This window comes from Toxotes jaculatrix, chromosome 4, assembly GCF_017976425.1.
Source record: "Toxotes jaculatrix isolate fToxJac2 chromosome 4, fToxJac2.pri, whole genome shotgun sequence".
Lineage (NCBI taxonomy): Eukaryota > Metazoa > Chordata > Actinopteri > Toxotidae > Toxotes > Toxotes jaculatrix.
The window spans coordinates 10,267,983-10,372,001 of record NC_054397.1 but is presented as its reverse complement, the minus strand read 5'-3'; the positions used below and the strand labels follow the sequence as shown (position 1 = coordinate 10,372,001).

At 40.7% G+C, this 104,019-nt stretch overlaps 7 protein-coding genes across 8 annotated transcripts; 4 read left to right on the top strand and 3 right to left on the bottom strand.

Moving 5' to 3' along the window:
- Window positions 1–2,548: 2,548 nt before the first annotated feature.
- On the bottom strand, window positions 2,549–12,412 carry LOC121180804 (phosphatase and actin regulator 4A-like). Its single transcript, XM_041036454.1, has 8 exons — window positions 12,232–12,412; window positions 8,638–8,682; window positions 8,166–8,210; window positions 7,512–7,659; window positions 6,693–6,854; window positions 5,913–5,992; window positions 5,846–5,874; window positions 2,549–5,808 (listed from the first exon to the last, which is right to left on the bottom strand). The coding sequence occupies exons 1-8, from the start codon at window positions 12,280–12,282 to the stop codon at window positions 4,866–4,868; spliced, it is 1,503 nt and encodes a 500-aa protein (XP_040892388.1). The 5' UTR covers window positions 12,283–12,412; the 3' UTR covers window positions 2,549–4,865.
- An 18,709-nt stretch (window positions 12,413–31,121) lies between these two features.
- Window positions 31,122–53,196, top strand: mxd4 (MAX dimerization protein 4). The gene is made up of 6 exons (XM_041037084.1): window positions 31,122–31,348; window positions 31,945–32,044; window positions 35,659–35,688; window positions 47,277–47,391; window positions 48,880–49,042; window positions 50,349–53,196. The coding sequence occupies exons 1-6, from the start codon at window positions 31,285–31,287 to the stop codon at window positions 50,507–50,509; spliced, it is 633 nt and encodes a 210-aa protein (XP_040893018.1). The 5' UTR covers window positions 31,122–31,284; the 3' UTR covers window positions 50,510–53,196.
- LOC121181231 (PRELI domain-containing protein 1, mitochondrial-like) lies at window positions 47,232–65,188 on the bottom strand. 2 transcript variants are annotated; one of them, XM_041037087.1, is made up of 7 exons: window positions 65,039–65,188; window positions 64,072–64,278; window positions 63,250–63,475; window positions 62,320–62,433; window positions 61,713–61,791; window positions 56,917–57,063; window positions 47,232–47,364 (listed from the first exon to the last, which is right to left on the bottom strand). In XM_041037087.1, the coding sequence occupies exons 2-6, from the start codon at window positions 64,161–64,163 to the stop codon at window positions 56,942–56,944; spliced, it is 633 nt and encodes a 210-aa protein (XP_040893021.1). In that variant the 5' UTR covers window positions 64,164–64,278; window positions 65,039–65,188; the 3' UTR covers window positions 47,232–47,364; window positions 56,917–56,941. The 2 variants fall into 2 exon arrangements, with proteins under 2 accessions (XP_040893021.1, XP_040893020.1); XM_041037086.1 differs by lacking the exon at window positions 47,232–47,364 and having other exon boundaries at window positions 55,514–57,063.
- A 3,177-nt stretch (window positions 65,189–68,365) lies between these two features.
- ndufb6 (NADH:ubiquinone oxidoreductase subunit B) lies at window positions 68,366–70,811 on the top strand. Its single transcript, XM_041036233.1, has 4 exons — window positions 68,366–68,634; window positions 69,810–69,902; window positions 70,402–70,446; window positions 70,664–70,811. Exons 1-4 carry the CDS (start codon window positions 68,455–68,457, stop codon window positions 70,727–70,729), a joined length of 384 nt encoding a protein of 127 aa, XP_040892167.1. The 5' UTR covers window positions 68,366–68,454; the 3' UTR covers window positions 70,730–70,811.
- A 913-nt stretch (window positions 70,812–71,724) lies between these two features.
- toporsa (topoisomerase I binding, arginine/serine-rich a) lies at window positions 71,725–76,339 on the top strand. The gene is made up of 2 exons (XM_041035576.1): window positions 71,725–71,870; window positions 73,287–76,339. Exon 2 carries the CDS (start codon window positions 73,290–73,292, stop codon window positions 75,726–75,728), a length of 2,439 nt encoding a protein of 812 aa, XP_040891510.1. The 5' UTR covers window positions 71,725–71,870; window positions 73,287–73,289; the 3' UTR covers window positions 75,729–76,339.
- Window positions 76,340–77,779: 1,440 nt separating this feature from the next.
- On the top strand, window positions 77,780–93,486 carry LOC121180291 (methylthioadenosine phosphorylase). The gene is made up of 8 exons (XM_041035577.1): window positions 77,780–77,896; window positions 79,686–79,772; window positions 79,913–79,971; window positions 80,530–80,697; window positions 86,225–86,327; window positions 87,073–87,312; window positions 90,395–90,517; window positions 91,277–93,486. The coding sequence occupies exons 1-8, from the start codon at window positions 77,873–77,875 to the stop codon at window positions 91,313–91,315; spliced, it is 843 nt and encodes a 280-aa protein (XP_040891511.1). The 5' UTR covers window positions 77,780–77,872; the 3' UTR covers window positions 91,316–93,486.
- Window positions 93,487–93,652: 166 nt separating this feature from the next.
- On the bottom strand, window positions 93,653–96,651 carry cdkn2a/b (cyclin-dependent kinase inhibitor 2A/B (p15, inhibits CDK4)). The gene is made up of 2 exons (XM_041035578.1): window positions 96,242–96,651; window positions 93,653–94,812 (listed from the first exon to the last, which is right to left on the bottom strand). Exons 1-2 carry the CDS (start codon window positions 96,362–96,364, stop codon window positions 94,561–94,563), a joined length of 375 nt encoding a protein of 124 aa, XP_040891512.1. The 5' UTR covers window positions 96,365–96,651; the 3' UTR covers window positions 93,653–94,560.
- Window positions 96,652–104,019: the final 7,368 nt, after the last annotated feature.

The window sequence follows — 104,019 nt, the reverse complement described above, 5'->3', positions numbered from 1 at the left end:
GAATGAGAACAGACAATACGAACAGACATATATCTTCTAAAGGCATATGGCCATAGTTGATACATAACAAGTATGTATTACTGGAAAACGACTTATTGTTCTAATACTACATTTTATGATTGTAAGCATTGATACGCAGTGCCATCAGCTAGACAACATCACAGATTTCATACTCATTTTTCCTCTAATGGTTCGCTCCTAAAAAGATGAAGCTTTCAGAGTGAGTGCAGCCTGGTGATTCATCCTGAGTCACAGTGACAGCTAGTCATGAGTGGGCGTTTTCAGCTCATTCCCTGCCTAAATAAAAGTTAGACATTTGCTGTACTTTAAAGCAGAACATTGCTGGTACCCGTACCCCAGGGCAATTCCAACTGCAGATGTGTATAATGTTCACAAAAGTACAGACACGTATTTGGTAGCACTTGTTCGCATTTATTTTGACACAAAATCCACAGTTTTTGTTGACCAAATTAGCGCAGATGTGGGTGTCCAACATGGTAGAATCCCAATAAGCATCAAGGAAAAAAAAAACCCTCCTATCGAAGAAATCTAAACACAACCCCACCTTCTGTAAAAGCACCAAAAGATGTGCAACCAAATATGTATTTAAAATTGTGACAGAATCTCATTGTTTGGATTTTACATCAGAGTATGCATCAGAAATGTCTATGCTATACACCAAGATACAAAATCAACTTGATATTCATGATGACATAAAAATGTTTGGATATTTATATCGACAAATATCATGTTAACAAATACCAACAACACTCAACTTTGGCCTCATAAAAAGCGACAATGATTTAACACCACAACAACACGGCAGACAATAACTCTCTCACACATGCGTACAACACACTGAAGAGCTGCAGGTAGAATTGCACAAAGATACCCTCAAAGAACACCACATTTTGTAGTAATATTAATCTGAACTATTCCACATACAATCACATATAGATACTGCTATAAATCCTGCTGTCCCGTAGCTGCAGGAGTAAAAGGAGAACGCTCTGTTTCCCGGGAGACAAACAGTTTTGAGTTATCCTGTATCAACAGGGCTTGATGTTTTGTTTTTTCCTGGCAAACTAGTTCAGCCGTACCAATGTGGGCTCTGTGTGTGTGTGTGTTTCTCAATTCATCACTTCTTGCCATTACAAAATAAAGTCAGTACAAATATAGAGTAAATACTATTTTGACAAGGAGAAGTAAACAGTCCTTTGCAGTCAAAACTCAGCGAGGTAACAGTCTTATATCAGGCCTTGGCCTACAGTGGAAATGAGGGTAGAGGTTGGACATTTTGTCTGTACATACAAGCTGCTTTACTAAACTAGTTCTATATACACTGAACTCAGTTTGGCTTTGATGTGAAATCAGAGTTGGGGTAAAACTGGCCCCAGTTTGTGACTCTCATGTATTATCATTATAAGTCACAGGGCTAAACATCCGCTTTTCTGAAAAAGCAATATCAAATGATCTTCAACCATTAAGGTCATTCAGCAACACTTTCAGAATCTTCAACAACTCTTCTGTCCATCTGGATAAAAAATTATTCAGTCCACTGCCCAGTAAGAGATTTCTAACCCTTTTCCCAAGTGGCAAGTTTATTTCCTATCTAAGTAGCTACAATCTTTGTGGAATAAAAACAGAGTTGCAACCGGGGAAGTGGGTTAAAAATCTTTTATATAAGGCAGTGGAAGGATGATTATATTTTTTTATCAAGATGGACAGAAGAGTCTATAAAGAGTCTCTGAGGAAACTGGAAATACCTTCGGGTTTTTCAAAGCTGGCCAGGTACTTATCTTTCAGAAATGTCAATGCTTAGCAATGTCACTCAAATGTGATGTTAATACACAAAAGGCACAAACTGGGGCTAAGGTAAAACCAGATAATCTGAGTTTGCACTTGGGAGAAACCTTAAGCCAAAGGCATCAAAAATGCTGTGTTATGTACAATCAAGGGCGTCGGCCCAGCACAGCTCACGGATCAGTAATGAAGAGGTAAATGTCTTTTTCACAACAGTTAATTTCCTATCAACCAGCATTAACTAGAATAAGGAAAAAAGTGTGAATACTATTGCTAAATACAATTTTTGCAAGTCTCACATTTACTGTGTATATTTTATAAAGAGACTGCTATGCACTGCTGGAAAATGTTTGCTCATTTCATGTATGAATATACACAATTAACAGAAAACACACACATTCACATAGCAGCATTAAACTATAGAATGCCTGAAAGAAAGTCTAGTTTTTATCTAGGCACCATATACTTTGATTTAAAAAAAAAAAAACAACACACACACACCAGCTATAAATAATGAAAATGACTGCCTTTGACTTCAGTCAAAAAATGAACAGCAGCCAAAAGGCTTTTATGCTGATATGTTTCAGAGGTTGAACAGTCTCCGTCACCTCTGAGACACACCTGTGAGTCACTGCACAGGAGCTTTGAACAGAGAAGATCAAGGATGGCACGATCACCTCATAGCAAAAAAAAAAAAAAAAAAGACCACTTCATAGCAAAACCAAACTGCTATACAAACCTACTTGCACTCCCTAGATGGACTTTTTAATGTACACGCAAACACATAACTTGTCTTTGACAAATAAAGGTATTGTAGAGCTGAGTCGAGGCAAAGTTTTCTGCCCACAGAACTATAAATGAGATGAAAGCGTTGCCTTCAGGCATTAGACAATTAAGTCAGCTTTGCACTGAGCCAAGGACACAACCAAGTGGCCTCTAGTCAATAAACTGCATTGACATTAGTCTCATAAGAACTACAGCAAGACAAACGTGTACAAAATGTGATTTGAGATATGAGACATCCTTGCCCTCTAAAGCTTTTACTCTATTCATGAGTACGTTATGTACTGAGAATTAATTACAAGAGAATACATGTGTGCTATTCCCACTAGGTACTGAGACTAACTTCACATAACCCTAGGAAGTACAGAGCATCAATTAAGGGTATCACAGTCCACCTACTGAGGCAGAGACTACTCTTTAGTGACAGATGTTGAACAACTGGACATCAACCAACAAATGGTTTTACAGATAAAAACAGGACCAACCAGGATACAATTAGAGAAAGGCAGTCCAACTCTGAGAAGTGACTACAAGTTTCGCCACAGCAGTAATCAAAAAAGCGTTATACTGACCGTGACTTTAAACCTTCACCTCAGACATTTTATATATCTCTAATATTTAATAAGCATTACTCAACTTAGACAGTGTCCTCTCAAAGCCCACACCTGGCAGATGTATTGCCTTGCTGCAGTTCTGGACACTCTTCCAGACAACTTCACTCAAGTATCATGCTATAAAAACTCTTCTCTGTAAACAATCTAAGTATATATATATATATAAGCATATATATATATATATATATTTGCTGCAATACATAACCTTTTACATTCATTATCAGAGAACAGATTAGGCTTAAAGTTTCTGCCTTGTAAAAACTCAACAGTCCACCCATGGAGGAATCAGATTTACATTGCCTTGTAAAAATGGCAATGACCAACCAGGAACACGTTCAAACATGTGACATCCAAAGTAAAACAGTCAGGTAATTGTACAGTATATTCATATAACAGTCTGAAACAACGTGTAATCATAATTCCAATGTAAAGCTTTGCCACCCACACAATTTAATTAAGGTTTGCACCCCTTTCTCTTAAGGGACCAACATAAGACATAACGTATAAAACACCCACCCCTCGAATCAGTCATAATAGTTGCCTTCTGTCATTATTTCCTCTGATAAACAGAGGGAAGTAGGTTGGTGACAGAAAAAATTCACCCTACAACAATAACAAAAAAGAAACATTATGAATATTTCAGTGATCAACATTTGTGAGTTTCGAGTTCTTCAAAAGTTTGAAGCCAGTAATTTAAGATTATATAACTCTTGTTTTCAAGCTGCTCTTTTGAAAATGAACTGTTCTTTCATTTTACATTACATACTCCTTGAATATCTTTTTTTTATTTTATTCAAGAAAATATCAGTTAATGATAAACAGTCTTGTTTATGGTTACAAATGCTGATCAAACTGCCTGGGATTACAGAAGTAATACGTACTATACCACTATACTGCCACTATACTATTTTAGGCAGTGGTTCCAAACTTTTTTGCCTTATGACCTTAAACTGAAGGAATATTCTTCTGAGATCCATCATACACTGCATATTTCAGTAAGTGGTGAGCAGTTCCCCCACAGATTGATTTGCGCTTTTGAGATTGTTTTATTTGAATTATCTTTAATTGAGAAACTATCCATAATTTCACATAATAAAGCCAAGATTAGAGAAACATCAGGAAATTAGCATATAATTCTGTACAGCAGAACTATGTTATTCTTCCTTCTCATTCTGTTAATCCTCATTTGGCCCCTCTTATTTATCTTTAGACACCTTTGAGGGCTCCTGACCGGCTGGTTGGGAACCACTGACTATTTGGATTTTCACAGCAAAGAGCTAAAATGCTATTTTAGCGATGCCGCATCATGCAGAGAAAAGATATAAAAAGTAAGCGGTAGAGGGATGCTGATATGTTGATGCTGAACCACTTGTAAAAATGGATTTGGTTAGCATGTGGGAAAAGGAAGGAGAAAGATTTTGTTTCATTTGTTTTTTTCATCACTTCAAAGAGCAAGATATGCTTTCTCCTAAATATGACTTTCAGTTGTCGGGTTCTCATAATGAGAAAACAAGAGGATCTATTTCTCATCCTGACTCTTGGCTTGCCACCATAAAGACCTGAAAGACTTTTCTTCAGTGATTCAACTTTTCACCTACTAGTCTTGATCTGTAAGGATGCCATTAATCGTAAACATCTGATGACTACATCTCACTGGCTGTCAGCCTACGAGGACTCCACAGTGATAATGGCCTCGTCTGTCTTCTGGATGACACTGGAGGATGATGAGACGTGGCCACGCTGCTCAGCGCAGTCGTCCAGGAGAGGTGACTGCGCATTGGCCTTCGCTCGGAGGGAACAGTCCACGCTGTCGTGCAGCGCGTCTGCCCTCTCCTCCCCCTTCATAGCCTCTTTCCCTCCTTTACCAAAATGCCCCTTTTGCAGTTCCTCTTCCTGTTGTTCCTCCCTCTTCACGTGGCAGCGACAGACCTCAATGCCCGAGTCTCCCGTTAGTCGTCGATGCCGGAAATGATCCTCGTCATCGTCTTCTTCTTCCTCTTCCTCCTCTTCTTTTTCTCTTTTCTGCTCCTGTTTGCTGTTGCAGTGTGTGAAAACAGCCACATTTGAGGACAATAGAGCCTGTTTAGGGGGAGACGGTGTGAGCCTTGGGGTTGGACCATGAGGTGAGGCCTCATCTTCTTTCTCTTTCTGAACAGCCATGGCTCCAAGTGGGTCAGAGAGCACGAGAGGATGGACTTGACCAGGAGGGAGGGAAGATAACAGGATGAGGGGAGAAAGTGGGAAGCGGGAAGGGTGTGAAGGACGAGAGTGTAAAGGAAGAGAAAGTGGTGGAGCAGGAGGTGAGACTCCTCCGCTGCCATTTGAGGAACGTCTCTGCACAGGTATGACATCTGGAGTGGCTGCAGGTATAACATCAGGTGGAAGTTGTGATGGAGGTGGTGGCGAGGGCGTTGGCGTGAAGGTGGCCCCAACCCTTGGCATGAGGGCACAGTCGCCCCCCGCTTCACTGGGTGTGGAGATGTGGCTGCTGTCATACGTCTCGTCCGTCACCTGGACAGAGAAGGACGTGCTCGAGGGGGAGGTGAGGGAGCACGACTCGCAGGAGCAGCTGGTGTAGTTGTCAGAGCTCTGGGAGGAAGTCAGGCCACTGGGGCCGGGGCCCAGATAGGGAGGGCAGGGGTGACGGTGGTGGTGATGATGTGGGTAAGAGGAGCTAGGACCCCCCATGGTACCTCCCTGGAGGGCAAAGACAGAGCTGTAAGGCGGAGGAGGGGTGCTGGGCTGTGCAGCCACCTCCTCATAGGAGGGCAACTTGAAGGAAGCCAGAAAACCTGTGACAAAATAAACATCAACTCAGATACAGCATCTGCTCCCTTGCCTGATTCTGTACTTTTTTTTAATTGTCAAATTAAAGCAAATCACTTGAAAATGCCAAAACAAATAATAAGTTGATCCTACTAACAAGTATCATCTGTGAGGCCAAAGCCTGATATAGCTCTGTGCTTTTTCCATTGTAGTCCAAAAACTATTAAAAACACATGAGCCACACTGTTGCACTGGGTGTCCTGCTGCAGTAAATATCTATTTAAGCACTAAACGTGTATTAATCCTCAGCTGAAAATAGTCCCCAACAAATCTAATTTAAAGATTTACATCTTCAGAAGAAACTAATTTTCACACAGTGAAAATACTGAGAAACAGAGTAGCACATTGTAGGTTTTGGTCTTTTATGGAACTTGTTGACAGTAAGAAAAGTGTAGAATAACACCAGCCTTATTTTTAAACACTGAAGTTACTAAGCATTGTTTACTTGTTTTGTTGTTTGGTGATTTTTTTTATATGAACCCATTAAGAGTAGCTTTTGCCATGGTAACAACTAATAAAATAACAAAAACGTAGGTGTGCTTAGGTTCTCCGTTTCCTGAAAAAAGGCACAAGGGAACCAGAACTTGCACCAAGGCAGAGTCTGAAATCTTTTCAGACTCTGCAGCTAACCAGAGTGTAGAAAGAATAAAGATGAAATAAACATACTGAGGTCCAGCATTGAGGAAGGGTAGTTGCAGGCTCCGTTATAGGCGATCAGATTGATCTCTCTCTGTCTCTGCTGCTGTTGGATTCTCAGCTTGGCCCGGCGGTGGCGGTAAGCACAGAAACAGCTGAAGAGAATCAGAACCGTCCACAAAAGCCAGAACCCTGAAGGAAACAGGACATGAACCCAGTGTTCACCATTAGAAAAACAAACATTTAAGTTGTGTTCTGTTATCTGAATTATATCTCTGATCTACTCAGATTACATGGAGGTATAAACTGTTATAAAAAAAGACAACATCAGCAGTTTTAGATATTTCACCGCATGACACATAAATTGTTATGTTTCACATTACGACTGATCATTTTCTAAAACATACCCTACAACTTTAGATTTATTTCATAGCTTTGTTTGTTTGACTACAATATCAACTTTCAGACAACATACTTGAAGTAGGTATTTAATGTCAATAAAGAATTTCCTTTGAGTTTAGTTTGAATAAAAACTAAACAAATTACATAAAAATAAGAATGTATGAAAGTCATGTGCAGTTTGTTAGTTTGGGTCACTTTTTGTTATTAAAACTGCGAGTGAGAAATTTGGGACGAATGCATGAATGTTTTATGACTATCCGTGTGACCAAGATTGAATTTGTCAGATTGTTCACAGAGAGGAGCTTGATCTTAATATGTGACGACAATGTAAGCAAACATCAGATTTTTGTGTGTCACAGTGGATGATAAATGTCACAAAATACCACCACTGCCTCAGGACCCTGTCTACAGTGACACAGTGGACAAGAAGTCAGACAGTTGACTCACACCAGAGTTCATAATAGTAGGTACAGCAGCCTGTCTCTCCACAGCAGTGTCCTGTTTCACACAGGTAGCCTGGATTGTTGTTTACTCCAGGACAGTACTTGGGGCTGACTACAGGTTGGCTACCAGAACCCCCGTTCTGCTTCACCACCTAGTGGACAAAACACCACATCACAATATAACCACAGTGGAAATAATGTGAATGCAGAGAGAAAGTTGTAAAGCGTGGCATGGCTATGGTTTTCTTTTTGACAGACCACAGTATGAGTGTGAGAGTTCATTCTCCACCTTAGCACAGTAGGTCTGATAACATAATCCTGACTCAAGGTCCACTCATTAGCTTTTTTCAAAGCTTTTAACCAGAAGATAAGGTTGAGATCAAACTCCATCTGTTGATGAACACCATTAGAGGCAGTTGAAAGCTCCAGAAAAGCTATTAGGTGGATTAACCTTAAATCACCCTTGGCTGTTTTTTTTTTTTTGGCCACTTGAGGACAGCTTAACAAGCTGGAACACAGCACTGACATGTCATCACTGTATTATCATGGTCAAGTCAGCAAACGTTTGCATATACGCAATAAGAAGACACAAAGCAAGGTTTTTTTTTCAGACAACAGCTACAGATTAAGGCTAAATTAGGCAAAACAGACTTCACACCTTATTAACTGTTAGCATGTCAGCCTCCTTCTGAGAAACAGCCACCTAAAATGAGAAATGAAAAGACCTCAGTGAATTCTGCACTCACATCTTAGTCATTGGCAAAAGCCACTGTGAAGGACACAAGCAAGTGAAGAACTTATCCCAGACATTAAATATTAAATGTCTGAAACATCATAAAAAGCCGGCAAATCATAATGCTTGTGGAAAAGGGGGCATAGATGAGATCAGGCACTTCAGCAAAATCAGAACTCACAATAATAATGCAGCAAGAAGAGGTTGCTAAATCTGTAACTATGTACATAGTTACCACACATGAGACTCTGAAGTGCTAACAAATAATTATGCACTGCCATAGCAACCACTGTGGTTACGCTTGGAGGCTTTTTTTTTTTTAAACTCATGTGGACAATGTTTTATATTATCCAGCGGCATGGCATGTTGAGTTGTGATTGAAGGTCGAGCTCCGTACCGTAGCAGCTTCAGTACCGTCCAGCCCCTGCAGGGACATGGTCATCTGGTAAGAGACAGAAACGTACAAAGGTTAAGATGGAACAGCTATGCAGGAAGAGAAACGAGACGATGTAAATTTGCAAGAACAAACAAAAGATTGGCTCCACGTGTTTCAAATGACATGATTCATGTTTAACAAGAAACTAATTATACTGTGTTTTCATTTGAGTGATCAAGCATGACAAAAAGGGCCATTAAAGGCCTGTTTTTCCCGCTGAAGATTCTGGCTACCCTACACTCCTGGCCCTTCAAGGAGATGGGAAGGTCAATGGCTTTTTAACAAAACCTATTTCTCCTCTGTGCAGACAGAAGGCACCGATTCCCAGACACGCTCCTAAAAATGCTCCCTCCTGTGCTCTTTCCTCTTTGACTTCAAACACACACGTGCATGTAAAGCGTACACCTCTAAAATTGTGATGAATTTAAACAGTACAATTATTTTCATTAATGATTTTTTGTTGTTGTTGTTTAACCAATGAACTGTTTAGTACATATAAGATCAGAAAGAAAAACTCTCAAGCACAAGCTGACATGTTGAAATTGCTTTTTTTTTTTTTGTCTGACAGTCCAAATCTGTTGTTACAATAATTTCAAACAGAAAATTCTAACATTTGAGGAGGAGCTGGAATCTACAAATTTTAGACATTTTTACATGATAAATAAATGAACAGATAAATTATTAAAATCCAGCATTCTAGCAATACAAAAGTCACTTATCAGGTCATTTTAAAAGTATATCTTTTTCCAAGTGGGACTATTTTGAGAAGCATAGCATCTAAGAAGGCAATAAACTATCACACAGACTGACCAACCTATAAGGACGGAGGCACCTTTAGTGAATGATCGTACAATGAGTTGTGTCCAGATATTATCTGCAGTAGTGGTACATGCACTCAGTGGTATTATCTGCAGTGTATGTACGTTTACACCACCCAAATGAAATTCTGTCACTGTGCAGATTTCAAAATTCAGTGTGTCACTCAGGCCTCTGTAAATGCCATGCAGACCCACTGCGAGTCAAAAGAAAAAATGTGTGTGTGTGAGCTGCTGGATGTGGGCCCACTGTCAAAAAACAATGTGGAGACAATAGGGGCTCGCTACCTCGTTTAACATCAGGCCTGCAGCCATGTAAATGAGACCTCTTTTGTTAACAACTTATCCTGGTTACGTAGTCAGCATGGGGAACAATGTTGGCCCTAGATTGCACTGTGTGTGTGTGAGAGAGAGATGAACATGTTCATTTTTTTAAAGCATACCGTGTGTGTGTGTGTGTGCGCGCGCATGCACAGCTATTGACAGGTTCAGAAACCCAACTACCGTCTGTTTACAAAGTACCAAATGGCAATGAGCAAAATTTCATAAAGCAACCAACTCCACACATTTCTCTGAGGCCATACATGTGACTATAGTAACCTAGAGACACTCATAATTGCTGTAGTGTATCATATGAACCTGTGAATAGTAATCACGTCTTCAACACCTGATGCACCCACAGGTGATTGCACAACACAACATTACATGATGCTTTGGTGGAAGAGAAATGTCCAAGCAAAGACACAGCAGAACATGAGGCAGCAGGCAGCACTATACGGACATGAACACATGAGCTTCAGGGCTACTATGGATGAGTAATTTTTTTTAATACTAGTGTTGATAAACCAAACTTGATTTTAATCAGAAACAATCTGATCAAAGGATAAGTATGAAGTAAGAATCTGTGCAAGAATTCAAAGTCAATTTTTGCAAGTTCTGTGTGTTAGTTTGTATTTTTTCATCTACTTTGCAACAACTAATTATAGGTAAATAAGTTTCTGATACAAGGAGACCACTGTATAACCTCAGGCAGTATATGACTAAGCATCTATACTGTTATGAAAGTCAAAGTCAAGAGGGGAAATGTTCTGGCAGCAGTGATGGCGAGCTGAGTTCCTGTGGTAAGCCCACCACACAGCACTGAGTACATGCAGGAGTGTGAGGAGATCATTCAGGTTTCCCCAGAGACCACGGACTAACCGCAAATGGTTTCCACCCATGGGGTCCCAAAGGTCTCCACAGCATCGCAGCAAAAACCATGACTGACAGGAAAAGTGAGGGAGGCCGACTGTGAGAAGTTGTAGGATCGCATGCAAAATTCTGTAAACTGCCACAAAAATACTGTTTAGTGAAAGGTGAGGAAAGTGAAAACTTGATTTTACATGATGTGGTCAAGATTATGCTGAAGTGAGTTGTCATAAATATTTATAAAGTTGAGGTTAAGGTCTCCCTTTTTAATGCTGAAACAAACTGCTGCTGTCAGGTGTGACTCGCTGTCACTGACAAGACTGTCAGACTCTGCTGTCTGCCTGACAACATAAGGCCAAAGTTCTTTAAAAAAAAACAAAAAAACCCTCAAATAAAATTCACCACAATCTTAAACCAAAGCAAAAATACAATAATTGCCATGGAAGCAACAAATATTGTATAAGAGCATAACTGACTTAACTTTTGATTGTAAATCCAGTACAATATGCTTTGGCAATAATATACTTAATTATCCCAACAGTTTAAATTTGATTTCAAAATTTGAAAATGTTCATGATTCATGAAATCGTGTCTTTTTAGCTGTTGTAGCATGTGAAAATGACTGGCTGAGTACAAAGGTATCCTTGGGTAATTTTAACATACATCTCACATGTATGTTGAAAGTATGGAAGGATGTTTCTGTGTGCTTGAATACTTTCATCAAACACGTGTAGTTTTCATTGTGGAGTAAATACAGTCACGTAAGCATAAATACTTTCAGAGGACAGACCTGAAACAAGTAACATAATCCTCAGTGAACCAGCAGTATCCTGAATCAGCAGTATGCGGTTCTTCTGCTGGACAAGCAACTGTACATTAGATTTATGAGACTGTAAAAGCTCCTTTAATCACGCCTGCACAAACTGGGGTTAAATTCTTGCTGCATTACCACAAGTTTTCTAGGCTACAATGCTGGAAACAAGCAAGCAACTTCAAATCTAGCCGCAGTTTCTGCAACACAAGTCACAAACTACCACTGAAATCAATAATATATGATCCATAACCTCGTGCTGCCAGAGAAAGTTGACTGTATGTCTGTGCCCTATCAATTTATAATTTCATTTTAGTCACCATAGTAAATGTTAACTATTTGTAACACTATTTCATGATATTCAGGATATTTTGCTGTGTGTCAGAAGGCCCACATCTCTAAAACTTATCATTATAAGATGTTATGCACTGGCCCCAGCATCACAGACAGCCCACTGACTACAGACAACTGAACAGAAACCATGCCGGACTTTACTAAACACAAACCATTTGCTGCAATGGTGCAAAGACAATGCAGCTATTGTCTCGAGAAATATGTCAAATGACGAAAATAATCAAAAGACAGACGACAAGTTGAAGCGACTGTTTGCCAGCAGCAGCAACAACAACAACAACAGGCGGAGGAAAGCATGTTGCTCTGCAGAATCACTAAAGCCCAGCTGTTGACAGCAGCGTGTGTGTGTGTGTGTGTGTATGAGAGGAAAGCTGTGCAGTGCGTTACCTCCTCAGCCTTCAGCCCGAGGCAGAATGTCAACTTTTTCTCAGGATCCATGACCAGAGCTGAATACCAAACTAAACAGAGGAAATAAAAATGCACAGGTGGGATGTTATTCTGTTAAACTCCCATCACCGCTGTCCCACTCCACGCACACGGCGGCCTCCCCATCCGCCATTCCCCCGGACGGACGGACGGATGCCCCTCCCAGACTCCGCTCACCCGACACCAGGGCCAGACTCCCGGCGTATTATTATAATTTTTTTTTTTTTACGGATGGCACCGCGGGATATCACGGTGCAGGCGGCTCTGTCGTCGACTGTAGTTTGCTGTGCTGAGCTAAAGATGTTTCAGTCTTTGTTTTCGCAGAGAGGCTCGGAGCTGTGCATGATGTCATGCTTCTCCAGCCCCCAAACTACTTGTATGGGAGCGACGCGGCTTTGATTGGCCGGAGCTCCCAGCAACAGCCGCACGGAGGCTGCCTCAACTGGGCTGTATTCACACGCTGTTGCTCCGCTGAGCATCGCACCACAACACACGTGTTTCTCTTTTGCAGTTGCAGTGAAATGTAACCATGTTATTTAAAAACATAGTTGTGTACAAAGGTTTGCTGAGCAGCCAGTTTTGCTCAGTGGTGGTTTGCATGAGCCATAAATATTCCACCTGCATTTGAAATCAGTGAACACGCGGCAGAGGTATTTAATGTGAAAATATTTACTGTATGGTATTAGGAATTGTGTCCTCACAGAGTTGAATTATTTCTGCAAATCCCATTTATAGTACCAAATGGTTTGTGAAGCTAGGCCTGAATTTATAACAGCATTTCCTCATATTTTGCATGTTGTTTTGAAGTCAATAAATTAAATCAGTTTTAACTACATTTACCTGAACTGCATTCACCTGAAGTGCACAAAAAGGAGTACCACTACATACCTGATGGTGACGCCTAGTGATTTGGATTTAATATGTTCTCTACATATATTACAACTTCAAAAATTTGGGTTTATGTTGCTGCTGGACAAAGTTCAGCTGATGTGGAGTCAGATTAGTCCATGGCACTCTTCTTGGTGGGGCTCCCTGGGCTCCTTTTTGAGGGCCTCAAGATGTTGCCAGCCTTGCTTATCCATAAAATGTACTTCTTTCCTCTTGTTATTTTGGCCCACGAGGTTTAGAACATATTGAACTATTACTCATATTTACAAAATATATATGGTTTGTGAATTACAGTTGAGATATTTCTGGAAAAATAGAAGTGAAATAAAATAAATACATCTATTAATGTAGATTAATATCATATCCAAAACCTACCAGGATAGATCCAACTCCATCAGAATGCATCAATGATGGTTTGTGTCAGTTGGTCACAAGAGGGCAGCAGAGTACAGGCTTTTACATTTTTCTGCTCATGGGCTCTCAAGTAGGGTCAATGGCAAATGAGAACTTAGGCAAAGAGTAACAGTTGTGTTGTTATATTTGAAGAAATGCTAATCCAACCTCTCTCTCTTTCTCTCTCACGGTGTGCGTGTGTGTCTTTGTGTAAAGCCCTTGTGTAAAGGGGAACAGGGAAACTCAGTATTTCCAATGCCCCGCCTCTATTGTTTTCCCCATATTTCATACCTGTGGTTGATAACCCTCACAGTGAAACCCAAGTTTGAGCTCTCGCTCAGTAGCTTTGGTAGTGCAGTTGAGTGTAAACCTACCAAACCATCGGCATTAAATGCAGCATTGATAATGAGGGTGTGTTAGTTTTTTAGAGGTGTTGCCTTCGACCAGTCAGGGGTGTTGGTAACCACAGCGTGCTTCATACCATGTCGATGAGCCACATGTAGACAGGCATTTACAATAAACAGCCGTGATGTGTGAAATGCTGTTCATCATTATGCTGTTTATCATTATTCCCAACTTGTTAGCTGCTCTGCATTAAAAAACCTGAAGTGAATTAATCAATAATTCAAAGTGGGATTAACAAGGAAGCCATGATGGGCACTGGACCAATTTTTTTAAACATCTAGTTGGGTTTAAACAAAATTCAACTTAAGACTATTTATAAAATAGTCTTAAATGAGATAGGGTTAGGGTTGTTTTATGCAGTGTATTTGAATTGAACTAAAATAACTCAGTATTTTAGCTTGTGAGAGGCAGGGGATGTCTGAAAGAGATAAGATGCACCTTTATTAGTCCCATAATGGGGAAATTGCATGGAAAGGCTTCCTTTCTTTGTAAATCTTGGATCCTACCTTTTGTCTTCTCAGAAATTTTATTCGTATCAGTTACAGTCATCAGCACACTTCCTCTGACCCGTCTTAGCACGTACACACGTATGTGCACACCCACACACACTCAAAAGCAACAAACCCACAATAAATGACAATGGGAAGTTTGTTTTTTTTTTTAGTTATTGTGTATTTCAGTTTACATAAATACACCAAGATGTGGTAGATAGATAAATACAGTGTTTTTGATCATAGCGTACTAAATTGAGAATGATTTCATACAAGAATAGAATAGAATAGCTATATAGCTATATCATACTTTGATGTCACACAAGGCTAGTTACCAGCTTATTTGTGGAAAGGTGAAACTGTTAGAAACAGGAACCGATGGCAGTGTGCCAAAAGAAGATATAAAGTCTGCAATATGATTTAGAGGAAATTCACCTTATGTTTTGTTTCTCTTTCCATGGTGACATTAGACATGTGATTTACAGTATGCAGTAATTACTCCTGCCAATTACTTTATGGCTTCACCATAGCTCAAGGAATGTGTAGGTTACACAAATTGCAAACTGGCACGGACTATGTGAGATGTGGCCTTGCAGCACGTCCCATTCTCTCTCTCCCTCTCTCTTATCTCATATCAGAGTCATCAACCCCTTTCTGTCCACAGAGCAGGACTAGCTACTGCACAAAGCAGGAACTACAAATCCACAAATACATGAAAACAGTATCACAGGTGGGGGTTTTTTTTTCTCTACAAAAAGTATGTATTTATTTTGGAGACAATGGACAGTTTCACTCTCACAAATTCACAATCTCTAATAAGGCACAAAGAGTTTAAAGTGACAGTTTGGGGGAGATTTTGATCAAAGGTCGCTTGGCACTGGATGCTCCTGAAGCAACAGGCACATGTGATGTTCAGACGACATGGTTACAACCACTAAAACTTTCTTGGCACAGGGTGATTGATGTTCTGCTTTCCCGAAAACAACAGTTTTGAGAGCTAAAATTAGGCGACCGGTGACAGACCTTTTCAGATCTTACATTTCTGCGTCCTCTAAACACTTGATATGACTGATGTTTTCGCTTAATTAGGAAGTGATGGTATTGTCATATCACCATCCACAATATTATTATTTTTATTCATCCATAGTTTTAAATATATTTAATAATACTTTGAAATATTTCAACAAATATTAGTTTGTTCCCTTTTCATTCCACCTGCTGATAAAATCTCATTTGCACAACCAGCATACTGTGACTGCTTACACAGAAATTTCCACTGTCATAGGTGAAGCCACATACTGTATCTAACAGCACACACAGTGGATGCTTTATGGCAGCATGGGGGATGACAAAATACAGGTTGCTGTGTGAGAGATTAGATGCATTCCCGGGCCCAAACACAAGAGCTGATGTTGTAGACTTTGACACAGTTGTCAAAAATGAAGCTCTTACATGACAGTAAGGAATGTTTCCTGTGGCTATATAGTTGCTGTATGTAATCTGCAGATGAAATGACAGTCAGAAGTCTTGATAATGATGTCACCCTGGACGGCAGATAAGGAATAAACACAAGCCATGCAACTTTACACTTCCTTTTTCTCTCTAAATGCACAGAAGAAGGTCCACAGCCACCGAAGCTTAATAATTTGCTAATGCTGGGGAAAAAAAGTGGCCTGGTGCTGCAAAAACAACATGCATCTGCATGCACTTACCACATTGTCAAGTCACATCCTGTGCCTCGTGGACATGTGACATTTAAAAATGCCACTGTAAATGACAGCACGGTGCACGATGGGTCCCTGAAGGGGACTGCAAAATTCCATATACTTTGCATTATTACCAGCCTTTTTCCAAAGTAATGAAGCAGCACTGAGCTTTTTCCTAACCTGCATGTTAAATTATAGCCACTTATGTTTGTCTTTTTCTCTGAATGTGGCTTTGAAAATATGTGCACATCTCCCTGGGTCATTTTGAAGGGCCTGCTTTGAACTGCATTTGACTTGGTATTTTAACACATGCAAAGCTTCTTTATTTACCGAGAGGTCTAACCAGATATGTCCAGATAAAACCCATTCAACGCTAAAGTTCAACACGTCAAGACTGTCACATTGCACATTAAAGACTCCAAAAGCCTAGTTTCTTAATCAGCTTCTTATTGGAAGCAACAGGGTCCAACAGTACATGAGTACAACATTAGCTGCCAAAGTTGGAATGATATTGGTTATACTGGACTATAAAAACAGGTGATGTCGTATATTTCCATGTGCTAGTCAGAATTTAACAACATAAGTGCATTTGTTATACATGATATCACTGGTTCCCAACTTCAGGGTTAACGACTCCAAGATTCATCTGAGGTGTCTCCAGATCCTTCAAATTAAACTATCTGAAACAGATCACTACTCATGTCCATAATCTCTAATGAGAGGCCTTAATTAGATTTCAAGGGATCACAAGCCAAAAGGGATGGGTACCACTGCTTTACATAATAGATACTCAGTATTTTACTTTGTAGTGAGCAATAAAATTTTGGGACACAAATGAACCTTCATCGTTTTATGTCTTCCACGTTACATGACTATGATTTTCACATCTATGAATGTGACATTGTCAAATTGTTGTTGAATTTTGTTTTTTTTTTTTTATTCCAATGGAGGATTAAAAAATTCTCTGGGTGAAGAGCCCAATTTTCACCCAGAGAATTTGGACACTCAAATAAAATAGTGAAGTAACTGCAGTATGTAGTAAACAAGGTTTTGTTCAGGTTGGTTGCCTGTGTTGCCAGAGAGATGCCAATGAAATCAGATTTAACCACACCTCCACAGTCCTGATGAAGCAGATTAGCAGAATCTTTGAGTGGGTGAATCTTATTCATGTATAACTAGAGACTTTTTTAACTCAACTGTGTCTTTGGTCATTGCTTTAAAGAATCAACGTTATAAAGAAACACTCATCATTTGATTCCAAGTCTTCAGGTGCTTTAAACTCATCAAATGTCTCTGCAACCATCACTCACCTACCAGTGATACCTGACGTCCAGTACGAGGCTTTCATGTGCCTCGTAGAAGATCTTCCACCAGCTGTCACTGGTTAAGACAGACCAAGTCACTGGATCAGTGTCTTTGGCCTCTTTGTTTGAAGTATGACTGCAGTGTGTTATCATCAGCATTGTAAATCAGCTGTCCCCACGCTAATATACCACAGCTGTCAGACAGGAGGAGACAGACAAAACTATTCTTCTGATGTTTGTTGAAGGATCTGGGTGCAAACATTTGTCATTATGTGCTGTGGCACAGCCCTACACCAACCACATACAAACCAAACACACAAAAACACAGCACATTGTTACATATGTCAGTGCACAGACACAACAGGCCTTACTGCTTACACACTGCTCTGCTTTTTCACTTCATCATGCATCCACATCTCGTCTCATGTGAGTCGACATCACGCAATACTCAGTCGGAAACACGCTGTATTTTTGCTGATGTGGGCCCAGCCGACGTGTGTAATCTGGTTCCACTGAGACACGACAGTTGTATTACTGTGAGTCACTATCTCTTGGAATGAGAGCACACCCTGACTCTGCTAAATAATGAGCTGATAGAAAAAAATCTGCTCTTTGGGCACAGGCTTCAAACTCACAACTCTCACAGACAAAAACAGCTGCCTGTTCTGACATTTCTTTTTCCTCCCCTGCATGTTTTTCTTAATGAATGTATTGTTTCCACAGGAAGGCAGTTGAGGGAAACATAATGTATTATTCCAACTCTGAACTCATTCACAACGAGACAAACTCTGGTTACATACAGAGAGAAAACACACGTGACTGACAGGCTGTTTTTCAACCCTACTCTCCTGTTCCTCTCTTTGACAGCGGATTAAACTGACATATCCCCAACTCCCCGCCCCCTCCTCAGCACACACACACACACACATACACACACACACACACACACACACACACACACACACAGTCTGGAACCACAGGCCAAATAGAGGTTCATGACAAGTCCTGGCAAGTCAACCGCAGTTAACTTAATGAGGGTAGTGGAGACCATGACACACACACACACACACACACACACACACACACACACCCATACATATATACACACGAGCTCATGCTATCAAACGTGATTACAATGCTGTTGAGTGAAAGAACCAAAACATCATATGAGACGACTTGCATCAGGTTACCTCACTCAGCAGTCTTAAATCCAAAGATACACACCAGAGTATCATAACCAAAGAACACAAACAAAATGTTGTGTATTTTGATCCAAAGACTTCACTTTTGATATTTTTGTTTACTTGCGGGTTAAGTAGGATTAACTACTGAGCCTTGTGCAACCTTAAACGAGTCTATGTCATTTTTCTTCTTGTGAACCACATACATAGAAGTAAGGCTGGTGCATTATTTAGGAGAAAATAATAAGCCACAAACAATAAAGAGTAAGGACTTTCTGCACTGAAAACTTGAACATGTTGGTTTGGAAGCAACATGTGCACATGTATGTGTAGCAAACGATGATGTTTGTGATTCCCTAGAGTAATAAATGGGAGTTAAAGTCATCCCATGGGAATTTACGCTGCTTTTGGCAGAAACTCCTTCACTTTGGTTCATTTCTGATGCTCTTGCTTTCATGTGCACACAGCAGTGACGCGAACATCAGTGTTTTAGCTGGTTGAGCAGTGGAAAAATAGAATATATCAGAGAGAAAGAAGATAAAGCCCACCATAGGGGCACACATCCAAAGCTTCTACTCTTTCCAAATTAATTATCCATGGAAGTGTAAGGCTTGGGCCCATAGTTAAGTGAGACAAGACTGTGGCTAGAATAACTAATATACTGGACAACATTGATTTGAAGAGGAGTAAACAGTGGGGGAAGGGAACTCAAAGAAGCACGCATGAAAAACAGAGAAGGAAAAATCATGAACATGTCTAATAAAAGGCATCCATGTTAGTGCAGTTCATCCCTTTACCCTTTGTTGATTTCACTCCTTCCACAGAACCTTGATGGCTTTCTTCAGTGTTTGCTGCTACTGCCGCTTACATAAGGTCTTTGTCTCAGCCTGACAGAAAAACAAGAGGAACCCTGAGGACCATCAGGGCCCAGAGAGGAACAGAGAAGCGCCAGCACACACACTCAACAAGTGCACCTCGTTGAGTTTCACCACTGCATGCTGCAAGCCAGTCAGCAGAGGAAACTTCAGCACAAGCAGAAAAGCTGGTTCCCACTGCATGTCTGCTTCCTCAGCTACATGTCTTATTTGAGTTCAATGACACAGTTCAATAGAGGACTGACTAATTCTAGTGTTACTGCTGCAACCACATTTTGACAGATAACACACAATGGCAGCACACAAACATGCACAAAGAGAAAAACATGCATTTCGTTTTTGATGTGTATGTATTTTTTTGTTTGTTTTTTGTTCAGCATGGTCTATTTTTATAGTGCTAAACTGTTGATATGGTATCTATAGGAAGAAACTGACTGAAATTGAAACGTGCCTCTTTGTGCACTGCTTTTGAGGCTTGCACTTGTGTCACATCTGCTTTTGGTGACACAAGATGAAAGTGTGCCCATGAGGAGTAACGCTTTTGCAAACACCACTAATTTGTTATTTACCCTCTTTCTGACTCACAGTTAAACATTTCTCAAGTAATTTAGTGTCCAGGCTTTCCCCCCTTCTCCTTCTTGCCTTGTTAATTTTTTGCTGTACATTTCAGTCCAGTGAATTCTTAGCTGGCCTGAGTCCACCACTGACTCTCAGTTTTCCTTTCTCCCCCGCTCTGGTGCTCTCTATTTTCTTTTTTTTTTTTTTCTGGAGTCCTGAGACACAGTGACCCACTTCCAGTTCCTTCCTCTCTCCAAAGCAGAGTGTGCGTAAACGTTAAAGCTAACGGTTCTTGTTTTTGCAGCATTTTTGCTCTAAAGGCCCCCGCCTCCTTTTGCTCTTTCTCTACTCTTTCTCTCCATACAACACACCCACCCCCACTCACTCTCTCTCTGCATGACCCAGGGAAGCGTCCTGTTTGGAAGTGGGAATGGATAGGGATCTTTGCCATGAGTCATTACCAGGGGACCCCTGGCACTCGGCTGTTCCCCTCCTCTGCATGCAAGGAATGCTATCTAGACGCACTCCAGCCTTAATGAAAGGGGACACTCATTCAGATGCAGGCAGCAGAACTTTATTAAAGTTTGACTGACAGCAGGGTGTTGACAAAGAAAAACAATTTTTAAAAATGAGGATTTTCCAAGCGTAACAAGCCCATCAAGAAGACCAGAAAATTGACGGTCAGGAGGTTTTTATGAGTTCTTTTTTCCCCCTTTTTTTCTTTTTTTAGGTGTGCACAGCTGCACTTTGGGATGTGGAAACATTTGCAGGCACACACAGAGCTCTGGCTGCCTGATGCACTCTGTCATTAAACATGCATGCACTCCATGCAACCTGTGTTAGACCTATACCTGCAAAATCCATTATAACATAAAAACAAAATTAAAAAAAGTTTTCTTTTTTCTTTCTTTTTCCTCATCTTTTTTCCCCTGTTTTTTCTTTTATCCCTCTTGACTCCAGCCACTCCTCCCTCTTGTTTTTCTCCCTTGTTCCCTCTACCTTCCCCCATGGCTGAGTCTGGCAGGGCCACGGGTTCAAAGACGTGCAAGCACCAGAATGTAGGTCAGCCATCGGTGCTGAGTTACCGATTAGAAACAGCTGTGCATTTGTGGGCCATTCTCTCTGTCTGCTGAGGCCAGCAGCCATCGCAGAGCTGAACTGAGCTATAACTTCACTGTTCAAATGCCCCCCTGCTCTGAAACTCCTGTTCTTCATTCCACTTTCCTCCCCTAAAAATGATGAATAAGGGGATTACATGAGCACTTCAGGTTTGGTGAGCCCTTATGAACTGTGCTCCTGGATTTAAGTGCAAACACATATTGTGAATTATACTAAACACTGCTGTCCTGATCCCTGTGCATGCAGAAAAATAAAAATGTGTTGGTATGTTTCCTTCTTTCCCATGTTTCCTCTCTTGTTGTTCTCTTGGTTTCCTCATAAAAACACCCCTGGAGGTTCATTGCCCTCCTTTTCTCCAAGCCCTTCAAAACAGCCGGGCATATCTGTGGTTCTGCCTGTTGTTTTCAGATGAAAACATCGCTCAACTGTTGAATGTGGTTCCCTCCTGCTGCTCTGGACAACAAGTGATGTATATCATGAATTAACCAGGGAATGCCTGAGCTGAATCAAAACCTGCAGTGCTTGTGAAGGTGACACCGATACTAACATGTCTGGATTAGCCCTTGATGCCCCTCCAGATCTGCCCTCATTGCCAGTGTGGGTTTGTATACACAAATATATACGCACACAGCACCTGGGGGTAATTACCTGTCAAGGCCCATGGGAACAACACTTGTCAGGGGCCTCAGCATGTGAGAGGAGAAAAGAAAGATGGCTTATTTTGGTTGAGAGGAGCGCCTTGCATGCAAACCTTCACATTCAGTATTACACAACTACTGTACATGTAGAGACCCCTCCTCAAAACCAGAGACAAAACCACACAAGCAAGGAAAGTGAAGCAGTGGAAGAGTACAGCAGGAAGGGAGCTGTGATGACTCCTCACACGCTGGACCCTTTTCAACACCCCTCCCTCAGCTGCCAGCTCAGCACCGGATATGAGCCAAACCCTGTACATCGCAGCTGTGTGCTTAAAATGCCAGATTGGCAAAATAACGCATTCAGAGACACGCAGACACCCAAACACACACATCCCCATATAGCACACTCACAATGCAAGCGTGCGTGCAGGCACACAGAGTATAAACAGAGGTTCACATGCAATCAGTCACAAAAACACAAGACATGCTGTATGAATGACTCTGTTACATGGTAGTAATTACAGTGGCGTGTTGTCTCTGACATTTGTCCCTGCCACGCCCTTTTAACCATTTGTGAGCTAGCTGATGAAAAGCTTAAGCTAGACATTTCAGCAACGCACATATTCACACACACGCAGCTAATCAGTGGGGTTATGTGTGTATGTATTTTTTTCCCAAAGCTTGTGAAGCTCACAGTTGATCAGCTTCCCAGCTAACAAAGTGAGTGATAGTTCAACCAAAGTTTCTCCAAGAAAGCTACATATTTTGTGAGTGTTTTAATTAGTGTTTCTGTGTGTGTGTGTGTGTGTGTGTGTGTGTGTGTGTGTGTGTGTGTGTGTGTGTGTGTGTGTGTTAGATGACAGCTTCGCGTGACTGAATTGTCTTGTTGTGATGTTTTGTATATGTAATTTGCTCTTTGTTCTGTTTTTGTAGCATATTTAGCCATATTTTTGGAGATGGAGATTGTTAAAAGGAGGTTGTGCAGAAAACACAGTTAAAGAAGCTTATGTGATCATTTTAAGTGAGAGTTTGACATTTCTGCCTTCTTGCCAAGAATTAAATGAGAAGATCAATACCTAGATCTAGCTTTAGAAGTGTTGGTAGGCATGTTTTTTTTTTTTTTTAAACTTTGAACAGAGCCTTGTCAGTCTAATCCCCTGGCTCCGGCTCCAGCTCCATACTTTATGCATAGACGTGAGAGTTGTGAATCTGTAAGAAGAAAAATTAGCAAATTTTCCAAAATGTCAAACTATTTGTTTCATTGTTTTTCTGTAAAATTCGGTAAGTCTTAGAAGAAAAACTGCAAACCTTTAAAGCCACCTTTCAAGCCCACAGGGGGTGATAATCAAAAGAAAGATTTTGGGTGGAGTATCACTTTAGCTGAATGCAAGGAAATGCACAGTAAACAAGTCACAAAGGTTAGAAGCAATGGCACACCAGGGATTTGCAAATCCAGACATCCTGACAAGGATTCTCAGTGGGAAATCAAATTCAAAGCTCAAACCATGAGACACAGCCTTCAGTTTTACTTGTTTCAACAAGAGACCACTTTAATTTTCTAATATTCATCTATTTTCAGAAGAGAATCACATCCATTGGTGGGTGGTCTGTCACCATCCTTCTCTGCTGCCCACCCACAAGAGAAGATAGGCCTGGTTTGCATATTTATAGGGAGGATGTTTGTTGTTAGAGACCCGCTGTTTGAGTGTATGAATTAGCTTAAGTTCGCCAGTTGCCATGGTCACGGATATGGTTGTTTTATTTGAGCCCATTCAACCTCACATGCACACATCCCTGCCCCCCTTAGGCTTCCTTGAGTTTCTGTGGCTTCTGTGACACGGCGTCGCTGTCTGTGTTTCAGCCTGGTCTGATTTTTTCCTCACTAGTTGACTAGCTTGGATATAAATATATATATTTAAAAAAATCTGAGTGAGGAAGAAAAAAATGCAAATAACAGTGTATTTTTATGAGTCTCATTGTTTTCTTTGACAGATCTCTTGTGATTACCACATCCTACACAACATTTCTGAATGCAGCAGCCCTGTGAACTCATGCTTCAACACTGCTTGAGATCCTGGAGGACATATGCCACAGCAACATGGTGCTATCATGTGGCACTGAGCACAAGAGGGGAAGGAGCAAGTGACAGTCGTTCTACTGCAGCACCTATGCCAGGAAGGCAGAGGAACTGAAGAACCCAGGAACCTGGAAAGAGTCCAGATGAGCAGTGCCAGACACAGAAAAAAGTCCAGGTGCTACCACCAGTGCCACAGAGAAGAGGTTGAACCACAAGACGGAAACGACATATGATAGCCGAATAGTTTGCCACCTTTCAGCCTCTTGCTGTGTGAAGAGCTGTCAGCTCTGTTGGGCAGATCCACACAGACGGAGAAAGCAGGACATATGATGGGACACATATGGGAGAATGCATGGGTGGAAGGGGAGGAAAGAGTCTTTTTGATGGCCTTTATGTTAACACACACAGGCCCAGAACACTCTGCTGCCAGTACTAACAGAGAATTCCAGAGACGCCAAAACTGAAATGTGCAAATTTCAGCAGCAAGAAAAATGGCAAGAAGAATAGTCTTCAAACATGGACATTTTACATATATAAACACACATAAATTTGTACAAATAGCAGTAAAAAGCAGATAGACACTGGTGACTTCTGAACCTATTACAACATCTGTCAACATTTTGTCTGTATTTGTTTCCTCTTTTCCTGAACTAAGGGCATCTACATCATATGCTCGTCACACATGCTGAGGTGAGCATGGTTGTGGTAAATATGACTCAAACAGACATGACAGCCAACACATTAAAGCTGAACTGCGAAAGCTGACTGAGTGAATATAGTCTTTAAAATCCTATGAAAAAAAAAAAAAGAAGCTGATGGCCTTTTCACGTCACTGGACGGGGTCCTCCCCAAACATTTTTAAATGTTACTGCAAAACATAAACACGAAGATCAAGCATGATGATTGTGGAAGGAAAATGTCTAGACTGGATGTACTAATGTGTGTGCGTGTCTGTGTGTGAGAACTGCCCTATACACTTGAGATATTCTGGCCAAAAGAAAGAAATACGTGCCCACAGACTGAGGTTTGAAGCTTAGCAGCCTCAAAGGTTTCAAATCAGTCCTGAGATTGTTCCGTTTTTTGTTTTGGGTTTTTTTCTTTTTCTTTTCTTTTTTTTTTTGGTTGTTTGTTTTTAACCTTACCACGAGCACGCCTTGCCTTAAAATCATAAAAACATGATCCAGTAGAGTTTTCCATATGTACAGTACCTCTTCGTGCTTGTAGGTACAGAACCATTTGTTCTCTATCCCAGAAAAATGTTGAAGACAAATCAACGTGAAGAATTTTCACATTTTACTTTACATACAATGATATTTTGACTGTTTTTAAACAGAATACTGCAAGGCAGATGACTAACAAACGCTGTATCATGCCGTTGGATGTTGGATTGGGTGGATTATATGAGTGCATGCGCGTACAAAAGGTGTACAGGCTCAACCCATGCTATGTGCTCCTCCCTCCCCGCCCTTCTGGAATATTTCTGGACAGCTTTGTGTTTGTCTGGTACATCAACAACTGTGACACACCGGATGCTCCTGAAAATCCACTGGGGAGTTGGAACATGTCATTTCTGTGACTAAGACTATTTGTGTCAGTGTCTACTACGCAAACCATGTGGTGTATTGCATCAAGCTAAAATTCAATGGAAAATTGTGCCGTCTAGGTATGAAGTCACACAGGCAGGAACACCTTTTTCTCATGGAACATAATTAGCCCGGTGTAATGTTGCTCGTGCTAATACGATGTGACCTTTGTTCAGTATGGGCATGAACACCGGTTTTCTGATCTTAGCTTTGTAATAGGCTTTAACTCTATCAGCTCGGGGTTTTAGCATCTATTTCAGTGCTGACAGAGCATATTTGGCTTGATTTGTATTTTAAAAAACACTTTTTCCCCTTTAATGATGATCTGATCCCAGGTTTATTGACAGAAAACGCAAAATGTGTCCATGGACTTCAGCCCCTCTCCAGGTTACATTAGAGTGGAGTGGTAGTAACAGGCCTAATCATAATTAAAGTGTGGAACCAAACTGGTGGAAAGCAGATTATAGTAACTGACCTTTGGCCTAAAGGATGAAGTGGAGGGTAGGGGTGCTTGCAAATGAGTGGAAGGTAGTCAGTAAACAATCAGTGTCAACAAGATAAACAACTCCCCAACCCTGCTCTCTCATTAGTCTAGTTGATAAAACGATCACTCTGAAGCCACATTAGCACACTGTAGCAGAGGGGTGATTTCCTAAAGCATGGGCCCTAACAATATCAGGGTTTAATAAGATAGTAAACGCTGAAGGAAAAGGGCATTTGAGATTGAAGTTCAGCAGCAAGGAGGTATTTTTTGGGCTGAAAGTGTCATCAGGGTGATCTCACAATCTGAACATTAAAAGCACAAGTTTTTTTTTTTTTATTAAGATGGTGGTGATTAGATTTTGATCTTAAAAGCCCATCCTGGTTAAAGAAAGGTCAATAAACATAGTTTAAAAAAAAACATGATTCACACAAACTGATTGCAGTAAGACTGTTTCTCCTCACTCTGTGTCCTTGCTCCAGGCCCCCAGACTATTTATTGTCAAAAGAGCTTTTATGAACCACAAACACCACTGTAAATGCAATGAGACTGACACAGGAGTTTCATGTAAAAAGGAACCACCCGCCAGTCACATACTGAAAACATTTGGGTTATTTCCTGAGAACATCACTTTGATTGGGGGATTATCACTTTGAGACTGACTGCTGCAGTGGAGGAAGCAGAAAACACATGTTGCTGATATTTTGTTCCTCAGTCATGCCTAAAAATGGAAATTGACTGAAACAGGAGAATTTAAGCTTACATTTTCATTTCACAAAACTGGTTCCTTTTATGATTGACTACTATGGCAAGCGACTGAACTGCACATTGAAGAGCATATTTGTCAGTTTCATCCTTAAAAATAAAGACCTTCATTTATTCTTAGTCTCAGTTCGCAGTAATTACATGTGGAAGGCTTCTGCAGAGAGGCAGCACAGGCCTTGGTGTGGTGTGTATTAAATGTGATTCCAAACAGTTTACCCGATAATATGCATGCATGTGAACAAGAGAAAGGGAAAACAAGAACACTTTGAAGCAGACAGTGAAGACCACAAGGAAGAAGCCTGTGCTTTCAATTGAGTCAGAAAAAATTACATCTGCAGCCATTGAAACAAATTGATTGTGTGTGTGTGTGTGTGTGTGTGTGTGTGTGTGTGTGTGTGTGTGTGTGTGTGTGTGTGTGTGTGTGTGTATATATATATATATATATATATATATATATATATATATATATATATACACACACACACACATATATATATATATATATATATACACACACACACACACATATATATATATATATATATATATATATATATATATATATATATATATATATATATATATAGAGCGACGAGAGTAGTCTTTTGGTTGACAGGCCCGAGGCAATGAGCAATGCAAGGCCTGAGCCACTATGATCAGAGAGCATGCAGATGATAAGTCTATAAATAGAAGCATGCAGCAGGAGGGACAAAGGCTATTTCCTTTCATATGATGCGAAAGGATGGTTGAATTTCTGTACTGTAATGAGCACTTTAGAACATTACAAGCGCAGTTTTCTCTTGTTAAATCAAATATCACAAGACTGAATTGTGAAACACATTTTTTGGGATAACAATAAATAAATTACTCCAGTATTTTTGTCATGCATGGCATGGAAAAGCTAACAATTGATACTAAGTTAAAGTAATTTTTTCTGGGTTTGCAGCCAAAAATTTGCACACGTCCATGTGACCGTGGTTTGGTTGTCATGAAAGAGACTTTAACTGTGATGCATGAATCCAAAACATTCATGTACACTAGCATTTTACAAAACCAGATGTTATTTTGCAAGCTTTGTACATTTTGAATGAACAGAAGGTCTGAGTTTTTCCTTCATGTCTGCTTGGTCAGCATTCATTTACCATACTAACCCCTTTTTTTAAAATAAGATTCTTGGACTAAGTTCCAGTTGTAACTGAGATGACTGTCAAACCACGTCACTCAATAATTGCAGCACATACAGCAGCAAAATGCCACATCTTTCCGCTGAAGTCCACCAGAGAAAGACAGGAAACAGGACCTCTAAAACTGGTCCTGTAAGACAGGAAACAGGGCCTTTAAAACTGTGCAAAGCGAACACATGTAAAAACCTCACAAGTGATAAGGTGCAAAAGTTGATGAATGCCTGCTCACTCAAAAGATCTATGCAGGGTCAAGGTCAAGTTTCTCACAGGCGTTTGCTTGATTGCATTGACCTCCAGTGGGGTCAAACAAATGCTCACACAGCAAAACCTCGAGAGACAAATACCCTGTGGGGCTCCATAAACCTGTGGCCTCCTTCAATCAGAAATGAGCTACAGATGTACAGAGTTCAGTGGGACAGTGCACTGACATCACAGTGTGTGTGGACCTATGATAAGAAGTGTGCAAGTTGCATAACTCGTCTCTAATTACACCAGGAACAGTCGAGGTGTAGCCCAAACACAAAGTCAGGCTTGACGAGAAAAAAAAATGCAATAACTTAGCTTTGCCATTGTGACACATTTACACTGTACGTGTGACTGGGTCATACTCTCACAATGACTGTATGCTGGTTACATGGTTTCAAACGAGGATGTAGTGAGTTGGTTCTAATTTGGTCTCATGTTTACTGTGTCTTCATATCACCATGAAGAACGTACATACAGACAGGACAGCAAACGCTATTCTCCTATGAAAAGCTATCAAACAACCTCATAAATAAATCATCTTGTTCTATTAAGCTTAAGGAGTGACACAAAACAGCAAACATCTCCCCTGTCTTGTTCTGTATATAGTGATTAAAATTGCATGGGAGGAGAGATCATTAAATCATCTCACTGGCAAGCAGCCTTGCCTCATAAGTAGGTATTAAAAGGACAAACAATAGATAGTTAAGACACCATGGAGAACCCATCCACATCAGCAAGGCCTTTACAACTATTTGCATCACGGCAACTATGAATTTGTAATGGAAAATACATTGCAAACATTACAGTACAGAACTAGGCACTGAAATTAAGTCATGCAAAACGATGACAGGCAGAACACAGGAAATAAAAAAACTGACATACATAAATGCATACAGTTTCATTTGCAGATGAATGTGGTTTCTGTAAGGCTTCAGTTTGATGAACCAAATATAATCTTATATATAATTTTTTGTAAATGTCAATTTGCATTTACATTCACCTGCATCCAGAATGTCTTATACAGTTTTCAGTGTACTTTTTTTCCCCTTTTATTTAACACACTATTAACATATACGCTTAGTTGTCAGTTTATTAGCTACACCTAGCTAAAACTAAAAAGGCCTGGGACACATCCTACCTCCATAAACGTTAAAATGGTAGGTATACATAAACTAGCAACTGTGTAAATGCAAACAATGAACAGCATTCAGTCTTTTCATAATCTGTTGTATATTTCTGTCTGTGTTTGTCAATCTGTGTTTGGTACAGCTTAACACATTTTAGGTAATTATTAAATTTAAACATCCCTCCTGTTTGCATTTACAAAACTGTCAGCCATAGACTTAACAAGCAATGTGTAATGTTTGAAATCTTGCAATCTATGACAAACTGTCTGCTGTACAAGCCCCATGAGGATCCTGTGTAACTCTTATTACCAAGAAACTACAACAACAATAATGTTTGTGGTTCTGGGCCTCAAGGGCCTTTTCCTCATCATTCACTGTTAAAGTCACTTGCTTCAATGTAACGCCTCTGCGATTTCTTCAGAATTTACTCCAACAGTCTGATGCACAAACATCTGGCTGGTAGCATATAAACTGCCTGCCATGCAAAACAACCCACATTTATACTCTGCAGGCACTCCTGCTGAGATATTCATAACTCTTCCATTGCTCCAGCAGTTGTGACACCTTGTTCACCCCCACTTTTCAGCTGCAAGCATATCACACAGCTGAGCATTTGCAGTGAAAATAAAGCAACATTAAGGTTCTGGGTCTGAAATGTTGTTTAAGCACTAATCTAAAGTCAGAAGTAGTTTCTTGAATCGCCAAAAGACTTGCAACTTAGTGTAACAGCAGAGGGAAAAGCAAACCAGCAGCCAGACAACAAATGAATCCATGAATGTAAATTCTACTGTGGTTAACAAAAAAAAAAAAAAGGAAGGACAGCAACATGCAAAATATTTGCCTCAAACATTATTTGTATCACAACAGTGTTCGTGTTCATCAGCAAATAATGTTAAGGTTAAATTTCAGATGAATTGTTTGGTCTCTAAAATGTTTGAAAATAGTGAAAAATGTCCATCACACTTTTCCAAAGCCAAAATTCACGTTGTTTTGAGAAACTGGAAACTGATTATAATTGTCACATAATTTTCTGTCAATGAACGGGTAAATTAACTAATTGTTTCATCTCTAATAACATGCAAAGGGGTGCACACTGACTTGGACATAACTTGAATTTCATAGCCAAGACCTGAGACTTAATTGTGACTTACAAAATAGCAACTTTGTTCCAGTTCAGGCTGTGGTTGCATTAAGAGTTCTTCTCTTACAGTACATCCATGCCATCCTCTGTTCAAACGATGTCCATATAATAACAATTACAATTCTCAAGTAGTTCAGAACGGGTGTTTTGCAACTGTACATTTCCAGTCGTGCAAATAACACCAGCACATTCCTACTCATAACCCAATACTGTTTCTGCAGCCTCATACAAGACTTTCACAATGAGCTGGACAGGAAATGAACGCAAAACACAAACTCTGTGAGTAACTCTGCCGTGCCACACACTATTACGAGCAATAGCTGACGTGTATAAAAGAGCCTTTTTGACTGAATGGCCGCTGAATGCAGTTTATTTCACGGTTCAAATCCAAACGCCTACTTTAGAGAACTTATCAAATTTGGCAACCACAACAACAGCCGAACTTCTACCACGACACACGCCCTGAATCTATCCCAGCCAATCAGAGGCCGCGAGTCCATACTGACAACCAATCAGCTACGGAGGGGGCGGGTGGCTCAGGCTGTTGCTAGGGCATGTCCCTGATGGCTTTTGGTGCGTCACGCCAATCAAATCGCACCTCACCGTTTTCACTCGCCCTGAGACCCCGCCCACAGGCTTTTCTTATTGGACAGAGGTGCGATCAGTCACTCCGCTGAGTTTTAGTTAGATACTGTTGATACTGTAGTTTGGAGTCATCAAGACTCAGAAGTGAAAATAGCAGCGAACATACATAGCTCTGTAACAGTTTTTGAATTTCCATTCCATTATTTCATGACTTGTACATTTGTGTAAATAGATTATTTCTATTTTTTATAACCAGACAACAACAGGATGGAACTTAATTCCCTTTTAATTCTGCTGGAGGCTGCAGAGTACTTGGAAAGAAGAGACAGAGGTATTTCAAGCTAAACTGACAAGTTGACAGCATTTCTACGCTCATGGTTATTTTGTGAATGGAGAATTGGGGTGGCAGCTAGCTTCGCAGTCTATCATATGTAAAGTTTTAACGTGCCCTGCCATAGTGCAGGTATGATGTCACTTTATAGACAATGGGACATAGACCAGACGATGGGTGCAAACTGGACCCAGAAGCCTGTAATGCTAGAAAAGAGTAACTGTAATTCATTATTTAAAGGATGTCATGTATTAATGGACTGTGTTTGCGATATTGCTAATACGGGACAGATGGTATACGTACTCAGTGCGGTATTTTTTGTAGGGAAATGAGTAAACAAGAGTGACATTGAAAATAATAGCTAGTATCGTAATGACATATACTGTGTAATATTGACTGTCTGAAATCTAAACCTCGCTGGAGGCGAGACAATTTTAAATGGTTGTATGTGTCTCTTGAATTGACATGTAGCCTCTTTAGCTCTTTCGTGTTTCACAATTTCCCTTAATGACTCACCGGCAGCTTATTATTTATTTTTCTTTCTTGCAGACATCACAGCAAATTAACTTAATTCATTTTGTTTTCTGTGTCAATAGAGGCAGAACACGGTTATGCGTCTGTTTTACCGTACAGTAGCGACTTTTCAAGAAAGAAAACGAAAGCCTCGCCAATTTCCAGAAAAACTCAGAACAATAGGTAAATATATTTTCTTGCTTTTTTAAATTTTCTTTTTTTTTTGCTTATGCCCATGCCAGCTTATAAAAATGCACGCATGCACACACACACACACACACACACACGTACACACAGTCACACACAGACACACACAGTGGGGGAGAGCTGTTTTCATCCATACTGCCATCTTTCTTGCTGCCTGGGCTGGGCTCTCTGTTTTGGTCTCTCCAATAAACACTGCCACGCGTACACTGTCAACTCTGCAGATCCCACTCTCTCTCTCTCTCTCTCTCTCTGTTTCTCTCGCACACACACACCTAAAGAACAAAAAACCCTCTCCACGCTGAGAGAAAACACACCCGACACACGCACGTAAACTTTCGTTTTTGCACCCTGTCTGACACGGCTCTCATGCTTTCACCTGCGCAAAGCCTTGAAATGCCCTCTTTTTGATGTGGTTAGTGTGATTTGTATTTCTGTGTGTCTGATGTGAAATGAAAGGTAATGTCCTTTACTAAGGGGTCCGGTGTGCTCTGCACTTTCTCCTCCACACACACACTCCGTAGATCGAAGCTTCTGATCAGAATATCGATTGGTTTTCATTCTCTCTTCATTAGCACACATTCATCCCGAGTTTGACCCCATTCATAGGCGGCGACAGTCTGCAACTAATACAGACGTTGCTGCAAGGGTATAAAATCACACGGAGTTACTTTGCATAAGTAAATACATTTAAGTTTCAGTTTCGGTTCAGTGTTGCACTGTGGCTCTCACTCTTGTTTAGACCAGTTGGACAGCTAGTTAAAGGTCATTTAAACATCAGCTGGTTAACATTTAATTCGCTGGGCTAAAATAAAAAGGCCTGTTTAGAAGATGGATCTCCCATAGGGCTGTTATAATATATTATCATTACCTTCATTACCAGTTAATATGCCTTGTATGACAAAGAAAAAGCTGAAACCAGTGTGCAGCATTTTGTGCTTGAAAACACACTGAAACAATTAACAGACTTTTAACAAAGGAGAGGATTAATTTCCTTTTGATTAATGGACTGATCCTAACAGCACTAGTGGCTGTCGAGGTGGTTGAGACACCTGATGGAGTGACAGTGTGGTGGAGTAAAAGCAGGTTTAAACTGATAGAATCAATGTGGGACACACCCTCAGCAAGAATCCTTTTTCTTTTGAGCTCATATCCAAATTTGAAGACTTTTACATCCTGGACTACTTGCAAATTTTTTTGTTCAGGTGCGCAACAGTGAACTCATTAAAATGTCTATCAAATATCTGTTTCACGTTTGCCAATATTAGTTTAGAGAAGCACAGTGAACCTGATTTCCTCAGTAATGACTCTTAGGGTCACATAATTGCACATACAGCATGTTGACCTGTGGTATCACTATAGTAATTATGCTCCTTTTTTAGGCGTATAGTTTTGCAAATTTGAAAGTTTACTTTTATGCAGCCTCCTCCACATTCCTTTGATATAGCCTCTAACAGACTAACATAATTAGTCTGTGTGCGTGTGGGTGAGGGGTGCGAATGGGGATGTGGCAGGTGGGTGTGGTGGCTAAAACAGACACCACTGAGTTTCATGCACCAGACCTGCTTTTCCCTCCTTTTTCTCGCAGTCACAAGAAAATGGGGCAAATCTCCCAGCTCCCTTTATACTCTCCTACCACTCTCCTAAAGTTTTTTTTAAGCATCAACAGGATGCTGGATGGATTGGGGGGGAGGGCGTTAAAAACATGTTTTATGTTTGAACTGAAAGCAAATTTTCAGTTTAACCGAAGCAAGCTACTAGTTAAAAAGCCCAGTTCTTGCTTTGTAGCATCAGCAAAGGGTGTGATGGCATTTGATATCATGATCAAATGTTCAAATTAAACAGATAACAGATAACAGGATTTGCAATGGTGCAACATTCAGGGCATGTGAAAAACAGTCAGTTGGGAGTCTATTTCTGCACACAGTAAGAAGAAACCCTGGTGGAGTTTCCTTGTTTACTCACACGCTGTTAAATCAAAACACTTCTAAAAAAAAAAAAAGGAGAGAGAGAGAGAGAGAGAAAGACCTGGAATTTTATTGGTGCTTCACCTCTCTGTCACATTAGATATGAAATTAAAAATAGAAATGCGTCAGATGACAAGAAAAACCCTGCTAAACTTTTTTGGCATCTTTGAAATCAGTGTTTCCTGTAAATGTGGGGAAAATGTTCAGAGGGTGCTCTGAGTATGAGCTTTGGAAGTTTTACATCCCATATAAAATGTGATATAAGGCTAATCTACTGGCTTTTGATCACCAGGGCCAAGTTTATGACATCAGATCACATAGTCCTTTGCATGCCACATCATCCTTTTACATAACATGTAAAGGTGTGCGTTAACCTGCTGTTATTACTGGTCCCTGTGTATTCTCTTCCTCTGAAATGTGCTATATGATTTCCTGGTCATGCCCTGGGCATTGACTGGGACGTTCCCCCAGTTTCCCAACTTCCTCCATGATAGATTAAAGTCCTTTGTTGGGCTTTTGGATCAGGTTATTAGCAGCAGTGCAACATCCTGTGCTCCTCCTTGAATGATTTTGTGCAGGCGTCACATTATCCCAGTTGCACGGTCAACTGTAACCCTTTTGGTGCAGCGAGCAGCGCCGCTGTGCAGATGCCACGGCCTCCTCCGGCACAGCTGTGTGAACCACTGCCTCACAAGCTCAAGGGCTCTCAAACAGTGGAAAATCTGAAAAGGCTTGTTGTCAGTCTGGCCCTTTGTTGTTGCTGTTTTTGTTTTTATTGCCGTGGTATCCATGACGGTCTCATGAACAGAGGGCCTGTTTCAGATGGACTGCAGTGCCCTCGCTGCTCCCGGCTGCACGCCATAATGGAGACTCTCCTCGGAATAGCCCACACGCTGAGGAATTCTGCAGCGTCTAGGCCTCCAGACGTCTGAGTGTGTTTTTATCCTGTGCTCATGCTGCTGGTTAGCCAGCGTGCTGCAACAACAGCAGTGTGTGCATGCTGTTTGTATGTGTGCTGGGCAGGCAGGGAGGGGGGGGTGTTGTGCAGTGTCACAGATACCTCTCTCTCTCTCTCTCTGGGCCATTTTTGCCCTCTGCTCCAAACTCTCTGACAGATGTCGCACAGACATGGAAAAAGATTTTAAAAATCAGGCTTCAGTTGTCATGCACGTCTATTTCCAGAACGTGTGACCAAGTTTCTGCATGTCTGGGCCCTTAATTCACCAAATCAGAAAGAATATGGGACAGATAAGGCCTGTTTTAGAATATTATAATATTTAATTTCTTCCCATATATCAACTACAACATTCAAAAGCCCTAGATCCACTTGGAGGCAGAAAGAAAGGAAAAAACCGAGATGAGTCAAGGCCCTTCTTTGATCTCTTGACACATTTTTCCTGAATGTTTGTCAGATCTGCTGTCACTTGGCACTGTCTTCCAAACGTCTTGCTTTAATCTGTCTTACATTTAGATCAAAACATTTCATACTAACCAAGTCTCTCACCTTGGGATTATTCATCGCATCCCAACCTAACTCTCACATCTTGTGATTTGAAGTTTGTGTAGTATTTTTGGTACATGCTGTCTTGACACTCATGTTTGTCTTTTGTCTGTTTGGCCTTTCAGGTCGTCGCACAACGAGCTGGAGAAACACAGGTAAGGTGACATCTAAAGTCCTCTGACTTACACCACCTCTTATGTTTGTCCGATTTGCATGCATATCTACACCCAGCACCGCTGAATTCCTAACATATTAAGTGAAGGGATGCTGGCTGCAGGTACACGTCAGATATATTTTTCTCAGTCAAAAGCACCAGATCGGATCAGAGGTCATCTTCAAAGAGCCAGAGATTTAATCAATTAATTCCTCGTGTCTGAAAATGGATAATAAGATGATTTCAAAGAGCACCTTCATGTTGATTAGATCTGTCTCCATTTCACGGATGAAACTCGTTACCTTGTATGGAAGGGGAATCCTGTCAGTAATGTGATAATCCTGCCCAGACTGATGCTGTGAACGGAGGTGGGGTGAATCTGGCACTCGCCTGTCATTTCTCCAAAGCGAGAAGGCCACAGACGGGCAAACACACACACGCACGAACACACACGGTGATCCCGCTCTACTACTCCCAGCATGCACCTCGCTGCAGCTCAGAAACATTTTTTTTTTCTTATCCTCCCTTGGGGGTACAGCGCTCAGCTCGTGGGGATGTGATACTCTTGCTCATTAAAGGCACAGACGTCTGTTTTGACTTCATTAACAGGGGAAGTGACTTCACAGGTCTAAAGGGGTTTGTTGTCAGGAGGCAAGACCGCGATTTGATACAACAAAACCTAGCTGCTGTGGAGAAAAATGCTTGGTAGAAGAAGTAAAGGTGCTTTTTTTTTTTTTTTGCATCAAAGTCATCCCAGCTGACTCTTAAAAAACTGCCTGCCTGAGAGGATTTAGGAAACAGCTGATGTGACTATCAGCATGTGAGCAGGGGCTGAAATGGGTGTGTCAGGCTGCATGTACGTGACACACTGTTGCCCACAGTGAGGGATTGGGGTTTGCCGGTCACATGTCTGGGAGTGAGTAATGTATGTGTGTAGAGCAGAGAGAAACAAGTGCGGACATATTCCTCTCTGACCTGAGACGCAGAGGAGGCCCTGGCTGATTACGCTGCAGGTGTTGAGACACAACAGTTACCTCATGTCCCATGACGGGTGTGGTTGGTTACCAGTGAAGTGACGTCCAGTCAAACTGACAAATGCAAGTGCCAGTAAAGTGTTCCATAATCAGTTTACTCACTTCCCTTGTCATCACTATGGCCCGAGTTTCTAAAAAAGACCTTTTTTTTTAAACTTCCAGTGCAGCGTCATGACTGTAATGTTAAAACATGTGACTTCTCTCGCTTATTCAGTCAAGTCCTGGCCATGATGTAATGGCTTATAAATAAATGAAATCGTGCTTTAAACCCCCCCCCCCCTTTGTTTTTAAGGAGAAATTTCTACCTACTCATTTATAATGACAGGCCCTGCAGTGATGAGGTATCATTGTGATTGTTTGCAACACAATGCATCCTGATTCAATCCCTGTCTGGACCTGTGGCCTCAAATTACATGGTCATTACTCCAACATGCAGGTGTTAAAGGTTGAAACTCTGACTTCAGGCTTTGGCACAATCATCAGCAGTGCTTGTGTATGAGGGGTAGGCCATGATTATCAAATTTTTGAATTTCCCTTGTGTTTTTTTTTTCCCCAGTGCCTGGTGGCTCTGTGAGATTATATTCCAGTGAACAAACATTAGAAACATTGCAAAGCCAAAGACTCCTATAGCTGTCAGAAAGAAAAAATAGTTCAAATCCTACTGGTATGCTACTGATGGGAATTAATCCAACATTTTCGGTGTCCTTGGTCGATCTCTGTCTATCTGCATCTGATTCATAAGAAAACCAAAAGTCCTCAGTTGTCCTGTCCAACCAGTTTAATGACTGAGCGACGAGTCTGGAGCGCTCAGGCCTTCAGCCCTGTTTAACCTACAGCAGTTGAAGTATTGTTTCCTAAAGTTCGGTGTCCCTCATGCCCTCAGATGCCTCTCCAGGGAGGTGTTCCTGTTGGTTCCGTGACTCACTGTCTTTGTTTGGCCATAGTTCATGCTGGTGTGGGACAAAGACATCCTTCTACTGTGTGTTCACCAGGTAGACAAGGTGACTGATGAATGTCAGGTTTAGATGCGGGAAGGCGTTGAATTTATTGTGAATAGTCAAGTAGTAGTAAATTCAGGTTATCTAGAAATATAAAACAAATTTCTACAAAACCTTCTTTTGTCTTTTAACAAAAAAAGGCCACAAGTTGAAGTTTGGAACCCACCCAGCCTTACTTTTATGCCACCGATCCATTTTAAGCCAGCATGCCAAAATATAATTTGACAGAATATGTTTCTGTCGAAATTTTTCCATTTCCTGTGGACATCAGGCTCAGGATCTTATGCATGATAGGTGTCTTTAGTGAAACTGTCTTTTGGCAGCCATTCAGGAGGCACCCTGCATTTATTTGTGTCCAGTTATCAGAGTGAGACGTCTGGGTGTGTGCCAGCTTCGTCCCACGGGGTCGTCTGTTCTGACACAACCTGCTTATCTGCTCGAGCGCAGCCGTGACAGCTCTGTATGGATATCTCAAGGGTGACTCTGCAGGTTTTTATTTTTTTTACTCTCATCATTGCATTGTCATAGGACAAAGCTGCAGAGCATCATCTTGACGTTTCTGTGAAACCAGATGCTACTGTGTGGTTGGTCTCTGATGGCATTGCTTCCTTCCCATTTCTTACTTCAGCCGCTCTTGATCACGCCTATGACGACTTGTCCAGGCCACAAATTTCCTTTTCTGGCGATGCCAAGAAATTGCGAAACTACAGACGTTTTGTTTCTCACATATCACCTGTTTACAGGAAATCCAGTCCAGGTCAGGCAGCTGGCATGTTTGTGGTGCTTACCTCAATTGAGAAAAGGATTTACAGATCTATTTTTATCTCTCCAGACAGAAACACCACCCATGGCTGTCAGTTGCTCTCAGTTTCATTTCTGAGAACACTCAGATTTCAACAAACAGTATTCTTTTACTTCACTTTAAATTTATTCGCACTTCATGGACACAGGAGCAGGCTCTCCGTTTGTCACGGTCTAATCTTCTCTCTAATTAAATTTACTCTCCCAGTGTCTTCTACTCCCAGCTGTGATGAATGACTTATTTGGCTTTGAGGAACTCTTTCCCCTTGAGTGAAGCCCACCAATGTGTGTCTATGTGTGTGTGTGTGTGTGTAGGCTGCGCTGGGCAGCAACAGCACCTCACTGAGCTGTTTGAGTAATGGTGGCATCCACAGCCCTGCTACTTCACCCATGTACTTTCTGGGCTTTGTCTCCTCTCTTTCTTGAGAGACCACATCTGTTTTTTCTGTTACAGCCCCCCCCCCCATCTCCCCAAAGTGTCTGAGTCAGCAGAAACCTGAGGCAGTAAGGAGGAGAAGGCCAGCTCTCACTTCTCACAGAGGGCCTTTATCGTTCTTTACAGATCCTCCTGCCAAAACTCATCTGTGCCCGTTTCTACTCTTTTGATGTGTAAATCTTCTTTTGTGACAGTGAGTTTATGTGGAGGGAGTTTTGATGGGCCTGTTAAACTGCATTTTAATGTGGACTGTAAACTGAACAGCCATTGTGAAGTTAAGGTCATATTATGTCCACATCCTACGTTTAAAGATGAATCCGTTTTTTAAAGAGTTAAATGAGTTAAAAGAGTTTGCCTCTTACAGGGGTTTACAAAGGTTGGAATATTTGTTTATTCTTTCGAGTTTTGGTCTTAGTGTGATATTCGTGTGCTCACATGATTGCATGTGACTTTTGCACTTAACTTCCTCAAATGTCATACAGTCAGTTACATTCCTCACGTGTGTGTGTGGTGACCAGGAGTCATTAGGCTCACATAGGCAGCTAACAAACCTTCTATACATGGCCTCATCATTAAGGCTCATGTAGGCCATGAATAAAATCTTCTGTCATGGTATAAGTAATTTTAGACTGGGACATTGATACATGTAGGACTGCAACAAATGATTATTTAGATAATCGATTAGCCTGTTTTCTCCTTTAGGTTATAAAATGTAAGAAAATAGTGAAAATGTAAATCCAAATATCCTATAGCTCAAGGTGACATTTTAAAATAGCTTGCTTTGTCCGACCATCAATCCAAAGCCAAAGATTTATAATTTATTATAACATCCAACACATTCACAATACAATTGCCATAAAGCCATACTGTGTATTGGTCTGCAGCAATTACTTGCAATGGACTAAAACAAGCAGTTATATTAAAGGGAAATTTGATTGATACATTTCTGTCTTATTGCCTAACCTTGCAACAGACTGGGTTACTCCAAATTGTTACACATTTCCTGAAGTCAGAGTGGATATAGCCGTGGGATAGCCCGGGCTGTAACTGCTAGAAGGCTCTATGTGCACAAAGAATAAGAAACATGCTACAGCTGGAGGTCAGCAGCAGAGGTCACGTGGAATTTCTCCACCCTGAGGTCACCGGGCGCTGAGAGGTTCTTCAACTTTCTCAGGTCAAACCCGGCCATGGCCACTGTACTTATGCTATCTGTGTCTGACGGCTGTGTTTGCATGAGGCCTGTGGATGATGTGTGCTGGCTTTTTGTGCCCTTGCACAGTCACACAGAGATATTTGAGTATGTGAACGCAACCGCCGTAGACCTACATTTAGGTGAGAACGTTCCTGCTCCATCTCAGGTGTCGCTGCTGCAGGGTACGCCATGTTTCTGTGTCAGTAAACTTGGTTGACTGCCGCAAAGCAGCTGATGCTCATAAAAACAACAGTGTAGGATGCACTTTAACAAGGTGTGTGCACAGCTTTTCTTTAAAAACAATTAAAGAAAGAAGTGCAAAGGAGGCGAGCAGGGAGGAATGTGTGCTGACTGAACCATTCATGGTTTGGTCCCGGGCCCTGTGGGCCTGAGGAGGAGGAGGAGGAGGCTGCGAAGACATTCTTTAGTGTTGTCGAAGGGAGGGACGCGAGGCAGCGTGGGACGTGGCTGTTCAGTGTGTCGAGCAGGCTGCCTGAAATTCAGGTCAGCAGAGTATGCACACATAGACTGGAATGTAGAGTTAAGTAAGAGAGGCGGTTTAGGGGGAAGAGTTTGCGGGTGGATGGGGTTCACAAAACTAGCAGACCGAGTATTACTAGAATGCTCGACAGTTGCATCCACTCTCGGTGCTGCTTGTTTTCCTGGCAAGCAGGACATCACAAGCGAATATTTGTTTGATGATGCACTGATAGAGTGGATTAGAGCTGCAGGCATTCTGTCATTCATCGGTTTCTCCATTATTCTCTATATTTTAGCTGTTTCATGCACTAAAACAGCAAACTTTTTGGCTTGTGACCCTTAAATGACTACTTTTCCTGAAGGTGAATAAGTCCACAGGTTGTGACTAGGTCAACAAAAGACAGTTTTTCCCCTACTGGTTCCATTTTAATAACTTTTGAGGGAACTGAACAGTGTTTTTTAGGTGGTAAAAGCATCTACTTTTCTGTTTATCATCTCACGACCTCCCAGGTTGATCTTGTCGCCCCTTTAGATGGCTCCAGATCCTCAAATCGGACTTTTACAGTCAACATGGAAGCTGGAATCTTCTCTCATTCCTGTGTTAATCATTGACGAAGATTCATTATAAAACCAGAGCTCGTCGTGTCAGGGGAATGTGTTTATTGAGCTCACTGAACTTGTCTCTGCTAGTCTGTCCAACATTTGCAGATGCGCTTGCAGTCGAAGGCAACTAATGTCCAGGTCTGTCATTTGACATCGTGTTGAAATGATTCAGAGGTGCACACAGAAGCCTTTTTTAAAATGTTCGACCCCCCCTCTCTGTTTGCTCACACGCTCTCCTCTTTAAATTCTATTTGACATCTGTTTTTCTGTTAACACCACTGTAAGCTGGCTGTGCTGAGGAAGGGATTTTGTAATGATCCATGCTCACACAGGGGATTGTTTCAGTACACGAAAAAAAAAAAAGAAGCCTAATTACCAGGCATTCCCTAGCACACCCAGTGGAAATTCCAGTTTGTTTTGTGGGAATACTACTTCCACGAGTGAACAACAAACTGCCTAATTCTGCAGTTTCCTGTTGTTTAATCACCAGTTAAGCATGCTCATCTGTCTTTAGAGTAATTCCACAAGTAGTGTAACTAGGCCCCTCCCTCTGTCTGTGCTGCTGTTGTGGTGTGTTCAAGTTTCTGTTTCCGTGTGATGGCAGAGTCATGTGAGAGCGAGCTCCATGTTCCTGCCGCCAGGAGAACGTGTTTACGGTGGACTTGTATCCTTCTGTCTCACCTCGCAGTTGTCACCGCACACAGTGGGTGGGTGTGGCATCCCTGACGACAGAAAACAAACAGAGTTTGTCCCAGACGACTGACATTTCATATCAGCGTGATGAAAGCCTCTCATGTCTCCCTGTGTCTCTTTGCGCGTCTCGTGTCTCGCTGGCGTGGGCAGCGTGGCAAACCACTCTGCCAGTTTCACATGAGCTGCTTTAACACAGTCTTATTTTTCTACCCTGTTGATTTTCAGAGACGGCACATCAGATCTCTGTTAAACGTAAACATGTTCAGGGCAGGGCTGGAGGGCGACAGCGAGACTGATGAAGAGGGCCGCTGAAAGGCCTAGTGTGTGCGTGCGTGTGTTGTGTTTGTCGGCTGGTCCCCGGTTAGGGCCCCTCACCACCTCAAACCTCCCTCCATCTGCCTCGCACTCCCCCAGAAACCTGCCAGCCAGATGTGGAACCACTCCGCTGGCAACCCCAGATTCCACCACCTCACCATGGTGATCCACACTCACGCAACACAGCCCCCACTTTCACTTGACAAACAGAGCCACGCTGTAAACAGGGGGCCAGATGCAGAAAGTTTCTGCTTTAGAAAAGTTTTTCGTATTTAATGTTTTTTTTTTTGTCCTGACCTAAAGTTTAATACACTGGTGTTTTATATGAAGTGTTTTGTGACAGGATAATATATCTAACATTTGAAAGAGAGAAACAAATAATATCAATATATTTTTAGAAATAGAAACTTGAAGCGTATTTCTAGTTTATTACAACTTCTTATATTAAGAAGAGAAAACAAAGGTAAATGGTTAAATTATTACCAAAACTCACTCCCTGGTTCAGCTAAACCACTTTATGTAGTAGTAGGTCAGACTTCCCTTAAAGAGACAGGACCTCCAAACTGATGCGTTGCCTTTTGAGATTCAGTCTTAGCATTAGTGCAGCTGCTTAAAGCGGAGCGGACCAGGCAGCGCATCCTCCATGCTCACGTCTTGTGGGCTCAAGTCAAAACAACACCAGAGGCCTGGTATCACATTTTCTTTAAACCCGACAGGGAGCACACCAAGTCAGCTCCGGCAGTGAGAGGAAACATTGCAGTGGTGTCTCCTGATGACCTTTGACCTTAGTTTAGCGGGTTTGGCTCCGTGCCAGACAAGCCACTCAGTCCTGTGCGTATGGGTTGAGGAATGCGCTGGGCTGCAGCAAGCTCATTAAACAGTGCAGTGAGTTAAGGCCCGTTGTTTGCACTGGCTCGCCTTCTCAGGCCCTGCAGCTCTTTGTGTGCCGATAGATCCGCAATCCCAGAGCTCTGGACGGTTATAGGACACACTAATGTCACCAGGACAGTGTGCGTGAAGCACTATATGTGTGCGAACACTGTAAAACTGGTCATCCATATCCTCCAATACGCAGCCGGCAGACAAACACAGGCTGCCGTAGACAGACTGCTCGCCTTTGACTTGAGCAGCAAAACAAGATATTTCACGCTTGTTCTCCTTCAAAGACCCAAAGTGTGAGAAGATCTGTGAGAAAGGCCCGGTCTGTACCCAGTAACCTTGGAGCGTAAGTCAGCAGTTTAAATAGCTTGTCCCAGTTTCAGCAGCGTGCAGCTTTCTGAGCAAAAGTTCCTTTTATTTTCTCCCCCGTCTCCGCTTTGTTTTGGCACTGAGCCCCTGACGGAGAGGGAAAGGGAGGAGGGGCAGGGAAGGCCAGAGATCAGACACAAATCATCCCGTGGTACCCCGCACGTGAGAACGGTCAGGTGGTCATTTTCCTGCAGACATGACTCCACAGCAAATCAAATCGCAGATTTACTATTAAATCCTGCTGTTAGAGCATAATATTGTTGTTTTTTAATGAGTATCGCAAGCACTGTAGAATAAAAACTTAACTTACTCACAAACAAGTCATACACCACACCAATAGCCTCACGCTGCGACAGTATTCATGACTGGAATATCAAAGACAGTCCTGTTTTCAACTGAGACAAATTGGAAAATTTGATGTGATTCAGAACCGTGCGAACTGTCTGCTCTACCTCAACATTCACGTTTGCCTGATGCGGCACTGTGCATGGCTGTTTGAGGCAATCTGATAAACATTGCGTGACCAGGGCCTGGCTTTAGGAATAACAAATGTGAGTGAGGGAGGGTCCTAACTCCAAATCAGCTGTGTGCTCTTGAGGAAAAATAGCCAGTGTGTCTCGCGGCAGGGGAACACGTGCTGCTGGGAGGGAGCTGTCAGGGACACGCTGCCAGGTTTTAACCAGGTCACGTCTTATCGATATGCATCAGAAACATGAAGCTTTTCTTAGACCAGAGTCATAATAAGGACAGACAGACGGAAGACGTGTTTCATTTTATCATGGAACAAGTAGTTAGAGGGGAACCATACAGGTACACACTCATTTACACACCTCTCATTTCTGTACAATAAATATGAAGCAAACACCTGCAGCTTGTTATCTTGGCTTAGCATAAAGACAAGGAACCAGCTAGCTGCTGGCTGCGTCCGAAGCTTAAAAAAATCATTAATAACCACATCATATCTCAAAAACCTTGTTGCTGCCTAACAGCAACATCTTAGTGTGGTATCTGTCCTTTCCCTTTGTAATCTCATCACTGTTTCACATGCATCACTGAACACTTGTTGCTGTTTCCTATAATATCTTTTGCGATTATATTAATTTTGTTCCAGAAAGGCTCCAGTTGTTGGCATCTCCTGAAAACACTGTTATAGTTAGCCTGCAGGTCAGCACAGTTGCTGAGTGGCGAGATGTCTGCTTTTGATTTAGGGCCTTAGGAGCGGTATATCTGAGGGTTTGAGTACTAAACAGTGGAGACATTCATTTTATTTTTATGTGGTAAAAGCAATGGTGAAAGCGCATCTGTGCACATTTCTGCATGCCAGGTAAAATATGTGGTGAGCGCACAGGTGGGGCCTGTGATGAATAAGTCAGTAAAAATGCCAGAGTTTTCTTGGGGGGGAAAGGTGGGTAGTCAGGCAGAATATTCAGGGAACGCCTTGTTTTTGTTTTTCATTACAAGAGAGGGAGGGGGAGCGGGGGGAGGAGGAGGAGGAGGAGGGTGGGGGAGAGGGTGCAAGATGGTTGCCCATTGGCTCAAGTTACCCTTTGGATGATGTGTATGGAGTGCTGCCTAGTGCAGCTGAGCACACTGCACTCAAAGAGCCCTTTTTTCAACCCAAGAGAAAGTCATCCACTAGCTCGGACCCCACTCCCATCCAAAAAAAACACCCCTCTCCCCCCTGTGCTGCAGACCCCCAGCTCCTTCCTGCCTGCTTCCCCTGGCTGGACTCCAAGTGCTTCATGTGGCTTGACTGGGGCAGGTTGGAGGTGGGCCCCCACCCCTGTCCTCAGAAGACACTTGTTTTCCAGTGGGATGAGGGTGTGTTGGTGTTGGCAGGGTGGAGCAGAGGGGTGGAGGGGTTCAGCGGATGGCGGGTGAGGGGTGGGGGGCAGAATTGCCCCCTGGGAGTGGAGGAAATAAAAGAACGAGTGCACTTTCACACGCCCTTTTTTGGGAACGCCTGTGTGCACCTGTAGAGAGGTAGAAAAAAAAAATAATGCAAACAAAATTTAAAAATCAGTGTTTTTATAACTACTATCAAAACCCCCTGAAAATTAAAGCTGCATTCATCATTTAGAACTTTTGATTATTATGTTTAGTTCCTGAGACTCTCTTGTTGCCCACAGGCCATCTCCGGCTGACCTCTAAATGAAACAGACGGCGTTAGTGAGAGGGCTTTACTTTATGTGAAAAACACAGGTGACGCCCTTCCTGCAAAACGAAAAAAAAAAAAAACACAGGGAAAAGAGTGTGTTCTTGTGCACTAGCTGTGGTCTCCTGTGCGCTCGGCTCTGCAGCCAGCCCCAGAGAGCTTCATTTCTCTGATTAGGTTTATTGTGGTTACAGCGATGGCCAGTGGAGACCTTGCATTGTTGGAGTTTGTTTACCGTTCAGCCGGAGTTAGCCAAAGGAACGAGAGAAAAGGGGGAAGGCTAGCTCAGAACAAAGAAACGGTTCATGGACTAGCTTGACTAATGGAGGATTGAAAGGCCTTTATGAACAAATTTGAATGGACCAAGGACAGAGAGGGGAGGTAATCTGCTGATAAAAATGTTGTGAATAAAAGCAGCCCTTTCAAATAATGTACAGTATCCATACAAAGTCACTCTGTGACCGCGCAGAGATTCACTTTGCCTTGCTGCCATTATTAAATGCTGCATCCTCCAGCATTTGGATGTTTACTCGTCAGTCCAGGGTCGCTGGCCTGTAGGGCTTTGGCAGGGATGCAGTGTTTCCTGGGGTCACAATTTGTGTCGTCAGTTCAGCCGTCAGTTTCATCAGAACAGATGGGAAACTTCTCACGGCTGTCATTTTGATCAGTAATGATTTTTGCAATCAATCGATTTTTTGACTGTGGGTTTAGGGACTCACTCTCAGTTTTAGGGTGCAGCGGGGGGGGGGGGGGGGGGGGGGGGGGGGTTCCATTCTGTGCATCAACCAAACACAAAATCTGTCAAATACATACCTGAGATGGGCAATGGTTATGTACTACTGGACAATGCACAGTTTATATTGAGGCCAGCGTGCTGCACTAAGGTATTCTGCGTACTCATTTGTGACAGTGAGTGATCTGTGAATACACTACAACATTTACCAAACTTAGTCACGCAGGCAGGCAAAAATTGAAAAAGGCAACATAAATATACTATAACAGGAACGTCTCCAAGCTAAGGCCCCGTGTGGCTCTTTGAATGTGTGTCACGTGTGGGTGTATTTTGTAACTGCATCAGTATATAACATCCTTTCTCACTCTGGCTTACTTTAGCTATGTTTGTCTGGATGAATTACAGAATGACCACCAGTTACTCTGGACCTCTGTACTGGTTCACTGAATATCTGGTTAGATATCCCTGGCTGGTGTAGCTGTTCTCAGTTAATGGGATCCAGAATGTTTGCTTTGAGGATAAATTTAGATTGGTAAAAGATTCACAGTGTTAATAAACTACAGTGCACTCATTGTGGATGAGTGACGTTTGCACCGCAGAGCAACGAGGATGTAAATCGACAGAGGGATTTGAGAGTAGTGTTTGCTGGATGCAGCGTCTCACGGTGAAGCCTTAAGTCACAACAAAAACCAGCCAAGCAGAGCATCACCCCCTGATCAAGTAGTATCCAGTCACCATTTTCATAACCTAATATGTTTTTCAGTACAAGAAAAGGACATGAAAGTCACAGTGTACGGGGAACAGTATTTGTTTCTTCCCTATGGTCTGTTTGTGTAGGTACCTTTCTCGCTTCGCTCCTGGTGGATGTGTGCTGACTCACCCTGTGCTTCTGTGTTTGCAGACGTGCCAAATTACGGCTGTACTTGGAGCAGTTGAAGAAGCTGGTGCCTTTGGGTCCAGACAGCACGAGACACACCACACTGAGCCTGCTGAAAAGGGCCAAGATGCACATCAAGGTATTAATAAAAAAGCAGGCTTATAAAAAAAAGGAAAATCGTCAAGATTTATCTCTGTTTTTTTCAGAACCATCATTTATTAGTCGCTTGAAAATTGTTTTGAGAACACATCACTCTAGGTGAAATTCTCCTTGAAACGCTTAGTTTGTCCCCTTCTTGAGCTTCATGAGCACCAAACTCATGCTCTATTTCTCCCATTTCTTCTAGCTGTTTGGTTTTCTCCCTTGCCTTCCTTAAGTGGTATATTGTTTCCTAATCTGTCAATCGGAGCGGTTCAAGGACTGCAGGAAAAAATTGCTCCCAAGACTTGAGGGAAAAACTAAAAACCGTGAATAAACAAAGTGGAATTTACAGGACATTTTGGTGGCTGATCTTAAGATATGTGTCAGGAGATAATTGGACGTTCGGTTTGTTTAAGGTCAGCTCCTCCTCCATGGTTCATTAACTGTTTCAGCAAAAAAAAAAGAAAAAGAAAAAGAAAAAAAAACTGCAGCAGGGCCACCGATAGAGTAGGCCTTATAAAACTTGAAACATCTGTGCTTGCAGGATATCATTTGATTGTTGTCATGCAGAAGATGAGCAGTACATGTAAGTACAGTTTAGGACACGCTGTACTGATCTTGCTGTTTACAAGCAGCAACAGTGTGGTTGGTGGAAAATCCAGACGTAGCGAGTTTTAACCCTTCATTTCCTGTTTATCGTGCATGTCCTCTCTGCTCAGACGATCTGTGCTAATTCTCGTCATTGTGTTGTGTCTTCTCGTATCACAAGGGGCCACATGTGTTAGGCTTCGCTTTGATTCACCACCGAAAACTTTCATATGCAAATGACTGCAAAATCCAATACTGCATTGAGACAAACTTTTACAAGAGTTCATGTTTATTTTTACTTTCTAAACTACAAACCATCATGCAGTCACTTGGCCACTTCCCCATTACATGTTGAAATTTTGTTGTTTTTAAACACACTCCTCTGTAACCTTGGCAGAGGTCTGAGTGGAAGGAGATGACAGAAAGCAAAACTGGTTTCATAAGCTTTCACATTTATGTGTGATACCATCTGTAACAGCATCTGCTTGATACATCGTAAATCATATATTGTCCTTGTTTTTTGTTTCCTTTTACTGTATATCAAAACTTAAAAAAAAAATTTTCATAGGCCGGACTTTCTTGGCAACACTTTTTGTGGTAGAGCAGCTTTTATTTTGTTGGTCTCTACTTTGTTTGTGTGTTTTTACTTTAGGAAGCACAAATATTATATGGCCTGCTGAAATGACTTTTATTTATACACGACTATCAAGTGTTGGAAATATTATGTGTGGGATTTTTTAGATTTTTTTTTTCAATTGCACAACAAAAATAACTAAATCAATCAATAAATAATAATTATAAAGTACACAGGTACATAGTTAAAAGAGAGAGGAAAGCTGAAAGTGTTTGGGTTCAGCGAACATGCTCATTGACTCTTGTTGTGTTTGTGTATCTGCAGAAGCTGGAGGAGCAGGACAGGAAGGCTTTGAATGTGAAGGAGCAGCTGCAGAGAGAGCACCGCTACCTCAAACGCCGCCTGGAGCAGCTCTCTGTGTCGGGGTCCGTTGAGCGCATTCGCACTGACAGCATGGGCTCCACCATCTCCACCGACTCTGAGCAAGGTGCGCTGGCTTTAATAAGTAAACTAGTGGTCCTAAATCAAGGATCAGCGCAACCAGAGAACCTTGTTTGTACCAAATCTGGATCGTTAAACTACAGTATATTCAAGCACATCAGTTCGTGAGAAGGTTGCGTGACTTTGTCGTGGTCGGGACTTTATTCAACAAAGACATGAATGTAAATAAAATGTAGATCACCTCCACATCTGATGCAAATCAAAAACAACCAAGGTATGGCTCAGACTTGTACTGACATGCACACTGTACACCCTAAAGCTACATCTGTTTGCAAATAGCTTCTCAGTACAACACTGTCGGTGCTTTCATCCACATCGCAGCCCAGTCAGAGCCGTTTCCATTCCACTCGCTGTCCACTGATAAACTCTGAGCCACACTGTGATCCAAGTGAAAAGCCACACGATTATTATCTATGGCCTTGCTTGCAGGTGATGCCCCGGGGGTTAAAGGTTAATACCTCAGATTGCAGATAAAGAAAAGCAGCTCTCCTCTTTAGCTGCCGACAGAGGGGGGGATTTCTCCTGAGTGTGGTCTGCTACGTTTCATCCACAGAAATAACAGAAACACCAGCAGTAACCTGTTGTCTCTGTCCGCTGCTGCTGGTTCTGTTTGAATACAACTATCCTGAATTCCAAGCCAGTCTCATGAGACTAAAGTCGTCAGTATACTTCATCAGAAGTGCTTTACAGGTGGTAAAACGGTGTTTAAAAACATCCTCCAGCCATTCCTATAACTTCCTGAAAACAACTACCTGCCAATGGTGCCCACTTCTGCTGCGACAGGCCAGCTGTCTGGTGGTGAGCCATTATCCCCATATTTGAACAATTCAGCGTGCCCCCCCCTCCCGCCCTCTTTGATGGCAGGCGTTTTGCTCTGCTTTGTGACCGTGTGGGCTTAAAGAAGAGCTATTAACACTTTTGGCTTTCGATGCGGTCGGACCACACGTACGACCTAATTCTTTTCCAGCATAATCTGAGCTTCTGCTGCTCACTAGTGTCACACGCTCCCCTGAAACGCTTCATTCGGACTGTTGTACTGTATGTGTACTAATCCTGGATGAGGTAAACACACATGCGATTGTTTATCAATGGATGGGGATTAGCTGTGGGAGCACAAAGATCTGCCTGTTTTCCCTGAGTTAATGGCTACCCGGGTTTAATCCACAAGCGTAGCAGGCTCCCTAATAAATATGACCACGGTTGGGTGGAAATAAACAGTTTCCTCCCTCTTGCTCTGTTTTTAAACTGTACTGAAATTAACCTTGTGTATTTTCTTTTCTTCTTGCGTGCAGAGGTGGACATTGAGGGCATGGAGTTCACCCCTGGCGAGGGGGACAGCGTGGACAGCATCAGTGACGGCGAGGAGGAGGACCACTACAGCCTCCAGAGCAGCTCCAGCGACACCAGCTACACAGCCACACATTCCCACAGACTGCAGCCGCACCACTGTTAGACACCGAGCGACCATCCATTTCCCAACCGGCTTCCTCACCCATGCTTTCCTCGCCTCACCCTACCTTCCCTGATCATTTGCTATCGCCAGCGCCGCCCACTACCTACATCAGACCTGTCCACAACGGCGGTACACCATGAACCAGTTCCTCCTTTCCTGGCCCCGGGTCTCCAGGAAGCACATGGGGCTGAAATGCCACTCAAGCCTTCCTGACCCCCCTGACCACTCACCCTACCTCACCCTACTGTTTCCTGCCTGACCCTGCCCCTCCTGACATGCCCTGCCCTCACAACCCCTACGTAGTGTTGCCGCAGGCTCAGAGAGCGCAGAGCAAAGTTTGTGGTTTTTATTGGGGACTTCTGTAGTGTGGTGGACAGCTTTGACTTGTTAATCGGGATTCTGTAATGTTTGTGTTTCTGTGTGTGTGTGTGTGTGTAGGAGAGAAAAACCAAGCAAGGGAGTCTAAGAGAGGTCAAAATATAAGCTTCGTGTCATCTTCATGTGGCAATAATACACAGACACGGCCTTGCACTAAGTTTGTGATGTTAGAGCAGGTAGAGCACTTCTGTTTGTTCTGCAATATATGCAACACTGGGACCTTGAAAGTTATTTTCATCATACAGCATCTCTTTTACACAATAAGATTTACAGGAGTAGCTATTGCAGATTTCCTGCTTGTTCCTTGAAACGTTTGATTGCTGAAAAGTGGGCCGAGCTTAAAGGAATAGTTCGACATATTTGGGGAATTCGCTTGTGCTTTTTCTTGCCCAGAGTGAGATGAGGAGATTGTTACCTGACTCATTTCTGGAGAGAGAGCGGCATCAGTCTTCTCATCTCACTCTGGCCAAGAATGAAAATAAATGAGTCTGTCCCAAAATGTGGACATGTTCAGTTAACTTTTCCACTTTTTAGCATACGTACTTCTGCAGCTGCGTTCACCAAAGATGGGACCTTTTCAGTAGCTACTCTTGTACATAATTACATCTTCACCACCAAACAGGGCCAGTTTTTGGCTAAAGACAAACTGGAAAAGTGACAGAGCTGTAGCAGAGAAGAAAGAATGTAAATAGATGTACAGTTACTGTCCAGACCCTCATGTCTCCCTCTGGTTGGGTTACCTAACCACTACTCCACACTACTGACCACTACACTATACCACCCTATGGTGTGGATGGACTACTATAACATGAAAAAAAAAAAAAAAAAGGAACTGCCTCAAAACTAAAACGCTATTCCTTAAAGATTGATCTAAATCTTCTGTCTCAGTAGCTAATTGATGTAGCAATAAATACAAGAGGCGGGTGCTTCCTCGGAGAGTGTAAATGACTCTGATGGACCATGAGGTGTTACGGAAGACTTTTTCCTTTTTTTTTTAACCCTGTAGATGGCAAATGGGCAATTACAGAGGGTTTACATGCGGAAAAAGGGGCACTCTTCCTTTTTCTTTTTCACTAATGGATCCTTCTCTATTCCCCAGCGCCATCTACCCTCAATTTGAATTTCTCTATAGCTCTGTTACTTTTCCAAGCAGTGTTCATGTGTGTGTGTGGGATTTGTTTTTTGTGTTGTTGCTCTGATGAACAAGTCAAAGCTGTAAATGTGGAAAAGAAAAAAATGTAAGAAAAAAAAAAGGGCCAGCTCTAATGATTTGTTCTCCGTAGAGGCACTCTTTTTAGCTATCGTAGAAAACTAATCACATTCAGTTTTTTTTTTTTTTTCATTTCTCTAACAAAACTAATGATCTTATTTTCTCTCCATGCTAAATATTACGGATTTCTGGAGCTTCTGTTCACTGATGAAGGCCAATGTATTTGAAATACTTCTCTAACTTGTCTATAACTTATGCACAATAGTCACTATCGACAGAGGAGGTGCTTGTGTTGCTCTCTGACCATTTTAATAATCATTAGGCCTCAGTCTCTGGCAGTCTTTAGAGCTTGGCGTCCCAACACTTCAAAAACAAAAAGGGCCGATCCACCATGGCAGGTCTGACCAAAAAAAAATTTTAAAACTACAAAAGACTCAAATGAAAACAAAAAAATTTGCATACAAAAGAAGCTACTTGTCACTAAAAGTGATACTAGCCAGTGTAGTCTATATTTCTTGTATTAAATTTTGTATTATATTTTCCTAAATGTTCTCTTGTAATGAAAAGACAAAAAAGAGTGACTATATCTATATAAATATATATATATAAAAATCTGTGAGAGAGAGACAGACAGACAGGAGGCCAGGCTTGTTGAAGGAGAGTGGGGGCAGGGGAGCTGATACACTGGCCCCTCTCCCTTGGGTGACTCCCCTGCTGTCATTCTGTGCCTTGGTGAGCCTTCAACCTCCCTCATCGTCCTCCTCCTCCTCCTCCTCCTCCTCTTCGTCCTCCTCCCACCTCCCTAACCTGCGGTCCCTGCTCAGGTCACAATCCCCTCCTCTTAATCTCATCCTCCGTCTTCTTCTTCTGCTGTGGCAGGGCTGAAAGCTTTGATTTCAACCCTTACCATGCCAAAACATTTTCCACAAGCAAGGGGCACGTGAAGAGAAGACTGCATTATGAATAAAGGAAAAAAAAGAAAGAGAAAAGCCCCATTTGGTCTCTACTGAGAAGCCGCTGTTGTACTACACCCTGTCCAGGCACTCCCCACCCTCCAACCATCTGCCAGTGCCGCCTCTGTCACGGAAAAAAAAAAACACACACACTGGTTAACTCCCATGGCAGCTTCCAGTCGCCCCGAATGGTCACCAATGGGGCTCAAAACTTTTGGGCTTGAAGCTTGTTTATCTTTTTTTTTTTTTTGTCATTTTACTATTATTGTATGTTGACTATGTGTTTGTTCAACGGGAGTCACTGGGACAGGAGCGATAAAAGAATAATTCAGTCGATGGCAGCTTAAGGTGTTATCCTCCGCGCTCCCGGTGGTCCATCCCAAAAATAGTGTTACCCATTGATCAGGGGACCTCTTGAGACACAGCAATATTACCATCTTGTGCTTTCTGAGGGAGAGGGTGGGCGGGCAGGGATTTTAAGACAAGCAGGTGGTTTTGCTTTTGACTCTGTGGTGCATTTTTTTTTTTTTGGTGACCAACTCTTTATTTTGTTTTGATGAATTTTACCTCCTATCTGCACTCTCTCCATACACTGCAGGAGGGCAAAAAAAAAATTAACTAGAGATGAAAAAGAAAAGACTTTTTTGGAAAAGCTGTTTTTTTTTTTTTTTTGTCATTGAGAGTTTACATTCATGTCAGAGGATTTGTACATGACTGTTTGTAGCAAAAAAATGTCCTTTTTCAGTTTGTTGGTCAAATGAACAACTGAGTAAACCATATTAATGGCATAAGATTATTCTCTTGCACAGAACCTCCCAGTAAGAAACGCAGCAGATAAAGACAGAGTGAATGGGACGAGCTGAGGGCCAGATATGAGATTATACATTTTCAGTGGCATCATTGACAAATGCACACAGCACACACTCAGCATGAGTGGTTTTTGAGCAGTTGGATGGATGTGGTAACATTGCTGGATGGATAGTGTTAATGGAAATTCTTTTAATGACGTGCCTTGGAAAAAAATATTTTCTTAAAAATAAATAAATAAATAATAAAGCAGAGATTGTACCAGTTAATGAAGACTGTTAAAACAGTCACAGTTGCTTTTATTATTAAGCCCTTGGAGAGAGATGATGTTACCGCTTCCTTTCTCATTGCAAAAAAAAAAAAAAAAGGTAAACTTTTATGTCAAGCAGTTGAAAGGGGCTCTTCATTGAACTGCGATTAAGATCAAGCCGTAATTTAAGAGTCATCAGAGAGACAGGGGTGCTGTTTAAAAAAAAAACAAAAAACAAAACTTCAGAGCAAGTGCAGACAAGGTTTGATTTTTGCTTTCATGTTGCTGTTGCACAGAGATTTACTTCAGTGTGTCGGGTTTTTCTAAAGAGCACAAAAGCACAGTGTGATGTTTGGGGAAGTCAGCGGGCAGAGACAGAGAGAGAGAGAGAGAGACAGAGAGGGTGGGTGAGATGTGGGATAAAATCAGGGTGAAGCACAGACCAAGGACGTTCTGCTCAGAGAGCAGGGTCCATGCAGAGAACTTTGTGCTCAGAGAAGACGCCTTCATATCCCAGAAGCCTGTGGACTAACGGTGCTTATAGAATCCACACGATGACTTCCATGAAATTTTATTCCTGCCAAATAAATAGTCACTTTTTAAACCTTCCATGCTGAATGATTAGTAAGAGTTTATGTAATTCCAGCAGAAGAGCTTTAACTACTTGTAGGCTTTAGGTCAGCTTTCCGCTTTCTGGACCCCCAGCCTTTATGTCTTTTCTTATTATTTTACATCTTTTGTGTATTGGGTGACGCTCCAGAGTCGCCAACATTGTCACACCAACATTATGGTTCATCTTTTGTTTCCCGCTGTAAAGGAGGGAGAGCTGGCTGGGATGTAGCTGAGAGGAGGATGGTGGGGGAGTTCGTTTGGGGCTGACATACTGTGCAGAGTAGGGAGAGTTCTGTGCCAGAGACCTGTGAATATGTTCCTTTTTAGCGGATGTGTAATATGCATTCAGAAGATGTTATATAAGTTCCTTTTTTTTTGTTTTGTTTTGTTTTGTGTGTGTGAGTGCTTGTACACGAGTACCTGGTGCTGGCTACATTTAGCAAACACTTGAAGGTATTGTGTATCCTCTCATTGTAATATAATTAAAATGTTTTATACGTAAAACTGCCACAGCCTCGTTATTGTACTGTAAAAATGATTTATGATGAACTGTTTGGAACAACGCGCTGTTTACTGAGGTGGAAACAGAGCACTGTGAAAATGTTCAACTGCCAAAAACAAAGCAGCAGGGATATGCAGATAAATACGTTCAAATGTTATGGGGCTTCCTGTTTGGTTTGTGCAGCTGTGAAACTGTGATCTGTAGTCTGGAATATTAACTAGTTTTTGAAGGTCAGAGTTCATCTTTTGTCACTGTCATAGCAGAGAAAAGTTAACTGCAACAAAAGGCCAAATTAAAACAGTAACTTATCAAATTTTATTTAAAGCTAAATTTGACAAGGAAAAAAAAAACACAAGACAACAAAGACTGGATGTTTAGCAAAACATCTACAACTATATAAGTCCACTGGATTCAGTTTTTTATACATATTTTGACATCTCACTACTCACTGGTTAAAATGCACGAAGCCAATATTACAAATGCTTAATGCTTAATAATCCTTCAAAATACATCACATGAATTATTTCTGAACTCTTATTAATTCAAGTCTTGCAGCAGAATAATCCAGTCAATGCCATGTAAAAGGGAATGCAGTCATTGAAGTGTATACGATAATTCAGCGCCATATCAACAGGCAGATTGAAATCATCTATTCTCACTAATGCACCTCAGTGACACACTCATACCGTGAAAGGCTAATCACATCGCACAATGAATCTGAGCATGAAGACGAGAAAACTGCTCATTCAGTCTTTTTTGATATAAGTCACTTTGGTATCATTTGATTATCAGACCTCTGGTACAAGCTGTGTGAGTAACCTAGAGCATTTACACTAAACTTTCTGTTTATGGGCGCAATATTACAAAATGCATGCGAATGTGCTGACTGTAGTGAAACGTACTGTGTTCTGTGTGTGAAACTGTGACATTTACTACAGTGGCAAACCCAGAAAATGTCAAATAAAGTAGAAATCATAAGGAAAGGAAGCATTATACAAAATGTTTAAAGTGTTTAAATAATCCCTACGTGCACATTAAACCATTAACTTCTAATCTTAGTATTTTCGTGCTAAAATGAAATTAAAACTATGCAGTCATGGCATTCTGATTTGGTCTAATGTGAACTTTAGGCTGGATCAATTCCTCAAGCATAATAATATGTTACATGAATTAGTAACATATTATATATTATATATATATATATTAGCTGATTAGTGATTGATAAACAAGTGAAATCCCAAAGTGTCAAACCTTATGAGATAGAATTTAAACATTCTGCAGCAAATGCACAGAGAAAGGAAAAGTATATATTCTTCTAATTAATATATAATCAATAGTCTTCTATAGTACAGTTAAATATTAAATAAGTGGCCTCGACACATTGGCCAAAGTTTTCATTTACATTTAGACGTAACTGCAGCATTAAAAGGTGCTGCTGGTCTGAAGGTTTACACAAAGGCAGCAGGTTTCATACGAAGGCGCAAGACATGACAAGACCTGAGATTTAATGAAAGCAAAGAGAGAAACAGAGAAGACAGAGAGCAGAGAGAAAGAAATAACAGTCTGTCTAACCGTAGAGATCATAGAGATCAGAGCCAATTGGACAGAGGCTGTTTCGTACAACAGAAAAGCAAAACTTCAGTCTAGCTGAGATGACTGAGATGATCAAAAGGCATTGTGTTGAGTTCATGTCACCTGCGGTGCTTCACACACGGCCTTGTCAGATGTACTGCTGGGGTTTCTGTGGGGCCGTCGCAGCTGAAGCCAGGTTCTTCGCTGCTTCTTTGGCCTTCCCTGATGCGTCCTTCACCGTGTCCCTGAGCAGCCGCTGGGGCGTCTCTCCTGAGACCAGAGAGTGTCCAAACAGAGAGAGACAGAGAGAGACGGACAGAAAATGAGAACAATGATATGGTTTCCTAAGCCTTTCTCAGATGTGGAACAGGCAACATTGCTGGCCTCTTCAAGCCGTCTGAAGTGATGCCTTTTTTTTGTTGTTCAGACTTAGGCTTTTATGTAAAATGCTTCTTATGGCTTAGCACAGACATGACAGGAAAGAGCCAGTGCTCATGTGATATTTTGCACCTGGTGCATCAGAGGAAGTGTATCACTGCTGGAAAACAAGTTGTGAGCTGAGAATGACAGAATAAATGATACGAACAGTGAAGTTTTCTGTGCTCCCACAGTCTGTATCAGAAATGGACTTTAAAGTATATTTCACAATTCAAGCCTTAATTAATGATCCTCATGACCATGAAGGGCAGCTCCCTCATCTCCAGTGAATATCTAACAAGATTTCCTTACAGGCTTCATCGTTTATGAGACAGAGAATTGAGTTCCCTATTTTATAGTGTCTGACAATGCAAACATAAATGACAAGATGTTAAGCTGGAACTTGTTTTTGCATTTTGCTGGATAGTCATTTATTCTTTGATGCAGCTGGCACGAAAGACAGTTCGAAACATAAAGAGGGAGAAAGCTGATCTGATCGTTAATGTGGTGGAATGAGGGTTTTTCCTAATCTCTGTTGCTCCCGTCGCACTGTGAGGGGGAAATCTTTCTAACAACGTAACATCTGCTCGTTCAGGGTGTTCTACAATTTATTAAACTGATTTTATTTTCTATAGGAGATGACACTTCGGGGAGAAATGCATTGCACTGATCTTAGTCTGTGGAAGCGAGTTTCTCTGTGTATTTAATTGTGACTTTCATGTAAAAAGGACTTGGCCACGCAAGATGGAAAGGTGACAATTTTTTAAATCATACAGACAAAAAGTCTTGACGTGACAACACCCACATTTAACCCGCTGTTGTTATGAACTGCCTCACAGTGGATTCAGAGCCGTGGGCTGCGGGGTCTATTTGTGTCTGACCTCACTGTGAACCGTCAAACATGAAGCACCTCACGTGAGAACAACAATCCCAGTCACAATACAGCAGAGCGCTTGCCCTAAACCGCGCGAGAGAGAGAGAGACGGAAAGAGAGCTGTTTCCTTTACTATTACATGCTTTTATACAAAGATATTCCTGGGGGGGTGACGGCAAACTGGCAGGGGGAGAAACCTCTTCACATGTTTGGACGCTGACAATAACTGCGTAGAGAGGATCTTGGGAATTCATGGGGGGCAAAAACAAAGCAAACAAATGCTCTGACTGCTTACGCACTTGATTTCTATGTCAAATAATGTTTCAAACAACAAAAAAAATCTTTGGTCATCGTGCATGTTTTTAGTGGAAGGTGACATCTAAGGACACTGGCTGAGAGTACAAGCAGCAGATTACCCTTGTAACTGTCAGACTGGTTTTTAACACCTTTCCTTTTCCTCACTCGAGTTCAGTTGATTTCTTGTCTCTGTGTGCTTCGCTGACAGTGACACTCGGTACAGAACAGTGGCTCAGCCAACACTTTCTGGCTGAAAGTGAGAGGCAACTCATTGCAAATTCACTCCTTGTCTGAAAGCACCTTTAAAACAGTTTAGGTTTCTACCTGCAGGTACTTTTGTGATAGCAGGAAAAAGGAAAGCATGCCCACAATCTATGTTCTGCTGGGGTTACCAACAACTGGGTTTTCTGTGTTTATTTTCCTCTGAAGGAAACGTCTTAATACACAAATGTTTCAGTCTTACAACTGAGGTGGGACATGTCCCTTTGTCTGTCCGTCTGTGGAATCTCAGGTGATTTCTCAGACACCACTGTTCTCATTTCTATACAAATTACCCATTGTTAGCTGTATTTAAAAACACAATTTGCCGTATGGGACTGCTATAAATAGGTTAATAGCTTATATCGTTTGTGATATCTCATATCAACTGGTCTAATTATAACATGAATATTAGTTTTGGCAGTGGACATTGGCATTAGAAAATATACAGCTCCACAAAAAGTTACTAATACCAGGTTCTTTAGCACTGGGTTTCATGAAACCTGGTACCAAGATTAGATTCGATCTATCTCTGCAGGTCAGTGAACCAGTGTAAAGGTATATATCTAGAAGAATATGGCTTCTGATACTGTTCAATTCTGTTCAAATGCTTTTTGGAGCAAATCAACTGCAATGTAGTTACAAAGTATAATTAGATAACTGTGTATCATGCTCCTCTGAAAATGTCTCTAAACGTATTGCATAGATTTTCATCAGGCTTTACTTTGAACCAGCTGATGATAGCAGCAATGTTCATTAACTGACACTTTATTCTCAGCGAGAGATCAGAGGAAGGCCTGTGAAGTAAATGTGGAAAATGCTGGATCTGTGAGAGTATCGGGCTTGACAGTCAAACTTTAAATCAGCATCCCGATCTGAGGCACACAGACCCAGGTACACTGCATGCAATCACTGCACCACTTAAACCCACTGCACACCCGACACCGTTCTCTCCAGCCTTCCCCGTCACTCTCCCTCAACAGATCCAATCAGAGAAGAAATGTTTTGATCAGATGCTCCAAAATATATAAAACAGCCAAACAACCAGATAAATCACTGCTGACGTCCTTCAAAGTTTCAAAAGCAAGAACACTCGTCTCTGTTCTCCATCACTTATCATTGACTATACTGCCATACAATGGCAACATGTAGTAAGTGATGCTATTTTCTAGGTCAAAGATTTGCCTCTGCTACATCTTATTTGTTTAACATAGATGTAATGTGGCACTTTTTCATCTCTAAACTCCAAAGCCAAAGCATCACAACTGCAAAAACAAGAGCAGAAGTGCAAAACATAACTGGAAAAGTCACTGCCTTCTGATACTACAGTACTACAGTTTGTCCTGGATTTGCGCTGTATTCTATTGCTTTAGGTACCATGCTGGTAGCTGCATGTAAAAATATATTATTACATTTTTGGTCAATGTAAATGTAGCAAACTAAATGTAGAAATTTTCAAATATAATTCAGCAAAAACTGTGACTAAAAAGATGAAAATTTAGAGATTCTGATTTGAAACAATGAAAGACAAAAAAAAAAATAACACCAGATCAGGGTTCAGTTTTTACCTCAAACAAAAATGACACTGGGGTCAACTAAACTATGCAGGATCTACTTCTATACTCTTCTCAGACTTTTTGCTCTCTGACTTTTTCAAGATACATATGGTGTCTATCTGCACACACAGCACACATGGGGAGACAGTCACTACCTCAGCTACAGAAACTACTGCGTGGGGCTCATATATGGCATCATGTGACAACTCCGGGCAAAGCCTGAGATGGCAGATGGATGCCTCACTGCTAACTATACTTACCACCACGCTCAGCCTGATGCCAATCTCTGCAACGCCATCAACAAAAGGGGCAGTGGGACAGAATCACAACAATGTGAGAATGTCCTTTCAGACAAAAGTATGCTGCATTAGTACGACATGCAGTTTAAAGCGCAACACACGCCGGTGGTCCCGATACACAAACCAAACATGGCATAACCTTTCTCATGTAAATACACCTCTAATCTGATGATTAAAGCTGACTTTTCAAACTTTATTTTGCACAGCACTGATTTGTCTTTTTTTGTCTGGTTTTTTTTTTTACGTCAGCAAAAAAAATTTTGACTTTTCAGGGTCTGATGAAAGATATAGGTTTGTGTGCATGACAAATAAAGGGTTAACATTACAGCTGAACTCAATCAACAGGGGCATTTGGATAACTAGGTTATCATTAAGGTCATTTTTGCAGCCTTAGTTGTGATGGAGAACACAAATCTGCACTCTTTGTTGCTGAACATCCGCATTTTACAGACTGCACCTTTAATTACCCTGAAGTATAGTATATTATTGTCTCTAATCACGTCTCAGTGTTTTTGCCTCTTTCTGTTGTCTCTTGGGGTTAGGGTTTTTCTTGTCATATAACCTCCTCAACTGTATTCTGTTTATGCAACACTGACAGGCTTAATTGTTTTGGTCTGAGCCTAAATACAGAAATTTAAGCTGTTTGTCAGTGTAGTTGTCATGGTTTCATATCCCTCTGCAGTCACATGGTACTTCTAAGCTGCAGCCACCAGAACCTTTAGGCTGCTTCTGGTGATTAAATTAACCTGTTTCTAAGACGTGCAGGAGTAAATTTACAGCCTTTAAGTGACATAACTTTCCAATTCCACATAAATTACTGCTACAAGCTACTCTGTGACACTGTATCCATAAGGAAAAATATTTTACTGTGCTGGGGTCTTGGGAAAATAAATGTAAAGTTCTGAACATATGGGAGGAGAAACTTTAGTTTTTACTTTCCCCTAACTCATGATAATACATGATGAGGATGTTTAGCCACGTGCTGAATGTAAAGAAAACATTTAATCTATAAATTAAACCATAAAACAAATAATAAAATAATAATAATAAACAGTGTACAATGTCTTGCAGTTTAATGTTTTCAGGAAAGAAAGCCCTACTTCCTGAATGAGCTTTCTCCTTTCCAGAAATGGCAACAGTTAAAAATAAACTTGTTTGGTTTCCCTCTTCTCTTTTCCTTGCACTTTTCCCCTGTTTCTACTGGTGAAGCACACGTACCCTGTAAGTTGGACAGTGCATACTCCAGCCCTTTCATGGCCTTCACCTGGTTGCTCTTGAAGCGGGCCAATCCAAACTCCTGGGAAAAGACAGAACAGGAAATAGCTTTACATGGGGGAGATGTCTGAAAAATAGTACTTAGCCAAAAGTCCCGCACCCCCCACCCTCCCTCTCTCTGGGGATTTCAAAACAAGTCTGGCATCTTCCACATCTAATAATAACAATTTCACATAGACATATTTTTGGCACTTTTTATATTTGCACAAAGGCTCCTACTCCTATGCTGCCCATACTATGACCTACAAATCAAACTAAAACCTAGAACTCCATATTTCATGAGAGAGTAAACATATATCTTTCTATACTCTAGGACAGATAAGCAAGTAGGTAAATGACTATAAATAACTGAGTGTACTTTGCTACTATCTTAATACAATTATGGTCCTATGCTGATTTATTCACATCTGACTGAATGAAATCAGAAAACCTTTGACAGACGATAAGAACACGATGAAAATTCACACTGATCTAATGTGTATTACACTCAGAATAATTTCACTTTTTGATTTAAGCACAATTTCTCACTGGTGAAAGAGGTTAAATGTACCTGAATAGGTCTGGAGAAGCCATAAACACTTGAGGATATCCACGCCTCCCGTTTCAGCTGGGTGGAGGCTGGCTGCTCCGCCGAGTCTAGGAAAACGCAACGTTCTTCAACTGACTAACATGGAAGAGAGAGAGAGAGAGGTGGTTAAGGTAAAAAAAAAAAAAAAAAAAAAAGGCAAGGTTCAGGAACCGTTTTAATTTACCACATAGTTCATAGGTTGAAAAAAATTGATTTCTGTAAAAATCTGTACAAAGAAATGTCTCCATTTTTCTTAAAAGCTGCAGGAGATTGCCAGTTTAATGCCAGCTATGTTTCATACTGCAGTGGATTAAAAACATGCATCAATCCACCCTGCATTAGCGTGCAGTGCACAGCATCAAGAGTATGAAAAAAGCGCACCTTAAAGCTGAATAATGTACAAGTCCTGTCAAGGCCCTTCTTCCCTGGGAGATTATTACATCTGAACTGCATTCAAACGCTCAGTTCCTTTGAAGCTCAGGATGGTTGAATTAATATTTCCTTCTCCCTACCGGGGTTAGCAGCTACACCTGACTGCATAGTGCAGTCATGGCACAGAGTTCGGTTTATTCTGTCAGCACAGTGTACAGTATTACGTCAGGATAAACTATAACAATAACAGAGAAGAACATTTTTGTTTTTAAATCAGTGCAGTGATTTTAAATAGCAGAAAAGAAGTCTTTACTCTAGTGCTACTCTCCGACATAATATGCTTTAGTCAAATGAAAATTAGAGCTTTTTAAAATGTAGGTGTAGTACTCAAAGTTAGTGAGACAGACGAAAACTTGACTTCTATGTTCACACTGACTGGTCAATAAATACTTTTCAAAGACACTAAACAGGTTAATAACATTGTCAGTGAACTCTTACACTAAAAAAAACACACAAACCACTGAGAATCAGGCAACTCACCATGAGAGTTGTGTGATTGAGGTTCCAGGTGTAGGTGATCAGGCTTCTGTTGACAGGGTCCACGACTGAATCCTCGATGATGTACACAGAGCGAGACATGCCGGTGGGGAAGAACCGCTCTGCCCAGCGTGGCAGCCGATTGGTCTTCGTCAGGAGGCGTCTGGAGAGGAGCTGGTGGTCCGCAGTCACCTCCCGATACACAACGTCCTCTGTGAGAACATGGGTGCTAGTCGACAAAAAACACACAGCCAGATGTTTACTATTGACTTTCAGGTTTCATATCTGTCTGTAATTCATTTGAGCTCTTTTTTTAAAGAGTGGTCCACTTTCAAAAAAACACCCCAAAAATTAACTGAAAGACAAACACAAGTAAGAGAAGCAGTGTTTGTGAAACTTTACACAACAAAGGTCCCTCTCTATCTTCTGATGCTAATAGATAAAGTCATAATAGAAATAAAACAGAACCATACCACTAAGCACATGCTAACCTTAACTTTATTTAATGCGTCTTGATGTATTTTCTCAGTTCTCTAACTTAATCATGGACCGAGGGCATTTTTTTAGCTGTAGGTATGTTCAATGTATATTCAAAGTAAGGTATATTCGAAACCTTTATATGGTCCTTCTAATTGTATAGTAAGATTTACACTAACTCAATACAAAAATGGGATTCCTGCAGGGTTTTTTTTTTTATCTCTGGGACTTTTTTCCTTTTCTTTTAATTTCAGGAACTCAACTAGAATATCTTGAGGGGCCTGAGGACTTCTGACACCCACCACATTTTACCATGAGCAACTACTGACCATGAAAATATTACAATACCTGAACGGGTTAGGGTACCTCTGCCAGAAAGCAGAGACAACATGGTCCCACGTGCTCCTGATGTCTGTGTTACTGCAGAAATATTTGACCATTCTTCTCTTGCTGATGTGCAGGGTGACCTGAATCCCAAACCCTGAGGCTCCTTGTTGTGACTACACAAAACAGTGAAAACTTGGGTGCTGACTCCATCCAAAGTCTGAAACAATCCTGCACATGTGAAGAGAACCACGAGTAAGAAGCACAATAAGATGTTCTTACAAATGATATATGCGCTTAGAAATTCTATTGACTGCAGCTACATTTTCAGATTGTGAAATAAAATGTACATGCAAATGCATATGACACTGTATCTCTTTATTGTCATAAATTTGTTGACTTATATTTCGCAATATAAACTTATCAACCTTCAGAGGTTTTACTTTTAGTTTATCCATTAAAAGCTTCTCAGCTACTTTCCAAGACAGTCTTCTTTAATACCATATCTATCGATAGTCCAACATAAAATTAAATATAACGATGATAGAGAATTTTACTCCTATTACACAATCCAGCTGCATATCCCCCAACTTATTCATAAAACTACCTCTCTTCGCAGTCTCCACACATGTCACCTTGGCGTATGCCTTTACAGTGTGCTATAGCTGAGGTTACTGCTGGTTCTTAACTCGCTGGCTAACGTTGTTGCTAGTTCCCTGGACAGCTAACAGCGAGCTGGTTAGCTTCTGAAGAGTAATTCAGCAGTCTGACATCTAAATGTGACAGCGAAATTAAGAGACCACCGGTATATATATATATATAGTTATTTTACAGCTCATGCACAACCACGCGGATAAGACAGCTAACCTAACCTAACCTAACCATAAACATACCTCAATTTAGGCTTATTAAGTTTTCCGAGCTAGCCTTAATGCTAAGTGAACAGAAGCGTCAAACGCTCTTGGCTATTTGGAAACAAGAGATTTCTTACCCGAAGTCACTGTTAACTAAGTATTAGGCTGATAGATGTCCGCAGAGGGCCTGTCTGTTGTGCCACTAATCGACAAATGAACTAACGTTGGCTAATAACGTCCATTATGTTACATGTGACAGACATGACAGAAGTAAGTCGGACTGTTTAACAATGGCACCACTTCCAGTCAACATTTCAAAGTAAAACCCTTTTTGACGATTAGATGTTTTGCGACTTTATTTACTTATTTATAAAAGTTAAAAATAAATAAAATAAGGCAAAAAAGAAAAAAAAAAGGTAAAATAAATAAATAAAGGTAAAATAAATAAATAAATAAATAAATAAATAAATAAATAAATAACCGTACCGATACGTACCGATACGTAGGTCTCTACGTTCATAAATGTTATTAACTAGGTGTTGGGCTGAACCTGCATGAAAATGGTTGGGGTTACAGAGGCCTTGGTTTCTCTAAGGACCTCACTGATCACCTGAAATGACATCATCTACATCAGTGGCTGATGACGCCATTGATGTAGTATGACGCAACACAGCCACTGACCTCATTAGCGATGATTAGGTCACCTACGATGTGCGTCATGAAGGCTATGTGGGCGTCCCTCACAGACCTTATAAATACAGTGGACCTGCACTGTGGACCTCCACTTTGCCTGCACTCAGCAGGTCCCCTGCGCCTATCTGCAGTGGTGGGCGCAGGGGGCCTGCAAGGTCCACTGCTGTCTGCAGATGGGTGCAGGGGACCTGCAAAGTCCCCTGCACCCATCTGCAGTCAATAGACTTTAAAGGTCTGCTTAGTGTGTAAAATGGGTGCAGGCAAAGGTCCCCTCCAAAAAATATAGGTTAGACCTTACAGGTCCCCTGCACCCATCTGCAGTGGTGGGCGCAGGGTATGCTGATGTGCACCCACCACTGCAGACAGCCGTGGACTTTACAGGTCCGCCGAGTGCGCAAACTGGGCACAGTGCCAAAGGCGCACGGCCCATCAAAGGCGCCAAAAAATGTAATAAAGGTTAAACCCCCTTTCACTACCCCCCCCCCCCCAAAAATAAATAAATAAATAAATAAAATTGAAAAAGTAAAATGACCTGTGGACAGCAGTGAACTTTACAGGTCCCCTGCACCCATTTGCAGTGGTGGGCGCAGGGGACCCTCCACCTTCATTAACAGAAAGGAAAATACGTTAAAATAAGAACTAAAAAACAACAAAATTAACAGGCTTGGGTGTCATGATACATGGGTAACTGTATATATGTAAATTGAATACGTTGGACTGTTTTACAATGGCACCACTTCCAGTCAACATTTCAAAGTAAACCCCTTTTTGACGAATAGATATGTTGCGACTTTATTTATTTATTTATAGAAGTTGAAAATAAATAAAGAAAAAAAGGCAAAAAAGTAAAAATAAAATAAAAATCAAGGTACAGATACGTAGGGCTCTACGTTCATAAATGCTAATAACTAGGTGTTGGGCTGAACCTGCACGAAAATGGTAGGGGTTACAGAGGCCTTGGTTTCTCTAAGGACCTCACTGATCACCTGCAGGCATGACATCATCTACATCATCTACAGGCATGACATCATCTACATCAGTGGCTGATGACGCCATTGATGTAGTATGACGCCACACAACCAATGACCTCATTAGCAGTGATTAGGTCACCTACGATGTGCGTCATGAAGGCTATGTGGGCGTCCCTCACAGACCTTATAAATACAGCGGACCTGCACTGTTGACCTCCACTTTTGCCTGCACTCAGCAGGTCCCCCGCGCCTATCTGCAGTGGTGGGCGCAGGGGGCCTGCAAGGTCCACTGCTGTCTGCAGATGGGTGCAGGGGACTTTGCAGGTCCCCTGCACCCATCTGCAGTCAATAGACTTTGCAGGTCCCTTGCACCCATCTGCAATGGTTGGCGCAGGGGACTTAAAGGTCTGCTTAGTGTGTAAAACGGGTGCAGGCAAAGAGCCCCTCACAGGCTCCAAAAAATTTAATAAAGGCTAAACCCCCTTTCACTGCGACCACCCCCCCCCCCCAAAAAAAAAACAAAAAACAAAAAACAAAAAAAAAAAACAACTGTGGACATCTGCAGTGGTGGGCGCAGGGGACCTGCAAACAATTGACTTTGCAGGTCCCCTGCGCCCACCACTGCAGATAGATCGCTGAGTGTGAAAACGGCCCATCACAGGCGCCAAAAAATTTAATAAAGGTTAAACCCCCTTTCACTACCCCCCCCAAAAAAAAAACTGTGGACAGCAGTGGACCTTACAGGTTTCCTGCACCCATCTGCAGTGGTTAAGGGTTAACCCCCCCCCCCCCCAAAAAAAAATAAAATAAATAAATAAATAAATAAAATTTAAAAAGTAAAATGACTTGTGGACAGCAGTGAACTTTACAGGTCCCCTGCATCCATTTGTAGTGGTGGGCGCAGGGGACCCTCCACCTTCATTAACAGAAAGGAAAATACGTTAAAATAAGAACTTAAAAACAACAAAATTAACAGGCTTGGGTGTCATGATACATGGGTAACTGTATATATGTAAATTGAATACGTCTGTGCTTTCGTTGCAGAATGCGCTAATAAAACAACAAGTAAACAAAGTGTACTCTAACCTGTCGTCGTCACAGTAAGACAACTTATACCGATCTGAAATGATAAATCACGTTTCTTTGCCATTGCTGTCTCTTAACTCTTAGTAATCTAGTGCACAGTTTCCACACGCACCTGCGCATGTGTATAATAATGCGTGCAATATTAGAACTGATCTTAGATCGGTGGAAGCTGAGTCAAGGGCAGTTTGACAAAAACACACATCCAAAGTTTGCTTATTGGGTTACAGCCAGTCACCCATCAAAGATCCCCGGATAATCCATAATACGCATGCGCAAACGTCCAGAGAAAAACCGAAAACCCAAATGCTCTTCTGTCCACTTGCTTGACGAGCGCTGGCTCCAGTTTTTGTTAACGGAACACGATCACGCCCACGTAAATGTCAAAAATGATATGATGGCCAACCTTGCTCCAACAGACAATAGCCTATTACGGCCACAAGAGGGCAGCACATAATACAAGATGAATGCATACAGGCAAATTCAGATCCTTTATGGGACAGAACCATAGCTGTTCAGAGATGTAAAGAAGGCTGTTCCACCTCGGTATCGTACAATTTTAGCTTTATCTAGTTAATTACTTCTTGCCTCGCCTGCCCTGACGGCACACCACTGACGGCATAACAGGAGCAGTAAATACATCTCATGTAGCACATCTTCCAGTCCTGTTGGTGTCGCACAACAGTTAGTCGAGCTGTTCAATCAGGATCACGTTTCCTGTTCTTCTTCTTCACTTGACAGCAAAAGGAAGTGTCCTCCATGGTGTCATTGTAGGTCTTTTGAGGTTGAACATCGAGAAATAAGCAATGTCTGGGTACACACCAGACGAGAAGCTCCGTTTCGAGCAAATTTCCAAGCTCCGTAAGCAGTGGCTGAAGGACCAGGAGCTCAGCCCGAGGGAGCCCGTCGTACAAGCCAAACCTCCCGGCGCCGTCGCCAGATTCTGGGCTGGCTTTTTGGAGCCCAAGAGCCTGTGGAGGCTTTACGTGAGTCCTCATAAACAGCTAACGCTAGCCAGCAAAACATCCACCTGTGATAGCAGTTTACATGCGAAATTTTAGGAGACAAACTGAACGGTTTTCGTAGTGTGACGAGTGCTAACTAACGTTAGCATATTTATATTGTCGCGCGCCGAAACGTCTCATTTGAACTTTTTTTTTCCACTTTACAAGTGTGTGTGTGTTTATGTGTGTGTTTATGTGTGTATAAAGACACTTGAAATTGACATGAAGCCCTCTTTCAAAATAATAGCGCGTGTTTAGATAAGGTCGATTATTTTGACCGTTTACGATGGAAATGGGTCTTAACAGTATATTCTGCAGTTACTGTGCATATTAGATAAGGCACATACATCTGCTGAAGTTTGACATTGTTTTGCATGCAAAGTAAGAAACAGTGAAAAGCACTGAACAGGGCTGAGGCAGCTGCTATAACATACCTGTTGCCTTTTTCAGTGTCTTTCTCGTTAGATGTTTTTTGTACGGGGAAACCGTATGATGACCTTATCAAGTCAGTACAAGTATAGAAAAGTAAAAAAAAAGTCAATTCAGGATTATAATTTGGTGCCAAAACCTTCCTGCGTTTATATTCTGTAATAGACACAATCAAAGTTAAATTTTAAAGAATGCTAAAAAGCAGATATTTTGACATGTGACAGTAGGAAACTCACAGGTGTTAATTACAAAATGAATGATGTTTTTGCAGCTTGTTCAGTGGTTCAGTGTCACACTATGATGGCTTACTGAGATCCTTGAGTAGACTGGAACCAAGGTTAACGTCATTACTAACACCTGTACTTTTCCCACTATAACAAGTCAAAATATCTGCTTTTCATTATCCTTCTACAGATGGTCATTTGTTCCACTAACATTACCGCAGTACTTAATTGTACATTTGAGATGTCTATGAGTTGCTTGGGGCCACTTTATGTTTCAGCATGTACCCAAGTCCACAAAGCAACACCTACTTTATTCCAATTTAATCTTTTTTTTTTTTAAATACAGGTTAATAGTCTACAGTTAAATGTTTAACACGCTTCAATATCTTACTCAGAGTGAGAAAACAAGTTCTTGGTTAAAGTGTGTATTCTCTGTTTGTGGCAATCAAGATGGACACAATGATTCGTTGCATACTTCTCTCTGTTTCTATCATTTTGTTACAGACCTACAAAGCATATAGAGGTGGAGTTTTCACATTAACACGGCTGTTGATACCTGCTTGGATTGTGCACTACTACGTGAAGTACCATGTTGCTGTAAGTTAACAGAGATGTTTAGCAATTTATAACACTATTCGTGATGTTATATTGCACAATATAATGGCCAGGGTGGTAAACAATTAAGGAGTTTACAGAATAGACACCTGTCACATGTTACGTGTGTGGTGCATGTCTGTTGAACAGAGTTGTATTATTTAACAAGCAGGACTCTTGGAAGTTGTGAGTGTTACAGTTAGAGCCTCAGTTGTGCCTGTGTGTCTGAATAGCCACTGAATGGCTATACTTTTCATTATTGATGTGCATTCCCTTATTGAGCATTTTTCTTAGGTACTTGCACAGGTATGTTCATGAATAATTACAGGAAATGGATAAGAGAACCATGATACAGAATTCAGTGCACACCTTAAAGTATCTCAGAATGATGGATAGGCAGCATCATCTTTATTCCATGTTCACCATACATTACTCAATTCTTTGGTTTACAAATGGACTGATCAGTAGCCTTACTCAATTACACTGTCATTGTCCCCTACAGCAAAGACCATATGGCATTGTGTCATTGAAACCTAAGCTATTCCCAGTAAGTATGACTCATCTATTAATTCTAATGCTATACCACTGTTTATTTAATAATAATTTTCTATGAGCTTTCTTTGACAGCCAAAGCTAGATCTGATTGTCCCACAGTTTGATCCCATGGAAACAGACCTCTGTCTGAGACAGAAGCCTGCTTTCTGAGATGTCTTGATGGAGTAAAAGAGTCATTTTAATGTTTTTGCACATGATTTTGTCTTTAGGGTGACACCATTCTGGAGACAGGCGAAGTTGTTCCAGATCTTCCTGAGGTCCATGGTCATCACTGAAGTTGAAATATTTCAAAAACTTCCTCAAGTTTCTGGTGTAAAAACTGTGTATATGCCAATAAAATATTACATTGTCACATCATTTATGATTGCCAATCAGATTTCACAAATTAATGTAAATAGTGACATATTACAGTGGAGATTTTTTTATGCTTTCACTGTGAGAGGTTATGGCATTTATTAGAAAAAAAAATCCCTTTCACATCAGTTTAAAGAAAAAAAGTTTGAAAACTCAGCCTTAGTAGGGCAGCAGTTATCTGGAAACCATGTTCTGATGAGATTTTACTCCACTTGTTTGATGAATTTCCTTTTGAAGCAGAATAATGGGGTAGGGTGTAATGCAAGGAAAAGCCCTCGAATGCCATCAGCTCAAAGTAGAAAATCACTTCGTAGTATTGTATCATAACACATATAACACAAACAAACCAAAAATGTTAATATAATTCAGATGTGACTCCAGGGATGTTTCACACATGTTTCAGATTGTCCCTGAACTGGTCTGAGAACCCTGACACTGTAACTAACACTGTAAGTGTACACTCAGTAGTTTGTTTGGTAAACAACTAAAACTAATGCAATCTGATAAAACGGTCCTACAATAACCCTTCTTTCATGACAGTTTGTGTTAAAACTGTTTCAGAGGGGTGCTGATTCAGCTTCACTGTCATTTTGGAGAAAGCAGGTGTTTCCATTACGTTGTGTACCCCATTTATATCGATCATGGTAGGCTAAATAACAGAAACCGCTCTTTGTATGATACAACTTCAGTTCAACAGCACCACAAACTACATCCTCCAAAATGATCACACAGTTGAATCAACACTTCTGCGAGATAGTTTCAACAAAAACGGAATATTATAACTTCCCTGAAGGTAGGATTTATTTCAGGATTGCTGTATTAGACTGCATTAGTTAGACAGATAGATAAATATGTCGCTTTTATTGTGAAGGGGTGGAAGTGGCTCGTTGAGAAAAAAAAACGTATTATGTATTATGACAAGAGGGGAGTATTACGAAGGCAGACTGCCGAGGCTGGTAAACAGTTGCTGGAGTATGACAATCATATAGAAATGGATGGGTTTCTACAAGACGTGGAGGGTTAATCAACTGCCAACCGTATACGTGTTTGAGGAAGTCCGAGGTAAATATTACACAACTTTTCTCAAACGTCCTAGCTAGATAGCATCGTAGCCTACTTAGCTAGCATGCTGACTTTGGCTAACCGAGTCAGTCTGTTCCGAAACTAGAGTAAACAGTTTTGGTGATCGCTAGCATCACTTTATTTCTGATAGAATAGTTTAAGGTTGTTGATATAATGTCGGTACTTAAACCGACGTATATTCGGCTGTCCAGCTACTTTCGCCTGTGAGAGAAGCCAACGAACAGACGGCGCTTGGTACGGTTCTAGCCTAGCCTGCTTAGCTAACTAATCAAATACAACACAGTCGAAGGTGGGGAAGGACAAAAACAAGGATCGATTCCATAATATTTTTTTTATCTCCATGGGCTCTTTTAAACAGTGACATATTTATCAAGATTAAGGATAGATGAGTAAGATATTTCTCACGTCTTCTATGTGCAGCGTGATCAATCCCGAAGTAGAACCATTTTAGTAGTCGTGTTTGACGGACTATGATAACGTTACGTTCTCGCTTTCCACGCTCGTTTTCAGTACTTATTTACGCTGTTTACACTTCTATATGTCCTTAAAAAGATCTTTTTTCTCGTTGGCTGTAATGTGTTAGGGACAAATTTTAACATGTATTTGTGCTGTGTAAGAACATGTTTTTGAATATGTGTAAGGTTTGGACATTTGGAGGGACATAAAAAAAATAAGACATTACAGCGCTAGACTATCTTGTGTGAAGAATGATTTTTTGTGGAAAATCTTATTTTATTATTTTCATAAAAAAGCGAGAGATTTTTCATTTTGACAAGAAAGATGAAGAATATCTGGAGGAGAACAGGCCTGTCAAACCATGATATGGCCTTAAAGCCACTTGATTAGGTACACCTGTACCACGTATGGTAATTCAATAAAACAACCTACAGCTGTGGCTTTTACAAAGCTCATACTGTTCAGTTTTTGTTCAAATTTACTGAAAATTGTAAATTAATTTATGTGTTTATTGCGTAGGTCATAGTTGAAGCTGGCCACGTGTTGCAGAATTAGAGACACTAACCAATCTAATGTAGTACAGTACCACCACTAACTGTGACCTCAGTGCTAAAATATAATTGAACCAACCTCCCATGACAGGTTTTACATTAAATCGTTCAGCTGTGCCTAATAAAGTGACCACAGTGTATGGTGGAAACTGGAGCATTCACAGTGTTTCATTTTCAGAGCTGATATATAAGGCAACTTGATCAGGAAATCATTGTTCAATTTAATGTGATACATTCAATGATGTTTTCTGTGTAAATCACAGTATACAGACTTTTAAGTTACTTGATGGTTTTTTTTACCATTCTCATTTGTTCATTTTGAGCTTGGGTTTTCAATTTAAAAATGAATTTTAACCTTGTTTTTATTTATTTATTTTTATTATGTCAGGTCATGTCAGCAATTAAGATTGCCCTGCAGCAGAGCCAGAAGAGTGGCAGAAGGAAAGCCTCTGAAGCAATGTCTGCAGAGGTGTCGCCAGATTCCAAGTGTCCCATCTGTTTGGACATATTTAACAACATGTCTTACCTGGACCTCTGCCTCCACAAGTTCTGTTTCCGTTGCATTCACGAGTGGTCCAAGAACAAAGCAGAGTGCCCTTTATGCAAACAGCCATTCAATTCAATCTATCACAGTATAAAATCAGAGCAAGACTTCAAGAAGTATGACTTGCAGCCATTGAATAATGGCTCTTTTGGGACTTTTGGGGGCGTGCGGTTTAGATACCGCACAACTCTTACTGGAGTCCATCGGCAGATGCATAGAAGGACCTCTCCACCACCAGACAATGGAGTAATGTTTGAAGCCTCTACAAACACCCCCCAGCAGCGGCAGGACCGTTACATCCGGCGTGTGATGACGAGGTTGGCAGCCAGGAGGAGAGCTGCGAGTGAAGGCAGGGCAGTGAACAATGTCAGAGAGCAGGAAATGATCAACTTCAGGAGGGAATTGTACCGACAAGGGGTCAGGGTTCGGACCGTTAGGGATGGAGGCCGCTCGCGAGACACCTCAGCTGAGTTCTACCGAAAAAATCCTGCCTGCCTACACAGACTGATCCCCTGGCTAAAAAGAGAACTCACTGTGCTATATGGGTCCCACGGCTCTCTGGTCAACATCGTTCAGCACATCATCATGTCACGCATTACTCGTTATGATATGGAGGATGGAGCTATTCAGGAAGAGCTCAGGCCATTCATCCAGGGACGCACAGAGCATTTTCTGCATGAGTTCATCAGCTTTGCAAAGGCCCCCTTCAATATGGAGGCCTATGACCAGCACGCTGTCTACGACTGCCCAGCCCCTTCCTCAAATGAAGACAGCAGCTCCAACTCCTCTGTAATAGCTATTTCAGAGGATGAGGAACATTCCACAGAGCTGGACCCCCAAGGAGACTCTGTGTCAACCCTAAGTCATTCTGTGTGGGACGATGAGACACCCGGGCCATCGTATTCTACAACCGCAGAGCAGAGCAGGGCAGAGCATCTGTCAGTCCTTGACTCAGACTCAGACAGCAGTTTAGAGGAGGAGACACAGCAGTTTGGGGCTTCTTCACAGCAAATGAGTCCCCACAACCAGGCAAATGTGACTCAGGGTGAAGTTAACAACGAAGAGTGTTTGACATCTGACAGTGATGACTGTGTCATTGTAGGCTTTGTCAAGCCAACAGCAGAGAGGACTCCTGAACTGGTTCAGCTCTCCTCTGACTGTGATGAGTCTGACAGTGAAGATACCAAGGAAGTGCCTCTTTTACCTCAACACATCCGCTTCTCTAGCCTCAGTCCTCCAGCTTCACAGAGTAGTGATCCAAGTGGTGCTGGACAGTCAGAAAATGTAGAAACAGACCACCATCATCAGTTGGATTCAATAAAAAGACATAGCTCTTCAGCATATAGCAGACACAAGACGTCCAGTAAGTCAGAGAGAAAAGACACAGATCGAGGTTTTGATGGTCATGAGAGATCCAGGAAGAGGCACGGGTCAAAGGACAGAGACCAGAGGAGAAGGAGGAGGTCAAGAAGCAGAGAGCGCAGGCACTCTAGCAGGAGCCCAGCGATCTCCCAGAGCAGTGTCAGCACTCTGTCTATGGAAAGAGGTTATTCTTTCTTCAACAGCAGAGACTACTCAAAATATGATAGTGATTATAAAAGGAGGGACAGTTATCGGAGCTATCAGTCATATAAACATTACAGCCAAGAGGGTAAAGACAGTGGAATGCATTATACAGAGAGACAGTCCTATTATTACAGTAGTCGCAAATACGGAGATAGGCACTCATTCTCACGCTCTAGGAGCCGCAGCAGAGACTCACGGAGAAGGGACAGGAGGTATTCCCGATCTTTTTCCAGCAGTCGCTCCCCTTCGGCAAAAGGGAAATCACACCACGACAAGCCTGGTGGAAAGAGGAAATACAAAACAAGACATTTGGAGGAACCGTCCAAAAGCACACTTTCCAAATCATATCACGAAGGTGACTCCTCCTCATTATCAACAAAACAGAAAAAGAAAAAGAGCAAAGAGAAGCATCGTAAAAAATCCAAAGAGAGGTCCCGAAAGACTAGCAGGAGCCTCAGTGTGGAGCTCGTCAACGAGGAAAACTCACATGAACGGAGCAAACACCACAAGAAAAAGAAGAAACACAAGAAGAAAAGCAAAAGACACAGGAGTAATGAGCACACAGAGAAGAACTCACCCTCTGTCATCACCATTGACAGTGACAGTGATTCTTTTGCTAATGACAGTGTCACCCAGGCCAGCAGCACTAAAATGGACAACCCTGTTGACAGTACCACAGATGACCCAGTAGGCCCTGCTGCTCTGTCCTCTGTGATTTAGAAGTCCAGATTCCCGCTGCGTGTGGTGGGAACCGATGGATTCACTCTCAACTGCTAATGCCAGCCAGCAGTATTTTAGATCAAAACAATTCTCACTAAGTTGAAGGTCACCAGACACTGAAGGATATGGTGAATACACATATCCCTTTAAATATCACCACAAGTGTTTTCTACAGTGACAGCTCTTTGGACTCTGGCATATTTGGCACACAGATGTCCATGTTAAACTGGAGAGTGGTGATCATTGGGTAAATGACTGTTTAAGTTTTAGTTTTTGACTGTGTTAACTAACAACTAAAGCAATGCTGTTTTATGTGCAACGTGCCACTATTTGACAAGGCAGAACGGAATAATGTGGGGCGCCTTTCAAGTGTTAATTCTTATTCTGGAAATGCATTTTCTTTAATGGATGTATTTTATTTGCCAAGTGCTCTCAGGGATAACGTTGAGTACAGTGACTTTTTTTGTTATCATAAGTCAGCTATATTCTTGAGACAAAACAGTTTCTACCCACTGCTCATGGAGTAAAACTCATCTGCTGACGGTGTTTAGATTTCAGAATGAACTCTGTTTTGTATTGAATTTTATTTAAAAATAAATTGTAATGAACAACCGTGTGTTATTTTTATCAATGCTGGTTTTGTGTTTATTTCAGGTATGGTACTGAGTAAGTAGGGAGAATTGCCATTATAAGGGAGTGATAGTGTTTCCGCTGTGCACGCAGAGCATGTGGTAAACTGACATTTTGATACTAAAGCTGAGATAACACTATATTTCAATTAGAATTGCAACAAATCAATTAGTAAGTTAACTGATTAGTTGATATGGAACTATTTTGAGAATCAAATAATCTTGTAATTTATTTAATTTCTTTTTTTTTGTAAGTAAAAATGCCAAAGCTTCCCACATATGAGGATTTGCTGCTTTTCTTTCTTATATGTAATATTGAAATGAATGTCTTTGGGTTTTGAACTGTTGGTTAGACAAAACAAAGACATTTGAAAATGTCATCTTGGATTAATTGATTATAAAAAATAATCATTAGCAGCAGCCCTAATTCTGATAAGAGACTTAAGATACTAAGTGACAAATGTGCCATGGCATAAAATTTTACAACACTGTCCGAGAAAAAAAAAGTTATGTGTAGTATAGTGTGTTAAGAGAATATCCACTTTACATCTTATGTTAAAGCTTTAGAAGCTTTAATAAGCTAAAGGAGTAGTCATGACATTACTTGCAAACTCCAGAGTCCTGTCTTTACTGTGTTTGTACCTCTTCGAAAAGCCCAACGGTTGTGGCTAGAGTTGAGTTTCCATTTTGTTAGACAAAACCTTTAGTTCCTGCTTCTGGTAATCCTACTGATCTACAACACAGATTTGCAAAGTGCAAGGCTGATTATCCTCCTCTTTGGTGTAGGAGTGTTGGATGTAAAACAAAATAAACAGGATATGTGACAAGTGCAAAGGTTAAAAAAACCTTACCTTACTCAGTTCTGTGCATTGTCTGTCAAGGCCAAATTCAGCAGGGAATAGTCACATAAAATGACTGTATCACTATTTTTACATGTTTTATTCTATTACTACAAAACACACCATCTGTAACTCAGGGCTGCAAATCATTTTAATTTTTATATAATATGAAAACCTGTTACCATATCAACTTGGTTCAGACAAGTGATTAGGACAGAGTATTGTGTTATTTACATTTTGTAGTTCTTTGGTAAATAATGCTGAAAGAGCGGACTAAGTTGAAAAATCTTCACTTTATTGCTTGGACGCAAAAATAAAAAACTAATGCTGACATTATGTTCAAGAGGTGGATCACAAGACGTTTCAGGCATCAAGTCCATTTAGTATTGTGGTCAGCTGAATGGAAACCAACGGCTTCGTGCAAAGTAATGAAAGAGTAAATAAGCAGTTTGCTTTGGGGAACGGTCAGCAGTGAATTAGGGAGGATAATTAACCTAAAACAACATTCAATTGTATGTTTAGCTCTACGCTTTTATTTTGAAAGCAAACAAACCGAACAGGAAGAGAAACATTTGATGTCTGTTGCTCTGACGGATATAGTTGCTGTAGAGGCTATAAAGGTTCTTCTTCAAGACTTAGTCAAATTTTCTCCATCACTAGCAAGAACACAGTCGCCATGGCATCCGCGCTGCCTGTTAAGGTAATAACCTAAACATTTTATGCCCCGTTGCAAACCGTACACGCTGAACATTGTCTGTTTGAACACGCCGACAGAGGGGAAGTCAGTGGGGAAGGATAGCTAGGTAGTTTCATACCAGATGTGCAGCTGTGACAAACCTCAAAGCGGGAAAACGCTCGTCGTTAGCATCGTTTTAGCAAAGCTGTACGTAAAGTCCGCAGACTTCGAAGTAAACGGCGACGGCTAAAAGGCGCGTGGTGAAAAATGCAAGCTAGCATTTGCAGGCTAGCCGCAAGGTTTCTATGTAAGTGCGGTGCTGTTTGAGACAGCTTGAAGTGAACCATATCAGGTAGAGTTGCTGTGACACGTGTTGACCCTGCTGCTTTGACCCAGTAAACCGTGAGAGCTCTCAGCCGGCTGTTAAAACAGTGCTGGGAGAGGTATCCAAGTCCTTACCTTAAGGACTAAGAAGCACAGCCACGCTGAAAACTTTACATAACTACAAGTGTTATTGAGCTAAATGTGCTCAGTTGAAATCGAAAGGCAGATTGGCCTTTGTCTGTGTTATATTGTCATAGACTCAGCTGCCACTTTATTGGGTACGACCAGCTGAAAATAATTCAGCCTAATACTGCTTAAATGCAATAAGTCTTATCTTCATGAAGGCTTTCCTGTTTAGGGTTTGTTGAAACTGTTTTAGAGCGACGTGGATTCATCTTAATTATCATTTTGCTGTCGAACTGTATTCAGTTATGCAGACAGATGTCTCTGTTGTTTTCTCTCTCACTGTATAATGCAGCAGCACCACAAGCTACATCCTCCAAAATTATCATTAGGTACACCTCTGTAAAAGAGTTGGGAATATTGGAGAATAATTACAAATAATGCATTAATAAGTGTAATTAGCAGGTGGAACTCATTTTAACAAGTGTTGATGGTGTATGACTGAATCATATTTTAGAATTTGGTGCTGTTGAATTGCATTGAGTTTTACAGAGAGGAGTTTCTCTTTAGCCTACCCACATTGATATAAATCGGGTTGACAAAATAATAGAGACATCTGTCAGTACAACAGCAAAATCGCCATGAAGATGAATCAAAACCTGCACAGTATATTAAAAACACCTGTCAGTATGACACAGTACAATTCAATACCATCAGAAACTAGATTCTCCAAAATGGCCATACAGTTCATCTCTTTGAGTTTCAACAAAAGATTGTAACCTTCATGAAGGTAGTATTTATTGAATGATTGCTGTATCAGACTGCATTAGTTTTAGCGAGGTGTGCCTAGTAAACGGTCAGCTTAGAACTACAAGGATTAGTTGATATTTCCAACTATTTTCATAATTGAATAAAAACATTTTTAAGCAAAAAATCCAAGTTGTTGGTAGGACAAAAAAAGACACGTGAAGACTTCATTTTGGATGCTGGGAAATTATAACTAACTTTTTTACAATTTTCTGACATTCACAGATAAACCATTTTAATTGATTGAGAAAAAAATCAATTGATTAATTGATAATGAAAGTAACTGTTGTGCACAGCCTTAAAATATGTGCCTCTGAAATGTAGTGAAGCTTAAGTGCAAGTATGGTACTTGATTAAATAGACTTACCTTCAAGCGCTCCTGCTAACGAAAATACGGCAAGAAAACAGACAGCTTTCTCCCTCAGAGGTAAATAACACCATCAAGTCTTGTCATCAGAGGAGTTTGCCAATGGGTCATAAGTTAGTGACTGATTTGAATGTCTGCTAGTGTAATTTGAAACACTGACTTTTTTTTTTTTTTTTAATGTTGTTTATCTAGATTGGTATAATTGGTGGTTCAGGCCTTGATGATCCAGACATCCTGGAGGGAAGGACTGAGCGTTATGTTGATACACCCTATGGAAAGGTTGGTGAATCTTTGCTTCTTTTAATAGAGCAGTCTAAACAATAAGCTCCAATGGCAATCTCTCCTGTTTTGCTAGAAAAATAATTCCTTACCTTACTCTTTCATATATCTAATTTGATTATCCTGCTCTTCTTGAACAGCCATCTGATGCGCTGATTCTGGGGAAAATAAAAAATGTGGAATGTGTTCTCCTGGCAAGGTAAGAAAGTGTGTTTTACTTTGCTTTAAAATGTGAACTGTTAGCCCCATCTAGTGGAAAAACCACTATCCTGCACAGTATGCTTATCTATTTCTTCACACATTCCATTCCATTTAAAACTGAGGTTCATCTTAAATCCAAGCATTTTTTTCATTGTCTTTCACACATCACTGTAATTTCTTTTATATTGTTCACTTTATTCTGTTATTTATCATTTTTATTTTTATTATTTGTTTGTTTATTTATTTTATATTGTTCTGATATTCTGATTGTTTTTCTATTGTTATTTGTTCATTTATTTATTTTATACTGGTCTGCTATTCTGAATTTTGAATTTTATATCCTTCCTGTGGTGTTTCCTCATCGCAAATCCATGAGATTTATGATAGCATTTCCCTCGGTTCCTGTTCCCTATTTTTGTAGGCGTATGTGGGGGGGTGGGGGGATTAAAGCACTTTGTGTTACAATGTATTTGAATGAAAAGTGCTATGCGAATAGAGTCTGATTGATTGTAAAAGTAAACCATGTTTATACTGAATGCTTTTTTCCTAACTGTAGGCATGGCAGGCAACACACCATAATGCCATCCAATGTGAATTACCAAGCCAACATTTGGGCGCTGAGAGAAGAGGGCTGCACTCATCTATTGGTTACCACGGCCTGTGGTTCACTCCGAGAGGAGATTCAGCCAGGAGACATTGTCATCATAGATCAGTTCATTGACAGGTGAGTGTGAAATGACCACATCAGCAGGTTCTGGTTCAGGTATTTGTTTTTTCTTCTGTTTACTCACAGGACTTGGATGCTCTTACCAGGACAGATATGTTGGCCAAAAGGAAAAGGAATAGGAAGAGAAACAGGAAAGAATAGGGTAGTAAACTGAGGTTCTCAGAGGATTTAAACTATCCTCCTATTATATTTTTACAAAAAAAGTCTTTGTTGTCAAGATGTCATAAATCCATTCACATGTTTTTTTGTGTGTTTTTTTTGGGGGGGGGGGGCGCAGATTTTTCATTTCATCATTTTGCATTTCAATAGTGCGCACATCAATTCAAAATGGGTCACTGGCCTGAGCTAAGGAGAAAGATGAAACAGAGGGGAATAAACAAAACTTAAAACATATCAGTGAATCATTGAATAAGGTAAGATGCCTTTATCCTTACCCCATCTTTCAGTTACTGTTGTGTACAGGCAAATCAACTTGGAGCCTTCATTTCCCAATGTGCTTTTTTCCCAATCGCTCAGATCTCTGGGGAAGTGATCTATCAGAGGCCACTATGTATCCATAAAGCTGCTCCTTTCACTTTGAATTGGCATTGAGCCTCTCCATTGGAAAAACCCCAGGAACTTCCATTTTCCTGTGACCACTGAGTTACATTCAAAGGTTTCTGAAGAGTCCAATTAAACAATGTGCAAAGTTTGTTCAGCAGCCTAAATCTTCTTCTGTCCATTATCCTATTTTTAGGTGGCAGCCCTAATAGAAACTGGCCTGGATCTTTACAGATCATGTGTTTTAGTATTGTACTAATTGCAGTGAAATATTTTATACTGTGTGTGTGTGTGTGTTTATTTATTTAATTTAATTTAAAAAGGTGGAATACATCCTTCTCAAGCTTCTTCTCTCCTGTTGTTTAACAAAAAAACCTGGACAGGTGAATCTGGATTTCTGCCGAGGCACGCAGATGTTGGGGTCAGAATTTATTGTCAGCAGCACTAATCTGTGGACCCAGCCTGCCTCATGTCAGCAGTTCAGACTGGTGGTGTAATTGTGTGGGAAGTGTTACGGCCACAATTTACCATCTTCTAATGGCTACTTCCTGCATAATAATGCACCATATCACAAAGCAAAAGTTGTCTCAAACTGGTTTCATGAACCTGACAATGAGCTCAGTGTATGTCACTGGCCTACCCAGTCACCAGATCTGAATCCAGTAGAACACCTTTGGGATGTGGTAGAACGGGAGGTTTGCAGCATGAATGTGGAGCTGACAAATCTGCCAAAATTTTGTGATGCATTCATGTCAACTTGAATCTCTAAGGAATGATTCTAACGCCTTGTGGAATCCATGCCACACCATTCAACTGAGACTATTTTAAGAGCAAAGGGAAGCCCTGCCCAGTATTGGTATGGTGTTGCTTATAAAGTGTTTGGTGAGTATATGTATTCTCAAACTCTACCAGTTCAAGTGAGGCATCATCCAAAAGCCAGAGCAGCTGTCTGTGGACGTGTAAGGGGAAGTAGGCGACCAGTGCAAGAGCAAGGCACATGAAATCAATATTGCATTTGGCACACAGGTTGCCTGTGTAGGTCGAGCTGAGTTGTTATTCAGTGGAATGAATGTGGGCACTTTTAAAGGGAGGGCCATGAGCAATGTTGGGAAAATAATTACCAGAGCATATGCGATCAGTTCCGGGGAAAAGTTACAGAAACTGGGCGACATAGACCACCCATGCGTAGATGAGTTAGAGCGAGTGGGAGAATGGGAAGCTTCTGGAACTTTCAGCTTGTCCAGTTGCACCTCTTTACACGTATATAAGATCTGTAACTCGTATGACTGACATTCTCATTCAAATGCCTTGGTCTTTGTAACATTACAGTAAAACACAACATCATAGCATAATCTGTGTAACAGCGTAGATTATGCTGTGTGAGACTGGTTAAACTCTGACGTTTTAAAGGTTCAGGCAAGAAAGTTTTCAGAGTGTGAAGTTAATTAATGTGAATAAAATGGCCACATTGTTTGCTTTTCTAAATTAAACAGTAAAATAACGGTCTTATTGCTAATCGTCCTGCTGTGTTAGTTTTTAAATAGTTTGAACTTCTGTTAAAAGTTGTTATTGGTTGTTGCTCTGTAACAATTGTACAAGAGGGTCTAGTGTGCAACAGTTCAGGCATCTTCCCACAGATCTCACTGACAGGATTCATGTTACTGTGTGACAAGAGTGTCCAGATAGCTGAGTTAAAAAAGGGGGAAGGACTTGACTCGTTGTATTTGACACAGTTGTCAAAGCCAATATTTGTTTACTGTCTTGTTCAGTGGGAAAAACTGTTGACCTCCGTTTGATATTTTGTTGAGCTCTCAAGTGTCACAGTTTGCTTAGGGCTTTGGTGAGAATTAAAAATGTAGTCCCTGTGACATTCCACCAGTGGAAACCGTTAACGTCAGTATGGTGACAGAGCGTCTGGAACATGAACTTTGCTACAGAGATATGATTGTGAACAGTCAGGGTACCTTCCTGTCTGTCCATGTGCTAAATCATTTTATGAGTTGTGAGCCGTCAGTTCTCTTTCATTCATTTTACTGAGCTAATATCCACCATCATCTGTTGCTGGCTGTCATTCTGAACGTTCTCATTATGTCGTTTTTAGTTGTAGGAGACAGTGACTAAGTTTAAGATAAAAGAGCCAGATATTTCCCCCAGAAGTTGGTAGAGACCAAAAACCAGAGCTAAGAGAGTGAATACTCGACTTCCATTCTCCATATTTTGCTCTGTTACTGTATTATGTGTAAATAAGCAACGGGTGTGCCAGATCAACTGAAACAAGTCAGCGTTGTGTTCACAAGTTGTTTCTGCTGCCCTCAACTGGCCAAGAAACAAATCTGTTTTTAGAGGCTAATGTTAGACTGACCACAGATTTATCAGTGTGAATGATTCCTGTGTTCATTTAGGTATGTAATGAATACCCGTATTTTATTTTCCCTTTCCTCAGTCGCAATAAAAACTTCATAAATAATCCTGTGTTTCCACACCCATTCACAGCACCTGAATGCACCAGGTATTCTGTCTCAGTGGCTCAGATTGCAGTAGGCAATTATGAATTCTTCCTTAAAGTTTAAAAACACTTGCTGGTAAACCTGAGCATATCCTTCCACCAGAAAGCATTCTTTCTCGGCTGTATTTTACCTCAAGGCTTATACATATGTTCTTTTGTGCAGCATACAAGGAGTATAACCCTGTGGGAGTGTTGTGCTCTCTCAGTTGGCTGATTGCACAAATTCCATTGAATAACTCAATATGTGCAGTGAGTAGTGCTGTTTATATGGAGTGGCTTATTTGCTACCAGTGAGCTGACATACAGCTGGCTGACTTGAGACTGGTTTGAGAAGTCAACCGCCTTCCCACAGTCGTGTCAGTGTGCTACCCTGTACACACAAGTTGCCTGTGGCTTTACTTACCCGTGTTGGTGAAGCAGATGAATAGCCCAGCTACCAGTATCAAGCACAGACGAGATCTGTTTATCAGAAATGAGGAAGTTGCTTGTTGGGACCTGTTCAGACTTGTCCCACAACATGTGACAGCTTGTTTCTAAAGGCTTTACTTCATTGATGCCACAGATTTTGTCATTACCTCTGCTTACTTGTTTTGTGTGACTGCTTCGAACTAAACACTTGGTTGCTGCGTATGTAGGTTAGTGCTACTGGCTGTGTCGAGTTTTGGACTTTACAGCCTCACCCAGGCCTTAAAATGCTTTTTGCACTGAGGTTCCAAATTGTCCTACTTTGGCCCTTTATTTAGATTATCTTGTTTTAATTTTCTCTTTCTTTAATCTATTAAAAAATAAAAAAGCACTGTATTTCCTCATACTGATCAAGTAGCACGTCAGCTCTGGCATTTAGTTGATCTGTTTTTCATGGCATCACCTACATTTAAAAAATGTGTCAGTAATTAGAAATGTACAATTAAATATTAAGAAATTCAGGTAAGTTAAAGTAGATCTGGGCTAATTGCTAGATAAACCAAAATGACCTAATCTAGTGTTTGTATGTTCTCATTTTAAAAAGCAAAGTCTCTGTTCACTTTACTTAAATATTATAGTGATCTGATCTTTATTCTTTCATAAAAAAAAAAAAAAAAAAATCATATTGCGCCTTTGGTGAAATATTGCCAAAAGAAAAACAAAACTGAAGGAGAGCAAAACACAGATTTAGTCCAACTTGGGTGCATGGATAATATCTTTTTTACAAACTGTAGTCACTGGTAATGGAATCAGAACAGTTTGTAGGTGAGATCTTATACAGTTAAAGTGTGGTGGAAATGTTGGAGGATTTACCGTGTTAATCTAATGCAGAGGTGTCAGTAGCACATCCCTTTTTGCATTGTAGGGATAGTGATTATTTTAGACTGTGGAAGCCATTCTTTACAACAGTGATTTGATTCCGAAATGACATTTCTAATGAAATGCCAGGTGTTAACGTTAACTTGACTCCTATAGCATAAACAAGCATTGTACTCGGCTCATGGTTTATCCCACACACTACTGTTATTGATTTTTCAGCTGGGTGGAGCTGCTGCTGGCTGAAAATATTTAAGCACTTTAGTCTTCCAGTGCCAGGGTTATGAGTAAGAAATTGGGTTGGGCAACAACTTAAAAGATTACTGTAGATGGAAGGATGCATATTTTGGATGTCTGAGATAATGACTTGCCTATCCCTGAGAAAATTTAAGGAATACAGAGTTGTGCCATGAATTAGCACTACTGAGGCCCTATTACATCATGATCGATATATCTGAACCCTCACAGAGTTCAGTGTTTTCTAAAGAGGCCGAGAGGCTGCAGGCAGACACAGAAACCCTGCTATCCTCATTTCACTGGGCGAAGTGAGTCAGTCTCTTGTGTACTCCTGACCCGCCTCCACTAAGAGCTGGGGGGCAAGCAGGCTGGAGCTGTGTCTGATGGAACCCCACTGACTCAGCAGAGCTTGAAAGTGCAGGAAAGTTGTATGCATGAAGATAGAAACCAGGGCGCTGCCGTTCTGTTAATGCTTTTATCGTCCTAGATAGCTGTGAAAGGGCTGTTCACATTTTAAATAGGTTAATAACAGAAACTGTAAACATGTAGTTTATCACTAAAACTGTGGCTGTTTTTAGAAATGATGATTGCAAATTACTTTGACTTGCTGCTTGGTTCATAATATTGTTGGTTTTAATGTTGACTATATTTCCTAGAGTTTTTCTGTCCACTCAGTCTTTGCTAAGCCTTTTTACTCCTTTAGTGATTTGGTATATTGATGTATGTTTTCTGTCTCTTTTCAGGTATCTTTGTCAACTTATTTTCTTTAACAAATAAGGTTTGACATTTTTAAAAACAAAATGTTGAATTGTCTGTTATTTATTTATAGTCAGAGATTTGCGAAACAAATCAAACTATATTATTACTTGATGTGGATTTGGCCAATTTACAGCAACTGAACGCAGCATGAGTTGACTTGACAACAAATTTCAGTACTTCCTGTTTGCTTCTTTTTGCCAGGACTACCAAGAGAGCTCAGACGCTGTATGATGGACAGCCCACCAGTCCTCCAGGTGTGTGTCACATCCCCATGGCTGATCCTTTCTGCAACAGAACCAGAGAGGTGAGGTCACGCATACCTATAAATGAAAGATATTCCATTTCATCAGTGTCACTTTCTGTATTTTCTGAAATTTTGTATGTGCATTTATTCTAAAGTTAAACTTTTTATTTAACTTTATCATTATGTTCGTGGGGAGATGAAAAAAGCAGCACACCAAAACAGCCTGTGGACGCTGAAACACTGAGTCACATTACATGTGACTCAGTGTTTGTAATAACACCCAAGCAGCATTTAATGTTTTTAAAACTTGAAACTTAAAGACGTTTATAATCAAAACATATGAACCGGCTAAGTATAATAATTATATTTATTTATTTATTTATTTTTTGGCTTGATTTTTCAGACTATATAAGTTGTTATGATTATGATGATTACTATGATTTGGAAATCATTATTTCATTTTTAAAATAAAATACCAACAGTGAGAAAAACCGGCGATTTCTGTTTTTTTTTTTTTTTACATTGAAATAGTGTTCGTTAGTCACAGAAAACCGTAGTTCCACAAAAACCAGCTTTTGTTGAGGGCAGTCCTGTAAATAAATAAATATCTGCTTATCTGCAATAGACTGAAACAGCATACAGATGAGCAGATACCGCACAGCATAGCGGGCAGCGATTTATTCCTTCAACACCACAGTCTAGCAGATGAGATAAATAGTTATTCAAAGCCTGTGAAGAAAAGTCGCATCCTCCTCTTTTATTAGCTTAATGGAGACAGTTACTAGCGCTCCTATCTTGCTTACAGGTTTTGGTGGAGGTGGCACGGAGTCTGGGCGTCAAGTGCCATGTGCGAGGGACTATGCTGACTATCGAGGGGCCGCGCTTTTCCTCGCGGGCAGAGAGCCTGATGTTCCGCCAGTGGGGTGCTGACGTCATCAATATGACCACCGTGCCAGAGGTGGTCCTCGCCAAGGAGGCTGGCTTGTGCTATGCCAGCATCGCCATGGCAACAGACTATGACTGTTGGAAGGAGCATGAGGAGGCGGTGAGTGATGGGCTGGAGGCCCTTACAGCCTGTTTGCTTCTAGTGTCCTTGTTGTGTCTTGTGTGAGTCAGTTTCGGCCATGGGTGATGCACTGTTGGAGCACTTTGCGTGACATCACATCCTCCCCTCCTTTGTTTGTCTTCTTGTATTGTATATCAACCACTGACAAATTGCATTAGTTATCTTTATTTTTAACCTAAAGGTTACCGTCACTGGAGAACTTCAGGGGTAAAAGCTGTCGACAGGTTACCAGGACGCTTATAATGTTTGCTAAACATAGAACTCATTGTTTATTGGCTGTAAATGGGTCATGTGGTTTTCTGCTTTATCTTTACTAACTTTCCAGGTGGAGTCCTGTTACCTGGTTCCTGAGCTCTGAATCACTGCCCACATCTTTGTTTGTTTTTTGCCTTTTTGTTTTTTTTTTTTCCCAGTAATGTTTTACTGTTTGGTCAAACGGAGCTAATGATAGTTCTGTAGGCAGAATTAAGAATGGGGATGTCATCCTTCTGTGCAGGAGCCAGAAAAATAGCGACCAAAGAAAATTGCCAAAGTATTTGACAACATACTAAACTTTACTGTTGACTGTTTTTGTTATTTTTGTTTTGTTTGTCTGTTTTTTTTGTAGGGATTTATTTACCACGTTCTCTCTAAACACAAAACTGATTAACTGTTTGTATATCTTTTGGCCTGGTCACTTCACACTAGTAATTCCCAAGCCAGGCTCCACGAACTCCTGAGGGCCTACGACACAACCTGGCTCTGCAAAGTAATTTCTTCAGGAAAAAATTATGCTGTGTCATTAAAATGTGCAGGTGTGGGCCACTTGTGCCAAGCTGTGCAATACAGAAGTTATTGCACAATTAAATACTATCCTCCCACATAGACTGTGAGCTAGTAGAAGCTCTGATATGGTTGCGACAGCGCATCACACTAATAATCACTGGTTTCGAGGATAAGAATGATGCCAACCAGATATTATATCTACAAAAAAAGTAGCAGACTAAACAGTCTATTTACTCTAAGCAAAACAAAAGTTAGACATTGATATATTCTTTGATTGATATATTAGGACTTTAGTTATATTTTATATTTAATATTTTCTTAATGTTATTATTTATATTACAAACAGAGGGATTTTGGTGCTTTGATGCATACAGGAATCACTAGCTTGAGTTGGTCTGAAAATACATGAGGTCCTTCTTACTTTTTGCCATAGAGCTTGCTAGTTTTATATCATTTTAAATCTATTGATCATATAAATAGTTATCTATTGTTTTAGTACACATTAGAAAAAACAGCTGTTACTTTGGTTAAAAGTAACACCAAAAAAACCCAAAATATGTAATTTGTAGTCTTATGTGGTGATATTTCTAGTGGTTCAGAACATTTGACAAAAAAACATTAACTTCCATAAACTGTCAATTTCAAGGCAGTGGTGTCCTAAGTTGAACTTTTCTGCCTTCCTCTTGCAGCTGATTGGCAGAACACTGTTAAACTGTAGGTGGGAACAAAAAGAGCTTTTATAATCGTAAAGAGTTTCAATTGGTTGAAATACCATGTTGAACTTTCTGCTCTCCTTAAAGATACACATCACTAACACTTTATAACATTAAGAAAAAAAATAAGGTTTCAGGACAGGATGTTGTTCACTGTTGTTAATATGATGGGTTCTTCACAGAGGTTTTTTTTTTTTTTTTTTGCCATCTGTGCTCCCTACGCAGACTAGCGTATCTGTGGCTTCTTATTGCTTCTGAGTGACCTACTCTCTGTCACACACTCTAGATAATGCAGTTGATATACTGCGTGTGGGCGAGTTTTGGCTTATTTGTCACTGAGCCAGCCCAACTCACAACTCCACTTCCGAGTTCCTGCAGCTGACCTCTTCCCCCTCCTGTTGCAGAATGCTCGCCACATCCTTCCGCCCCTCCGCTCACTCCCAGTCTCATACTACCTCCTGGCCTCCCCATCCTTAACGCCCCCCCCACCGCCCCCACACACCCACAGGCAGCTTGCTTGCCAGCCTCCGGTGGAAGCCCTGCCAGAGGAGGTTGACTCACCCTGAGTCATCAGCTTCCCTGTCTTCATCCTGACACCACAATTACATGAACCTAGTCAATGAATGTGCCTTGAAAACAAAGCACTCAAGGGAAGGGTTAATGAAGGTTACAGGAGGTAAACATCGGCACAGGACGGAAATAATGTTGTAACTTACTGTATTGTACACTGTATGTCTGGCTGAGTAATTATGTAAGAATCATCTATTAGATATTATGACATACTTTGATGCCGATATACACAAATTTTCTTGACACTACGACTGAAGCCTCAGTTTCTGCATTCAACTACAGCAGATAAATAAGCACGCATGTCCTGATTTTTATTTCCCTGTTTTTTTGTAGTGGTGTTGTCAGTGTCCTAGACCTGGTAGGTGAAATGACTCAAGACTCAGAGTCCCACTAATACCAGATAATGAGTCACTGCTGGCTGCTAGAAAAACAATAATCTGCTCTTCACACCTGCACTTCGGTAAATTGTTGTTAAATTTGATGACTCTTTCTGTGGCTTAGTCACTGGTCTTGTTGTGACAGTGTTTTGATGCAACTAGCTTTCACTTTCACGTGCTCACCTTGGCGTCCGGGATTGACGCGTAACTTAACTTGACGTGTTGCTTGCGCAGTCTAGTGTGCTTGTGTTTTCTTGAGTGAAAAATTCACAGTGAACTGATCATTCAAGAGTATTAAATGATGATGTGATATGTCAAACTCCTGTTGTCTAACTAAATAATTCCAAGCAATTTGAAATTCGTGTGAAAATGTGTGACGTGTTGACCTTTAACATTAGAACACAATTCATTTTTCATTGTATTACATTTGGAACATCATTTGTATGTATAGTTACATTCTTTATCATTCTTAATATTAGAAAATCCCATAGCAAATCCCTTAGAACAAGTAAGGCAGGATACATGTCAAAATGCATTATTGGGAAATGCAAAGTGACTGTCATGCACGGAAGTGAAATTTGCTTAGCTGGAAGTGGTTCTTATCACATTGCAGCTGTTTTTCTTCTCTTGTCCTAGGTCTGTGTTGACAACGTAATGAAGACGATGAAGGAGAACGCAAACAAAGCCAGCAGTATCCTGCTAACTGCAATACCCCAGATTAGTCAGATGGACTGGGCTCAGACAATGAAGACTTTGAAAGTAAGTTGTCAACTTTATGATGAATCATTTCCATTCAGCAAGTCTTTGGCGAAGTTGTGAAAGAGGGTCTGTTTACCTTCTAGCTGCCTATCTTGAACTGGCATCTCATTTATAATGCCTTGTGTTTCCTTTCACCACCTCTTAAACTTTTTCGAAAGAGTAATCAAACCATCTGGAGCATGACCACTTTTATGTCAGACTTGAGCACACCCGTTTATGAAGTGTCAGACTTGACCACTGACAGTTGCCTCTGTCTGAGGAGCTCGCCCAGACACTTATGTTGCTTTGTGACTTGACGTGCACTGTAGGGCATACAGTAATGCGTAGCACTCTCTTATCTTAAACATGTATTTAAACACTGGAAAAATGCTCAAAGGTGTGATGCCAGATGACTAACATGGTGGGTGTTTTTACGCTGGGCGCATCCTCTGCTTCCATTTGCAACAATAGTTTTGAACATGCTTGAAGTACTTTGAGGTCACAGTAAGGTAAGTAGTTAAATATCTATTTAGAACTTATTAATGTGTAAATGCGCATATGTTTTGATTGAAGTTCAGAACAAAGTTTATAATTATGTCCTCTCCTTTTACTCTTAAAGCTTCTAAGAAACTTTACTTGCATCCTGGAAACATTTGAGCAGCATGAAACAAACTAGACAACTTTCATGTGATCTTAATGTGGTCATTGTAGCTGTATATATCTTTGAGACATGGCAAAAAAAAAACCAAAAACAAAACTGTTTTGTTCCTTCTGTTGCAGTCAATGGCACAATCTTCGGTAATGTTACCAAAACACTAAAGGTGTAGTAAACAATAAAGTAGAAAAGGATATGGATCCCAGACACCACCCACACCAACTCTGACACGGACAACAGATTCAACTCTGCCTGCGGATTTGTCATCAGTGAATCACAAGAAAGTGCCTCACATTAATAATGCATGTACTGTGTCTTCAGCTTGGAGGTTCAGTGTTTTTTCTTGAGTCAAAATACACATAACCCCCAACCACCTCCCCACCCCCTTTGCACCGATAAAAACGTCACCATTTTTCTCTGGACAACAGCCCAATCACAAAAGCCACTTCAGAAGATCAAAACATTTTCAATCTTCTCACAGTTATACTAGATCTCTTATCGGGGTTATTTATTTATTTTTTTTTTTGTGGTCTATAAACATTTAAAATTTCTAAATTTGTTGCCAGTAAACCAGTGGTGTCTTTATTGCTGTTTATGCGAGATACAATAACCATGCTTTGCAAGTTTAGCACATGAATACTTTGGTACTGCCTTAGTCAAAACTAATAGTATACTTTTAAAGGTTGAATCTTGTCTTGAACATATTCTTATGTCTTATACTCACGTAAAAACTTTTAAATGCCTGCATACACTTCAGAACCATTTCAGGAGAAAAGCCTTGTTATTAATACTGAGAATTTTTCTATCGCTGCTTATCTGTGCACATTTTTATATTTTGTGGAATCCTTTCACATTTCGTAGCTCTTCCTGACTGTTGTATGTGCTTCGTGAAGCAAAACTTAATGGCATTTCATTTATATATCAGATCAGCTCTGCATGGTTCATGCAAACATTCTCAGCTACCATCATATTCACTTAATTGACTATTTGTAATACTTTTGAGAAACATACTGACTGTATTTACTGACGGACACAGGTGAGAGACATTTTTTTGCACGCCTAAAAATGTTTTATATACTGTAAGACTCATCCGCATCTAACGGTGAAATGAAATTAGCATTTTTGTTGGAGTGCTTGGCCTTTTAGTACCACTCATGTTAGAAGACTATTTGTCATTTCTTCTTTTCTTCTTATCTTCCTTTGCTGCAGCTGTCCGTCATCGCACTGCACGGTATCTAAAAATATTTGGTTTCTTTGGTATTTCCTCTTTGTTGCCTTGTTTCAACATTATGAACATACAGTCCTATACGGCGTAGATCGACTCAATAGAGAGAGACTACAGATTTGATTGTTTAAACAGCCGAGGTCATGTTCTGAAGTTAGTAAACATATTATGATCTTCAAGTAATTAAGACTCCTGAAATGTATCTGACCATTTTCAGTTTTCTCGCATGCTCATAAAATATGCGCAGTGAAATGTAGGGTGGCTTCCTCTTGAGCCGGTGCAAGAAAAAAAAGGCAAATATGTTGTATGGAATAACAATTAGTTCAACAGTTAAAAATAAGAATTTGAGTTTGAAAAAATGTAAAGAATAAAGTATATGGTGTATTTATATCCTCTGGAAATTGCAAGTTCAGATTAGATTTTCTGGCCCTGAAGCACATTTTGCCATTGATTTCATCATATATATATGTATGTACAATCTAAAAACAGCCTCCTGTTTGGCATATGATGGACCAACTTTTTTACTGTTGATTTTACTGTTGTTACAAAAACGGTTTGCTGTGGTAATGTTAAAATTTCGGACCTATAATTCTGTCTGTTGAACCCGTGAGTGAACAGCACCATTACGCTCTTCCCAGGCTTTTGGGGGCTTTTCTGTGTGTTGTCAAATCTCCCTTAGGGTACATAAAGCCATAAAGGCGCCGAGGTTCAAACTAAACTAAGCTCATGTTTAACTGGAGGTAGATATATACTGTAGCTTATTTCATGAATCGTGTTTCTAATTTTTTTTCCTACCATATTGTTACTCCTGCACGGCAGCCGTGCATTACACATTACTAACTCCTAACTGTAACATATCCCATGTGCAAATAGAACCTGATTTTCTTCATGTAGAAAAGCACTTTTTTTATTTTTTAATACCTGTTTATGTTACACAAAAATCCCCTTCTGGTTCACCTCTGTACCGCTCGGAAAAGTCAGCAAACTTCTGTCAGATTTATTCCATGCCTTATTGTGTTAAAATGTGTAGAAGCATGTCTTGGTCCCACGTGAGTTGAAAATCCCCTCAAAATGTTCGGTGAAATTAAATTAATAAATGATTGCATCAGCCTTTACCTGACTGGTGTGTTTAACAGTGATGCCAGAGCTTCGGTATAACGTGATAAAGAGCCTTCAGCCAATATTTACCTGGCTATGTCTCTATCTGATCTGTCTCTGTAAGTATAATTTAATAAAAAGAAAGAAAGAAAGAAAAAAAAAACCACAAGGGAAAGTCATGTAACTAACGTTAAGGTTTGCGCCTTGGGGAGAAACGGTGCTCGTTTGACATCGTTAGTTTTGCAAACTCCCAACTGAATTAAATATTCAAATAACTAAATTCAAATAATCATAGCTTGATTCTTCTTTTCTTTTTTTTTTTAAAGTCCTTCAGACATTAAATGGAACACGACTAGATTACTTTTGCTTATAACCTGCTTACCTTAAAACACTTAAAATAAATCTTATGAAGTTAAACTTTATTAAAGTGCATACTATTCGACATTTTGATATCATTTGTACAAACAGGAATATGTGGTCCATGTCCCTGCAGCGCAGAAATGACGCTTACAGAATATCGCATCAGGCAGAGCCTAATATTCAATCGTGCAAAACATTTTCAATGGCTTTTGTGTTATTTGGTTAAATACACGAGATGGAAAGCTATTCAAAAATCGGTAATCTCATTAGGTTTATGACGAAATCGAACCATGATAACATTTTAAAAATACAATAATGTAAAAATACCATAGTAAAACTGTACACTAGGGACTAAGCTGGGTTTCTTATAGGTTTACCGGAATATTTCCATGATACAACGGAAGTTACAACTTAAACAACATATGTTAATGTCGCCGCAACAACGATGCTGAACAGCCTGAAGAGCATTTAAATCAATGTTGTACTTGTTGTTATTTGTCATAAAAGCGACCCCCTGCCTACCTTTAGCCCTGATTTCGTTAAAAATAAAATAATGATGCCTACTGAGCTAAAAACAGGCAAATAAATACAATTACATTTTACAGCAGAGCAGTCATTAAGTAATTTAGGCTGCAGGCCGCTTCAGGCCCGTTTCTCGAAGCCCTCCGTCCCCATTCAAAGCAAGCAGCAGAAAATAAAAAATATCACAGTATTATTATTATTTTTTTACAGAGACTCCAGGAAATCAACCACCTCTCCATGGCCATTTTTTCTGGCCAAATCAATAGGCCGACAGTTAGTATTGTCCGTGGCTTGTGGGTTAGCCCCGCACGCCACCAGCAGCCGCACAGTGTCCAGAAAGCCCGTCATGGCCGCGTCATGCAGAGGTGTGGCCCCGGTGTTTTTGTCCGGCAAGTTGGGATCCGCTCCGTGCTTCAATAACACCTCAGCCACCGGTGTGCTCCCCATCATCATCACCTTTATACGAAAAAAAAGTAACCGTGAGTTAGAGATTTCATTATCTTATAAAACTTTTTTTTTTTAAATATTGGAATGAAAACTTTACACTTATCACGGAATAAAGGTTCGGAGCATGGAGGCTTTGACCCGCAATTTAATAAAACCCACTGACCCGATAATAACTCTTATCCCACATATTTATTAATAGCTATTTGCGGATTTTGAAATGCATGTGGTATTAATCGCAATAAAGGATCTCGCCATTCAGTGAACTTAGTGAACTGACGCTCTGGATACAAGCGAGTTAATAAAGCGCAGAACGAGGTTAAGATATTGTCCCACGTAAATTACAATTTACTTCATCCGAACTAATATTTTTGAGAGGAAATATGGGAGCGACGATCCACGGAAAGTAGTGCTATTGCTCATTTAACGCATCAAAGCTATTCAGTGCGACGGTATGAAGTCCAACATTACATAGTCACAGGTCCAGTATGACTTGCACAGCAGGCTAGTGAAGGCTCATAACTTTAGTTTCGTTTCCTTTAATCTTAAAGAGAAATTATATTTTATTAAACTGACTTGACAGGGAAGAAGAGTTGTTTTCCCTCACTTTAGTACAAGCCTGATGACTAAAAGATGCAAAAGGCCCTTCGTCTGCATTTTGAGATGTGTCAGCTTTTTTTTTAAAACTTAGCTCAAAATGTGGAAACAACCATACTATGGTTTAGGATTATACGCTACGTGCAATACTGGTTGTAAGCAGAAGCTGTTATGATGCTAATGTTGCTTGCTTGGTGCTTCAATAGCCTATTTTAAGAGAGAAAGAATGGAAAAAGTTTCACATGGGTTAGTTATTTTTTGTGCGTCAGTTATGAGGAACTGGAAGTATTTATTGTGATAAGAATAATATCTAGTTTTAACGTGACGATTATACTAACATAATATTATATTCTAGGATTCGTTACAATATTTAAACGTATCGTTTCTGGCCTGATTAAAAACAAAACAGTGCGAAAATTAGTAACAGCATTCAATGTGTGCACAGAAACCTAAAGGCTCCACTAAAACTGCGTAGTTTTGTTTTATTTAGCTCGATGAGAAATTCTAACACATAAACTCGAAATGAAAGCTGGATAGTTTTTTTTTTTTTTTTAGGCTAATCGGAAAAGAAAATATGTCGAAATTTGATCACTGCCGTCCACAGAGACTCGGGGGACCGCGCGACATTTTGAGATGCGATGCATTTTATTTTCCGTAAAAAATAAATATATAAAAAGGATATATATATATATGTATATAGCTCAAGTAACTTGGTTGAAAGTTCCTTCCCTATGGACAATGCTTGTCATCTGAAGAGGCTAATGGTGTTAACTCTGTTCACAAAACAAGCTGAAGTGCGAAAAAACCGCTCGTCGGCCGACGAAGCGCATCTGCTGACACTGACCTGTAGTGCGGTTCGCTCGAAACAGTTCAGCCCGTTAACTTGAGCTCCTTTCCCCAGAAGAGTCTCCACTTCTTCCGTGTTTCCCTTCGCTGCGGCTGTGGTCAGATCATCCTCCAAAGTCATTGTCGTCCACCCAGAAAATCTGCAGCGATAACCTCCTTGACAGGTAGCTCGGTGCCTTGATGCTTATTGGCCGTAAAAGGAACAGCTATAAGGAAAAAAAAATAAATAAATAAAAAAAAACACGCCGCAGAGCGCGTGCTTGAATAGTCGCGGCTTGGTGTGGATGTGTGACGGTTGGTCTACAACCGTCCCCCCGGGCGGGTCAGATGGTGCGGGCCACCGGTCGCCTCGGTCGTATAAGCGAATCGTTCATTGCCCGTCCTGAGGTCGGTCGGTGTGTGTCTGGACTAGCCTGTATTTTGAATGGGTGACGTCATTCTGTCTGTTGCTGCAGTGGCGCGATCGTGCGCATGCGCCCCTGCAACCGCACTTCAGACAGAAAAAGTACCGTTTTTCTTTGTTGGTCGATTTGTTGGTCCTGGATGCTCGAGCACGCATATCTGCAGAGGAGCGAGAGGGCAGAAAGCAAGTGTGGCAAAAAGCGGTTTTTTTGGTGTTTAATATCTTAATTTAAAAACGTAGCTGCCACTGGATTAAAGCAACTACAAGGAGCCTATAAAGCCCACAACTTACAATTTTGAGGTACTTGTCCCATAATTGAGTATTTCCATTTTCTGCTACTTTAAATTTTCACTACATTTGAGTGGGATTTATTGTTATTGTTCCACTACATTTTTTTTGATAACTTTAGTGCTCTGCAGATTCAGATTAGTAATACAAAAGTATAATCAACGAATAAATTATGACATGTCATTATAGGTTAAGATAAGACTTCACTGATGCGAGGGGAGAAATAAGTAAATTACCCAACAGCGTATAAAGTACTTACAATTAGCTCCACTTTTACTAACTGCAACATTAAAGTGGTGTAAACACTGATGCATCAATTAAAATGCTGTACTCTTATACAGTACTCATGGCTCGCTGATTCTGCACACGTGCACTTACTTTAGGGACTTTAATTATATTTTGATGCTTATACTTTTGGATTTTTTTTTAAAGTAAACATTTGAATGCAAGTTACAACAGAGTATTTACACACTGTTGTATTTCTACTTTTACTGCCCCACCACTGCCGGCTGCACATGTATGTTGTGGATACTGTGACCAGTTTGGAGTCTCAAAATTCAGTCTTGACCCTGTAAACAACAGCTGACTGAACAATGTCACAGTTAATAGCAGTTTTTGAGCTGTCAATCATATAGTTATCTTCATCAACATGTAATGTTTGCTCTGTTGTCATGGAACATATGTTCAGATTTTCGTGTGTTTCACTGAACTTGGATCCATCATTAAGAAGATGTCCTTAAAGTGCATTTTAGCATCTGCAGTTCTATGGCAGCTGAGCATACTCCATCAACTGATGAAGATCATGTTACAGAACAGCTACCAAGTAAACCTTTGGGTGATTTTTTTTTCTCTCAACTGTAAATGACTTGTTTGTAAAGGCGATAAAGTGTGACAGCTAACTGTAAGGAGAGCCATAGGCTGTTTAATTATTTACTTTCATTGAAAAAGGACAGTTTAATACAACAGCATAAATGGTATAGTGGGGGCAAAACAGGTGAGGACCCAAAAATGAGGAGTATCCCTAAAATTCTGCCACATCTGGATTGATGTGTCATTTTCCCATTACATGGTGTTCAGATGGTAACAGCACTCACTGCATAAAAAAAAAAAAAAAAAAAAAAAATTCAGTTACTGCTGATAAAATATGACACACAAAGGCCAGTTTGAGAAATACAGTCATGATGGCTTATATGGCACCAAACAGCCCCCCAGGGGTAGAAAAAAAAATGACATTGAAATTAGTTTAGGTAGTATAGCAGGTCCAATCATAAGGGCCTTATCAAACTGATTGTGCTTCAGAGTTGCATATTCACAAAGTTTAATTTAAATTAGTAACACCCAGTTGATACACAGAAAGTAATCCAGACTCAGTGTCCTCTCTAAACTTCCTGAAATATACAAAATAAAATTCAGAAAAATATGATATAGAAGCTGTTTTAGGTCATCTGTGACAAAGTAGAACAAACAAGAATAAAAGTTGGGTCAGTGTTTGCTGAGCAAACTAAAATAGATTTTTAATTGGGGTGCAGTTTTTGACAGCTGATTTGTGGTAACAGAATAGTGGACCAGATTCATCATGTCAGCAGATGCCTTTCACCAAATGACTGGAGTGCCTGTCTGTCTCAACGGCTGAAGAGACAGCAGCTATTGTGTGTAAAACAATGGCTGCTATATGTGTTAATGTCTAAGAAATATAGGAGAAAAAAAATGGCAAATGTGTGCTAAGGAGTCATAGTGAAACTGTAATGTTATGCTTCTCCATTTAACCTGCTTAACCACTGCAGATGTCAAGATGACACCCACAGAAACACAGTATGCAAAAACTCTGTCAGGAATGTGGCCTATAATTGATCAGTAAATGAAATGTGTGTCCTGTTAGGTGAGGATAGATGGACTGATTGTTTGTCATAGATGGAACAATGGTTTCTAGCTATGCCTCTGAATCAAAATAAGATACATCATGTTTACCATTAGACTGAAGAAGGGATGACACAGGGCTTAGACTGTTAGGCTGGAAATTTAATGACTTGAATGTGATTCATGGCAACATTGTACTTTTTAATTAAACTGGGTTAAAAGATGTTCAGGACTCATTTGAGACAGATATGTTAGTACCCCAGTTTATTCAAACCTACTCTGGCTTGCATATGCCGAGCCTGTATGTACAACAAGCTGACTAAATCTTCAGCTCTTAGGATTCGGAAGAGGCCAGTCTGTGTCAAAGTATGATCCACACAACAAGTCTTATGACTTAAGACGTATAATTCCGACGGGTTTGATTCTGATGATTGCTCAGCATGGTTGTGGGCAGCAGAGCAGTTCCTGATTTCAGTCTTTGTGTGAATGGTATTGAGCAGCTTTCAGGGTGACACAGTCACACATATTAAAACTGAAAATGTAAAGTTATATTTTTAAGTAGTCACTTGAGCAGGGAATTAGCCATTGTCCAAAACTTTAATTACTCCTGTTAATCTAACAAATAAAATGTAAATCTGAGTGATAAAAACAGGAACAATCCAGAGTAAATTTCAGGCTTTGACAACCACTGTAGAGCACTGACTCAGCAACAACAACAAAACCCCTTTTGCTAGAAATACCCTATTACAAATAAAAGGTCCGCTTTCAAATTTATAGTAATATTGGATCTGAAAAAAAAAAGAAGAATTTAGTTCTCATTATGCATCAAGATTAACAACTTTACAAATGTTGTGTACTGTTTGCTGGGTAGTTCATACTAAATACTAGTAAAGTTATTTTTTATAAGCTAATCTATGTAAAAATTTAATCTGCAAAGTATTTATAACTGTCAAATGAACGTGGGGTAAAAAGTATACTATTTGTACTGTGCAATGTACTAAAGTTGGACTACAAGGTAGCATAAAATGGCTCTGCTTGTGTGTGAGAGCAATGAAATGATGCAAATGATTATTATCACATGACTTCCCAGCTCATCAGCAGCGAGCTGACTTGATAGAGCTCAATTTTTCTTACGTAGTTGTGTTACCTGGTAGTAGCTAATACAATGGCCCAAATGACTCAGCAGTAATGGAGTGTGGTGGTGTTAGTGTGTCTTAATTTTCAGTTTATATGTGTAAATGTGTGTAAAAGACCTGTGTGGAATGTGTTTGTCTCGGGGCTCACAGCCTGTAGCAATGGAGGCTGAGTGTGGGTGGAGGTGTGTTGGTCTGGAAGTCCCCTGTGTGCGCATGCATGTGTGTGTGCTGCGCGCGTGAGTGTGTGTGCGCGCATGCGTGTGTGTGTGTGTTTCATATGAAAAAAAGGGCACTGTGAGTGATTACAAGCGTTATGGCTTATGCCTTTTATGTTCTGTTTAAAGTATGGAAGAGTAAACAGGTCACAATTTTACACAGTAAAAAAGCGACTTTGTGAGGGACAATTAAAGCTTGCTTTTAATAACAACCAAGGCCATCATCAAACATGTCTTACTCGGCGGTTTTTCTTTGTAGGGCTTGACTTCATGACATCAGTGCATTTGGAACGTCCTTTTGGTCAGAAAAATGCTTTAGGAAGAAAGTCCTCCTCTTCATTGCTAAATTTAGCAGCTTAGTTTGGAGGAAAGTGGTCAATAGTAATGTGGACATCATTGTAATCTGTCAGAGTTATATGGTGCTTCTCACAGAACCTCCATGGAGTTATAGACCTCAGTATAGCAATCGGTATTTTGATGTTACAGCTTATGGCTGGTGAGAATGAATGAATGAAACTTTTGCCCTGATTTGGTGGCTCACTTTTTGTTTATTTCTTTCTTATCATTCACACTTTACTCTGTACCAAGTCGTGCTTTGCATACTAACATATTTGTGCCGTCCAAACCACTGTCCTCGACAGCCGAGAAGGGGAATACCTACGCTCTGATTCCCAGTGAATGAAATCACCTCCTGCTGACTGTTCATTTGAAATCCCCCTTTTTATTACTTGTTTTAAATGGTTTTATTGTTTGCCTTTTGATTGCAAAACGAATCTACTACTTAGCACTTCACAGATTTACATAGATATAATCATTCTAATTAAATGCATTTCCACTAAATCTAGTTTAAAACACACAATTTGCAGTGATGGACACATTCAGTTCTCTGTAAGATGCAGGGGTTTTTTTCTTCTTCTGTTTACTCTTTCTCTGTCATTCCCACATCAAAGAGAAGGCTTGTGGATACAGCAAATGCCATTTTTATGAAGCACATTGAGTAGTTAAAGTCAAATAATATAGTATAAGCTGAAATGTTATATTTCAGAGCAGCCTTATATAAACAAATTTAGCAAAATGATGAGAAGTAAGCTAATAACTGTAATTCTTCACCTTGGTTTTGCCTCCACCCAGTGGCATATGAAGCCACTATTGAGCTAGTTTTCTATAAGTCATGTAGAAACACACTTCTGTTGCAATTCTGCAGAAGATGTGGTATTTCACCATGCTGTGGGGACCAGAGGCCCTGCCCTACTTACATACTGTCCTTTCACATTGTTCTAATTTTAATTGTGCCTGCCTGGTATTATTTGTGTGGTATCCCACTCTGACACTCGAATGATTATAATGTGAACTGTTTTCAGGCTTGTGGCCTATCTGTGATCTTCACACCGAGGCTTAATTGCACAACATTTCAGTGAAGTTCCGTGTTATGGTTCAGTTTGACTCATGTATCCTGAGAAGACCTACTGATCCTAGCCCTTCTTCCACTATTTGCAGACCTCACATTACATCAAAGACACATCAGAAACTGTGACTCAGGTTATACACACACAATTCAGTATACTTTATTGCTGATAAAGTCTTTGTTATGTTGGCATTTTTGCTTTGAAGTCCTCTTGTCAGAACACTTTCCATGAGCTGGGGGATAACAGTCAGACAGAGGGAGGGTTTTGTTTTAAACTTGCGATTACTTTTAAATACCCACATAACTGATCCATTCATTCGGTCACAATATGCATCTTTTCTTGAATTCTTTCTTCTTTGCTCATCTTACACATTTGCAGTTCAGTTGAGCTAATCACACTATGCTTAGCATAAATTAAATAATTTATTGACCATTTGCTAAATTATGTTTACAATGCTGTGTTGCAATTCTTAGTTATCTTGCAGTGTAGGCCGATGAAAATAATTTATCAAAGAGGAAGTAGGCGCATACATGTAGATCAGTGAATGCTTTGTATTGCTTTTTGGAGGCCAGTTTGACCTTGGTTTGCTTTTTGGAACTGAAACTCAAAAAAAGGTTGAGTTTCCAACCGTTAGTTTGTTTGACAAAAGTGTGGCATTTGCACTGGTTACTGCACTGGACCAGAGGTTTCATACTAAAATACAGTTTTATGTAATGGACAAGTATTTACAAGCAAAAGCTTGTTTTATATTTAAAAGTAATACCAGAGCATGCATTAGATTGAAAGCCCCCCTGGCAAATTATTCTCTAACCAGACTGCCCTCATTCTGTGAAAAATACCCCTAAATATAAATTTGGTTATCTGCCTGCAGTGTGCTACTTTATGTTTGTGATGCATTACATTTTAATTTAGGCTGTTCAAATCTAAATAGGACATTCGTCACATGCTTAATATTTTTATCCTGTTATCTTTTATCTGTTATATGTTAACATAAACTTTCCTGCATCTGTTGTGCTCATTAGGCACAAAATGTCAAGCAGGATGGAAAGGTTATGTGGTGTCTTGATAAATGCTGCATCACACTGTCCTGGTAACTGAAGTGGTTTTGTGTTTCTGTAAATGTCTCAAATTTAACATGTTCCTACTAATTTGGTGTAAGACGATGGCGTGATACATTACTTCTTAATGTTTCTGATGGTTGGCTAGCAATGTGTTTTCACTTCTAGCAGAAATAAACCTGTTATTATCATGTTCATGAAAGCTGAAACCTAGCTTTTAGTGGTGTCTTTTGAAATGACTTGTAGTCTTGCCTTCTTAAATATAAAAAAATGTATTTGCAGTTTTATACACATATTAATCCATAGTCTTTATACCCATACGGTATGTGTGGTGTTTGTCAAACATGGAAAGCACAGCAAATCCCAGTGATTTGGTCTAGAGAGCAGGACACTGTGGATCATAACTGCTCAACGTAGTGTGTCTGTGTATGTGTGTGTGCCATCCTTGATCTGATTTCATCACATACACACATGAAATTGATAAGCTGTTTGTGAGTGTGTCAGAGGCATGTATGCTCACAGATTTTCAGGGACTTGGCTGCACATGGAGACCAGAGTGTGGAGGGAGGGTGGTAGCCGAGAGCGCTCAGGCTTTGCTTCCGCTGCCGTTTTTTTTTTTTTTTTTTTTTGTTTTGCCAGTCACATGCACATGGAGCAGCCACCGCCCACATACATATGACTGTCTCGAGCCACTGGGCCACCTAGATAGATATGCTGAAATAGACAAGTGGAAAGAATGAGAAAGCGCAGGCGAAAGAATTAACTATCAAAAGGCTAACATACACTTCTTACAGTGGTTAAATAGTTGACTTAGTTTGCAATGACAAGGAGTCTATTGTGCACTGACTAATATTGTCTGCCTGGGGTCAGAGTTAGGGCACATGCTAATACTGAGATGTTCCTTTATTCTCTTTGGAGATATTAGAATGTATTGTATTGTCAGTTTACAGCAGTTTATTTTTCCAGGATGTGGACAGGATGAAAACATACTCCTACAGCCTGGGTAATAAAGGCAGCATTTGAGTACTTCCATGGTGGGATAATGATTAACAAGGAGGTGACATCACTTCTCCTATTTATGACAGTGATTACTGGCAGCACCTTCAGATATGCTTACACAGACTAAACCAGTAGCTTCATAAAATATTATAACCTGGTGGAAAAACGTTTAATTCTGTGTACATGTCTGAAAGTATTTACCTTTTTTTTTTTTCAAAGGCGAAAAACTTTACTCTTTTAGTGTCTTATTTGTGACAATACAACAAGAATGACTGACTCATACATGGTGTCTGGTTGTGGCAAAACTGTCAGGTTGTGGACAATAGCAGACATTTAGTGTTTGGTTTCAGGTCATTAAGCAGAGAAGCACCTCGGATAGGTTTGTAAAGAAAAAAGTTATAGGTGGCTCAACCC

Bases quoted from the DNA above. Each gene is read 5' to 3' on its own strand.
- LOC121180804 (XM_041036454.1), bottom strand. From the start codon at position 12,282: ATGGATCCTGAGAAAAAGTTGACATTCTGCCTCGGGCTGAAGGCTGAG. The intron at 8,211-8,637 runs GTACGGAGCTCG...TTCTCATTTTAG, and splicing joins ACGGTACTGAAGCTGCTACG to GTGGCTGTTTCTCAGAAGGA. The intron at 5,993-6,692 runs GTATGTTTATTT...ATTTTGTCACAG, and splicing joins TTCCTCAATGCTGGACCTCA to GTTTTCTGGCTTCCTTCAAG.
- mxd4 (XM_041037084.1), top strand. From the start codon at position 31,285: ATGGAACTTAATTCCCTTTTAATTCTGCTGGAGGCTGCAGAGTACTTG. The intron at 35,689-47,276 runs GTAAGGTGACAT...CTGTGTTTGCAG, and splicing joins AACGAGCTGGAGAAACACAG to ACGTGCCAAATTACGGCTGT. The intron at 49,043-50,348 runs GTGCGCTGGCTT...TCTTGCGTGCAG, and splicing joins CTCCACCGACTCTGAGCAAG to AGGTGGACATTGAGGGCATG.
- LOC121181231 (XM_041037087.1), bottom strand. From the start codon at position 64,163: ATGGTCAAATATTTCTGCAGTAACACAGACATCAGGAGCACGTGGGAC. The intron at 63,476-64,071 runs GTATTGTAATAT...TTTGTCGACTAG, and splicing joins AGGTACCCTAACCCGTTCAG to CACCCATGTTCTCACAGAGG. The intron at 57,064-61,712 runs GTACGTGTGCTT...CTCTGGTCTCAG, and splicing joins TGCACTGTCCAACTTACAGG to GAGAGACGCCCCAGCGGCTG.
- ndufb6 (XM_041036233.1), top strand. From the start codon at position 68,455: ATGTCTGGGTACACACCAGACGAGAAGCTCCGTTTCGAGCAAATTTCC. The intron at 69,903-70,401 runs GTAAGTTAACAG...TGTCCCCTACAG, and splicing joins ACGTGAAGTACCATGTTGCT to CAAAGACCATATGGCATTGT. The intron at 70,447-70,663 runs GTAAGTATGACT...TTTTGTCTTTAG, and splicing joins TGAAACCTAAGCTATTCCCA to GGTGACACCATTCTGGAGAC.
- toporsa (XM_041035576.1), top strand. From the start codon at position 73,290: ATGTCAGCAATTAAGATTGCCCTGCAGCAGAGCCAGAAGAGTGGCAGA.
- LOC121180291 (XM_041035577.1), top strand. From the start codon at position 77,873: ATGGCATCCGCGCTGCCTGTTAAG. The intron at 87,313-90,394 runs GTGAGTGATGGG...CTCTTGTCCTAG, and splicing joins GGAAGGAGCATGAGGAGGCG to GTCTGTGTTGACAACGTAAT. The intron at 90,518-91,276 runs GTAAGTTGTCAA...CTTCTGTTGCAG, and splicing joins AGACAATGAAGACTTTGAAA to TCAATGGCACAATCTTCGGT.
- cdkn2a/b (XM_041035578.1), bottom strand. From the start codon at position 96,364: ATGACTTTGGAGGATGATCTGACCACAGCCGCAGCGAAGGGAAACACG. The intron at 94,813-96,241 runs GTCAGTGTCAGC...TTTCGTATAAAG, and splicing joins TCGAGCGAACCGCACTACAG to GTGATGATGATGGGGAGCAC.